Raw genomic sequence first — 118,066 nt, 5'->3', positions numbered from 1 at the left:
CCTTAATAAAGCAAACCCTTGCTGTCCATCTATTAATTCTGGGGGCACTTATCTTTTGAGAAACATATTTTTTTGGACTACAGGTATTAGAGCTGGGCACGTTTAGACTGCAGAAGAGAAGGCTGAGGGGAGACAGGATGGCCATGTATAAACATGTGAGGGGAAGTCAAAAGGAGGAGAAGCAAGCTTGTTTTCTGCTGCCCTGGAGACTAGGATGTGGAACAATAGCTTCAAACTTCTTCTTTTTCCCCATGTCAGGAGCAACTTGAGAAACTGCAAGTTGCTTCTGGTGTGAGAGAATTGGCTGTCTGCAAGGATATTGCTGAAGGGACGCCAGGATGTTTTGATGTTTTACCATCCTTGTGGGAGGCTTCTCTCATGTCCCCGCATGGAGAGCTGGAGCTGACAGAGGGAGCTCATCCACTCTCTCCCCGGATTCAAACCTCAGACCTGTTGGTCTTCAGTCCTGCCGGCACAAGGGTTTAACCCATTGCACCACCACCTGAACATTAGCAAGAATAAGCCCTATGAGGAGCAGCTTAAAGAGCTGGGCCTGTTTAGCTTGAAGAAGAGAAGGCTGAGAGGAGACATGATAGCCATGTATAAAATGTGAGGGGAAGTTATAGGGAGGAGGGAGCAAGCTTGTTTTCTGCTGCTCTGGAGACTAGGACGTGGAATACAAGAAAGGAGATTCCACCTGAACATTAGGAAGAACTTCCTGACTGTGAGAGCTGTTCAGCAGTGGAACTCTCTGCCCTGGTGGAGGCTCTTTGGAGGCTTTTAAACAAGCTGGATGGCCATCTGTCGGGGGTGCTTTGAATGCAATTTTCCTGCTTCTTGGCAGGGCGTTTAACTGGATGGCCCACGCGGTCTCTTCCAACTCAATGATTCTACGATTCTAATCTACGCCCACGCCACAAGTACAGCTACATAGCAGACAGTGGCTTCCCAAAGACAACAGAGGAAGTAGTTGGTTTCAACCTCTTTATTTTTTTTCCTCATGAATGTAACCATATAAAAACCATAAGTTATGAAAGTCACACGATGTCAGCTCTCAAAGGGCAGGGGACTGAAAAAAAAACACTCCCACCCCACACATCCAAACAGGCAATTTGAGAGGGAGAAGTACAAAACTATTAGTGAAAAAAACAACACCCACAAAATGGAGATGCCACCCCCTCCCACCCACCCACCCCCCAAAAGAACAATCGTGTTCTTTTAATATAAACCAGTTGGGATTCCCTCGCCCTGCCCCTTGACTGAACACTGGATAGAGGTGTGAACCCCAAAAAGCCCGAGCAGCATTTTTGCTCTAGACAGAAGAGTAGACGTAGAGCAGAATTACTCCGAAAACAATATGGGAGGGAGAATAATTCTAGACAATCCAGTTTGGCAGAGGAGACCAACAATGATTTCATCTAACAAAAATAATAAAAACTCGTTATGGAAGTCCGCAGTCGGCACTCAGGCCTCAGGACAAACGGACGGATGGACTAACCACGTTATGCATCTTCAGTTGTGCTAAAAGCCCCCGTTCCTGGTTGGGGGAGGAGGGAGCTGGAAATGAGGGGCAATGGATTCGTGGGGCTCTTGACTACTTCCATCTCCCCCTAAGCCTCTAATACTGATCCTCTCCTTGCTGGCCCAGAGTTGCAGCAACGGGGAACTACACAATGAAATGGGTTAATGATACGTCAACGGAAGAAGACAAGAGGGAGAGTTAGCTCTGGGCGCAAGGTTGGCCGGAGGAGGAAGGAAAAAAACAACGGGCGACGGGGCTGATGGGCTAACGCATCCGGTAATCCGTTGAACAGGAAAGCTCACACAGCTGGCCCTTGAAGTCCAGGTCGATGGTGAAGTCCAGATCTCGCTGTAGGTGAAGAAGGAGAGGGAAAGACCAAATGAATTTCTCCTCCTCAAGTCACTCCCTTGTAACTGTTGGAACTCAACCGCATCCTGCTCAGGCTTATAGTCCTCATCAAGGAAATAGATAGGTGGATGATTTGGCTGGCAGGGAAAGCCCTTCCCCATTGCCCTCTCTGTCTACTTTCACTTCTATTCTCTCCTCCTATTTCTTGGTTTGTTAAGCCTGACAGTTTTCAGGGACACTGTCTTTTTATTCATGGTTCCTAGCCACATGGCAAGTCTGAATCTCCATTTTATTCTTCTGTGAACATGGAGAGAGCGATGTCTCCAGAGATCGTTTGGCCCTTACTTTTAGTCAGAAATATTAAATATTAACTAGGTATTTTTGATTACAAAAATGTGAGTCAAGCACTGAAAGAATTAGTAGGCTGGAGACTGGTAGAGTTGGTGTGCCAAAGCTAGTGTCGTCCTGAGGAGCATGAGGTAAACGTCTGCATGATAGAAGCCTCGTGTGAGAAGCTTTGGTGAAAGAAGTTCGAGGTTGAAGGCCTTGTGTGTAAAGGTGTGTATAAAACTACTGTGTAAAGCTCCTGTGTAACTTAACTGTGTGAGGAGGGTCTGTGAGAGCAAAGCTGTTTATCTGCATGAGAAAGAAGCCCAGCATGGAAGCAATGAAGGAAGTATAAAGAAATTTGTTCATATTACAGAAACCTTGTTCTACTAGCTGTCCTCTGCCATGCATTGCTGTGGCCCAGTCTGTGTATATGTATTTTGTATGTATATATTTGTGTATATGGGTATATATGTGGTTGTAATGCGTTGTAATGTAATTTTTGTTTTTTGGCTTTTTAAAGTCTCTTCTGTTATGTTTTTCAGTGTTTTTTATGAGTGATGGTCACTTGTTGGCCTAATAGGTTTATTGTGTCCAAATTTGGTGTCAATTTGTCCAGTGGTTTTTGAGTTATGTTAATCCCACAAACATTACATTTTTATTTATATAGATGGAAGAGATAACATTTGTCTGTATGTTTTTGTTCCTTTTTTCACTTTGGGCTACTGGTGCTAGGTCACTCTGCTGCTGAGTTTCTCTGCTGTATATTTATGTGGAAGGTCTTTTGTTATTAAGCCCACTCGCCCAACAACTTTGCTATACAGAAATGTAGTTGTTTCACTGGTCTTTTGATTCTGCTCCTGTAATTGCTAAAGCTCATTTGCTCTACCCTGCTGTGCTCAAGAAGCTTCTGATCTGCTAAAACTGCTGCTGTTGCCATTCCTGCAGTGTTATGTGTTTCAATACGTTTTCCATTTTGAAATTCCCCAACAATAACAAGCCCCTCCTTTCTCCTCCCTCCAAAGCAAGGGGAGGCGAAGATAATGATTCCCTCCTCCCTGTAAATAAGCAGAAGAACAACCAAACACCCTTTTAAACTAATGCAACACACTGGCATGTTTCCAGCCCGCAAGCTGATTGTTTCCCAGGTTGGAGTCATACAAAGGGCTCATTCATAAACACGTGAAAGCATGTGCTTCAGTGTCAGAGCATCTGTTGCTGGCTTCATCTCCTTATCCCCTGAGCTTTTTAATCCTGGATGCTTAAACTCTTGATGTCACTGAATAACAAGTCAAGCGCCATCGAGTTAGTGAGGTGAATGCGGAGGGAGACTCACATTTTAGAATGCGTTTCCTACAGTCAATGAGCAACAATGAGTAAGTGAAAATCGCATAATTGAAATGCCCAGTCCTGAGTCTGGATATGATCCTTGGCACCAACTAGTCTGAAGTCTTTTAATAAATACACATAACATGTGGTTTAGAGTGCTTAGGGCTCACCACACATTACACTTGTGGTCTTCCAGATGCTGTACAACTATAATCCCAATCCTAGCTAATTAACTGGCTAGAGACTTTGTAAATTGAGACTCCCACAGGTTCCCTTTTGAGGCTCTCCACTCAGTGGGTTTGCTGAACCTTCAAGGCATCTTCAGGAAATAGGAACAAATTTAGCTGGCTTACTTGCCCCCCTCTCTGTCTCGAAAGAAGTGAAGCAAATAATTTTGACATGTGATGGTAGTGGGAGAGTAAGAATTCAGCAGACTTGCTACTATTATCACTCTTAACACCTCCTTCATATGTAAAATGCTAGCTGCCAATCACAGTCGAACATACACAAGCACTTTCAGTCTTGATCTAATTCATTTTATTCCGGTTTTGGGCAACTAAAGCCACTTAACTGGGAAGTGAAAAGATTTTGGGATTCAAAGGATGGCCAATTTTTAAAAGAATGTGCATTCACTCTAATGAGTAAAAAAAATGAAATGTTCCGTGGACAGTGTAAAGAACTTTGTGTTATGGAAACCTTGTTTCGTAAATAGTACAACTATATTATTTTGCTACAAAGAAAAGCCTCCTATGGAAGAGATAACATTGGTCTGTGTGTTTTTGTTATTTTATCACTTTTGGCTACTGGTGCTGGGTCACGCTGCTGCTCATATGTTACTCTGCTGTACATTTCTGGAAAGGGTCTTTTGTTAATAAATCCACTTGCCCAATGTGGATTATCTGCCTTGATATTCTGGATTATATGGCAGTGTAGAAGGACCTTCGGGCAAGCTTTGGGTGCGAATTATGCCACGAAAAAAGTGAGATCCCAAGATGGGGGAAGCTACCCAAATCTCCAATGTTGGGTAAATCTCCAATGTTGTGGTAAAACTTGGGTCTTTTATCTCCCAAACTCATTCATCTCGTCATCTATTTCACTTTAACCAAAGCACAAGGTCTTACAAGTCCTTCAACCTCTCTGTGTGCACTGCTCCTATTCAGGGCTAACTGCCTTCCCTACAAGGAGGCTGTTTGATTTGTCTCCTTCTACCTCCCACCCATGATTTCAGCATCTCTGAATCATATAATTTCTAGGTTTACCAAGGAAAATAAGTTTTCTCTGGGCTGTATTGTCTCCTCAATCGTTTTTTTACAGTGTCTTTTAGCAAACTTGCCCTCCCTTCTTTCTCAAACATACTGGTACATCCCTCTCGTTTCTCAGTGGCCCAGATTACTGCTGGCACTTAGCAGCTGACCACTACCAGAGGAAAGGATGTAGCTGAGGTTTCTAAAGGTACACACAGAAATAAGGACTGCATTCTCAACTTACATTGTTTTTGGCATTGGGTTTCATGCCAATGGTGCCAAATATCTCCTCTCCTGTCTTCACTGTTAGGTAGTCCTCCATATAAAAGACAGTCTGCTTCCAGTGGGTATATGGAGATTCTGGACCTGGAAAGGAACAAGTTCAGGTCAATGGGAAAATATTATCATGTGAGAAAAGCACTTACCCACATGGCAGTGTCCCCTATTATCAGCCCAACTTAACTCTACCTTACTCTCACACACATTGCGCATCAATATTGCTGGAATTTCCTGCTTGCACACAAGACTCCCTAAAGCTGTGTTTCTCAACCTTCCTAATGCTGAGACCCCTTAATACAGTTCTTCATGTTGTGGTGACCCCAACCATAAAATTATTTTTGTTGCTACTTTATAACTGTAATTTTGCTACTCTTATGAATCGTAAATATTCAATATGCCCAAATGTGGAGTTTGGAGAAAATAGATTTTGACATTTGGGAGTCTCAGAAACAGCCCTCTCCTTGGCTTTTGGTGGGAGGATTCACTGTCTGTTTCCAAAAAGAAATAGGACAGGAGGAGAGATCTTCAGCCTTCTCTGCCAAAGAGGCTCCTAAGACCATCAGAAATACAGTATATGTTTTCCGATGGTTTTTGAAGACCCCTCTGAAACCCCCTCAAGACCTCTGCCCCAGGAGTCCTGACCCCCAAGTTGAGAAACACTGACTAAAGTCTACATGAATTTCTAGGCTGAAGGGATCTGTCTCACAATCAGGGACTAGATTACATTGTGTGGCTGCAACTGAGCCACCTATTTGCTTACAGTATATCCTCCCCCCAAAATACTAGTCAATAGCTGTTGGTTTACTTGCTAAGTTCTTAAGGAAATGGGTTTTTGAAATTAAAGCTTCATTTCCCCCAGTTACCAAAATCTACATTATAAAACCAAAGCACCCACTTGGAATGCAATGCACCCATTCCATTCCCCAAATCAAGACCCTGGCCCTTACTGGTGGAGAATCCAGTGCGCTTGTGGCAACGGGTGAACTCTATGTTGAAATAGGCGACCAAGGCATGGATATAGTCATTCCGCTTCACCTGGAGACAGAAGGGCGATGTGAAGGTGAGGTCCTCCACCTTCACTGTGTAGATATCCACCTCCTGCCAGCCGTGAAGAGAGAAAAAGGACAATGGATAAGCAATGGTTGATTAAAACAGACATAACCAGGATGACACACTGGGAGCATTCTTTCCAATAAGCAATTCCTGTGGCCCTGTAGGTGACTTTCCTTCCGAATGGCTATTCCAGGTCTGAAAGTTTTGCTCCGTCCCTTCTGTGCAAAGGCAGAAAAACCTCCCAGGCAAGCTCTACCAGTATTTTGTTGTTGAGCCCTGATTCTTGACCTCTGTTTCCCTCTCCTCCCTGAACTATGCCTGTAGAATTCATCAATAGTCACCCACCTCCACCACCATAAAGAACATCTGAACCCACTACCAACAGTACCTGCCGAGCACATAACTAAATAATAATAATAATAATAATAATAATAATAATAATAATCTTTATTTATATACCGCTCCATCTCCCCGAGGGGACTCAGAGTGGTTCCCAAGTAACATCACAAAAACATACAGAGTAAAAACAACATAATCATATGATTAACAAACAAAATATAAGCAGAAAAATTGTTGCCATAACACACATATATTAAAGCAAGAATGCCTATCCATTTGCTGCAGAAAGAGGCAAACTCCAGTCTATAAACGCCAGTGAGTGGAGAATAGGTCAGCTTCCTCTTCTCTGTTCTATCATTTACCCAAAGTCTTATAGGCTAGTATCATGTTTGCTTTGAGTTTTGCACTATGTTCAGTATAATGTTTAGCCTTGAGAGGGCTAATCAGTGCGAGGTAAAGTAAACTGTAATGAAATTGTATTGGATGGACAAACTACTATTGCTATTTTTTAATATGCTCAGGAACAATGGTAATGGAAGCAAGCAAAAGGGAAATATTGTCCCAGCCTCAGTCATACCTTGATGAGGCAGGCATTGGTGACCAACTGCTTCGGGTCAACGACATCCACGAGTGGCTCTTTGATAGCCACATCTTTGATGCATGACATGTCAAAACCGTACACGTTTTCCCACCCTGTAATAAGAAACAGAGATTGGGGGGAGAAGAATCAGATGCTGTAAACGCAATCCACCAACACGTCAATTGAATTAAAAATGGGCAACTCCATGAGAAGCAGACCAAACTTTGCTTCCCCATGACATTGGGCTAAACTGATAATTTTCAAGTTTTCCATCTTCAGGTAATCCTTTTGCTAGCAAGAACCCCTGCATGTCACAGAAATTTCTAGAACATGTTGGAGGGAACAAACAAGAAGCAGATAACTAATCTAGAATGGTGAATGATAAGATGAAGCAAGCTTGTTTTCTGCTGCTCCAGAGACTAGGACACTGAGTAATGGATTCAAACTACGGGAATAGGGATTCCATGTAAACATTGGAAAGTCTAGTCATACGTGACATGCAGGGGTTCTGCTCTTTCTTTGGAGGTTTTAAAATAAAGACTGGATGGCTTTTTCATAGAATCACAGACCATACATACCAGCTAGTCCAATCTACTGGGTATTATTTGATTCCTGCATAGCAGGGGGTTGGAGTAGATTGCTCTTGGGGTGCCTTCAATGTCTATGATTCATTCATACCTCATGCCTTCCCAATGAGCTAAACCTTATGACTAACGCCACAGCCAACATCAGAGCTTTGTCTACAGACTAGCCTCTCTCCCTCTTTGCTTTTCCACAAGAGGGAATCTGTGGTGTGAGAACTAATCTAGACCCCAGGCTTCAGCACCATTTCTCATCCGGTTTCCATCTCCTCCAAAGTGGTAACGCTTTTAAGATGATAATGAAGTATGTTCAGGTCTTCTATGTCTCACTTAGCATTCTGCTGGCCAGGCTGGGGACCCCAGTGGGCCAGAGGAGGTAAACAGGGCAAGGTGCTACTCTCACAAGAAGTATATAGATGGAGCACACAAAATAGTTTAGAAACTGAAGGCTTCATCCTGTCATGACACTAGCTATCCTCCCTTTGGGGCCTGGTCTTGCCCCTTGTAAATCACAGAACAACCTACTACTTACAGTGGATTTTGTAATCTTTGTACTGCCGGTCTTCAATAGCTGTGATGTACAGTGTAGCACGGTCTGGAAATATGAGCCCATCAGGAGTCTGGGACAAGAGGGATTTGGAAGGAAGATGTTAGGGCTGGTGGATCTCCAAAGCACCCATAAGCCATCCCTCCCTGCAGAATCCAATTCCCTGTGCTAAATAACTGCAGTAAAGGGACTCCTTCCCATGAAGCAGTACTCTTATTTGGATGATGAAAAACAGAAATGGATAACTGTCCAATATCCTGTTCTTAAGACTTTAGAAGTAACGAGAGTAATGAGATCAGGTATGTACAGTAATGCTAAGAAATTCGAGCTGCATTCACACCAAAGTTATTACAGTATAATATTTAATGTTTTCACTTTTGAGGTGATTTTCAGGAGGAATGAGCTGCAGAATTCCAAGAAGTAATAACCAACATTTACATTGTTAAAGCTATCATTGAATCGGTTAATTCCAAATCACTCCATTTGCCCAAAACAAAATACTGTATTTACTTGAGTATAAGCAGTTTTTCAGCCCTTTTTTAGACTGAAAAAGCCCCCCATAGCTTATACTTGTGTCAAAGTTATTTATTATTTTACTCTGTTTACTCAGACTGAAAGGACCTTCCTCATCATGGAGCAAAACAGACTCAGTGAAATTTTCACAGCAGTGGGATACAAGTGACCCATCACTGTTGTACTATAGTAGGAATTAGTGCATATGGAAGAGTAAGAGCATTTTGGCTCTTGGTAAAAGCCAAATTAAATTACAGGTTGAGTATACTTTATTCAAAATGCTAACAACCAGAAGTGTATTAGATCTTGAATTCGGTGATAGCTTCATTTGTATATAACTAAATAGTAACGTATTTTGAAGCTTGAATCCAAGTTTAAACAAAAAATCATTTATATTTAATAGATAACATTATACACATAGTCCAAATGTAATGTTGTAAAATATTTTAATAATTTTGTGCATGGAACAAACTTTGTGTACACTGAATAATCAGAAAGCAAAAGTGCCACCCATGGGGGCAGATTTTGGATTATTACATTTTTTTGGAATTCCAGATAAGGGCTGCTCAACATGAAGTATTCTTTTGGCCAAAACAAGAAATGTTCTGCCACTTGAGCCATCACTATGCAATGGAGACTATATCAGCATTCCCACAGCATACAAAAGGAAACAGCAAGGCAGATTCTGGACTTGATAATTAACAAAAAGACAATAGAGACTCACCAGCCACTTATCCCTGGCATAGATGACAGTATTGAGCATGGACTCATAGAAGAGGCAGTAGCCCATCCATTCACTGATGATTATGTCAACCTTCTCCACAGGCAGCTCCACTTCCTCCACTTTGCCCTTGATGATGGAGACCACTTGAGGGGAACATGCAGGAAAGGAAAGAAAGAAGGTACAAGCCAATTTAATACATATAATTTCCTAACTTTAAAAGAGATCAGCAGCATAAGGGTGCTTGGAACACAGATCCAAAACTACAAGGCAGAAAGGGAGAAACAGTTAAGCTGAAGAGCTTCAGAAAGTAACTAGTGGAGCTGAATGTCAGGGGCATGTGTTATAGATCTGAGAAGAGTGTGGAGTTAATTATAAAAAAGGTTCCAGAGCTGTGGGAAAACAAGTCTAAAGTGAAAAGAGGGGCATCACATCCTCAGTATGATGAAATAGTAAGTATAGGGCAATCGGGTTCTACACAGTGATGAGGGGATGAGGTGCCAAATAGAAGGCCGCAAAGGAGGAAGTTGCAGGAGTCACAAGATGAGAAATGACCCAAACATGAGTCACAGCTTTCACTGAGAGGGTGAAGAAGGGCCAAATAACAGGCATTTTCCTGCATAATTAGAAAGGGATTTTTATATAAAAAAAACTGCAGCCACAGGGCAGCCCCATTTTTAAAACAAAATCCTTTTATTTAAATTGAGAGGCATAATAATCAAAAGGAAATGGAGAAAACTGTTCTTCTGGAACTATCTAAAAGAAAACTATAATGGACCCAAGTTTTACATGGGTGGTGTTGTGGCTGCCCATCCTATAATAATTATTCTTTGTGCTAGATATTCTGAGACAAAACGAAGGACAGAATGAATGACAGGCACATTTCATCTGTAGTGTTCCCTATAAGACATGTCCAAATACCATATATACTTAAGTATAAGCTGAGTTTTTCAGCCCCCTATTTAGGCTGTAAAAGCCCCCCTTGGCTTATACTTGAGTCAAAGTTATTTATTATTTTACTCTGTTACCTACATTTATTATTTTACTCTATTATTATTACATTTATTATTTTACTCTCTTTATTATTGTTATTATTACATTTCCATTAGTTTACTCTATTGTTATTATTACATTTATTATTTTACTCTCTTTATTATTATTGGAAAGATACATAAGCACATTTACATTGAAGATGGTTAGAATAATGGTTTAATCAGAGTTGGACAGTCTTATCTTAAATTACAGTGTTATGCAAATATTAAAAAACACTTAACCTACTGATGCCTCAATTAATGTAATTTTATTGCTATCTATTTCTATTTTGAAATGTACCAGTAGCTGCTGCATTTCCCACTCTTGGCTTATACTCGAGCCAAGATGTTTTCCCAGTTTTTTGTGGTAAAATTAGGTGCTTCGGGTTATTTCGGGTCAGCTTATACTCGAGTATATACGGGTAAATTGCACCAAAGTTGAGAAGTACAGACAGGATATCTAAAAAAACATTACTCACCATGATCAAGTTTATTGGCTTTCACAATTTTCACGGCATAGTCGGAGATACTGGAGCACTCAATCTGTTAAGAAAGTAGTTCCAAAAAGAGAGAGAAGTTCAATCCACAGTCCGTCATACAGAAGTAAAAAGTGTTTCAATAGAGTACACAAAAAGGTCTTTGCTATTATCCAAGGCTGGATGCAATTTAGTTGATTACAATGCAAAAGGGAATACCAGATACAACTTCAATTACAAAATCAAGAGGGAAGTGTGTGAATATGTTTTTCTGGTCAAGGAAATATATTGTTCAATTTTTTTTTTTTGCTAAAAATGTAAAAATCCTAGGGATCAGGCCTGCAATGTTCAATTTCTCTCCATGATACCAAAGTACGTAAAATCATCTCCCCACCATGAGGCCTATCCAACTGGTCCCAGTAAGCTAAATTCTGCAGGAAAGAAAACTTTAATCCAACTTAGCCACCCTATTATTCAAGAGGTATTGTCTGTTTATACAGTGGTGTGCTGGTTTTGAGACTGCAGAATTTAACTTGGTGCACAAGCAGAGTTGGGAAAGGTTACCTTTTTTTGGACTACAAATCCAAGAATCACCCAGGAAGTTGGTGAAAGGGTTCTGAGGACAGCAGCTCAAAAAGTAACTTTTCCAAGCCCTGTTGCAGACACCATGGTATTCTGTTCACTTTCCTCTAGTTTTCATCAAACTCCAGGGTGGGGGAAAATGTGGTCAATATGAGGCTCCTCCAACCCCATTTTGAGCTTTGAAAGCCCACATAGTCCCATTTTTAAAATGTTATTTTCACTCAAAAAACAGTCAAACAGTTGCACAAAAAGTGGGGAGTTTGTACCTGCTTAGCCCCCACTATGACCTAAATTAACTCAAATCTGATCATACTTTAGCCCAGCAAAACAAAGTGGAAGTGCTGCCGTCTTACTTCCAGTTTTGTGGAGGGTAGATGGTGGGTGATCACAGCTAAGAATATCTATCATCCATCACAAAAGAGAGGCCAATAGGAACATGGCCATCTTGCTCACCCCAATGACCCGCTTGGCACCAGCCTTGGCTGCAAACATGCAGAGGATCCCAGTTCCACTGCCAACATCCAGAACCACTTTGTCTTTGAAGAGGTGTCGATTGTGAAACATGGAATTTCTGTAGGTCAGTGTGCGCACCTCATCTTTCAGCATTTCCTAGTGAAGAGAGAAAAGGACAAAAATGCAGGTTCAGAAAACCTTCCCAAAAGCCATTTGCACTCCCTTAAACAGAGAAGAATCCTGCCAGGGAGGAGCATTTTCACCCATTCTCAACCCAACTCCCATCACCTCGTGGATCCCGAAGTGGGCGTAAGAATCAAAATAGTAATCCTTGGAGGTCATCTCCTCTGCTGTCGGCTTTCCGCTGCTTTCCGGCTGGGTGGTACATGAGACCTGGCAAAAGAAAGAGGGCATGAAGATGAAACTGGCTTAAATAACCCCAGGGCCTCTCAGTAACTTCTCAACAGTGGAATATACTGTCTCGGAGTGTGGTGGAGTCTCCTCTGCACCTTTTTAAAAGGAGGATGGATCACTATATGTTGGGAGTGCTTTGAGTGTGTATTCCTGCATGGCAGGATGGGGTTGACCTCTTCTAACTGTGATTCTATAAATCTCCTAAGGCTGTCTTTTCCCTGCAACTGTTCTTTCGCCCTTTACCCCTCAGGATTCATCAGATAGCAACTGAGCTGCATAGGTTGCAAGGTTTAACCAACTAATGAGATTAAGCAATCCTTCCCAACTGACTGCCCACTAAATGTGTAGGTCACAGCTCTCATCATCATCATCACCCAGCATACAGGCCTGAGAACAGTAGAATTTGTCATGCAACACATTTGGAAGGAAAGTTCTATTAATATCCTTTCAATAAAAAGACCAAATGGCTCAAGTTTTATGAGAGATGCCACAGACTGTGGCCAGAATTCTGTTGGTGCACTAACTACAAAGGGAATGATGGCTGGAGGGGGAAAAGGCCACAGGCATAGTAGCCCGAAAGAAAGAAAGAATCTTTAGCATGCAGCAAACACTCTCCACAAAGATATACTCTCCACAAAGAGTTCTCACTGAATTTCTCCCCACACTCTTTTTCTGTATGTTAAGTGATCAACGGTTCCATATTTCATTATCCTCTACCTGAAAATCTAGAAAAAAAATAATAATCAGGGCCTATTGTTAGGCAAAATAACAGCTCAGACTTGCTGGAAAATGTCAAATTTTCCCCATCCCAAGTAATTTGAAAAGTGGGGGGAAAGTCCACCCAAAAATCAAGCAAAAGTGACATGCCACTTCCATTTTGCACCAGAGTTGCTAATGCTTCCCTCGGAAGGTTCAAGAATGAAAAACGACCCCAATGTACTTGGCAGTCGACCATACCAGCCTAAGGGTTCCTTCAAAAATTATCCACAGCAGTGTTTCTCTGGATAGGGATAGCGCTATTTCTTCCTGTAGACACCAGGGACCAGAGCCATATTTGTGTCTATCAACTCCAACTGTTTCTTTCCTTGAAGTTCTCCAGGGACCAATAGCCAATGGCACAAGTCTAGGGACCACTATTTTGAGTACCATTGATCAAATGGAAGAGCTACATACATTGCTGGGCAGGTAATACTCACACCAATGCCAGTGGTGACCTATTGCTAAACTAAATTCAAATAGCGGCTCATCGTTAGCTAAGCAGCACATCACTGAGTTTTAGAAATTCCTAAGGCCCATCGTATTCTGCTTCCATGGATAATTCATTTTGAAACACCTCAGTGCCGCAAAAACCTCAAGATCACAAGAGCAGAATGTCCTTTTACTGTCCGAGCATTAGCCTTGAGGGATTATTCATGTTTATTCTTGGATAAAGTGCTATTTTTACTCAGCGTGTGCTGGGGCGGGTTAACTTTGACTGCACACATTGATGTCCCAATGTACCTTTCATGGCACCCTCCCCCTTTGAAACTGACCATTTAGGAGAGGAACCTGAAACCTTTTTGAGATCATTTTATTCTAAAAAGGAAATAATTTTAAAAAATGTGTAGGAAAGATGAAGTTGGTACACAGCTCTGAGATGCAGTTTAGTAGACTTTTCAATTAGATAATCATCAAATTTCTATTCCACCCTTCACTTTAGACAACAGGAATAATGGGGGACCATAGGCACATTTCAAGCCCATCCCAGCTTTCACTTCCTCGGGATCTAAGTGAACCTGCTCAATATATAGAATGTAAGGAAGACAAAAATACAAGATAGGACTACAGAAAATCTAGCTGCTCATCGGTAGCTGTGCCTCATGTGTAGAAACCATGCTGTCAAGCACATGTGCCTATGGGGAGTTGAGGGTGGGGATGTCTGAGCAGGGGAGACACCTGCAACAGGCATAAGTTCCAGGCAGGACAGACACTGGTGAGGCATAATAGGTCATACAGTCCAACCACATCTGGGAGGCTTCAAGTTGCCCATCTCTGTATTTAAAAAGCCAGAGAATGGCAAAGTGACTTTTTGAACATGCACTGCCAGAATTCCCCAGTCACTTAGCCACTGGGAGTTTTAGTTCCAAAGGAATTCTTTTTTCTTTCTTTCATATTTTACTCATGCTGTCAAAAACCAGAGTGATCCATCGCTGTATGATTTTTCCCTCCAGTGATGTGCTTTGAGATGACAAAGGTGTGATGTCTTGGGAAGTTGATCACTGAGAATACTTATACCAGTGTTCTTGTGCCTGCAAAGACTCACTCTTCTTGTTGGAACAATTCAAGGTGTTGGTTTAAACCTATAGGTATCTCCACAACAAGGGTGCAAACTCTCTGGCTCCTCTCTTGCTCCCTTCATCAAGAAGTGTCGACTTTCAAGGAATACCAAATATTATTTTGCGTGTTCCTACCTCTGAAATAGTCTTTAGCACTTGGCATTCATTAGTGGTCTGTCATCCAAATACTAGCCATGGCTAAATCTGTTTAGCTACCAAGACCAGATGAGATCTGGATACATAAACACCAAACTAACTCTGTAGGCCACTATAGGATCACTATCCCTAAAGGCAGTCAGGACTGGGTAGAGAAAAGAAACCTACATTGCGGCAGGGGACATGTGGTTCTCCAAACATTATCAAACTGCAATTCCCGTGTGTCTCAGCAGTTTCAGTCCAATAACATCTGGAGGGTTGCACATTCTTCATCCATGTTCTAAACAGATTAATGTCTGACAAATACAGTTTGCCTCATCACTAGATGTTATACCTATCATCCCTTCTATGTGTTAGAAAGGATGAAAGCGTGGGTGTTATATCCTATCTAGTTGCAGCTGAATAATCTGTCCTTTGTCAGAAACCTATTGTTACATTTGTCTTATTAGCTCTACTGTAGCTATAGAACTGTGGCTCTTTCCTCCCCTTGCATGGCACTCGGGAGTAAACCCTTCCACTCCCACCCCAGGGGAAGGGCAGCAGGCTATACTCATTTGTAGGCCTACCTCCTGGACTGCGCTACCCCCCGACTGCCCCCACGAGTGGGGAGCTGCAATATAAGTTAAGGAAGCAATGAGCAAAACACTCTTAATGCCACCACCCATGCACCCAGAGCTACCCACCTCCCTGCACAAATCCCAATGCCTCCCACATGTACATTTTCATCAAACGTGTAACCAGTCAAGATTGTACATTCATAGCAGATAGACATGAAGAGAGGAAAATGTGCTTCAAGAGAGTTATGCTACAATAGGGGAAGGGTTTCAGAAACAGGAGTACAAAACACTGGAAGAAAAGAAGGTGTGAAGCACATCAGAAGGGTATAACTAGCACCTATGAGCAGGTGGGCTAAGTATAGCTGTTTTGGGTCCCAGTTCTGAGAGAAACGTGGAATAACAATAAAGCAGCCTATTTCTTTGACCAGCACTGAAATCTCTGAAATGATCCCTTCTTAGCCTTATTTCTCCCTTACACTTCAAAAGATGTTTCTGAGATGTTCAAAGAAAACTGCCCTCGCACTTTATGTTTGTACCTACCTATGCAACTATGAAGACTAGAAATATGGATATGAAGGTGTAGAGAAGAGAAAAAACAAGGTACCTCTCTCTCTCCTTCCCCTCAAAATGGAGGAATTATCCCCCACCCCAAGCCTTCCCATTCCAGCTCCTCTCTGAACAAAACCCCAAGTGCTTACACTAAAACAACCTGTTTTACCTGCAGCCATATATGAATTGTCAGGGTTAAAGGCATGCAGGCTTAGGTCCCTTCTACACTGTCCTATATCCCAGGATCTGATCCCAGATGATCTGCTTTGAACTGGGTTATATGAGTCTCCACTGCCAGAAAATCTAGGATAAGAAGATAATCTGGAATCAGATGCTGAGAGACAGGGCAAGTGTAGAAGGGACCTTACAAAGGCTCCACTAAGGCCAAATTCACTGAATCACAATAACAGCAAGCTAAACTATTTATAATAAACTGCTATGACCTGGCTCAATACTCTTAACTCAGTGAGAACTGAGAATAACCACTCTGCAAGTAAAGTATGGTACATGGACTAATTTACAAAAGGTCTTGCCTCCCAGACCACACAGAAAATGTATGAGTTAAGACTGTTAATTAGAATTAATTGATGTACCAAAAGATGTACAGGGACAGAAATTTAAACAAGTTATACGAAGGTGGGATGAAATGCACAGGAAGAAGAATGGCAACAGAAAGTGACTATTTTCTACAATCCATGGGAGAAGATGGTGAGTTCTTCCTACTGACTTTGAAAAAGAGCAATATCGCTAAACAAGCTGCCTACAAAAAGCAAAGGAGCAACTAAAGAGGCATTTTTTAAAAAGCAAAGGACATATACAAGGGAGAGAAGGGGGCTATGGGACGGTAAACCCCGCCAAGTTGGCGACATAGGAAGGAAAACAGGTTTGGCCAGGGCTAGTATGCCTCATCCACCCCAGGGTTGGGCACTAGTTTAGCCATCAGGTACTCAAAGGATATTTACATCTTCTAGCGGAGTCTGCAGGCTCATCCCATTAGCCAGCGTGGTTACAAAATTCTAGGAAAGAGAGAGTAACAAGGGAAATAAAGTCAATTCAGTGCTCAACGGGAACTGAGCCGGAGACTGGATTAATGGCTTGGGGGAAGAAGGTGATAAGTTGGCCAAATTGTGACCTATGTGGAGAGGTGTCAAAGGCAGCTCCTACTTTGTTTGACACTGGTGGCTAGAAAGAACCAAGTTCCCCTTCAGAGCATGACACCTGGCCTCAGGACTGCGATGGCAACACAGACAGATGCAAGAAATGGGGGAAAGTCTTCACAAACAGCTCCCTTATGGGAAAGAGATACCCCCACCCCACCTCCAACAGTAAGGCATGCACTTCCGTAGTCGCCAGAACAAGGTCATCTCCTGTCCGAAAGAGGCCTCTTACGGGATTATCACAATCCCAGGCCCAGAATAGAAAAAAAGTCAGCCAAAAATGACAAGGTTTCTATATGGGGATTTGCCACACTGCTTTGTTAACACACCACCCCTGGTCAAATTGATAACTGCTCTTTTTGGCACTTTCTCTATTCCCTGCATCCCTTTTGAAGATCTGTAACTGAAAGATCTAATTGTTCTGGGACAGTATTTCCGGGAAGGGGATGAAATAAAACCCCAGTTATGCCACAAGTGCTTTAAAGTAACGAAGGTGAAACAAAACGAGAAACTATTTGCATAGGTTATTTAAAATATGTGGGGAAATTCCCAACACCACCACAAGGTAAAAGGGTGAAAACTTGTAGAACTTGAGAGACTGTTATTTCCCAAACCCATCAGCCCGAACCACCATGGACATGGGGGAGAGGGGCAAAGATTTTCAATTCAAATATTGTGTCCTTGACATTCAAGGTCTATTTCCAGTAGTCATTGAATATATATTTATTATTTTCAAAGCATTTTTTCATCCTATCCCATTTCAAATCCAAATGGGTTGCCTGTCGACTTATTGTGACCCCATGAATTTCATAGCGTTTTTTTAAGGTAAGGAATATTCCAAGGTGGTTTTGTCATTTTCTTCCTCTGAAATATAGCACCTGCTATTTATACATCTATACTTTGCATCTACACTACAAGCTACCAATAGTACCCCTTCTTTACATTCAGCCCTGGTCTAAGGGGGCACAATGGAACAATTCCAGAACCTAGTTTGATTCAAGTTACCAAAATAAATTGATAGCAAGCATGAAAAATGGCAATAAACTTGTTTACAATAGAAGGAAAGCCAGGCAGTTTCCAGAAATTTCCTAGGGAATATGATAACTGTTTTGGTATGTTGTTTAAGGTAAGGTCAAAAGGCAGCCTTCCAGATAATGGATTGCAATTTCCAGCATCCTTCACCACGGGTCATCCTGCCAAGGTCTGATGGGAACTGCAAATCAGTATCCGGCAGCCTGCACTTTGATCGTAAACTATATACAAACCAAAATGCAAACTGTTACCTAAATTATCTGCAAAAGCTTGTAAAAAGTTAGCTTGTAAAAGTTTCGTTTTCATTACAAATCCTAGAATCCACCAAAGCCAAGCTGGCTGCTGGTTTTGGAAGCTATAATCTGAAAAAGTAACTTTTGAAATGTTTTTTCTGAAGCCATTAATAATTAAAAGGTGGCAATATGGCTGCCTTCCCCAAAACACCCCCCTTCCCTGTCCAGTGAAGAAGTTTGGCTGTCCCAATACTGGCCGTGTCTTTGTTTCAATGAGGGCCACATGGTGAAACGGGCGGGGGAGAAATCAATTTCCTGTCATAGGAAACTTCCCCCGGCTCACATATTTCAGAGCCCCATGCAGCTTCCTTTTCAGGTCTCATCCAACCCAATCCCAAGGCTCCAATTTAAATCTCACTTTTCCTTCTCCAAGATACCATTTGCCCAAATCTAATCCCATCTTGAAACCTAGATGCCCAAACCTCCAACATTCAAACCTGCCTGGATTTTTTCCCTCTCATCCTTTTCCTCAACTTGAATTCTAAAAGTATCCCTCAGGGGTCCACAACACACTATCCACGTTCTGAGTTTTCCCTGGTAGTTTTTACAACCCTTAGAAGACTCCAGCATTTCCCATTATGAGCAATCTTTGTTTTAATGACTACCCCCCAAAACAATCCAGCACTCTCTCTCTCCCTTCACTACTCCTCTTCTACTGGACAAAGCATTATGTCTCTCCTAAAAAAAGAATTCATTTGACTAGAGTACAGTTCCACTAGCACTTGCTATACGATTCTATGGAATAGCCTCCAAACAGCAAACAACCTCTCTCACACCTCTTAAAACCCCTTATCACCAAGACATCACTAGGTCTGTCCCAGTAAAAATATTCAGCAGTATTCCCAGTAAAAGTATTCAGCAACTGGCCTGGTGTCCAAAAAAGTTAGTAGTGTCTTTTCTGCTTTGGGTGGAGGGAATTAAGGTAGGCAGAATATTTATAAAATGTAGGCCTGATATAGCGAAAGTAAGTAAGGTTAAGCATCCCTTATCTGAAATGCTTGGAACCATGTGTTCGATACTTTGGGTCATTTAAAAAAAGGAATATTAGCATATACAAATGAGATCTCTTGCAGATGGAACCCCCATCTAAATACAGAGTTTGTTTGTTTCAGACATACCTTCTACACATAGCTTAGTTACTTTTATAAATATTATACTTAATAATTTTGTGTATGAAACTAATCTTCTGGGTCCACTGAATCATCTGAATGTTAGGTGCCACTATCTCAGCCACTTTTATGGCTGAATTTCAGAAAAGGGATGCCCAACCTAAAAACACAGTTAACTGGAATATAAGCAACCAGCAAAAAATAGGAAGAAATAGTACTTTTAACTTAAAAAAAGCTTTTTTACAGTAAAGCTCTGTCACATTAAACAATATTTGTCTTTATTAGTCTTCATTTGTTTTCATGACTACATTTCAATATGAGTATCAAGTCAATATAGAGTTTATGGTATAGTATGGGAATATATATATATATATATATATATATACTCACACACACACCGTTCTTAACTCTGAGTCATTTGTTAGTTGGATGTTTGTAACTTGGGGACTGCCTGTACAGTAAAGCTATGTTAAATCAATTTTCTTTTATTGTTCTTAATTTGTTTTTAATGACTATATTTCAATATTATAATCAAGTCAATACAGAGTTAAGTGTATGGTATAGTATAAGGATATAGAGTTGGGTCTATTTTAGTAGTAAAGCTGGATTACATTAAGTTAAATTTGCCTTCATTGGACTTTATTTGTTTCTAAAGACTATAATGTTAAAATCAAGTAATAAACAGCTTATGGTAGAGTAGAGTATGGGGATATAGAATTTGGTTTATTTTTAGTAGTAACTCTCAAACAACCAGAAGTAGTAGTTGATCCAGCATCTACCAATCCCTATAGTGCCAGCAAACTGAGGCCCCTTCCACACAGCTATATAATCACATTGAACGGGATTATATGGCAGTGTAGACTCAGATAACCCAGTTCAAAGCAGATATTGTGGGATTTTCTGCATTGATATTCTGGGTTGTAGGGCTGTGTGGAGGGGTCCTACATGTATCTAGCATATACCAATTTCCATGGGTTCTGGTTAACTGAGGACCCTTCCGCACAGCTGAATAAAATCTCACATTATCTGCTTTGAACTGGAATATATGGTAGTGTGGACAGAGGCTCCTTCCACACAGCTGAATAAAATCCCACGTTTTCGTCTTTGAACTGGAATATTTGGCAGTGTGGACTCAGATAATCCAGCTCAAAGCAGATATTGTGGGATTTTCTGCCTTGATATTCTGGGATATAGGGCTGTGTGAAAGGGCCCTGAGATAACCCAGTTCAAAGCAGATTTTGTGGGATTTCCTGCCTTGATATTCCAAGGGCCCTTCCACACAGCCCTATATCCCAGAATATCAGGGCAGAAAATCCCACAATATCTACTTTGAACTGGGATATGAGTTCACACTGCTATATATCCCAGTTCAAAGCAGAAAATGTAGGAATTTATTCAGCTGTGTGGAAGGGGCCCCAGATAATGTGGGATTTTCTGCCTTGATATTCTGGGATATAGGGCTTTGTGGAAGGGCTCCCAGAACATCAAAGCATGAAATCCCACAATATCTGCTTTGAACTGGGTCTTCTGAGTCTACACTGCCATATACATTCCCCAACACCAACTGCTACTCTGGGACCAGAGAAAAGTGGGCCCCAGGAAGATATTGTATTTATTTTATTTATTGTATTGTATATGACTTGTAAGTTGCTCTGAGTCCCCTTTGAGTCCAGCTCAAAGCAGATATTGTGGGATTTCCTGCCTTGATATTCTGAGTTATATGACTGTGTGGAAGGGCCCCCAGATAACCCAGTTCAAAGCAGATATTGTGAGATTTTCTGCCTTGATATTCTGGGATATAGGGCTGTGTGGAAGGGCCCTGAGGCTGGGGACCTTCCAGTCAGGCATTATATCCCAGGTTTTCTGTTTATCCCAGATTATCTGGCAGTGCAGACTCATATAATCCAGTTTAAAGAAGAAACCCTGGATCCCTCTTTCCTCTGGTCCCAGAGTAGCAACTGGTGTTAGGGGAGTGTATATGGCAGTGTAGACTCAGAAAACCCAGTTCAAAGCAGATTTTGTGGGATTTCTTGCTTTGATGTTCTGGGGGCTCTTCAACACAGCCTTATATCCCAGAATATCAGGGCAGAAAACCCCACAATATCTAATTTGAACTGGGATATGAGTCCACACTCATATATGTGGAAGGGCTCTGAGGCTGGGGACCTTCCAGTCAGGCACTATATCCCAGGATGTGATTCCCAGGTTTTCTGTTTATCCCAGATTATCTGGCAGTGCAGACTCATATAATCCAGTTTAAAGCAGAAACCCTGGGATCACATCCTGGGATATAGGTCCTGTATGGTAGGGCCCTGGGTTAGGAGTGCATACTTGCCATATAATCCAGTTCAATGTCGATTGTACAGAGCTGTGTGGAAGGAGCCTAAGAGTCTACTGCACTCTTACGGTGCTGGAGGAAAAATGGCTCCAATGAACAGGGGAAACATCCCATGCTATTCCAGGGGTGGGAGGCTTCTCTCTGGACAAAGAGCGCCATTGGGGAGACAGTGCAGACGTGCTCCACGTGTCCTTAGGTTCATCCCAATAGATGGCTGCAGGCTTGGCACAGAGAAGGGAGCATGAAGCGCTCTGGGCATCTCTATGGGGCAGAGAGCTCCAGGCGGTTTGGGGTGAGGAAAGGAAGGGGATCCGTCCACAAAAGGGGAGGAAGGAGGCGGATTTCTCGGGGCCCGGCGCGCTTTCTTCCTAGACGGGCGGGGGCGGGGCTGGACGGGCCGGAGGAGGCGGGGCCCTCCGGGGCGAGGCGTGCCATCATGCCATGCGGGGACCATGAGGAGGGAAGCAGCCGAATTGCGGAGGGAACCAGCTTTAGAGAAAAGGAGGCCGCATAATTTCATAGCACCCACTGAATATCAGAATACATATCAAATGATGAGGAAGACAAATCTGTCCTTATGAGATCAGATGATCAGGAATTGGGAAATAATAATATAATAACAAAAATGATTCCCCATTATTCCTCAGAATAATGTGGGGAGATGATCAGAAATTCGAAAATATTATATTACAATCCATCGATGTTAAATTGTAGTATTTTTGAGCCTCGTTAAGAAAATGGGATATAATAATTCATATCAATAATCATATAATAATATAATAAAAATGACTCCTCATTATTCCTCAGAATAATGTGGAGATGATCTGAAAATATACTATAATTATATGGCCTCATGTAAGCCGAGCTGGGTATAAATAAAGTTTATTATTATTATTATATAATACATATCAAGTGAGAAGGAAAAATCTGTTCCTGATAGAGATCGGATTATCAGAAATCGGGATAGAATAATAAAATAATAATACTAATTCCTCAGAATAATGTGGGGGAGATTATCTGAAAATATACTATACTATAATAATGATAATAGAGATCAAGTGAGGAGGAATTTGTTCCTGACAGAGATCAGATAATCAGAAATTGGGTTAGAATATTATTGTTATTATTCCTCATTATTTTTCAGAATAATGTGGAGATATGATCTGAAAATATCCTATAATTATGATAATACATATCAAGTAGGAAGAATCTGTTCCTTATGGAGATCAGATTATCAAAAATTGGGATAATAATAATTATTACTCCTCATTATTTCTCAGAATAATTTTGGGAGATGATCTGAAAATATCCTACAATAATGATGATACATATCAAGTGAGCAGTGTGGACTCAGGGCCCTTCCACACAGCCCTATATCCCAGAATATCAAGGCATATAATCCCACAATATCTGCTTTGAACTGGGTTATCTGAGTCCACACTCAGATACTGTGGGATTTCCTGCCTTGATATTCTGGGATATAGGGGTGTGTGTAGAAGGGCCCATTGTGGGATTTTGTCTTGATATTCTGGAATATGGAGGGGGGGAAATGTGGGGATGTAAATATAATATAATCTTTTCCTTAGAATGAGATTATCAAAAATTGGGTTATAATAACAACAAACCAGGGAAGCATCCATTCCTAATAAAAATGTGGGGATATTATCATAAACTGGGGTGTAAATATAATATTATAATAATAATCTGTTCCTTAGAATGAGATTATCAAAATTTGGGCTATAATAAAAAAAATCGGGGAAGCATCCGTTCCTTATAATAAACTGGGGTGTAAATATAATAATATTAATCTGTTCCTTAGAATGAGATTATCGAAAATTAAGATATAATAACAAGTCAGGGAAGTATGCGTTCCTAATAAAAATGTGGGGAGATTACCATAAACTAGGATGTAAATATAATATTATTATTATAATCTGTTCCTTAGAATGATATTATCAAAAATTGGGTTACAATAATAACAAAAATCAGGGAAGCATCCATTCCTAATAAAATATGGGGAGATTATAATAAACTGTAAATATAATATAATAATCTGTTTCTTAGAATGAGATTATCAAAAATTGGGCTATAATAACAAAAATCAGGGAAGCATGCGTTCCTAATAAAAATATGGGGAGATTATCATAGACTGGGATGTAAATATAATATTATAATAATAATCTGTTCCTTAGAATGAGATTACAATAAACTGGGATGTAAATCTAATATAATAATATTCTGTTCCTTAGAATGAGATTATCAAAAATTGGGCTATAATAATAACAAAAATCAGGGAAGCATGTGTTCCTAATAACAATGTGGGGAGATTATCATAAACTGGGGTGTAAATATAATATTATAATAATATGTTCCTTAGAATATTATCAAAAATTGGGTTATAATAATAACAAATCAGGGAAGCATGCGTTCCTAAAAACAATGTGGGGAAATTATCATAAACTAATAAGATATATAATAGTAATAAATCAGAAAAATCCATTCCTCATACTGATGTGGGGAGAGAAAATAAAACCTTCAGTAGGAGAAGAGGGGATTCCAATGAGACCCAAAGGCCTTTCTTTCTCTTGGAAGGAGAAGGAACCCTCGAGGATGGGGGAAAGCGCCCTGGGGTTCACTATGAGGGGCGGACAGGCCTTTGAATGGGAAGGGAGTGGGGGGTCCCTCCTTAAAGGTCCCCCCAAAGGGCCCGGGCTCGATGGGGAAGGGGTGTGTGGGGCCTGAGGCCTCCCTGGAGCCCCTTTCCCCCTTTCTCCCGCTCCCTCCACCCCTCCCACGCGCCCTCACCTCCATGATGCAGTTTGCAGCTTCCGCCATCTTGCGAATGAGACGCTGAAAGAGAGAGAGAAGCCGTCTCGCGCGCCCGCCCCCTCCCCTTTCCCCTCAACGCTCTCGTTCAGCCGAGGAGGTGGGACTCCCTCCGATTGGGTGGCTCCGCTGTCACTCCCGAGAAAGAGAAAGAGGTGGGGAAATAAGCCCCGCCTCCTTGTTTCCCATTGGTTGACGCGACACACTCTTCGACGGGATCTTCCATCAAACCGACGTTCGAATCCCATTGGGTGCTTTCCGTAAAAGAGGCGGGCTTTTTTTCTTTTAGAAACAGGCATGGGGCAAACTTCGGCCCTCCGGGTGTTTTGGACTACAACTCCCACAATTCCTAACAGCCTACCGCCTGTTAGGAATTGTGGGAGTTGTAGTCCAAACACCCGGAGGGCCGAAGTTTGCCTCATGCCTGGTTTAAGACACCCAAAGAACAGAGCGTTGTCAATCACGAACCAAGAGGCGGGCCCGTTTGTTAGTATGAAATATGATTGGTCCGGAAAAGAAACGACCACCAATTAAAAGAGGGAGGCGGGTTTTGGAGCTAATATTCCAAGATTTATTGGTGATGGAAATGCCTGTCAAAGCAAAGGGTTCCGTATTCTCAATCATCATTGGTTGCTTTGTTTCAAAGGGGTGGGACAAAGAAACGGATTTGTTAACGAAACTGACAATCAAAGAACAGAGGTTCTCTTTAGCCCCATAAACGATGCATTAATTGTCAAGAAGTACATGACAATATAAAGCTCCTTCTATACTGACCACCTGCTGCAATGCAACCTGAGCCCTGCCACATGCACAATGGGGGGCCTTCTTGCAGCAACACCAGAAGCACTCCAAGTGGCCAGATACTGGTCAAAGGACATTTAATTAACTACCAAACTCACACATTTTGTATTTTCTCTGTTTGTTTGCTTTGTTCTGTTAGAAATGTAATATAATCGACTGACTGTCCTGACACGATAAATAAATACACTGCCATGTAACCTAGGGCCCTTCGACACAACCATATAACTCAGATTATAAAACCAGATAATCCGCAAATGAACCGGATTATATATCAGTGAAGACCAATATAATGCAATTCAAAGCAGATAATCCGCATTGTCTGCTTTGAACCGGATCACATTGGTCTACACTGATATACATATAATCCAGTTCGAACCAGATAATCCGAATTATCTGTTTCGACTTGGATTATATGCGTCTACACTGACATATAATCTGGTTCAATGTAGATTATCCAAATTATCTGCTTTGAATCGGATTATATGAGTCTTCACCGACATACAATCCAGTTCAAACCAGATAATACGCATTATCTGGTTTGAACCTGATCACACGAGTCTACACTGATATATAATCCAGTTCAAATCAGAAAATTCAAATTATCTGCTTCGAACTGGATCACACGAGGCTACACAGATATAATCCAGTTCAAATGAAATAATTCAAATTATCTGTTTTAATCAGATTATATGCGTCTACACTGACATATAATCCTGTTTAAAGCAGATTATCCGAATTGCCTGCTTTGAACGGGATTATATGTCAGTGTAGACTCATATAATCCTGTTCAACGCAGATAATCCGGATTATCTGCTTTGAATCGGTTTATATGAGTCTACACTGACATATAATCCAGTTCAAAGCAGATTATCTGAATTATTTGCTTTGAATGGGATTATATGAGTCTACACTGACATATAATCCTGTTCAAAGCAGATTATCCAAGTTACCTGCTTTCAATCGGATTATACGAGTCTACACTGTCATATAATCCTGTTCAACGCAGATAATCCGAATTATCTGCTTTGAATGGGATTATGTGAGTCTACACTGATATATAATCCAGTTCAAAGCAGATTATCTGAATTACCTGCTTTGAATGGAATTATATGACTCTACACTGACATATAATCCACTTCAAAGCAGATAATCTGGATTTTATTTGGGACTATACAAGGGGCCTAACATGCTGAAGGCAGAGAAATGCCGAAAACTACAAAGCCCAAATTTCCATATAATTGAGACGTGGGAGTTGAAGCGGTATCAAACTGCATTAAGTCTACAGTGTACACTCATCACCTATCAATCTTTTTTTTTTACCCCCATTGATAGTATTCACTTAGTGTCATTAAAAAGCCTTCATTTCCTTATTGGCTGAATGGCATATCCATCATTTAGGATAAATTATTGACAAATCTGTATTGGCAGACAAACATGTCAATCCGAATTTGGAAAGGACAGTAATTTATTTCATTGGTTTGTGTTCATTCATTGCCAAGGTCAAATGTTATATGGAAGGGCATGACGTCACTCAGCGACGAAGAACAGCCTTTTCTGCTTGTGCGATCAGCTATTGGATAGATTGCCTGTCAATAAAAAAAATCCTAAAGCCTCATTGGATAATTTCCAGCCAGAGCTCTCCTAGTAAGGACAAAGTGGGTGTGCCATTCACAAACCCAGAATTCTCTCTTGAAAGCTCATTGGTTCAGTCGAGATACCATTGAGAATTTTAAGTTGCAGTGGTGAAATTCGTCTATGTGCCTAGACTCACGTCCGACTCTATAGAGAACAGGAAGGAGGTGAGAAAAAGAGATCTATACACTAGAAAAGGCACAGGCAAACTTCGACCCTCCAGGTGTTTTGGACTTCAACTCCCAAAATTCCTAACAGCCTACCGGCTGTTAGGAATTCTGGGAGTTGAAGTCCAAAACACCTGGAGGGTCGAGGTTTGTCCATGCCTGCACTAGAATCAATCAAATTTGATACCAAAGAGTGCTGGTGCTTCACTAAACTACAACTTCCAATAGGATCCCATAGCATGGAGCCAGGTCATTAAAGTGGTGTCAGACTGCATTCCTTCTACAGTGTAGATGCACCCCCTAAGGCACTGGAGAATGCATGTACAATGCAGAATGAATGAAGTTTAAACCCACTTTAACTTCCTTGGCTCCATGCTATGGGATCCTATTGGGAGCTGTAGTTTGCCATCACTCTACAATTTTTATTAGTTTGCTTCATTTACTTTATTTAAAATCAATTTGGTTAAATGTATTTATTCATTTAACGATTCTTTCCATTTTATTTGTGTATTTATTTCAATTTTATTTAACTGATTGATATTATTATTATTATTATTATCATCATCATCATCATTATTTACACCCCACTTTATCTCTTCTGAAGAGGAATCAGACTGGCATATCATAAAAGCATTATTATTATTATTATTGACACAAAGGCGCAGTATGTCACAGCAAACGAGATCCATATGCTGGATTTCGTATCACAAAATCATAAGTCAAACACTTCCCAAGGGTCTAGGGCTGTGTGATGTATTTTCGAATGATGCGCACAGATCCAAGTAAGGTGGCCTTTTGCAGTTGACAGATGGTGATTTTGTCAATGTTTATTGTTTCCAAATGCCAGCTGAGATTTTTTGGCACAGCACCCAGTGCGCCAATGACCACTGGGACCACCTGTACTAGTTTATGCCAGAGCCTTTGCAGTTCGATTTTGAGGTCTTGATAGCGGCTGAGTTTTTCCTGTTGTTTTTCACCTGGTATGGCGACATCAATAATCCTGACATTTTTCTTTTCCACAATCGTGATGTCTGGTGTATTGTGTTCCAAAACATTGTCAGTCTAGATTTGAAAGTCCCACAGTATTTTTGCATGTTCATGTTGCACGACCTTTGCGGGTTTATGATCCCACCAATTCTTTACTGCTGGCAGTTGGTACTTGTGACACAAGTTCCAGTGAATCATCTGAGAGTTGTGTCTTTGTTTGTAGTCCGTCTGTACGATTTTCTGGCAGCAGCTGAGGATATACTCAATGGTTTCATCAGCTTCCTTGCACAGACTGCATTTTGGGTCAACAGCTGATTTTTCAATTCTGGCCTTAATTGAATTTCTTCTGATGGCTTGCTCCTGGGCTGCAAGAATCAGGCCTTCTGTCTCCTTCTTCAGCCACAACCAGGTCTTCTCCTTATCAATTTTTCCTTCAATTTTGTCAAGGAACTTCCCATGCAATGCTTTGTTGTGCCAGCTGTCAGCTCTAGTTTGGAGTGCAGATTTCTTGTACTGGTTCATAGTCTGCTGTGCTTTGAGAAGTTTCCGATTATTGACTTCAATTACAACAGGTTCCTGGCTTTCCTTGACATATTCTGCCAGGGCATGTTTTTCTTCTTCAACTGCTTGTTTTACTTGTAAAAGTCCTCTGCCACCAGAATTTCTAGGCAGATAGAGCCAGTCAGCATCACTGTGAGGGTGCAGTGAATTATGAATGGTCATGAGTTTTCTTGTTTTTCCAAATTGCCTGCATCCAGTTTATGATACCAGCAGTGTATCTTATGACAGGCATGGTCCAAGTGTTTATGGCCTTGATGGTGTTGCCTCCATTGAGCTTGCTTTTGAGAATTTTTCTGACCCTTTGAATGTATTCTTTGCTGACCACAGTTTTCGCATGTTCATGTTTGATGTTGTCCAGCTGTAGTATGCCCATATATTTATAGGCCTCTGGCTGGTGACACTTGATTGCTTGGCCAATGGGCATATTTATGCCCTCACTTTCAATGATTTTTTCCTTCTTCAGTGCCAGTGTCAAACATTTGTCCAAACCAAACTCCATGTTGATATCAGTGCTAAAGGTTCGGACAGTATTAGTCAGAGAGTGGATTTCAGTTTCAGTTTTCCCATATAGTTTCAGGTCATCCATGTACAGCAGATGTGAAATTTTGTGAGATTTCTTAGATGTTTGATAGCCCAGGTTTGTTTTTTGTAAGGTTGTTGACAGAGGGATCATGGCAATGATGAATAGCAGTGGGGACAATGAGTCTCCCTGGAGGATTCCTTTCCTGATGTTGACAAGTACGTAGTTTTCATTTCCAACAAACAGTTCAGTTTTCCAGTGCTTTATCATATTTTCAATAAAAGTGCCAACATTTTTACAAATGCTGATGGTGTCTAGGCACTTGATGCAATCGTTTTAATGTTCTATTGTTATTGCTTTAATGTTTATTGGTTTGCTTTATGAGTTTTATTGTTGTATTTGTTATGCTGTTGTTTTATTGAGGGCCTTGTCCTTTGTAAGCCACACGAGTCCTTCGGGAGATGTTAGCGGGGTACAAATAAAGTTAATAATAATAATAATTTCATGATTTATTTATTTATTATTATTATTTGAAACACAACAAGATGAGTCCACAGCAGACACTCTGCTGACTGTTGTATTGGATCACACGTCGGACACTTCCCAAGTGTCTAGGACTGTGTGATGTATCAGCAAATAATGCATGCAGATCCCAGTAAGGTGGCCTTTTGCAGCTGGCGGATGGTAATTTTGTCAGCACTGATTGTGTTTAAGTGCAGGCCAAGGTCTTTAGGCACTGCACCCAGTGTGCCGATCACCACTGGGGCCACCTTGACTGGCTTGTGCCAGAGTCTTTGCAGTTCGATTTATTATTATTATTATTATTATTATTATTATTATGTTACTGACATAAAAACACAGTATGTCACAGCAAATGAGATCTATATAATTATTAGAAACACAACAAGATGAGTCCACAGCAGACACTCTGCTGGTTGTTGTATTGGATCACATGTTGGACACTTCCCAAGTATCTAGGACTGTGTGATGTATCAGTGAATAATGCGTGCAGATCCCAGTAAGGTGGCCTTCTGCAGCTGGCAGATGGTAATTTTATCAGTGCCGATTGTGTTTAAGTGCAGGCCAAGGTCTTTAGGCACTGATCCCAGTGTGCCGATCACCGCTGGGGCCACCTTGACTGGCTTATGCCAGAGTCTTTGCAGTTAGATCTTTATTATTATTCAATATTTTTATTATTATGTTGCTGTCACAAAATCACCGTGTGTCACAGCAAACGAGATCTTTATTATTATTATTTGAAACACAACAAGATGAGTCCACAGCAGACACTCTACTGGTTGTTGAATTGGATCACATGTCGGACATTTCCCAAGTGTCTAGGACTGTGTGATGTATCGCCGAATAATGCATGCAGATCCCAATAAGGTGGCCTTCTGCAGCTGGTAGATGGTAATCTTGTTAGCACCGATTGTGTTTAAGTGCAGGCCAAGGTCTTTAGGCACTGCACCCAGTGTGCCGATCACCACTGGGATCACCTTTACTGGCTTGTGCCAGAGTCTTTGCAGTTTGATCTTTAAATTGTTGTTGTTATTATTATTATTACACCGTTCTTCTGTCCTCCACTCCTCCCCCCAAAACCCCATCTTCCTTCCTGGAAATTGCACCTGATAGTTCCCCTTTAAGACCTTGCACCAACCTCCTCCTCCTTCCTTTTGCTTTTCCCTTCCGTGATCTGACTCCTTTATGGGAGTTATTCATTCCCTCCAGCCAATCAAGAAGGAGAGCCAATAAGGGAGGGAAATGGAGGAAAAGAGAAAGCCCTGCTCACCTAATGGGAAGAAGATGGGGAGGGAGGGAGGGGAGTGGGTTTCCTCTAGGCCACGCCCCTTGAGTGGGCGGGGCCTGTGAGCCTGGGGCTGGTGGGGAGTGCAAACTGAGAGCCTAGTTTTGTTCTCAGCTGCAGAGAGGTAAGTGCAACCGGACTTCTCAATGAATCCGGATTCTCCTGCCTTTCTGATTCTGCAATGCACCATTCCTAACTCTTTAAAGCCTCCCAGGTCCATTTCCTCCCTTTCCTCTTCCACCCATTTCCCATAAAATTTTAGATTTTAATGCTGCACTTCTCCAAAATGTATTTCCCTTATCCCTTCCCTCTTATTTATTTATTTTATTTTAAATATTTATATCTTCTAATAGTTTTCCATAAAATACCACATTTAATATATTTGATTTGCTCCAGATAACTCAGGCATGGGCAAACTTGGGCCCTCCGGGTGTTTTGGACTTCAACTCCCACAATTCCTAACAGCCGGTAGGCTGTTAGGAATTGTGGGAGTTGAAGTCCAAAACACCCGGAGGGCCCAAGTTTGCCCATGCCTGTGATATAGCTTTATATTCGCCCTGTCTCCTTCTCTTCTTGCAGGAACTTTACTATTTACTTCCTTTCTATGGATCCATAACCCAAATCAGTTCCTCCTCTATTAAAAAAATAATATAGAAACCTGCTTTCCCACTTTATAATTTCAATTTTGTCCTTCTCATTTTTGATTTCTGTCATTTGATGTTTGGAAATCTTCAGGTTGTGTTGCATATTATCTCCCTTTACCCTTCTTCTCCTCCTCCCCATCTTCCCAACCACAGCTGTTGCTGCTACTCAAGACTTAAGTGCTATCTTCCAAAAAGATGTAAGGGAGGAGGGAGAAAGAAGACTCCAGGGTTTTCTGGAAGACAGGGAAAGATTGGAGTATAATTGTGGGCTGGAAGAAAAAGCTTGAACCAATATTTTCCAAGTGTTTTGAAGATATTTTTTTTAATATCAGGAGCGACTTGAGAAACTGCAAGTCGCTTCTGGTGTGAGACAATTGGCCGTGAGCAAGGACGTAACCCAAGGGATGCCCAGATGTTTTACCATCCTGTGGGAGGCTTCTCTTGTGTTCCCGCGTGAGAAGCTGGAGCTGACAAATGGGAGCTCACCCCACTCCCTGGATTCAAACTGCCCAGATTCAACCTTCTGGTCAGCAGTCCTGCCAGCACAAGGGTTTAACCGAATGCACCACTGGGAGCTGAGAAGGGAAAAGGAGAAAGCTGGAAGGATGTTGACGGGATGCATCCGCACTGTAGAGTTAGTGCAGTTTGACAGCGGTTCAACTGCCATGTCTTAATGATATTGAATTCTGTAGTTTGATGAGTCACCGGCACTCATTAGCACGGATTCTCTCTCTGTCAGCCCCAGCTTCCCATGCGGGGACATGAGAGAAGCCTCCCACAGGATGGTAACACATCTGGCGTCCCCTGGGCAATGTTCTTGCAGACGGCCTATTCTTTCCCACCAGAAGTGACTTGCAGTATATTCTCAGTTCACTCTGACAATAAAAAAAATCTACATTAACTGCTTTGAACTGGATAATATGAGTCTATACTGCCATATACAAAGTAGATAATCTGGATTTTATATGGCAGTGTAGAAGGGGCCAAATAATCCTATCATGATTCCATTGCATTGGGGCTGAACCTACACTGCCATACAATCCAGTTTCAGAATGCAGATTAACTGCATTGGTCTGCATTACATGGCAGTGTGGACTCATAATCCAGTTAAATGCAATTAACCTTTCTGAAACTGGGTTATACGACAGTATATATTTTATTTATTTATTTATCATATCAGGAGTGAACCAAGGGTACAGTTGTAATGTATTTAAAAAAACAAACACAAAACCCCCCCACAAAGTTTGAAAACTTGGCATTATATTAAATATCTTTTGACCAGAAGCTGGCCACTTGGAGTGCCTCTGGTGTTGCTATAAGAAAGTCCTCCATTGTGCATGTGGCAGGGCTCAGACTGCATTGTAATGGGTGGTCTGTGGTTTGCTCTTCTCTACACTTACATGTCGTGGACTCCACTTTGTAGTGCTGGAGCGCAGGCTGTTCAGTGCTTTCCAAGTTGCCCAGTCTTGTGTGTGCCCAGAAGGGCGTCTCTCATTTGGTATTAGCCATGGATTGAGGTTCTGGGTTTTAGCCTGCCACTTTTGGACCCTTGCTTGCTTGACAGTGTAGATAATAATTTTATAAGACCTCATAATCTCCGAGGATGCCTGCCATAGATGCAGGTGAAATATCAAGAGATAATGCTTCTGGAGCATGGCCATTTCTTTTCTTTTTGTCATGTAATTTTGATTATGTTGCTTGTTGTTTATGTTTTGGTTTTATTTTTGCTGTAATATGTTGTCCGGGCTTGGCCCCATGTAAGCCGCTCCGAGTCCCCATCAGGGAGATGGTGGCGGGGTATAAATAAAGATTATTATTATTATTATTATTATTATTATTATTTAGCCCAGAAAACACGCAACAACCCAACTTATAATAACTTTATTCCCAAAGGGACTTGGGTCGGCTTACATATGGGACAAAATAGCCACAAGACATAAATACAAAACAATCTATTAAGGCAAAAGCACAATTAAAATAAAAGCATAATAAAATATAACAAACCAGATTAAAAACACAATTAAATAAAACATAAGAATATAAAACAGCAGCCTAAGGCTGAATCCACACTGCAAAATTAGAGCAATTTGTGGGTCATGGACCACCATGGAATTCTGGGATTTCTGACCCAGTAGAATGTAATCCTACAAGTATTTTGAGGATTGGGAGAAGAAAAGGACTGGAGGTATGCTAAGGAGAATGGCATTTTATTTCCATGAGACAAGATAGCTTGGAGCAAAGGCCCCAGGGGTGTCTGATATTCCAACCTAGCATGGTGATTCTGGGGAATGTCACAGCTTTTGGAATGATTCACTTTCCTCTTTCTCCAGGCGAAACCCTGAGCCGCTGACCTCCCCATCCCTGCCTTGTCTCTGCTGTCTTCAGCCCTGCCATGCCGCTGGCCCGCAGCCTCTCGGTGACCTCCCTGACGGGCTTAGAGGACTGGGATGATGAACTTGACTTGGAGAATGCCGTCCTCTTTGAGGTGGCTTGGGAGGTGGCCAATAAAGGTAGGTTGCGATTTCAGGTCCAAAAAAGTATTTTCTTGGAGACATTCCACACTAAAGGATTCTCGCAGCTTGATACCACTTTAACTGCCATAATTCCACAATATGGAATGCTGGGGTTTGTAGTTTGCGATGGTATGGAATTCTCTGACAGAGAAGAGTAAGTATTTCACAAATCCCAAAATTCCAATGTTGTTGTTTATTTGTTCAGTCGCTTCCAACTCTTCGTGACCTCATGAACCAGCCCACGCCAGAGCTCCCTGTCGGCCGTCACCACCCCCAGCTCCTTCAAGGTCAAGCTGGTCACTTCAAGGATACCATCCATCCATCTTGCCCTTAGTCGGCCCCTCTTCCTTTTTCCTTCCATTTTCCCCAGCTTCTATATAAATAAACATGTAATGTTCATTTGTGGGATTAACATAACTCAAAAACCACTGGGCGAATTGACACAATACACCTATCAGGCCAAGAAGTGACCATCACTGATAAAAACACTGAAAATCACAGTGAAAGAGACTTAGAAAGCAAAAAAAAAAAAGAGAGAATACATTACAATGCATGCACAAAACCACATATATACACAAACATACACATATACATTATATATATACACACACACACAAACACACACGCACAAAACACATATACACAGACTGGGCCACAGCAACGTGTGGCAGGGTACAGCTAGTCTATAAAAATAAAAATGTAATGTTCGTTTGTGGGATTAACATAACTCAAAAACCACTGGGCAAATTGACACCAGATTTGGACACAATATGCCTATCAGGCCAACAAGTGATCATCACTCAAAAAATTGATTTTGTCATTTGGGAGTTGTTGTTGCTGGGATTTGTAGTTCACCTACAATCAAAGAGCACTCTGAACTCCGCCAACAATGGAATTGAACCAAACTTGGCACACAGAACTCCAACAGAAAATAATGGAAGGGGTTGAGAGCACTGTGGACTCAAACAATGATGGATGTGGACATTTGGGCATATCGTGTATTTGTGCCAGATTTGGTCCAGTGAATGAAAAGACACCCTGCATATCAGATATTTACATTACAATTCATAACAGTAGTTAATTTACAGTTTAAATTTACAGCAACAAAAATAATTTTATGGTTGGGGGTCACCACAACATGAGGAACTATATTAAGGGTATGTGCCGGCTGGAAGCCGCCCTGAGTCCCCTAGGGGGTTGAGAAGGCCGGGGTAAAAATGCCCGAAATAAAATAAATAAATAAAGAAGGGGTCACGGCATTAGGAAGGTTAAGAAACACTGGTGTCAGTCTTTGTGCTCAAAGTTGTGCCCCATGCCTGACTTAGCCTCCAAGAACCATTTAGGAAGATGGTCTGGGTCTGCATTCTCCCACATGTTTTCTTATCAGACCTTACTGGCTTAGAACAGGGAAAGACTGGTTCCTGGAGAACAGGAGTGTTGGGTGCAACTAGTTGAGTTGTACAGGGAACCAGATGGAGCCAGAGCATTCTTAGCAGCTGTGATTCTTAATTTTCTCCGCAAATGAAAGTTGGGAGCAAAAGATTATGGGGCCAGGATTTCTTAGTTTTATGTCTGATATACAGTGGACTCTTGGTATCCACTGTGGAGTAGTTCCAGAACTCCTCGTAAATGCAATATTAATGGATGCTTAAGACCCATTATGTATAATGGCAAAGTAAAAAGGTATTCCTTATATAAAAAGACAAAAAAAATCAAGGTTTGCTTTAGGGATTAAAAAAACCCCTTCAATCCATGGATGGCTGAACTTGTGGATACGGAGGGCTGACTGTATATTCACAGGGAAGAGAAGTATACTATGGGGCCTTCCATACAGTCCCAATATCCCAGGATCTGAACCGAAGTTTTCTTCTTTAAACTGGATTATATGAGTCCCCACCGGCAGATAATCTGGGATAAACAGCAAACCTGGGATCAGATCCTGGGATATAGGGCTTATCTGGAAGCACCCTATGTCTGCCTCCTTATTTACATTTCAGTTACCCTGTCTGCTTGATGGGTGCTTTTCTAAAAGGAAAAACCTCTCTCTGGTTTCATCTGCACTGTAAAATTAATGCAGTTTGACACCACTTTAATTGCCAATGCTATGGAATCTTGGGATGGATGTTTGATTAGACACCATCTAACAGAGAATCTTATGGCCCTTGTAAAATGACAACTCCCATAATTACATAGCATTGAGCGGGGTAAATATACCCCTACTGTTCAGTTCTCTTTCTTGACCACACAGAGAATGTGATGGGATACTGAATTATATATGTTTATTGCTTTTATATACGGTGATCCTTACAACTTGTTCTTTTGCAGTGTGTTGAGCCATGCCAATTAAAGTAGTGTTAAGTGTAATTGCATCCTTTGTCGGTGGAAGGTCTCTGCACAATTTGCAGTCCAAAAAAACAAAAACAAAACAGAACACAAACCCAAAATTACATAGAGAACGCGCATGGATAGGCTATCCTCAGAAAGTTGCGCACCACCTGGAGACTGTTGGGCGAGTGGGCTTATTAACAAAAGACCCTTCCCATAAATATACAGCAGAGTAACTTATTAGCAGCGGCGTGACCCAGCACCGGTAGCCCAAAGTGATAAAAAGAACAAAAACACACAGACCAATGTTTCTCTTCCATAGGAGACTTTTCTTTGTAGTAAAATAATATAGTTGCACTATTCACAAGAACAAAGTTTCCACAACACTAATAAAATCCTTTATACTTCCTTCTTTGCTTCCATGCTGGGCTTCTTTCTCATGCAGATAAACAGCTTCGCTCTCAGAGAGCCTCTTCTCACAACGAACTTATACTGGAGCTTCACAGAGTAACTTTTTACACGCAGCAGCCTTTATACTGAAGCTTTACGCATGAGCCTTTACACACGAAGCTTTCAATCTAGGGCTTCCTCTCACTGAAGCTTCTCACAGACTGAGGCCTACCTCACACTGTGAAGCCTTCTCACAGACTGAGACCTTTCTCCCACTGAGGTTTACCTCAAACTGACGTCTACTAAGCTACAGGCACACCTGCTTATATAGAACTGCTGCTTTTTCTGAGTGATTACATCCATTTAACCCTTTCAGTGCTTGACTCACATTTTTGTAATTAAAAATACCTAGTTAATTTTTAATATTTCTGACAGAGACAGTCTTAGCTTGGCTCCTCCACTTGTATGTTAGTAATCTCAAATTATGAACACCTACAGAGGGTCTAAGGGAGGGGTTTAACTTTTTATTCTAGAGCAGTGTTTCGCAACCTGGGGTCGGGACCCTGGGGGAGGGTCATGAGGGGATGTAAGAGGGGTAGTCAAAAGACCATAGGAAAACACAGCATTTTCTGTTGGTCATGGGGGTTCTGTGTGGAAAGTTAGGCCCAATTCTATCATTGGTGGGGTTCAGAATGCTCTTTGATTTTAGGTGTACTATAAATCCCAGCAACTACAACTCCCAAATGTCAAGGTCTATTTTCCCTAAACTCCACCAGTGTTCACATTTGGGCATATGGAGTATTTGTACGAAGTTTGGTCCAAACCCATAATTGTTTGAGTCCAGAGTGCTTTCTGGATGTAGGTGAACTACAACTCCAAAAATCAATGCCCACCAAACCCTTCCAGTATTTTCTGTTGGTCATGGGAGTTCTGTGTGCCAAGTTTGGTTCAATTCCATTGTTGGTGGAGTTCAGAATGCTCTTTGATTGTAGGTTAATGATAAATCTCAGCAACTACAGCTCCCAAATGACAAAATTAATCTGCCCCAACCCCACCAGTATTCAAATTTGGGAGTATCGGGTATTTGTGCCAAATTTGGTCCAGTGAATGAAAACACATCCTGCATATCAGATATTTACATTACGATTCATAACAGTAGCAAAATTACAGTTCTGAAATAGCAACAAAAATAATTTTATGGTTGGGGTCACCATAACATGAGGAACTGTATTAAGGAGTTGCAGCATTAGGAAGGTTGAGAAATACTGGTGTAGTAGGCCTTTGTGTTCAAAGTTGTGTCATTCTTTTAGAAAAATGACTTAGCCCAGGAATGGATAAACTTTGGCCCTCCTGGTGTTTTGGACTTCAACTCCCACAATTCCTAATGGCTGTTAGGAATTGTGGGAGTTGAAGTCTAAAACTCCTGGAGGGCCAAAGTTTGCCCATGCCTGACTTAGCCTCTAAGAACCATCTAGGAAGATGGTCTGGTTCTGCATTCTCCCACATATTTCCTTATCAGACCTTACTGGTTTAAATAATGTTATGGTTGGGGGTCACCACAACATGAGGAACTGTATTAAGGTGTCACACCATTAGGAAGGTTGAGAACCACTGATCTAGAGTTTGGAAAATATACTGTTGGGGGATTGCACCTCCTATCCTGATGGAGAACATTTTGGGAGTTGTAGCTTTGCCTTGCTCAGTTGTCTCTTCCAAACCGGACTTCTGCTGAGCATTTCCAATGCTGTCAAATGGGGCAGTTTGCCAGGGATCATCCAGTGTGCCCTCTGGTGACAGATTCAGCTGCCAAGTGTCTCCAGGATAGGTCTTGCTTAAGGCACCATGATTCTGATAGGACCTATTTTAGGCTGTTTCCCCTATAATTACAATGTGATTGGGGCCAGGAAATATGTCAGAGTGCTGAAAGGGGCCCTGTTCCACTTGCATCAGGATGGGGTAAGGGAGCCTCACCAGGGATTCCTCCTCACTCTGGATATTTGCTGATCATGATCCGTCCCAGTGTTCAGTTGTAAGGACATGACCCCTTTGAGGTTAAAGTTCTCCCCACGGTTTGAACACGTGCCTTGCGTGCTCCCTCTGGAATTGAGCCCAAGGAGGCTGCCCTCGCCTTCCACAAACACATCACGAGAAATACATGCAATTCTGTTGTGGAAGGCGCTTTCTGAAATGTCACCCAATCCTCGTCACGTCCCTGTATAAATAGTCAACTTCAAAGGAGAGTGAAGAGCAGGTGGCAGCTTGGCAGAACCTTTTTCCCTGTCTCATGCGCCGTCCATTATCATGATTCTGCTGTGTCATATGCAATCATGTGGCTTGGCATATTTCAAAAAGCACATCGGATCCTGCCAACTCCTCCGTTGCTCTGAAACCAAATCATGCTACTAGTCCTTATGGGATTAGTGCACAGTTGACGAAGATGACATTGTCCGCTCAAAGCAAAGAAGGGGTTAAATATCTGCTGTGGCTTCTGTCCTTCAGAAAACTGTGCTTTATGTTGCATTTCCCAACCTCATTAAGCTCTGATGGTCTTTCTCCCACCCAACCCCCTGGCATTTCTGCTGTGCCTTCTGTTTAATGGTTACACATCACTAAGCAGGAGCAATGCTGTACATTGGTGCTCAATGGATGCCATTCACGTCTTCCCTTCTGCCATCTCTGTCGCTTCTTCAGATCTCTAACTACATTCCAGAAAGTGGCACGCTCGATACAGGATTTCTGTGGATGGATTTCCAGAAGCTTCCCTTGGCTATGATTATCTGTTGTGCGATGAAAATTGTGTTGCCTAGAGCATGTTATGTACAAGGAGCCCCCAGTAACACAGTGGGTTAAAGCGCTGAGCTGCTGAATTTGCTGACCGGGCTGACCTCCCACTGTTAGCCCCAGCTTCTGCCAACTTAGCAGTTCGAAAACATGCAAATGTGAGTCAATCAATAATAGGTACTGCTCCGGCGGGAAGGTAACGACGCACCATGCAGTCATGCTGGCCACATGACCTTGAAGGTGTCTGTGGACAATGCCAGTTCTTTGACTTAGAAATGGAGATGAACACCAACTCCCAGAGTCGGACATGACTGGATTTAATGTCAGGGGAAAACCTTTACCTTATGGTAGCATTCCAGGATCTGCCATGGCTCCACATTGTCTTCTGGACACATTTCAAAGTGCTGGTTTTCAAAAGCCATTCAATAGCTCAAGGCTAAGTATTTATTTATGGTGGAGAGCGTCTCCATCCAAATGGTATCTTGCGATCATTAAATAAAGTAGGTGCCATCCATGCAATGAAATCAGACACCAGTGGCACGTGGTCAGTATCTAAAGCTGGATCCTGAGCAATTTGATTTTCTACACAAGCTTTTAGAGTAGATGTCTCTGATAAAATATTTTGGTTTACAGCATTTTGCCAAGGTGCTATTTTACAATTGTTGGTGCTCACCCACCGCCCTGTGTATGCAGGAATGGAGTTGGGTTACTGATAGAAATCTGATTAAGGATGCAGCCTTGCAGGCAGTTATCCAAGATTAAATCCCATTGAATATAGCAGAAATTCCTTCTATAAGCGTAAGACTGCACTGTAAATTTTGCAAAATATCCTAAGAATGTGTTGTTGAAGGGTTTCATGGCCGGAGTCACTGGTTTGCTGTGAGTTTTCTGGGCTGTATGGCCATGTTCCAGAAGCATTCTCTCCTGATGTTTCACCCACATCTATGGCAGACATCCTCAGAAGTAGTGAGGTCTGAGTTGCTGTGAGTTTTCTGGGCTGTATGGCTATGCTCCAGAAGCAGCCTCTCCTGACATTTTGCCCACATCTATAACAGACACCCTCAGAGGTTGAGGGGTCTGTTGGAAACTAGACAAGTGGGGTTTATATATCTGTGGAATGATGGCTGGGGTGGGAGAAAGAACTCTTGTCTGCTTGAGGTAATTGTGAATGTTGCAATTGGTTGCCTTGTTTAGCATTAATGGCCTTGCAGCTTCAAAGCCTGACTGTTTGCTACCCTGGGAATCCTTTGTTGGGAGGTGTTAGCTGGCCATGATTGATTCTCGTCTGGAATTCCCCTGCTTTTTGAGTGCTGTTCTTTATTTACTGTTTTGATTTTTAGAGAATTTTAAAACTGGAAGCCAGATTTTGTAAAAGATTTTCATGGTTTCCTCCCCTAAACCTCTGAGGATGCCTGCCGTAGATGTGGGTTAAACATTAGGAGATAATGCTTCTGGAATATGGCTATGCAGCCCGGAAAACTCACAGCAGGCCATGAAAGCCTTTGACAACACGTTGTGAGGTCTGCTGGAAATTAGACAAGTGAGGTTCATATATCTGTGGAATGTCCCGCGTGGGAGAAGGAACTCTTTCCTGTTTGAGGCAAATGTGAATGTTGCAATTGACCACCTTGATTAAAATTTAGTGGCCTTGCAACTTTAAAGCCTGGCTGATTGCTGCCTGCGGAGATCCTTTGTTGGGAGGTGTTAGCTGATGTTATCCTAAGAATGTATAGGTCTTATAGAATTAATCTATGCATATGCACACAGATCTAGGTTTTTAGCCATGTATACTTTGAAATACAGCAGGTCTCAACATGTAAAACTCATGTAATGACTGGGAAGAAGCACTCGCCAGGTAGTTATTATAGTTAAAAGTATGAGAGCGGCAATAAATTTTATTGCAATCAATTGTTTTCTGGTCCCTTGCTCCAATTTATTTATTATTTATTTACAGTATTTATATTCCACCCTTCTCACCCCACAGCGGACTCAGGGCGGATTAATGTACACATATATGGCAAACATTCAATGCCAAAGACATACAACAGATATAGACAAACAGTCAGAGGCTATTTAGCTTTTTTTTTCCTGGCCTCCAGGGGAGCTGTCGCTTTCATCGTCCATCTGCGACACTGATGAAGTACTTCTGCATTCCTCGCATGCTTTTACTGGAGTGCTTTGCTGGAGTATTTTTATGGCCTTGTAAATTTTGTTAATTTAACCTCCCCACACAAAGGTGGTACCTATTTTTCCTACTTGACAGATGCAACTGTCTTTCGGGTTGCAAAGGTCGACAACAAGCTACACAATTGGTCGGAAGCTCACTCCGACCCGGGCTGGCTTCGAACTCATGACCTTGTCAACTCATGTCTTGTCAACGTTTCATGAACATGGATGGTGTTTAGTCTTCATTCGGTACTCTCAGTGATATTTCCCATGGCCCAAAGGTTTCTTCTAAATTTATTTTAAAACTCCTTCCGTGAACTTTGGAGTTTCCCCATAGGCTTCTGATTCCACTTCCTTGTGCTTGTCTGGTGCCATGGACAACTTGGATTGCTATTGTTCTGTACAAGGATCTCCTTCTGAAAGTGTACCAGAGACATCAATATTAAATAACTTGTCCATTATCTCGGGGCTAGGAGTTAATGGTTCTTTGTATTGATTAATTACAGGATCTAAGATCTCTTGACTCTGTAGTATGGACATTTATGGGGGGAATGAGGCAGCAGTGATGCAGGACACCCAAACTCTGGTTCTCCAATACCAGAAAGGTGATATTCATATGTACCAATCACAGAGAACTGAGATTGCTATTGGCATACATTGGCTTCTGATTGTAGTTTTTCAGCTTAGTTTTATCTAAGTCCAACAAACATTTCTATTGAGTGAATGGTCTAGGAGAGATTCCTTGGTGCATCAGACTTGCATCAGATCTCAGTGGAGGTGGATGCATGTATGTTGCCGATTGAACTTTAGTAGAGAAGTATGACTTATGAACTTTTGTGAGTACAACTATTCTTAAAGACAATGGACTATGGACTAGTATGGTGAACAAGAAGTTTGTTAGTAAAAGAGACACGTTATTTTTTAAAAAGACTACTTTGTTTTTGTCTTTTGAATGCATATTTTAAACAAGAGGTTTTTAAGGGAGAGTAGAAGAGCAACTGCAAATTTCAACTTCAAAGGAAAAAACATCCTCAGCCATTTTTGTAGTGGCATGTCTTTATCCTTGGCAGTTTAAAGACATGGTTCGTCAGTTTAACAGCTGAGTAACCTGTGTGCCATTACATGAATGCTTGTGAATATCACTTCTTCAAAGAGTTGACTTCTAACAAGGTCATGCTTTTCTTGACTAGTGGTTTTCGAAAAGTGGTTCATGGAGATTCACATTTGCCAAATGAATGTGACATCATTTTTGCCTTTTCGATAAGATTATGGTGCACTTATTTCCAATAGATTATGGAGTTTCCAATAAGATAGGTTTCTTTCCATAACTGAGATGATATATACTAGCTACATATGGTTGTGGTCCTGGAGGACGAGGAAATAGCAGTCCTTCCATTGACCTTAAATCCTGTTCTGTGACGTGTTCAATTTACTAGTTGCAGAAATAACCCAGAATCCTGGTTTAGTCTGATTTATTCCTTCCCCACCTCTTTGCTTAACCACTAATTCCTATCCATCCTTTGTAGCAGAGGGTTTCTGAAATAACCTTAATGATTCAAAAGGCTGAGTAACTCTTATCTGGAATTCTTAAACTCTCCAAAATCCAAATGTTCCACATTTATGGTAAGATAGTGGTACCTTCACTTTCTGATGGCTCAATGTACACAAATTTTGTTTCATACACAAAATTATTAAAAATATTGTTTATAAAAATTACCTCCAAGCTGCGTGTATAAGATATATATAAAGCACAAATAAATTTTGTATTTAGACTTGGATTCCAGAAGGTTGGCAGTTTGAACACTCTGAACGGGGTGAGCTCTTGTTGTTAGCCCCAGCTTCTGCCAAACTTGCAATTTGAAAACATGCAAATGTGAGTAGATCAATAGGTATTGCTTCAGCAGGAAGGTAACGGCGCTCCATGCAGTCATTCTGGCCACATGACCTAGGAGGTGTCTACGGACAACACCGGCTCTTCGCTTAGAAATGGAGATGAGCACCAATCCCCAAAGTTGGACACGACTGGACTTAATGTCTAGGGGAAACCTTTACCTTTCCACAAGGTTCTCATTTTGTGTATACAAGTATTCCAGAATCCCCCCCCCCCCCCAAAAACGGTATATTTCGGATACTCAACCTGTATTTTTCTTGAGCCATTCCTGGCACTTTAGAGCTAAGGACTTTCTTGAGATTTGATATTTGTAGGTGGCTATGGAAGCCTCTTGGTGAAGAGCAGGGTAAGAATAAGATAGATATTAATGATCATCCTTCACCCTTTGATAGGAAATTGGATCTCAACTTTGTCCACACAGTGACAGGACTGACCTTTAAACACTGCAGGCAATCTTTATCTTAGAGATCTTGAGATAAATTGGGATGGGCTGCAAACCCCTTTGAAAAGAGTTAGAGAAGTCATAAATATCAGTAAAACTGCCTTCTTTCCTAGATCAGTGAGTCTGATATTTTGTATACTTTTTTCTTCATATAAAAAACCCCAAAATAGTAGACTGCCTGTTTACTGTATTTTGACATATGGGTGTTCCAATTATTGCACTTGCTCTTTAAAAGTGTGGAAATGGTGTTTACATTTGTGTGTTTCCATAAATTTCAGCTTTGCATTTCATGTTAAAATGGCTTCAAGGCAAATGAGAGCCATAAAACCTGGAATGCGGGAAACTTATGTAATAATGTAACAACTGTATTGTAATTCCAGCCAACAAGGTACAATACAGTAGTTGAAAAGGCTAGCAAGGATGTATCAAAACAACAGAGTAAAGGTTTGCCAAACCATTTAAAGTTCCAAAAGATGATGATAAGAAAACCAAAACTGAAATGATTTTATTAATCATTTGGCCTTATCAAGATGCACATTATAAAATTATAAGAAAACATTCAAGGTGACATTCTAAAACTGGATGACCACATGAAAAAGCCTGCTTTGCTGTTGACTGCAGGAGTACTTCCGATCATATAACTATGTTACTGCTACAGTTTGCAAAACTTACTTTTGGTGTTGGAACTCTCAGAATCCCCCGCCAGCATGGGAAATAAGGGGCTGCTGGGAGCTGTAGTACAAAAATAAATTTGCCATTTATTTGTAAGCATGCATATACACAATATGCCCGGTTGGAATACTATTTGGACACCTAAGTCTAAAGAAAAGGAAATGCAGAAAATAAAGAGATCAGTAATAGTAAGTAAAGATAAAGGTTTCTCCTTGACATTAAGTCTAGTTGTGTTGAACTCTGGGGGGGGGGGGGGGGGGGGGGTGATGCTAATCTCCATTTCTAAACCGAAAAGCCAGCGTTGTCCGTAGATACCTCCAAGGTAATGTGGCTGGTATGACTGCATGGAGTGCCAATACCTTCCCACCAGAGCAGTACCTATTGATCAACTCACATTTGCATGTTATTGAACTGCTAGGTTGGCAGAAGCTGGGGTTAATAGCAGGAGCTCACCCCGTTTCCTTTTGGTCAGCAGTTCAGCAGTTTAACCCGCTGCGCCACCAGAGGGAGTAAAGGAAATGCAGACAATAGTACTGTAATTGGGAGAGATCAGTGATAGTACTTTATTTAATTTCCCTTTGATTGCACTATGTACAGTCCCAACACCAATTATATGTACTGTATAAATTCATCTGATGACATGGAAAATATTCCACAAAAACACGTAATATCCTTGTTAGTCTCTAGAGTTCTTTCTAGTTGACTATACAGATGCTTTGACATACAGTAAGAAACTCAGCCCCTTGAAGTTTGGCTGATGATACTGAACTGTGGAGTTGTTGTCCAAAATATTTGGAGGGCCAAAGACTCTTCAACCTCAGCAGTAAAGAGAAGCAAAGTGGGTCTTTGAAGTAATCCCTTCCTAAAGATGCCATTCCTCAACTCCCTGAATATTGCCTTTTCTTCTTCGTGGTGTCTGAAATCGCACATAGGGCAATTACTGCCGTATGTGTGAATTTCACAGATCACCACTCGAAGAGATACAGTTATAGGTAAGCAAACACTCCTTCTTCTTTGTGGTGTCTGTGAAATTGCACATATGGTAGTAATTGCCATATATGCAAATTTCACAGATCACCACTCGAAGAAACACGGTTACAGGTAAGCAACCATTCCTTCTTACAGTTCCGGGTTCTTGCACTCCGCAATGCTACTTCCAAGCCAAGTGTCTCCTGCTACATGATTAATGAGACTGGTTTTTCCTTTCCTTTCTTTTAAATTACCTGGCTTGAAAGGAGTGCAGAACAGAGACTCTAAAGCTTCAGAATAAGAGACAAAGATTTAGTAAACAGAGCCAGGTTTTTAAAAACAGATAGTAGCTAAAGTGATGGAACACTGTGTGTGCCTTTTCAGGAGAGATTTGGCACCTAAGTGCATAGGGCAAACATTTTCAGTTCCTTTGGAAAGCAGTGATTCTGTACTGCAGGGATAGCTAAATGATATTTTGGTTAGAGCAAAGTTATCTGTGAATACTGAGCTGCTGTGAGTTTTCTGGGGCTGTATAGCTATACTCCAGAAGCATTCCCTTCTGACGTTTCGCCCACATATGTTGGAAACTAAGCAAGTCTGTTGGAAACTAAGCAAGTGAGGTTTATATATCTCTGGAATGTCCAGGGTGGGAGAAAACTTGTCTGCTTGAGGCCAGTGTGAATGTAGCCATTGGCCACCTTGATTAGCATTTAATAGCCTTGCAGCTTCAAAGCCTGACTGATTGCTGATTCAAACCTGCGACCTTTCGATCAGCAAGTTCAGCAGCTCAGCGGTTTAACCCACTGCGTGACCGTGGACTCTCTATAAGCTTACATGCCTGCAAGAAAGAAAATAATTCTTCCTTTTGTCTCTTATGTAGTTGGCGGGATCTACACGGTTATCCAGACCAAGGCTAAAATTACACTGGACGAGTGGGGTGAGAATTACTTCCTGATCGGGCCTTACCTGGAGTTGAACGTCCGCACACAAGTGGAGCTCATAGAGCCGCCCAACCCTGCCATCCGCCGTACGATTGACTCCATGAATGCAAAAGGATGCAAAGTAAGAAGCTGGTGGTGACAAAAACACAAGACAATTGAATTTGGGGGTTGCAGGTGCTTGATACTCACAAATGGAGCACCAATACCATTTTTGTACATGGAGAAGGTTCCTGATTCAATCCCTGACATTTCCTTTTTTGGCAAAAGAGATATATCTGTGCCGTCCCTCCTTTCTCCTTGGTTTCCCTCTTTTAGCTCACCCTACACGCTCTTGTGCACTTTCCTGGCCAGGAGGCCTGCTCAGTATTTCTGCCTGGGCAGTTATTTTGGGTGATTCAGCAAAGAACAACACCAGACGAGCGACCTTTCACAAAATGGATATGGGGGTAACATGAACTAGAGGCTAAAATTAACCACACACAAATTTGTGCGCTACAAACTGTCACTTGCAGCAGTCATATTGTTTACATATTTTTGCTCCTAAATCATGATGATTAATCTTATGCATTTCTGTCAAAAATTATGGAGCTCCAGATAGATGGAAGTTGGAGGACTGAAAGATTCTTGGAGATGTTCACTCAGATAAAAAAAATAGTGTATTTTCTATTCACATTATTCTTTCACTTTTTTGAAAGGCACAACTATCCCCATGAAAGTTTATTTGTAAAACTAAAGTACACAATTTTGAACTTAGATAGTTTGTGCTTTTCCTATTTTAAGTGTCAAAATATGTGATTTGATGGAGCATTGTTATTTCCTGTCCAGGTTTATTTTGGTCGCTGGCTGATTGAAGGGGGGCCCTATGTGATTCTCATTGATATCGGAGCCACTGCCTGGAGCTTGGATCGCTGGAAGACCGAACTCTGGGAAAGCTGCTCTATTGGGATTCCTTGGTATGACCGAGAGGCGAATGATGCCGTTCTCTTTGGCTTCCTTACTGCCTGGTTTCTTGGGGAGGTAAGAAAACACTTTCCTGACTAATTTACGTACTTATTAAATACAGTTCTTGGATACCTTTCAAGATCATCATTTTCCCAAGGTGGCTGGCAATATGAATGAATGAAATTCAGTGTCAAATTATAACAACCACTTCAGTTAAAAAAAATAGACAAACCAAGTGTGCATTTAAAGTCTAATTAAAAGCAGCTGCTAATGGATCCCTCTTGGGACCGCAGACAGAATGGCTTCTCTCTAGAGCAGGCATGGAAATTATGTAATCATTCAGATGCTGTTGAAGTGCACCTCCAATGTAACCAAAGTTGAACAAGGCTGGGATATGTAACACAACCACAGCTAGAAATCCAAATGATTCCCACCCTTGCACTGGTGCCACCAATTCTACTGGTTTTTGAAGCAGTTGATATGTGGGATCTGCAAAAATAAAATAAAAGTGTTGGCAGGTTCAAATTGTCTTTGCCTCTTTTCTCCTTTCAATAAAACTCCATTTACCCTCTGCTTGTGTTCTTGGTACAGTTTTCCGCACAGTGTGAGGAGATGCCGTTCATCATCGGTCATTTCCACGAGTGGCTGTCTGGGGTTGGTCTTTTCCTCTGCAGGATCCGGAAGCTTCCGGTGGCTACCATCTTCACCACCCATGCTACTTTGCTTGGGCGCTATTTGTGTGCGGGAAGTGTCGACTTCTACAATAATCTCCAGACAGTAAGTTTTTAAGAGTGGGGTTTGTTTGGGATGTGGAACAGATATGATTTATTGAATACCACAGCAATTCAGTTTAACTCCTAGTCTCAATCCCATCTCTTGAGGATTAGATCCTACAACTAGCACTGTGAGCTAGTTGTAGGAGATAACATGAAGAAAATATATAGGTGTGTTTTTTTTTATAAATTTTCAAAAAGTCTTGGAAATTATCTGTTTCTCATTCCTTCGCTCAAAACTGCAATATGCTAGTTTGCACCTAGAACTTCATCAGGTCTACTTTTCAATCTGTTTCTGCCCTATTCTGCTCCTTGGACTTTACATCAAATTTAGCTTTTCTTTTTTTTCTCTCATCCTTCCCCAGTTTAATGTGGACAAGGAGGCTGGGGATCGGCAGATCTACCACCGTTACTGTATGGAGCGGGCTGCTGTCCATTGCACGCATGTTTTTACCACAGTCTCCCAGATCACAGCTGTGGAAGCTGAACACTTGTTGAAAAGGAAGCCTGGTGAGTAGCATTTGTGTCACAGCTTTCAAAGTAATAGTCATCTTGGTTAGCATCACTTTTTGTCACCAATATGACAAAGGACACTAATGAAAACAGAGAAATTTTCAAGTTGTGAGAGGCTCTGGACAAGCAGTTGGGCTCATTTTTTCGCTCATGGGAAGGGCAGTTCAGTATGGTTTTCAGGAGAAAATAATATTAATAATAATAAGAACAACAACAACAAGCAGAGGCATAACACCGATGCTCAGATGATTAATTGGAACTTGTGCCACAAATACCATCTGCCTGCATCAAAGAACTGGTGGGATCACAAGCCGGAAAAAGTTACAGAGAATGAACATGCCAAACTCCTCTGGGACTTCCAGATTCAGACAGAGTTTTGGAGCAGAATACGCCTGACCTCACAATCATATAAAAAAACAAGGTATAGATCTTCAATGTCGCAATCCCAGGTGACAGCAGGATTGAAGAGAAACAACTGGAATAGCTGACACAATATGAGGATTTAAAGATCGAACTGCAGAGACTCTGGCACAAGCCAGTCAAGGTGGTCCCAGTGGTGATTGGCACACTGGGTGCAGAGCCTAAAGACCTTGGCCTGCACTTAAACACAATCGGTGCTGACAAAATTACCATCTGTCAGCTGCAAAAGGCCACCCTACTGGGATCTACACACATTATTCACCAATATATCACACAGTCCTAGATACTTTGGAAGTGTCCAACATGTGATTCAATACAACAGCCAGCAGAGTGACCTTGTTTACTATGTACTAATCTTGTTGTGTTTCAAATAATAATAATAATCTTTATTTATATTCTGCTCTAGCTCCCGAAGGGGACTCAGGGTGGATTACAGAACACATATATGGCAAACATTTAATGCCATTATACAGTTAAGAATTAACAATATATAAACAGAGGTAAAGGCTTTTCCCCTCTTTTTCCATTTCCGGCATCTGGAAGCTGAGCTCGACTCTGGGCTATTGCTCCTTCTTCTGTACCAAGGAGCTTTTATTGTCCCGATCAAATTGCCCACATGTCCTTATGGACACCTTTTATTACCTCCCCACTTAAAGCATTACCTATTTATCTATTCACATTTCAATTCTAAAAACTGACATGTTTGAAGAACTTGGCTTCAGGAGCCAGAAAATGGGATCCAGGATCTGGTTCATGGGTTGCATTTTTCTAGCCCTGTACTACACAAAGCCAGATCAGTATGTGGTAGCTTCACTCATCGTCTTTTTGCGAATAGATTCAAAAGAACATTCCTTTTAAAAAATATTCTGAAATTTAAAATCATCTGGAGCTATGTTTAGTGTTTTGCTCAGCCTTTAGGTTTTAGGAACTTTGGGAAGCATTTCCTTAGCCATGTGGAAATTTGAAAAAATTCCCACAGCTTGAAACACATGCAGCAAGTTCTGTTCCAATGCACAGTTGTTTCATAGACTACGAAATCAGGACATATATATTCACATTTGAAGCCTAAACTGCTTGTAAATAATTTAAACTGTTGCTAGCCCTCATTTGCAGAATAATATTAATCTCATCCATTAATTGAATCCACATTTAATTTGATAATATTAATCTCATCCATTAATTGAATCCACATTTAATTTGCTGTCAAATATCCCTCTCCATTCCTATGTTAATGCCGTGTCCCTGGTTGTTTTATGTCTGTTTCCCTTTTTATGGATGAGCAGTTTCAAAAACTCAAATTAAAGAAATAAAATTCTTTTCTCTTCTCTCTGCTTCCCATTCTGCCTTTCCATTTCCAGATATTGTGACTCCTAATGGTCTAAACGTCAAGAAATTTTCTGCCATGCATGAATTCCAAAACCTCCATGCCCAGAGCAAGGCACGTATCCAGGAGTTTGTCCGGGGCCACTTCTACGGGTGAGTCACCATGGGGCCCAGTCTTGCCTCACTGTTGAAATGGGTGCTCCAGGAAGTGGAGTTTTCAAAGGAAGGGAGAGGCAGGAACCAGTGGTGATAGATGTAAGAAGGGTTTGGTTATGTGGAAATCTCAATATTTTATTAATAGGAAGAACTGACTGCCATTAGGTTGACTGAACTGGGATGCACTGGTAGCAGTCCTTTTTGATCTCCGCATCTGTCCCTCTATGGGTGTATCTACACTGTTGAGGTAATCCAGTTTGACACCGTAGCTGAATATATGGGATTCTGAGAGCTGTAGTTTTACAAGGTCTTTAGCCTTTTCTCCCAAAGATGACTGGTGCCTCCGTAAACTACAGCTCTCAGGATTCCAAAGTATTGAGCCATAGTAGTTAAAGTGGTATCAAATTGTATTAATTCTACAGTTTAAATAATAATAACTACCACGACAACAACAACACTTTATTTATATTCTGCCCTTCTCCCTGAGGGGACTTAAAGTGGATTACAGTATATAAGAAGACACAGACAAACATTCAATGCCTTGATTATAATGACATGCAATGAGACACAAATACATAGACAAAGGCTTCCCCTTTCATTTCCGGCTCTGAAGGCGGTACTCATCTCCGGCTCTGATCTTGATCTACTCACATTTGCATGTTTTCGAACTGCTAGGTCCCCCTTAGGGGGTTGAGAAGGACGGGGTAGAAGTACCCTAAATGAATAAATGCATAGGTTGTCAGGAGCTAGGGCTAACAGCAGGAGCTCACCTCATCTTACAGATTTGATCTGCTGACCTTCAGGTCAACAGTTCAGCAGCCCAAAGGTTTCACCCATTGCACTACTGCATCCTCAGTTTGAGGATGTAGTTTGGTGTGATATGCAACCTGTCCAAGACTTCCTAGACGAGCCATCTCAATTAGGGGTTATTCTGGAACCACTCCCACTATTGAAAAAGGTTTGACTCTTAGTATAGTCAGCATCTGTACATGGATGGAAGTGGAGGGAACATGTTGTCCTACAATTTAGACATCAAAATGTCCTGTATTCAATATGGAGCCTTATCTGTGTCCCCATTATGTCCAAAGTGTTATTGTTGGTGTTTTTGAAAGAAGAGGAGTGGAAACGAAGGCTTGTTTTTCTTAAGATGCTTTCTCAGAAGTGGCTGCTGTGGCCTCATATAAGTAAAAATGAAACTGTAATATGTTTCAGTTCAGAATATTGGTCTGTAAATAGTACCTAGGCAGGCCAATCTAATGCAAAGCAGTATCAAGAGACTTGTGGAGTCTGAAATTGCATGCTTCTTACTCATGAGAAAAGGAATAGCAATAGTGGGAAGAGTGATGAAGAGACATTTTCAGTGGAGACTAAACAAGAAGAAAGCATTCAAAAGATCCTTGGAAGAGAAGAACCATTTGCAAATACCAAAGGATAGGTCTTCAAACACCACAATTGAAGAGAGATATTGACAAGCTGGAAAGTGTCCAGAGGAGGGCAACTAAAATGATCAAAATGGAGAACAAGCCCTATGAGGAGCGGCTTAAAGAGCTGGCCATGTTTAGCCTGAAGAAGAGAAGGCTAAGAGGAGACATGATAGCCATGTATATGTATGTGAGAGGAAGCCATAGGGAGGAGGGAGCAAGCTTGTTTTCTGCTTCCCTGGAGACTAGGACACGGAACAATGGCTTCAAACTACAAGAAAGGAGATTCCATCTGAACATTAGGAAGAACTTCCTGTCTGTGAAAGCCATTTAGCAGTGGAACTCTCTGCCCCAGAGTGTGGTGGAGGCTCCTCCTTTGGAAGCTTTTAAACAAAGGCTGGTTGGCCATCTTTCGGGGGTGCTTTGAATGCAATATTCCTGCTTCTTGGCAGGGGGTTGGACTGGATGGCCCATGAGGTCTCTTCCAACTCTATAATTCTATGAAGTTCCGTGTTCGGGTAGAAAGCCTATATTTGATTTGAGGTTGGTGGCAAACGATGAGGAAGTAAGAGCGGCTCCCTTCCTGACTTTCGAGTTCTTGGCTTCTATCAATAACAGGTTGTTTAAAATTAGTTTCATTGGATAGCTGCGTTTTTGGACTACAAATTTCGCTTCTGCCTATGCCAGTTGAAGGATTCTGGGAGCTTTATGCCAAAATATAAATTCTCAAAGACCGCTGTTGTGTATTTAATACAGTCTCCAAAAACATATTAAACAATTTGAGTCATATTCTGCCTTGGTCGGACCACACCTAGAATAGTGTGTCCAATTCTGGGTACCGCAACTGAAGGGAGATGTTGACAAGCTAGAATGTGTCCAGAGGAGGGTGACTAAAATTATCAAAGATCTGGAGAACAAACCCTATGAGGAGCGGCTTAAAGACCTGGGCAAGTTTAGCCTTCAGAAGAGAAGGCTGGGAGGAGACATGATGAGGGCCATGTATCAAGATGTGAGGGGAAGTCATAAGGCAGAGGGAGCAAGCTTGTTTTCTGCTGCCCTGGAGACTAGGACACGGAATAATGGCTTCAAACTACAGGAAAGGAGATTCCACCTGAACATTAGGAAGAACTTCCTAACTGTGAGAGCTGTTCAGCAGTGGAACTCTTCTCCCAGGAGTATGGTGGAGGCTCCTTCTTTGGAGGCTTTTAAATAGAGGCTGGATGGCCATCTGTTGGGGGTGCTTTGAATACAATTTTCCTGCCTTTTGGGAGGGGGTTGGACGGGATGACCCACGAGGTCTCTTCCAACTCTATGATGCTATTCTGTATGTGCTGTCCTTGCTTTGTTGTCAAAGGTAGTCCTGTATCTAACTCAGTTCCTCACCCTCTTCCTCTGTTAGGCACCTGGACTTCAATCTGGACAAGACCATCTTCTTCTTCATTGCTGGGCGCTATGAATATTCCAACAAAGGAGCCGACATTTTCTTAGAAGCCCTTGCCCGCCTCAACTACCTACTGAGAGTAAGTAGAGGATTATGAGCAGTGTTCACAACCATGAACAATATGGGATGAGAGCAATTTGCTGTATGCAAAATGATGCCACTGTTTCAAATTTATATCCTCAAATTCAAGCTGTAACCTTCAGCCTTTTTTTGCTTCTGTGATAACACAGAATGGCGAGAAACTCTCCATGAGCCCTGACAAGCTTCCTTTGTGTGAAATGAAACATAGAGAGGCAACATTTATCATGTGTCTTTCTCCCACTGAGCACAAGACGGCAACCGTTTCTGCCTTCCTCCCTAATAAGATGCTCTGTGATTTCAGTTAGGTTGAGAGACTGAGAGAAGGGATATGCTGATGTCACTGGAGTGTTTACAATTGATTTTATTTGTTGGGGGCACTTCTTTTTGCCTGAAAGACGCCTATCTTTTCTGCTTTGCCTATAGTATCACTTTTTTAGGCACCAAAAGCAGATTAGTTCTAGAGCCTGTCAGTATTTGCTGTCCAAACCTTCCACACACAAATAAAGACCTGGCTTTTCCGACAAGCCTTTGACCATGTTTAGACTCTCCAATAATACATATGAGGACCTTCAGATTCTCTATTAGGACTCTGAGATTGAATACTGATATTTCATCTACAGCAATTGCTGTATTTTATTGTGTATACCACTGCAGGGGGTAGTGTGAATTTATGATGTTGTGTTGATGTTTATTGTTTATGTTTTGTTTTGCACCTGTTGTATTTTGCATGTCATACCTTGAGCGTTCTGTGAGCTGCCCCAAGTCTCTTTGGAAGATGGTGATAGGATATAAATAAAAGTTTATTGGGTTGTTGTAGGTTTTTTCGGGTTAGAAACGTCAGGAAAAAATACCTCCAGAACATGGCCATATAGCACGAAAAAACCTACAACAACCCAGTGATTTGGGCCATGAAAGCCTTCGACAAAAGATTATTATTATTATTATTATTATTATTATTATTATTATATCCAGCTAGTCCTTGCATTGGTCCTAAGCTTAGTAGAGAGGCCAATCAGAAGGAGAGGTGGAAACCTTTAGAACAGAACCAGCTAATCTTACATACTCTATCATAACAATAAATAAACAGCTACACTCAAAAAACAGGGGAATTCCAGACAAGAAACTATCAGGGACAGCTAATTACCTCTCAACAAAAGATTCCCCCAGACTGTAAGAAGCCACCCCTTGAAACTGCTAGGCCATTAAATGCTAATCAAGGTGGCCAATTGAAACATTCACACCTACCTCAAATAGACAAGCGTTCTTTCTCCCACCCTGGACATTCCACAGATATATAAACCCTTTTTTTACTAGTTTCCAACAAACTTCACAACCTCTGAGGGTGCCTGCCATAGATGCAGGAGAAACATCAGGAGAGAATCCTTCTGGAACATGGCCATACAGCCAGAAACACTGACAACAACCCAGAACCAGCTACTGTTAGCCCCTTCCCCTTTCTCATCCGTAGGAGGCATTTTTGGTGCTCTGGGTTGGCATAGTACATGTTCATTGTCTGAGACTTGGTCTCCCTTAGCAGCATTCAGCTGTCTCACCTGCCTTCGTGTAAAAAATACTTGACCGCAGGGCTTTTCCCTTCAAGAGAACAAAGAAAGCCCTGCCGCGTGGATGTTTGGTGCCTTCCCTCCTAGAAAGTGGCTGCCTAGCAACCTTCCTTTTGCTTTGTCAAAGGGATCTGCTCATTTTGCTTCTCTTCTGAGGAAACAAAGAGAACTGCCCGCATATGGTGACCTCCCGCCTCCTGGAAGCCAATTACATCACAGGCTCTTCAATACTGTTGTTAAAAGGAACTGCCCAGGTAGCTCCTTTTTGAGGGTAACCAAAAGGATTTCCATTTTTGGCAAGGATTCCCTTTTTTGCTCTATACCTCAGTTTCTATTGCTCTGAAATGCAGAAAAGAGTTCTTGCGATTGCAGCTCTTGTTTCTTGAAAGAAGCCAACAACTCAAAATCAATATTTTCCTTCAATTCTTCCTCGCATCCTGCTTTTAAGGGAAATAACTGCCAGAGTCCATAAGAGATTGGCAGAAAGTGTTTTCAGCTCACACACGTTCATCTCTTTTCTGGATCCAAACCACTGCCCAGTCTGTAAAGCCACAGTCTCCTGGATCATCCTTGAATGAGAAAAGGATCTCAGAAATGTTTCCATAAAATCTTAAACCACCTTAGGCAGATGTCACCAACTCCCCCCACAGAGGAAAGTTTCTTGCTTTGAAATATGGGCTGTCTGTCTTGGATTGCCCAATAATAATAATAATAATAATAATAATAATAATAATAATACAAACCTTCTCCCTGTGGGGACTTAGAGCAGATTACAGTATATATATAAATAGATACATGCAAACATTCAATGCGACATACACACACAGATAAAGACAAAGGCTTCTCCTTTCATTTCTGGCCATGGAGGTGGTGCTCATTTCTAGCTCTGAGGGAGGTATTTTTCTCCATTCCAGGCTGAGGAGACTGCGTTGTCATATCCTGGTTGTGTGACTGGCATGACTGCTTGGAGCATCTTTATGCCTTTTCTCTCAAAGCAGTACCTATTTATCTACTCACATTTGCATGTTTTCGAACTGCTAAGTTGGCAGGAGCTAGGGCTAACAACGGGAGCTCACCCTGTCCTGCGGATTCTAACTGCCAACCTTCAGATCAACAGTTCAGCAGCACATGGGTTTAATAACCCAATGCGCAACTGCAGCCCCCTTATCTGGAGAGATGGAGTGACCAATCAAATCCAAACTAAGGGTTTTGGTCATTTGTGTGCAGGCAGAGGCAGAGATTAAGAAAAGCAAAGTTTTATTTTCAGTAATAGAAGAGATATATCACACAAGTTCTGAGAGTCATGTGATTTGTAGCTACTTCTCCATGCAGCAGTTGAAAACAAACAAACAGATTAAAGCCATAACTCCTATATAGGCTATCGTGTGATAATAAACATACATTTTAATATGTCCATCTTAAAATAATCCCTAGTAATATCCAAGGATGGTCACCATACTCACCCCATGAGCAAAGTAAAAACTATCAGAAATGTTTTTAAAAAATTGGCAAGTTTTTCGGGGGGGGGGGGGGGGGGACACCCTTTTTTCCAGGCTTGGTTAGTCAATTCAGTTCATGTCACTCCCTTACCACTCTGGCAAGGTCTGTCATGATGTTAACTCTTTCTTGAATTAATGCTGAGCCAAGTATGCACATATGATGCCCACAAACTTGCAAGGATGTTTTACAAGAACAAAATCTGCCTATGTGCATCCCAAGAACTATAAAGGTCGTGCCCTGAATGAAAGGTGGAATCGTAGCATTATTGTGGACTTTCTTGGCAGGTAGTTGTGAGTATAAGGCAGAAATCCTTTGGACAGAAGCAAGAGGAACAGGTCATAGCTGACTCTCAGGCCTTTTCTCTTCATAGGTAAATGGTAGCCAGACAACAGTGGTGGCCTTCTTCATCATGCCAGCCCGGACCAACAACTTCAATGTTGAGACTCTGAAAGGCCAAGCCGTCCGCAAGCAGCTCTGGTGAGTTCTATCACACACCGTGAGACTCCATACTAACTCTTCCCAGAAATGCTAACTCACTATAGAAATACTAGATTCTGAGGAATTGTGGTGCACATAATATCTTCTACTTGAAATTTCACCACATCTTGCTCACTTTATAGCAGATGCTTTAGAACACAACTCAATTAACAGTGGCAATGCTATGTGCAAGGACTGAGAGTTGTAGCCAAGTATTTAGAATATCAGAAGTTCTCCATCACTGTTGTGTAGGAAGTTTTGAAGTCCTTATACTGCTCTACTTCTACGACTTCCATGTTCATTTGTTGTTGTTATGTGTCTTCAAGTACCATATATACTTGAGTATAAGCTGAATTTTTCAGCCCTTTTTTAGGCTGAAAAAGCTCCCTTTGACTTATCCTCGGATCAAAGTTATTTATTATTTTACTCTGTTTTTGTTGTTATTACTACATTCATTATTTTACTTTATTATTATTATAATTATTATAATTATTACATTTACATTATTTTACCCTATTTTATTATCACATTTGATATTTCACTATTATTTTGTTATTTTGTTATTATTGTTATTATTACATTTACATTATTTTACTCTATTATTTTTATTTTGTTACATTTATTATTTTATTCTATTACTAGCCATCCCCTGCCATGCATTGCTGTGGCCCAGTCTGTGTATATGTGTTTTGTGTGTGTATATATATGTGTATATATTTGTGTGTTTGCGTATATATGTGGTTTTGCATATGCGTTGTAATATTTTGTGGGGTTTTTTTTTTTTGCTTTTTAAGTCTCTTCTGCTGTGTTTTTCGATGTCTTTATGAGTGATGGTCACTCATTGGCCTGATAGGTGTATTGTGTCCAAATTTGGTGTCAATTCATCCAGTGGTTTTTGAGTTATGCTAACCCACAAACGAACATTATATTTTTATTTATATAGATTATTCTTGCGATTTTCCTGCTTCTTGGCAGGGGGTTGGGCTGGATGGCCCACGAGGTCTCTTCCAACTCAATGATTCTATGTTATTATTACATTTCCCTTATTTTACTCTATTATTATTATTATTATTATTATTATTATTACATTTATTATTTTACTTTATTATTATTAGAAGGATACGTCATCACATTTACATTGAAGAAGCTTAGAATAATGATTTAATCAGAGTTGGACAGTCTTATTTTAAATTACAGTTTATTCAAATATTCAAAAACATTTAACCTACTGATGCCTCAATTAATGTAATTTTATTGGTATCTATTTTATTTTGAAATTGACCAGTATCTGCTGCATTTCCCACCATTGGCTTGTACTTGAGTCAATATGTTTTCCCAGTTTTTTGTGGTAAAATTGGGTGCCTCAGCTTATATTTGAGTTGGCTTATACTCGAATATATACGAGTAGTTTCTAATTTATGGAGAACCTGTAGCTTTCTGGAACTGAGAGTGTGGTATCAGCCACTGAGTTTTTAATGATGAACAGGGATCCAACATTCATACTACAGAACTACTCTGTCTCTCCCCCAGTTTGCTTGGCCTCCCTAATCTCTCTCATAAGAGGAATTCTATAAATTCTATATTTGCTTTATCAGTCTTAGTTTCTGATTTTTAAGCATTATTTCTATATTAATCTGCATTAATTCTCTCCCCCCTCTCCCCCCACCCCTTCTAGGGATACAGCTAATGCAGTGAAAGAAAAGTTTGGCAAAAAACTCTACGAGTCACTTCTTGTGTAAGTGGCCTCTTGTGAGAAAGCATCAAGAAAATTTGGGTTATTGGAATGCCGGGGCTACAATGGGTATTGCCTTAGGGTTTACCCTACATCGCCTGTGTTTGATTAACCTTAATTCTTGAACAGATATCTAAAAAGCTCTATTTGTGTGAGACTGAAGAAGTCTCACATGCACTCATTATATTCACTCCCATTAAGCTCTGATTACTTTTATATTTCAGAGGGAATCTTCCTGATATGAACAAAATGCTGGATAAGGAGGATTTCACAATGATGAAGAGAGCCATCTTTGCCACCCAGGTATGGGAATGTATGAATAAAAGAAAGTTAAGCTAGAAACCCCTTGAATATAGTGTGGCCAGATGGAGCAGACTAAATTTCTGCATGTCTAAAACATTTCTCAGTGCCTGACTCCTGGATGGCTCAAATTAAAGGAGGTCTGTTAAAACTGAGATATTAGCTTATAATTGTTTGGATGATGTTTCAAAGTTTTCTAAGGGGAAAAAGAATTTAGTTTTCACTGAGATGATATTTTTATTTTCCCGGGGATGTGATTTGTACATACCTTCAAACCCATATGTGTAACTGGCAAGGATAACATTTTTAAAAAAATCTTGGAATGTATTTCACAAATGGGAAGGCTTTGCATGAAGAAAATGCAAAAAAAGAGGTGGCAGAGTGAAATGGAACGAGAGGAACATAGATATTAAGGTTGAGGGGAAGGCATTGGAATTATAACAACAGTGGGGACCACAACTTTTTTGTTTTTCATCATTTTTGGTTTTAAATCATGACTACTCATGGCCTTTATCTGATCTGTGTATTGTATGCTATTGTTCGTTGTGTAAAAGGCATTGAATGTTTGCTTTATATGTGTACTGTAATCCGCTCTGAGTCCCTCCAGGGAGATAAAGCAAAATATAAATAAAGTGTATTATTATTATTATTACTCAGACATGTCTTATTTTCCTTCCTAACCAGCGCCAGTCTTTCCCCCCAATCTGCACCCATAACATGCTGGATGATTCCACCGACCCCATTCTCAACAGCATCCGCCGTATTGGACTTTTTAACAGCAGTGCCGATCGCGTCAAGGTGAGTGCCGGAGGTCTCGTTGCAACATAAAAACTGGGAGAGTACCTAAATATTACTTGAAATCAGGTATTAAAGGATGAGATTGCAATGCAGCTGAGTTTTTCACATTGTTGTCTATTATAATTTTATGTTGGTCATGAAAGTTTATTGGCTTGTGTAGCTCAATGACCAGAAACCTTTTGAAATCTGGGAACCCATTCTTGAACCTAAATATGCATTCTTGCATACCATTCTTCATGGATTTGTTTATTTTTTGGCTAGGAGGGAGTGGTTGTAGTTGTGCTTCCAGTGTAACCCAGTTGTGACTCAGGTTTGAGTCCACAGGGGTGTTAATCCTTCCCTCAGCTATCCAAAGCTTGTGCGCGCACATACATATATATGAAATTACACTTTTAAAATATACCTGTTTCGACTTACATACAAATTCAACTTAAAAGCAAACCTACAGAACCCATCTTGTTCATAACTTGGGGACTGTCTGTACCTGTATTTGCATATGCATAGGTAATGAGAACAGAAAAGTGTAAACCAGAAATTCGTTTCTGCTTCTTGTATACCTTAAACATGTAGCCTGAAGGTAATTTCAAACAGTATTTTTTAATAATTTGGTGCATGAAGCAAAGTGTATGTACAAGGAACCATCCAAAAGTAAAAGTGTCACTTTCTCAGCCATCCATGTGGACAATTTTTGTTTTTGGAGAATTTTTGATTTTTGATTTTGGAATTCCAGATAAGGGATGCTGAATCTGTATAGTGTCAACCCTTCACATTCACTGGGGTTAGGGGTGCAAATTTCTGTAAAAATGGAAAAACAGCTAATGGAAAAACACTATTTTTTACCTGAGAGAAGAATAAATAGTGTTTATTTACAATTTACATCTGACTTACAAATGACTCATAGTTAAGAACGGGGTGAAACAAGAGGAAGTGAGATAAACTTACCCCTAAGAAGCTCATGCAGGGACACGAGAGAAGCCTCCCACAGGATAGTATAACATCTGGGTGTCCCCTAGGCAATGTCCTTGCAGACGGCCAATTCTCTCACACCAGAAGCGACTTGCAGTTTCTCAAATTGCTCCTGAAACGAGAAAAAAAAACCCGAAAGAACCCCCCTCTAGGAATCTCTAGGTCTTTCAGCATGATGTCTGGTGAAAATTTGCACTGGGGACCTAGATATTCACAGAAATAACATATTAATAAAATCTAGGAATGATCAAATCTGAAAAAGTCAAACCTGCAATTTGTGGAGAGTCAACTGTATATCATTGAAGCAAGGATGGAGAACTTGTGCTCTCCCACAGGTGTTATTGAACTTCGTTCCAATCGTCCCTTTATGATTAGCTAATAGCAAGGTATGACGGAAGAGATATTTTAGTAATATCTGCAGATCCAAAGATCCATCACCCAATTTTAAAGGATATTTAAATCTTTAGGGTGACATTATTTTATTACTAGTTACTCTCTCTCTTCTTCTCCCAGGTTATCTTCCATCCAGAATTCCTGTCTTCCACTAGTCCTCTCCTTCCAGTTGATTATGAGGAATTTGTTAGAGGCTGCCACTTAGGGGTGTTCCCTTCTTACTATGAGCCATGGGGCTACACACCAGGTACGATTCCTTTGGGGTAAAGGTGGTAAGCTATACTAAAAATAAATGTAATGGTGCTTTGAGTGGACTTGACTACTGTGTTCCAAAACTACTAATGCAAATTATTAACAGTGCCCCCTCCCCTTTCCTAGCTCAGTTTCCTTTCATTACTCTGAATCTTGGCCATTGCAGGTCCAGGGACCTAACCACCCACATTCTCAAATGATCTCTCTCTTTTGTTTTCTAGCTGAATGCACTGTGATGGGCATCCCCAGTGTTTCCACCAACCTCTCTGGCTTTGGCTGCTTTATGGAGGAACACATAGCAGATCCATCTGCCTATGGTTCGTATTAGGAGCTGGGAATGGGCACTTTTGGGTACACTGAAAGGAGAAGGTGGAGCAGGTATCCATAGATCAAATCCTAACCAAAAAAAGACAAAACACCAAAGTGGGACAGCCTAATGGAGGTTTTCTTTACCTATATATTTAAATGATCACTCACTATTTCTCTAGTTTCCTCACCCCTGGTGACATCTAGGAAGGGAAGATTAAACATCATGAGCATGGGACTTTATTTATTCTCCCTTGAGGAAAGTGCTGAGAGTGCCTTGGACTGCGAGAAGACCCAACCAGTCCATCCTCCAGGAAATAAAGCCTGACTGCTCATTGGAGGGAAGGATACTAGAGACAAAGTTGAAGTACTTTGGCCACATCATGAGGAGACAGGAAAGCCTAGAGAAGACAATTATGCTGGGGAAAGTGGAAGGAAAAAGGAAGAGGGGCCAACCAAGGGCAAGATGGATGGATGGCATCCTTGAAGTGACTGGACTGACCTTGAAGGAGCTGGGGTGGTGACGGCCGACAGGGAGCTCTGGCGTGGGCTGGTCCATGAGTCACGAAGAGTCAGAGATGACTGAACGAATGAACAACAACAACCTACAAGAAGGCTTTTTTAGAGTTCTGTAGCTATAGTTTGCGCTCTGCCTCTCTTTCCAATATACACATACAAAGCTGTTGTCAAAAGCCGTCCATTATCTTTGTGCACAAGCAGTACCTATTGATTTACTCATATTTGCATGTTTTCGAACTGCTCCCCAGATTTGAACCTTTCAGTCAGTAAGTTCAGCAGCTCAGCAGTTAACCCATTGTGCCACCAGGGGGCACTCTGGTAAAGAAGTCTAAATACCATCTTCCCATGATTTGGTGTCACAACACATTAATTCTACTGTGTAGATGCAGCCTTGATGACTATGTTGGCTTTGGAGTGGGTATTCACTTCCAAATCACCTGCCAGCTTCTGGCAGCTCCATAAATTTTACAATTTTCTTTAGGCTAGGAATAATCACAAGTGGTTTGCCATTGCCTTGCTCTGAAATACAGCTTTTTTTAAAAGAGTGGAAATGAGATGTGTCCTTTTAAACTTCTCTCTAATCAGGAATCTACATCCTCGACCGACGTTTTCGGGGCTTGGATGAGTCGTGTACGCAGCTGACCTCTTTTCTGTACAGCTTCTGTCAGCAAACACGGCGGCAGCGCATCATCCAGCGGAACCGCACCGAGCGGCTTTCTGATCTCTTAGACTGGAAATATCTAGGCCGGGTGAGCTGTTTTTACAGATGGGGGCAATGGGGGACTCTTTGTTGACATTTCATCAGCTTCTTCCTTCATGGTGAACTTGAAAAAGTTTCTTTTTTGGACTACAAGTTTCCTAATCAGTGTGACAACTGACCAGTTGTGTTGTCAAAAGCTTTCATGGCCAGAATCACTGGGTTGCTGTGATTTTTCTGGGCTGTATGACCACGTTACAGAAGCATTCTCTCCTGACGTTTTGCCCACATCTACGGCAGGCATCCTCAGAGGTTGTGAGGTCCTTTGGAAACTAGGCAAGTGGGATTTATATATTTGCAGAATGTCCAGGGTGGGAGAAAGAACTCTTGTCTGCTTGAGGCAAGTGTGAATGTTGCAGTTGGCCACCTTTATTGTAATTGTTGTTTGGGCTTGGCCTCAAGTAAGCCGCTCCGAGTCCCCATGGGGAGATGGTGGCAGGGAACAGGGAAATAAAGTTATTATTATTATTATTATTATTATTATTATTATTATTGGGTTGTTGTGGGTTTTTCAGGCTATATGGCCATGTTCTAGAAGCATTCTCTCCTGACGTTTTGCCTGCATCTATGGCAAACATCCTCAGAGGTAGGATGCACTACCTTTGAGGATGCTTGCCATAGATGCAGGCGAAACGTCAGTAGAGAATGCCTCTAGAACATGGCCATATAGCCCGAAAAAAACCCACAACAACCCAGTGATTCCGGCCATGAAAGCCTTCAACAATACACTATTATTATTATTAGTAGTAGTAGTAGTAGTAGTAGTAGTAGTATATTGGATGGCCTAGCAGCTTCAAAACCTGGCAGGTTGCTGCCTCAGAACCTCACAACCTCTGAGGATGCCTGCCATAGATGTGGATGAAACGTCAGGAGAGAATGCTTCTGGAACATGGCCAGAAAAATCACAGCAACCCAGTGATTCTGGCCATGAAAGCTTTTGACAACACAACTGGTCAGTTGTCATATTGATTAGTGGACTTGTAGTCCAAAAAAGAAACTCTTTCAAGTTCACAGCAACCTGACTGACCAGTTGGATGTTGCAATTTGTAATAGAGAACCAGCTTGATGCAAAGGATTACTTTGAAGTAAGATTCTGGGAGGACAGGGTTTAAATCCTTGCTACAACCCTTTGATAGGTCTGCCATAACACAAAAGTAAATTTGAAGGTACATACATAGGAACAATAAAGTATAAAAGAATCTTTTCCAAGTTCTGCTTCAAAATTCTGCACTTTACCCATCTGCCACTAGAGGGAACTAAATGTTGAAGCTTGTTTTGTCACTTCCTTCCTATGAAATATAGCTTACAGGACCTGCTCTTTGTCAGCTGTCTCTCATCCAAGTGGTAACCAGAGCTGGTGCTGCTTAGCTTCTAAAATCACATTGTCAGAAATATTAAAAATTAACTGGGTATTTTTGATTACAAAAATGTGAGTCAAGCACTGAAAGAGATAGTAGGTCGAAGCCTGTTAGAGTTAGTGGGCCAAAGCTAGTGTCGTCCTGAGGAGAATGAGTAGGCCAAAGCCTGTTCAAGTTAGTGGGCCAAAGCTAGTGTCGTCTAGAGGAGAGTGAGTAGGCCGAAGCCTGTTCAGGTTAGTGGGCCAAAGCTAGTGTCCTCCTGAGGAGAGTGAGTAGGCCAAAGACTGCTAGAGTTAGTGGGCCAAAGCTAGTGCCTTGAGGAGAGTGAGTAGGCCGAAGCCTATTAGAGTCAGTGGGCCAAAGCTAGTGTCCTCCTGAGGAGAATGTGTAGGCCAAAGCCTGTTCGAGTTAGGGGGCCAAAGCTAGTGTCGTCCTGAGGAGAGTGAGTAGGCTGAAGCCTGTTAGAGTTAGTAGGCCAAAGCTAGTGTCTTGAGGAGAGTGAGTAAGCCAAAGACTTTTAGAGTTAGTGGGCCAAAGCTAGTGTCGTCCTGAGGAGAGTGAGTAGGCCGAAGCCTTTTAGATTTAGTGGGCCAAAACTAGTGTCCTCCTGAGGAGAGTGAGTAGGCCGAAGCCTGTTAGAGTCAGTGGGCCAAAGCTAGTGTCATTCTGAGGAGAGTGAGTAGGCCGAAGCCTTTTAGATTTAGTGGGCCAAAGCTAGTGTCATCCTAAAGAGAGAAACTAGGCCGAAGCCTGTTAGAGTTAGTGGGCCAAAACTAGTGTCATCCTGAGGAGAGTGAGTAGGCCAAAGCTAGTGTCTTGAGGAGAGTGAGTAAGCCAAAGCCTTTTAGAGTTAGTGGGCCAAAGCTAGTGTCGTCCTGAGGAGAGTGAGTAGGCCAAAGCCTGTTAGAGTTAGTGGGCCAAAGCTAGTGTTGTTCTGAGGAGAGTGAGTAGGCCGAAGCCTTTTAGATTTAGTGGGCCAAAGCTAGTGTCATCCTAAAGAGAGAAACTAGGCCGAAGCCTTTTAGAGTTAGTGGGCCAAAACTAGTGTCCTCCTGAGGAGAGTGAGTAGGCCAAAGCTAGTGTCTTGAGGAGAGTGAGTAGGCCAAAGCCTTTTAGAGTTAGTGGGCCAAAGCTAGTGTCGTCCTGAGAAGAGTGAGTAGGCCAAAGCCTTTTAGAGTTAGTGGGCCAAAGCTAGTGTCGTCCTGAGGAGAGTGAGTAGGCCAAAGACTTTTAGAGTTAGTGGGCCAAAGCTAGCGTCATCTTGAGGAGAGTGAGTAGGCCAAACCCTGTTAGAGTTAGTGGGCCAAAGTTTGTGTCGTCCTGAGGAGGGTGAGTAGAGAAAAAACCTTTTAGAGTTAATGGGCCAAAGCTAGTGTCATTTTGAGGAGAGTGAGTAGGCCGAAGCCTTTTAGAGTTAGTGGGCCAAAGCTAGTGTCCTCCTGAGGGGAGTGAGTAGGCCAAAGCCTGTGTCGTCCTGAGGAGTGTGAGATAAACTTCTGTGTGAGAGAAGCCTCATGTGAGAAAGCTCTAGTATGAAGGCTTTTGTGTCTAAAGCTAATGTGTATTTGTTTATTTGTGTTTTGGAAACTTTGTTGTAAATAATGCAACCATATTATTTTACTACAAAGAAAAGCCTCCTAAGGAAGATATAAAATTGGTCTGGGTATTTTTGTTCTTTTTATTACTTTGAGCTACTGGTGCTGGGCCACACTGCTGCTAATAAGTTACTCTGCTATACATTCATGAGGAGGGTCTTCTGTTAATAAGCCCACTAGTGCCACTTCCCAAAGTGGATTTTAATCCTTTTGCTTATTCTCAGTTCCTCTTCTGTTTCTTGAAGCAGAATAAATGTGAGGCTAGGTTAAGAAAGACAAACTTTTGCTAAGTCACATAATTTGGATAATATCATTTTCCAGACTTCCCTTCTTCTAAAAAGACAAGATGTGTATTGTTCTAAGTGAAGGCAAAGTGAATCAATTGAGAGCCCTTTGGAAAAGGTTACTATAAATGTACATGTACGCTGAATACATGAAGTTTGTAAATAAATCAACTATGTCACTTTAACAAAGACTACCTATTTATGGTCTCTTGAGAGCATGATTTAAAAGCAACATATTTTATGGGAGAGTAGATGTTTTTGGGCAACTGAAATAACACTTCTGAAGATCGACTTTATATGTTGTGCATTGGCATATCTTTGTTCCTAAAAGTTCAGAGAGATGGCCAGGTATGTCAGTGTAACAACGGAGAAGCCTTGTATGGATACTAGTGGATATTTACCACTGAAGAGAAGATTCACTCAAATGAGTATTTAACTCTTCTTGGGAAGATCATACCTTACAAATAGGTTATGATTATTCCAAATAGTATGAATGCCAGTTAATTTCCAAAAGGGTCACATACCTAAAAGGCTATGGAGATTTTTGGTTTCCCAAAAGATTATGATCTCTAAAATGTCATGCCTTTCCATAACTTCATTAATCTTGGAGTGCAGACAGATTTTTATGTTGCTACTGTTTCAATAGAAGAAGTATCCCTGTGACACCATGTTTCTAGATACAGAGAGAACCTTGCTGGGAAGGGGAGGGGTGGTTTATATTTCATAAATTTTAATCTGTCTTTAGTGGAGGGAAAATAAATGGCAGGTGGATACAAGAGAGACTCTCTAATGTTCATTTTTCTCTCCTCTTGCTACTCTCTCTTTCCTTTACAGTATTACATGTACGCAAGACATATGGCACTTGCTAAGGCATTCCCTGACAACTTCACCTATGAGCCACATGAGCCAACAGCGGTGAGTATACACACTGTGATGGAAGAAGGAAATGTAGATCTTTATATGGAAGGACCCCCTTGTCTCAAAGTAGAAGCCACTGAATATTACTTACTTAGGCGATCCCTCATAGGATGATGGCTCCAAGTCTAGTATCTTGGTGGTGGATACGTAGGTCACTGCGGAGCCCTATTCTTGACCCGCATGTTCTTCCACAGTGAGGACATTAGTTTCCAGGTGGAAGGCGGTCCCAGTCAGAGTTGGCTTGATGTGCCTTCCTCTTGGCATTTTTCTCCCTGTTGCCCTCCATTCGTGCCTCTTCGGATTCCACAGCACTGCTGATCACAGCTGACCTCCAGCTAAAGTGCTCAAGGACCAGGGCTTCCCAGTTCTTGGTGTCTATGTCACAGTTTTTAAGGTTTGCTTTAAGCCCATCTTCAAATCTCTTTTCCTACCCACTTACATTACGTTTTCTGTTCTTGAGTTGGGAGTATAGTAGCTGCTTTGGCAGACAGTGATCAGGCATTTGGAAAATGTGGCCAGTCCAGTGGAGTTGATGGCATAGGAGCATCACTTCAGTGCTGGTGGTCTTTGCTTTTTCCAGCACGCTGCCATTTGTCTGCCTGTCTTCCCAAGAGATTTGCAGGATTTTTAGGAGGCAATGCTGATGGAATCATTCCAGGAGTTGAGTGTGACGTCTGTAAACAGTCCACATTTCACAGGCGTATAGTCGGGTTGGGAGGAAATAGCTTTATAAACAAGCACCTTGGTCTCTCTACAGATGTCCCAATCCTCAAACTCTGTTTCGATCAGAAAAATGCTGCACTTGCAGAGCTCAGGTGGTGTTGTATTTCAGTGTCAGTGTTGAATAGTGTGTATGTAAAACCCTAATCAAGTTTTCCCTTAGTTTGAGTCTCCCTCTTAGTCTCAACTCCTCTATGTTTGTTGTTGCTCCCTCCAGGCTCAGGGCTTCCGCTACCCACGCCCAGCCTCTGTGCCGCCGTCTCCCTCCATCTCCCGTCACTCCAGTCCCCACCACAGCGAGACCGAAGAGGATGATGAACGGTACGATGAGGAAGAAGAAGCAGAAAAGGACCGGCAGAACATCAAGCCCCCGGGGATGATGGGCCCTGTCCCCGAGTGGCGCAAGCGCTCCAAGAAGGGCTCCAGCGAAGCCAGCACATCCTCCAATGCCAGCACCCCCACCATTCCCAGCAGCCCCAGCGACCTCAGCAGCCCCACCAACTCTCTGATCGAAGAGAGGAATTAGTTTGTACCTACACACTCTCCCGCTCTTTCCCACACCTCCCTCTTACCCTCGGTAGGTCAGCTGGGTTCTCTGGTGCTGGATTCCTGAAAGGATCCATGAATGTAGGTTCTAGCATGTTCCAGATCTGAGGAAAGGCTTGGGATTGACTTGTGTCTAATGCCAAGCTGAAAAATTATCTGCTGTAGCTCAGGTTGTGCAAATGAGGGAAAGGAGACACTCCTCCATGCTTTGGAGTGGGTCTCAAAGATGTGGTTTTAACTCATTTTAGAACATGAACACACATCCCTTAGCTTTACATGGCCTGCTTCTCCTCTTCTTGTTTCTTTGCAACACCAAAACATACTCTAGAGTCTCATGCGGTGCCGTCCCTTAGAGAGGAGGAGATGTTAAGGGATGTGTAGAACCCTGATGCATTTAAAAGATGTGGGGGAAAGATACATCTGAAGGCTGTCCTGGGAGCCACGTAGATATTAAATCAAATGATATCTCATTCAGTACTTGTGACTGAACGTTTGGCTGGGTCAGTTTGTGGTCTATAGGGCGTAGCGACGCTATCCCACTTCACCAGGTATCATTCTCTTGGAAATGCCATAACTTTTTAGAACCAATGTTGATGAACAGGGTTTGTGGAAGATGAAAAGGGAATTCTTGATCATTTTTAAATAGATCCCGCACTGTTAATATAATGGCATGCGAATAGCAACATTGTAGAAAGTTTTGGAATTCTAGGAGAGTCTGGCACCTGAATGAAATTGACAGCATTTTTTAAAAAGTCCTGTCGTTTGCAAAGAGAAAAATAGGCTTTTCCCTATGGTGCATCTTCAGTGCATTCAAGCATGCTTGCCTTGCTTGTAGATTGATTTTTTTTAGTAAATGAATTTTCGAAACAAAGCCCTATTTAAGAATTTTGGCAAGTGCTTTGGCCATGTGACCTTTTGTAACATGCAGCCATCTTTAATAGAAGTCCACAGTCCCTGTGGGGTAGGACACATTTAACATATGAAAGGAGTGTTATGATTTGGACAGGAATATTGCCTCTGTAGTTGGCTAACGTTGCCTCTGTGTGGAACAAGGAAAGAACATTTCTGGATAGAAAGGAAACTAGAATTATCTTGCAGTACACATCACTCTTTGAAGGGCAACAGCAAAACGAATCCAAAAATTCTTGTCAATCTGTGTAGGCTTAAATGATGACTTTTTTGAGAGCCATTTTCAGGCCCTGGCGGACAATCAAGAGCGTTTTGGAACAATTCTTAGTGCAATATTATTCATTCTGTGCAATTTGTTTTTAAGTGCCATGTTGAATTTGACAAAGAGAGGAGCACAAGGCTTATTTGAAGCCAGTGCAACCAGTTAAATGATTGTCAAATTTGTTTTGCTGTAGGAATGTGCTGTATGAACACATATGGAACATATAAAGTACCCGGGCTGAACTGTGAGTTCTCATTTCTGAATTTTAGTGAATGTGCATGGTAAAAAAGAAAAAAAATGTAATGGTACTACTTCTAATATGTGAACAATAAAGGCCAGGTGCTAGTGTTGTGGGCTGCAAAACATAGTCGAGACTGTGCCCCTCCAGACCCACCCAGCAGCCATGCCACTACATTAACAGTTGTGTGCCAGGAAGAAAAACCCAGCAAGGTAAAACTTTACCATTAACTCAGCCAATTTATTCAACAGAGAACATGCACATGGATTTCAAACTGAATCATGCTTCTTAAAAACAATGTGCATGCTTCCTATGTGTCTTGTTTTAAAGGGAAAGTGTTGTGCTTTTTTTAACTGCCTCCATGCTGTTTAAAATCAGTGAGACAAAGGAAAATGTGTTGATATGGCCAAGCTGCTCCTTTTAGAATGGACAGTTGGATGACTTAAAATACTCATACCAATCAGTGCAGATGTGATCAACACGTAGCATAACCAGTTACCAACTCACATGAAGGTGTGGTCTGATGGACAGCACGACCAACATTGATTCTATTGGGTTGTTGTGAGTTTTCCAGGCTGTATAGCCATGTTCCAGAAGCATTCTCTCCTAACGTTTTGCCTGCATCTATGGCAGGCATCCTCAGAGGTTGTGAGGTCGGCCCTAGCTGCAGGTGAAACATCAGGAGAGAGTGCTTCTGGGACATGGCCATACAGCCTGGAAAACTCACAACAACCCAGTGATTCTAGCCATGAAAGCGTTCAACAATACATTGATTCTATTTTGCAGAAAGCCAGAGTATATTAACTAAAGGGTGTAAGACGTAACAGTAATGGGTGTCTTGACAATTTGGTCCAGCACAAGGGAGAATATGATTCTGAGGGCACACACAGAGCCCATTCATTTTATATATCTGCTGCCAAGCTTGTTATCAACAATCAAAGAAAATCACTTTTTTAAAACAGATAAAACTTTGCCTGTGGCCTCAATGGTTATGTGTTCTGACAGTGCCTCCCCTGTTCAGGTAATAAACCACATCCTTCCGTCTCTACTACACCACCCCAGACCACTTTTTCAGTCGTTTATTACAGAACATCATTGGTTTAAAGCCTTGTGGGTCAATGCCCCCCTTCTCTTCCTTTTCTCCCTTCAGACTTCATGCCTTTTTATTTATGGCTGTTGTAAATCGCTTGAAGTTTTTGTTTGTCCTCTCTCCCCTATCTCTTTCTACCTTGTGTGGAAAAACAAACTGAAGAACAGAAGCTCTGTGTGTGACAAATTTCATAATTATGAATAAAGTTTGCTTTGAAAATGGTTTCAAAAGAGTGTCTATCAGAATTAAATGGAAAGAGGCCTTTTCTGTGGGGTAGCATTCTTATCATCGGTACCCTTTGGATACGCTGGACTACAACTCCTGCCAGCCTGAAATAAGCAGTTGAGAAGTTGTAGACCAGTAACATCTCGGTGGAATCATATTGGGGGAAACACTTTTGGAAGAGAGAGCTTTGATTTGCATACCAAAAGTCCAAGGTTTTGCTTTAATTATGCCCAGTTCATTAATAAAGGAACAACAGTAAAGTCTCGCTTATCCAACATAAATGGGCCAGCAGAACGTTGGATAATGAAAATGTTGGATAATGAGGGATTAAGGAAAAGCCTATTAAATGTCAAATTGTGCCCCCCCAGGAGGGGAGAGACCCAGCTGGTGCAGGCCGGAGGCTGTGCCCGATGGGAAAAGTCTGTGCCGGCTGCATCTTGCCTCTCCCGGTGGGCGCCCAGTGCGCAGAGAGGCCTGCTGTGCTTTGCTATATTAGAGAAACAGTTGTGGGTCCGGGCGGGAGGCAGACTGCATTGGTTAATACAGAACATTGGATGAGTGAAGATTGGATAAGCGAGACTCTACTGTAACTTCTGATCTGAGCTACAAAATCCTTCTGTCAACACAATGCATATTCTCAAAATAGTACTGGATGAGTTAATCCATAATGGTACAATAGGTTAAACTTTTGTGCCGGCTGAACTGCTGTCCTGAAGGTTGGTGGTTCAAATCTGCAAGATGGAGTGAGCTCCCATCTTGTCAGCTCCAGCTTCCCATGCAGGGACAAGAAAGAAGCCTCCCATGGGATGGTAACACATCCCGGCATCCCCTGGGCAGCGTTTCTACAGACTGCCAATTCTCTCATACCAGAAGCAACTTGTAGTTTCTCAAGATGCTTCTGACACGGTAAAAACAAACTGGCACTAAGGGCTACTGTTTTTGCTCAGAAAACTGAAGTCTCATGCTGCATCTGTCATCAGCGTACTTATATAGTGCTTTCCCACCCATATAACTATTAAGTGACAAGGGGCATCAATGCAGCATCTAGCTACATTTGTCACTGGGAGAAAAAAAGTAGTAAAATCCAAAACTCATGCTTTGCATTCTACCTAACTCCAGACTATTTTCCTCTGTGACAGAGCTCTGAAAGAAGCCACTCTGGTAATTAAAATGAGCTTCCTACTTGACACAGTAAGCCCTAAAAGGCTTTCATTTAAATGTGGAAAGTTTTATTTTGGAATTCCAAGGGCAGAGTCAACAGGAATCAGGACTAAGCAAACAGTCCTTTAAATGAAACACTCCTTTGACTCCTTTAACACCAGCCTTCCTGGACCAGAATAAGCCATATGTTTTCATTCTGATACGGCATTGTTTACCTTTTTCAGGCAAACACATTTCAAGAGATCTTTTACAGCTTTCCTGCCACACAGGTTGGTGTAACAGGAAGAATAGCAAGGATGTAGAAGGAAGAACTGCTAATTCCTGTAGTGTAAGGTTTTGTAGCCACTGCAGAGCCTCAAGACAGTAATTTTTAAGGGCAAATGAGGGCCAATAGCTAACCTAGCCTTTAGAATTGATAGAAGGCTACCATCAGGCCTGGCTACTGGTGACCGATAATGGAAATTGTAATCTGACACCATATAGATGACAGGTTGTCCCCATGTCTGTATCATAGGCTAATAGAAGCTTTTATACTAGATGGTGACCCATGCAGGAAGCAATGTTTTTCCCATGCTTTAAGTCATCTGTGTGACCAACACCTATTAGACCAGAGATCTACCCTGTAGTTGTGATCTGCCTGGTATTTTGGACTACAACTTCCATCAATGAGTAAAGCTGATGAGAGCTGTAAACATCTAAGTCAAAGACACTTGAAGGACTAGTTTGGGAACCACTGCCTTGTATTGTGAAGGTAAGTGTTGTCAAAAAAATGATTGATGTTTTTTGTTAATGATGGATTGTGGATCTTTTTATATTGTGTCTTGTATTTTGTACCTTGTTCTTTCTATGTTGTACACCGCTGTGAGTCGCCCCTGGGCTGAGAACAGTAGTATATAAGCAAAGTAAATAATAATAATAATTAATAATAACTGTGAATCTTTCCCTCTCGTCATGCACTGACACATACGCTCCATTGAGTGCTTAATGCCAAGTTTATTTAATGCCAGTTACAGACTCCCACACATGCATAACATGAGCAAGGATACAGAGGCCCTTTATGTATTGAGCTAACCAAAGCACATTTGGACAAGGCTGCAGGAGTCAGGAGGGAGCCAGGACTTCAAGGCTCAGTCGCTGGACTCGCCCAGGGTGAGGCGGTCAAAGAGGTATTCACCCAGGCCTTCCTCACTGGCACGCACACGCTTCAGGTTGGTCACATGGTCTCCCAGCTTCTTGATCACCTTCACCTCCTCGTCAAGGTAGTGGGTCTCCAGGAAGTCACACAGCTTAGGAGGAATAGGAAAGGAACGTGACCCTAATGATCCATATAATTTTGTAAACTAGCCTCAACCCTATCCTTAAATTTGGTGTTTGTTTTGCCCTAAACATCTGTTCAGTGTGACAAAGTCCTAAACCAAGGCATTGACAAACTTGGGCTCTCCAGGTGTTTTGGACTTCAACTCCCACAGTTCCTAACAGCCTCAGGCCCTTTCCTTTTCCCCTTCAGCCGCTCGAGCGAGCGTGTGTCAACTGTAAAATAAGATGCATGAGGCTGCTTGATTGGGCTATGCCCGGGGAGATGGCTGAGCCTGAGACATTTGGATACTGTCACATTTTTCAGGCTGGAGTTATGCAGCTGCTCAGAGAGAGACAGAGTTTGGAGTGTGCTTCTTGTTTCATGAGCTGCTGAAGGAGTTCATCCACACAGAAAAAGAAAGACCATTTTAAATCTCTCATAAAAGTGCATTATGTGAGTTGATGTAACTGATCACATTGTACATATGTTGTTCTAAACTACAAAGAGTAAACTACTTATTTTGTTGATCATCTGCATAGCATATTTTCTTTTTCTGGCAAGACAGTGTGTGAGCTGATCAAACATGAACTACACGTGGTTATTTTACATTATGCCACAAGGTTTATATATCTGTTGAATGTCCAGGGTGGGAGAAAGAACTGTTTGCTTGAGGCAAGTGTGAATGTTGCAAAATGGCCACCTTGAATAGCATTTAATGGCCTTGCAGCTTCAAAGCCTGGCTGGCTGAAGCTCACTTGCCTCGTCTCCAACAGACCCCCTCAACCTCTGAGGATGCCTGCCACAGATGTGGGTGAAATGTCAGGAGAATGCTTCTGGAACATGGCCATACAACCCGGAAAACTCACAAAATCAGGCAAGTTTGCGGAGTGTGAGTTTACAAGAATCAACGGGCAGCCAACCACATGCCATTTTCAGACATTTCCCACTGCATGAAAGTTTTAATGGGCACCAAACCTAAGGCTGCCAACCTCCTCCAACAATACTTACATGGGGGTCAGTATGACGGGAAGCCACCTGATGCAAATCCAGCAGAGCTTGGTTCACACTCTTTTCCAGGTTGAGGGCGACCTCCATGGCAGTAGCTCCGTTCTTCCATTCATCCTGTTCTGGTTTCTGAAATGAATAATACAGAGCAATACTGGGACCATGTGCCAACGACACCCCTTCCCTCTACTTATGTCTCTGATCTCCCTGATAGCATATTGATTTTTGTATCCAACCTTCTACTACTCCCACTATAATAAATTCAAGTGCCAAAACAAATAAGAGCAAAAGTACAGCCATTGAGAAATTGTATGAGAGGTTATCAGCATGTGCAGGAAGGGGGGGGGGGGAGGTCCCTTTAGCACAAATTTAACAAAGCCCAACAAATACTAAGTCTATGAAGCCACATAACGTTGGGTGTAAGCTAGGAAATCAAAATGGAAAACTGGATGCATGATGGGAAGTATCCAAGTTAGCTTACTTCCTAAGAGAACTCGAGAGCAAACATTGATGTCATATTTTCACTGGTTAATCATTTAGAAGGCATCTGGATTGACAAATTTCTGAAAACAGCTCAATTACAGAGTCTTTGGGGTCAAATTTAATCAGATAATTTTGGAGAGACTGACAGACCTAGGTTAGTCCTGAGACATTTAAGTGTTCCTTCACCTAGCCTTTTCTCACCAAAGTTCACAACTTCCCTGTTGCAAAGACATACATTATGGCACTCAGCTTCACTTCTTCCACTTCTATCCAGAAATCCAGGTTCCTCTTTGTTTTTAATAATCGCTACGCCCATTTCTGCTACAACCACACATCCCTCATTTGAACAGACTCTCCTGTTCTCCTTGCAACTTACTTTGATATCCTGCAGGACGACTCTACCCCCACGGCGATTTTGGAAGGTCAAGAGCTTCTCAGCTTGCTCATGCTTCTCCTCAGACAGGTGGTGGAAGAAGGAGTAGAACTTGGAGAGAGCCACATCATCCCGGTTGAAGTAAAAGGCCTGGCAGGAAAAAAAAGGAAAAGCAGATGAGGCACACTACCACCCAAAACACAATGTTAAGTGATATTTGGAGAGATGCATTTTCCCTATAATGTTGTGACTGCAAAACCAGGGTTCAGATCCTCACTTGGCATCCTTGGCACAATGAAGGAGAAAAGAGTTGAGATGTTAAGTGTACCAAAACAACCACAAAATTCATCCCACTCCAAATTGCCGTCTTTTCCACATGGAAAGCCGCTCTCTGTGACTATGGATTCAGCATCAACAAATTCAGCAATCCACTGCTTGATAGTATCCCCCTATGAAATTTCAAAAGAGCCAATCCTTGATTTGCCATTTGATACAAGAGCTGGAGTGAATGGCTATTAAGGTTTCCTCTGATCCTATGACACAATGTTACTACACAACTAGGAATTTGCTATAGTACAGATCCTTTGATGTGACTACATTGACCAACACTGCATGACTGGACATTCCAACAGTTGTTGCAGTTTAAACTTGGTTTTATAATTGTATTGCTTTTGGGTTTGATCCTAAAACAAGTGAAATTTCCCAAACCAGAGAGATAAGGTTTGTTTTTATCTTCCTGAACCATGGAACTTCCCTCCACTCTCAACAGACATTGTGTCTGTTTCCACTTCTCCCTCCTTTCAATCCAAATCAACATCATTTGATTTACATATAAAGTGTTCCTAAAATTGATCCCAACCCTACTACTGGTCTTTCTAACTGAAGGATGTGAGCGTTTTAATAATTAACTTCCACTGTCTCAGTAATGTTTGTTCAAAAGTTCATATACACAAGCATTCCAGTAGTAACTAAACAAGAACAAGAGTGAACTTTGCTATCAAAATACCAAATCACATGGGACACAAAGGGGAGCAAAAACACAGGGTAGGAAAGGGTTTAGAACCCTCCAGCTGGAATCCAAAGGATGTTGGGAGACTCCAGCAGGAATTCTGTGAGTTGGGAAACCAGGAAAGTAATTTACGTCCAAAACCAGGCTTAAAAGAAGGCACCATGGACGAGAGATGACAAAGAGAATGTCCTAAAATGTTATAAACACTGTAAAATACACAGATTCATCACCTGTAAACAGGAGTAGTAAACCTGTGGCCCTCCAGAAGAAAGGACAACCATTCCTATCATCCTTTAAGCTGGCAGAGGTTAGCCCAACAATTGGCACCAGGTACCCCCAACTCCAAGGTGTGGGTGCGAGATTGCTCTACATGGGAGTTAACTCCACTGCACAGTTTGACATCACTTTCTGCTATGGATAAATGCTATATAGAGTTAGAATTTAACAAAGTCTTTAGCCTTTAAATCAGACATAAGCAAATTTTGGCCTTCCAGGTGTTTTGGACTTTAACTCCCACAATTCCTAACAGCCGGTAGGCTGTTAGGAATTGTGGGAGTTGAAGTCCAAAATACCTGGAAGGCCAAAATTTGCTCATGTCTGATTTAGATTCTATAGCCTTAAGCCATGGAAGTTAGAGTGGCATCAAATTGCAGTAATTCTACAGTGTAATTGCAGCCATGGATAAGACCATGCATGGCCAGAGTGACAATCCAGCATTCAATAGAGCAGTGGTTTTCAACCTTCCTAATGCAAAGACCCCTTAATACAGTTACTCATGTTGTGGTGACCTCTAACCATAACATTATTTTTGTTGCTACTTCACAACTGTAATTTTGCTACTTTGAATCGCAATGTAAATATCTGCTATCCAGGATATATTTTCATGCACTGGGCCAAATTTGGCACAAATACACAATACGCCCAAATTTGAATACTCATGGGGTTGGGTGGGGGGCTTGATTTTGTCATTTTGGACTTGTAGTTGCTGGGATTTATAGTTCACCTACAATCAAGGAGCATTTTAAACTCCACCAATGATGGAATTGAACCAAACTTGGGACACAGAACTCCCATGACCAACAAAAAATGCTGGGAGTGTTTGGTGGGCACTGACCTTGAGTTTTGGAGAGTCCACAATGCATCCAGAGAGCACTGTGGACTCAAACAATGATGGATCTGGACCAAACTTCTCACTAATACACAATATGCCCAAATGTGGACACTGCTGGAGTTTGGGGAAAATAGACCTAGACATTTGGGAGTTATAGTTGCTGGGATGTATAGTTCACCTTCAATCAAAGAGCATTTTGAACCCCACTAATGATAGAATTGGGTCAAACTTCCCACACATAATCCCTATGTCCAAAGGAAAATACTGGAAGGGTTTGGTGGGACACGGACCTTGAGGTTTGGAGTTGTAGTTCACCTACATCCAGAGAGAACTGTGGACTCAAACAATAATAGATCTGGACCAAACTTGGCACGGATACTCAATATGCCCAAATGAGAACACTGCTGGAGTTTGGGGAAAATAGACCTAGACATTCAGGAGTTGCAGTTGCTGGGATATATAGTTCACCTACAATCAAAGAGCATTCTGAACCCCACCAATGACAGAATTGGGCCAAACTCCCCACACAGAATCCCCATGACCAACAAAAAAATACTGTGTTTTCTGATGGTCTTTGGTGACCCCTTCGACACTCCCCTTGCGACCCCCAGGTTGTGAAACGCCATAGAGAGCAGCAATTTAGACAAATGTAGTCTCTAGATTTACAAAAGCACCAAACAAAAGAGTAATATTTAAGAGGAGGCAGTACAAAACAAAACAAAAAAAGGTTTTTCAAGGTAGGTAGTCTGAAATGGTCAAGCTACATCTACTGTGGGTGGAGGGGTCTGCACAGATGGAAGCCAGGTGCAAAGCTCAGGGGGTAGAAGTCTTTGTAGTTGCAGATAACAAGAAAGCCAGTGATGTCATTCAGAGAAAAGGCTGCCAGCTGATAAGACAAAGCCAGCATTCTTTATGGAGTCTGGCAGACAAAGGACAAACTGGTTAAAAGCAGACATCCTCTAACCCAGGCATGGGCAAACTTGGGCGGCTGTTAGGAATTGTGGGAGTTGGAGTCCAAATCACCTGGAGGGCCCAAGTTTGCCCATACTTACTCTAACCAGTTTAAAAGCCATGACTCAAATGCTATGGTATCAAGGGAGTTGTAGTTTAGTAAGCACTAGCAATCTTTGGTAGAGAAGGAAAAAGACCTTGTAAAACTACAACTCCTTGCGATTCCACAGTATTCAGCTATGGCATTTATTTCCCAGTGCGAGTGCACCCTAGCATTTTCTGCAAAAATAAATAACAAAATCCTGCACCAATCTACAAATGTTCTACACCAGTGTTTCTCAACCTTCCTAATTATGGGACCCATTAATAAAGTTCGTCATGTTCCTTGTTGTCTTCTGCCTGTGTCTCCTTGGTGACCCCCAACCATAACATTATTACCATTGCTATTTCGTAACTGTCATTTTGCAACTGTAATGTAAATATCTGATATGCAGGATGCATTTTCATTCATTGGACCAAATTTGGCACAAATACCCAATATGCCCGAATTTGAATACTGGTGGGGTTGGGGGTGCTGTTTTCTGATGGTCTTTGGCAACCCCACTGACACCCCCTCACAACCCTTAATGGGGTCCCAACCCCCATGTTGAGAACCACTGGTTTGCACTGTAGAATTAAGGCAATTTAGTTGCTGTGGCTCAGTGCTATGGAATCCTGGGAGTTGTCGTTTTACAAGGTTCTTGGCTTTCTCTGCCAAGGATTGCTGGGGCCTCACCAAACTACCAATCCCAGGATTATTGAGCATTGAACCATGGCAGCTCGAGCCCTCCAAAGAAGGAAATAAACGAACTGTTTCCCCTCCTGAGATACTCACCAAAGAGAGGTATTTGTAGCCAGCATGGAGGAACTGGTTGACCATACGGTTCACTCCAGCTTCACTCTCGGTGTGGTAATTCTGGCGGACCTGGGAGCTCATGGTGCAAAAGGAGGAAATAAAAAATAAAGGATGCTTGGCTGCAAATATGGGGGAAAGATGGGGCGGCCGCGAACCTGCTCCGTTCAAGCACTGTTGAAGCAAGAGCGAAGGCGCTGCACCGACGGCTGGGCGGATCTGAGTGGGCCTCGCGCCGGGGAGGCCTTTTATACCCGGATGGGCGGCTCTTCCAGGAACCTCCCTCCGTGCGGAGTGCAGAGGGAGAAGCCCCGCCCCTTTTTCTCAGGAAGGGAGGGGGCCTGTTGTTTTCCCTGCTTTTGAGGGTTTCCAGCTGGGTAGCCATTTGCAAGGCAAAACCTAGCTTGGTCTAAGGGAATTTTATTTTCTTCTTATTATTATTATTTAAACATGTGTATGTTTTTTGGATTCCCCCCCCCCCACTTTAAACATGTTAAGAGGGGAGCTTTATTATGGGGATATGTTATCCTTGTATCAATATATGTATATGTTTTGCATTTTTAATATCCATCTATTTATCTATATAAATAAAAATGTAGCTTAAAAACTACTGGACGAATTGACACCAAATTTGGACACAATACACCTATCAGGCCAACAAGTGACCATCACTCATAAAAACACTGAAAAACACAGCAGAAGAGACTTAAAGAGCCAAAAAACAAAACAAAAAATGAATTACAATGCATGCACAAAACCACGTATATGCATATACACACATATAATAATTATAATAATTATAATAATAATAATAACTTTATTTTTGTACCCTGCCAACCATCTCCCCTAGGAGACTCTGGGCAGCTTACAAGGGACATGGCCAAAATTACAATTAAAACACACCTGTAAAACACTTAACCAATTAAAACATCAGATCAAAACAAATAACAGCACAATTGAAAGCAATATAAAAACAATACATACAATATATATATACATACATACATACAATATATACACACATATATGCATATATACACACAAAACACATATACACATACTGGGCCACAGCAACGCGTGGCAGGGGATGGCTAGCAGGTATATATATATAGTGTAGCCGTACCCTGGCATGCGTTGCTGTGGCCCAGTCTGTGTATATTTATTTTGTGTGTGTATATATTTGTGTATATGTGTGTTTGTGTATATATGTATGTGGCTTTGTGTATTCATTGTAATGTATTTTTTTTTTTGCTTTTTAAGTCTCTTCTGCTGTGTTTTTCAGTGTTTTTATGAGTGATGGTCACTTGTTGGGAAGTTTGCCCCAATTCTTTCATTGGTTGGGTTCAGAACGCTCTTTGATTGTAGGTGAACTATAAATCCCAGTAACTAAACTGCCAAATGTCAAAGTCTATTTCTCCCAAACACTATCTGTGTTCATATTTGGGTATATTGAGTATCCATGCCAAGTTTGGTCCAGATTCATCATTGTTTGAGTCCACAGTGCTCTCTGGATGTAGGTGAACTACAACTCCAATACGCAAGGTCAATGCCCCCCAAACCCTTCGAGTGTTTTATGTTAGTCATGGGAGTCCTGTGTGCCACGTTGGGTTCAATTCCATCATTGATGGAGTTTAGAATGCTCTCTGATTGTAGGTTAATTATAAATCCCAGCAACTACAACTCCCAAATTACAAATTCAATTTTTTTGTGAGATGGTCACGCCTTGGGTTAGTAGGTGTCTTGTGGCCAAATTTGGTGGCAATTCGTCAAGTAGATTTTAGTTAAGTTAATCCCACAAACATACATTACATTTTTATTTATATAGATATACACCATTTATCATTTTAAGAAGCAAGCTAAGGAGACTTTATTGGGGAATTTATATTCTATTATATAAATTCTATTATAAATATATTATATAATATACTCGTATATTATCTATATTGTGATATAATAATATAGTACTATGCGCAGTGGGTTAAACTGCTGAGATGCTGAGCTTGTTAACTGAAAGGTCGCAGGTTCAAATCCGGGGAGCGGCGTGAGCTTGCACTGTCAGCCCCAGCTTCTGCCAACCTAGCAGATTGAAAACATGCAAATATGAGTAGATCAATAGGTACCACTCCGGCTGGAAGGTAACAGTGCTCCATGCAGTCATGCCGGCCACATGACTTTGGAGATGTATACAGACAACACTGGCTTTTTGGCTTAGAAATGGAGATGAGCACCAACCCTCAGAGTCAGACATGACTGGACTTAATGTCAGGGGACATTCTTTATCTTTTACTATATAATAATAATAATAATAATAATAATAATAATAATTTTATTTTTGTACCCCACCTCCATCTCCCCAAAGTGGTTTGGGGCGGCTTACATGGAGACAAGCCCAACAACAAAATTAAAATAGTACCTTAAAAATTCAATAACAACATCATAAAACAATAGAACACAACCAGATATATAACACAAAAACCAACTAGCAACTAGTGGCCTGAAATAGTAACAGTTTCTGAACTCAGGCGGGCGGGCTAATGCAATCAATTGTGAGGATAGGGCTAACGGATAAAGTGCAAATACCAGATGACAAAAAATATAATAATATAATCATTTTATTTTATATATTACATGTAATATTACTAATAATCCTGCAGTATAGTAATATAGTATAATATAGTGATGTATAATACTAATATTGTGCTATATTAATAACACAATATATTGTATATATATATACTCTTAGAACCCTTCCACACAGTCATATAACTCAGAATATCAAGGCAGAAAATACCACAATATCTGCTTTGAACTGGGTTATTTGAGTCCACACTGCCATATATTCCAATTCAAAGCTGATAATGTGGGATTTTATTCAGATGTGTGGAAGGGGCCCTAGAGGAAAAGATTAGGAAAGTTATTTTCCAGGTGGTTCATGAATGGAAAATTCCATGCTATATAAAGCCCTGCTCTTCAAATAGTTTGGGAGCCTCTGTTGTAAAGGGAGCAAATACAGAATTGCAAATAGACACACATTGTATCCCACCATCAGTTATCATAGTTTCCAATTCGAATCTGTATTCTATGTGTCACACTCTGTGTGTCTATTTGTCTCTTCTGAGTGTCCAAAATGTAGCCTTGAATTTGGACACAAATTATACACAAAGTGCCTTTTGGGTGAGTATTATATCAATCAATTATTAGAATAAATAAACCATAAGTCAATGCGATAGTTACAAGGGTTGAATGAAAAGTAATGCCTCCACCTTCATTACTTAGGTTTGGATGGGAATATTTTAATAAATCAAACACAGAAATAATCCTTAGAATGTCCTCTTTAACTACCACTATTCACGTTTCCACATAATCACCAGACATTGGATACATTTCTGCCAACGATGAAGTTATCTGAAACTGTCACATTAGAAGTCGACACTCTGTTTCCACAACCAGCGTCTCACAGTTCTTTCAACATCTTCATCAGAAGCATAATGATGTTCCCGCAGATCTTCTTTCATTATCAGGAACAGATTGAAGTCAGACAGTGCTAAATCTGGACTGAATGGAGGATGACGTACGGTTGTGAGATCCAGTCTCTGAAGTTCTGCTGTGTACCCATCATGCACAGATCTTCTGATAGCCAAGCAAAGCAATAATGTGACCCACACGTTCTTGTGAAATGCTGATATGCTCGATTTCATAGCACTGAGCTATGGCAGCAAAGTCGTATCAAACTGCATTAATTCCTCAATGTAGGTGGTCCAGGAGAAATCAAACAAGCACTACTCTCAATTGTTCAAGGTTGCCCATCTCTTCTTCAAAGAATTAGATTCACAAATTGGGGTGGGTTCTGTGGTCTTACTGTCTTGGAGATTCTGGGATAACAAGATACAAAGAGTTAATTTTCCAGCCTTTGGAGCCAGGATTTTCACTCAAGGCTTAGGTAGCATCAGAAGTATTTATTTATTACTGCATTACTATATTCAATATTGTATTATTACTGCATTACTATATTGTATTATTTAAGGCTTTCATGGTTAGAATCACTGGGTTGCTGCGGGTTTTTAGGACTGTGTGGCCATGTTTCAGAAGCATTCTCTCCAGAGGTTTCACCCACATCTATGGCAGGCATCTGCACACCTCACAACCTCTGAAGATGGTGGGCAAAATGTCAGGAGAGAATGCTTCTGGAACATGGCCATACAACCTGGAAAACTCACAGCAACCCATTACTATATTGCGTTTGGAAAAGTGAAGTTCAGGGACATTTTGGCAAATTTCTCTGCAATGAGCCACAAATTAATGCTTTGCTGCACCTCAAAGTGGAAAAAAGCAAGGGTTCCTGTGCCTTTTAACTGTTGCATCTAAAAGGACATTTCTACAGGTGTTGCTTGTCAGGCAACCAAGCCACAAGCAACACCTGATGATATGTATGCTTCCAAAAATTTAAAGGAATAGGGTTCCTTTCCAGTTTTTATTCAGGCAGACCTACGCCTCTTCCACAGCTGAATAAAATCCCACATTTTCTGATTTGAACTGGAATATATGGTAGTGTGGACTCAGATAACCCATTTCAAGGCAGATATTTTGGAATTTTCTGGCAGATTTTCTGGCAGAGAAGGCTAAAGGCTTTGTAAAACTACAAATCCCAATATTCTATTGCATTAAGCCATTAGTTAAAGTGGTCTCAAACTGCGTTAATTCCACACTGTGGATGCACTCTGAGACTACTAATTTCTTTATGAAGAGAATTAAATAGCATAAAGAATTATCCTCCCATGTCATTTGCCCTTCTCTTGCCCCATGTAAAGTGTCTTCATTATGACCATGACTCAGCAACAAGCAACTTTGGTCACATGGCAACAAAATAAACCCTTGCATGATTCAGCAAAAAGCACATCCTGCTTCCTCTTCCTCCCCCATTGTTTGTTATTCTTTCCAAGCCCAGGAGGCCTTGAAGCTGTTCTTATCTATCTGTCTCTCCCTCCACTAAAGAATCAGTCTTTAAAACCAAGATAAATTGTAATGCAAGGGGAGGAACCCCCCCTTCTTTTTCTTGTTTCTTTGTTTTCTTTCCCAAACATTAGAAAGCTTGTATATACTAGTTCTATTTTACTTGATCTGGATGTAAGCATTGCCCAAATATATCATTCTTTCCAAAAATCTGGCCAATACTTATAAAATAAACTGTTGGGCAATACCAGAAAACTGGATTAATATATATTAATTGAGATTTCTTCACCTGCATTTTTTTCTAGGATCCTTGTCTCTAACAGCCAGTTGGAAGTGGAAATTTGATTTCACATATAGCAAGCTTGAAGATGTATATATTTATTTAGAGGGGAAAGTGTAAAGCATTACACTACGCTCTGCCTCTCATGGAAAACTGGAAGATTTATTTAGATGGAGATGAAAAAGTATAAAGATCCCTTGGGTCTACCCAGGAAATTAAATTATTGGAGAAATGGGTTGCTGTGAGTTTTCTGGGCTGTATGGCCATGTTCCAGAAGCATTCTCTCCTGATGTTTCCACCACATCTATGGCAGGCATCCTCAGAGGTTGTGAGGTCTGTTGGAATTTAGGCAAGTGGGGTTTATATATCTGTGGAATGTCCAGAATGGTAGAAAGAACTCTTGTCTGTTTGAGGCAAGTGTGAGTGTTGCAACTGGCCACCTTGATTAGTATCGAAAGGCCTTGCAGCTTCAAAGCCTGGCTGTTTCCTGCCTGGGGGAATCCTTTATTGGGAGGTGATTAGATGGCCCTGACTGTTTCCTGTCTGGAATTCCACAGTTTTCTGAGTGTTGCTCTTTATTTACTGTCCTGATTTTCAAGCTTTTAAAATTATTGGTAGCCAGATGTTATTAATTTTCATGGTTTCCTCCTTTCTGTTGAAATTGTCCACATGCTTGTGGATTTAAATGGCTTCTTTGTGTACCATGTGGACAATTTCAACAGAAAGGAGGAAACCATGAACAAAATCTGGCTATCAGTATTTTTAAAAATTCTAAAACCAGGAAAGTAAATAAAGAGCAACACCCAAAAACAGGGGAATTCCAAACAGGAGACAATTGGGGCCAGCTAACACCTCCCAACAAAGGATTCTGCCAGGCAGGAAACAGTCAGGCTTTGAAGCTGCAAGGCCTTTCGCTGCTAATTAAGGTGGCCAGTTGCGATATTCACACTTGCCTCAAGCATACAAGAGTTCTTTCTCCCATCCTAGACATTCCACAGATATATAAACCCCACTTGTCTAATTTCCAAAAGACCTCATAACCTCTGAGGATGCCTCCATAGATGTGGGTGAAACAGTAGGAGAGAATGCTTCTGGAACATGGCCATGCTGCCCGGAAAACGCACAGCAACCCAGTGATTTCCTCCATGAAAGCCTTGGACAACATATGGGAAATGTTAGAAAAATTTAAAAACTGGGCTTTTGGGATTTGTAATCTAAGAAATTGTGAGCAGTGTATTGAGAGATATAGACCACTTTATCTGGCAAGATGTTACAGAGTTAGTTAAGGGCAGGGGAAGCTTGATCAACATCAACTGTGCTGCTAAGAAAAAGATCTACGCTAGTGCAAAAGCCGAGGTCCAAAGAAGGACAAGAGAACTCAAGAACATCTGGTGGACAAAGAAGGCTGAAGAAATCCAACACCTGGCAGATACCCATAATGCTCAAGGATTTTTCAAAGCCACAAAGGTCATCTACGGACCAAGAAACCATGGCATACAGCCTCTACGCTCATCAGATGGAACCAAACTCCTGAAGGACCAAAACTCAATTGCACTACGTTGGAAAGAACACTACCAAAGCCTCCTGAACCGCAGCTCCAATGTGGCCGAGGAGGTCCTCTCACAAATCCCGCAACAACAAACCAGGGATGAGCTTGCAGCACCGCCTAGTTTGGAAGAAGTCAGCAATGCCATCAGCCAGCAGAAGAATAACAAAGCCAGCGGACCGGATGGGATCCCTGCTGAAATCTTCAAAGAGGGAGGACCTGAGCTGACACACCAACTCCACCAGCTCATAGAAAAAGTGTGGGTGACCGAGAAAATCCCAGCAGACTTCAAGGATGCCACCATCATCACCCTCTTCAAAAAAGGGGAAAGAACAGACTGCGGAAACTATCGAGGTATCTCTCTTCTAACCTCCGCTGGGAAAATCCTCGCAAGAATCCTTGCAAACCGCCTCCTGCCCCTCTCAGAAGACACCCTCCCAGAATCCCAGAACGGCTTCCGCCCCTCCAGAGGAACCGTGGACATGATCTTCACTGCACGACAGCTCCAAGAAAAATGCAGGGAACAAAACCAACCTCTGTACATGGCATTCATCGACCTTGCCAAGGCATTCGACACAGTGAATCGCAGCGCTCTCTGGACCATCCTCCACAAAATCGGATGCCCTAACAAATTTGTGAACATCCTGCGGCTCCTCCACGATGACATGATGGCAACAGTCTTGGACAGCAATGGCTCCCAAAGTGACCCATTTAAGGTGGAATCGGGTGTCAAACAGGGATGTGTTATTGCCCCAACTCTATTCTCCATCTTCATCGCAATGATACTTCACCTTGTTGATGGGAAGCTTCCCACCGGAGTGGAAATCATCTATCGGACAGATGGCAAGCTGTTTAACCTCAGCAGACTGAAAGCCAAAACCAAAGTTACAACAACATCTGTTATAGAACTCCAGTATGCTGATGACAATGTCGTCTGTGCGCATACAGAAGAAGATCTACAAGCCACTCTAAACACCTTCGCAGAAGCATACACGAAGCTTGGCCTGTCACTGAACATTGAGAAAACCAAAGTGCTCTTCCAGCAGTCACCAGCCAACTCCTCCCCAATGCCAGAGATACAGCTTAATGGTGTAACATTAGAAAATGTTGACCATTTCCGCTACCTTGGCAGCCACCTCTCCACCAAAGTCAACATCGACGCTGAAATACAACACCGCCTGAGCTCCGCAAGTGCAGCATTTTCCCGAATGAAGCAGAGAGTGTTTGAGGACCGGGACATCCGTAGGGAGACCAAGGTGCTTGTCTATAAAGCTATTGTCCTCCCAACCCTGCTATACGCCTGTGAGACGTGGACAGTCTACAGACGTCACATGCAACTCCTGGAACGATTCCATCAGCGCTGCCTCCGGAAAATCCTGCAAATCTCCTGGGAAGACAAGCGGACAAACGTCAGTGTGCTGGAAGAAGCAAAGACCACCAGCATTGAAGCGATGGTCCTCCAACATCAACTCCGCTGGGCTGGCCACGTTGTCCGGATGCTTGACCACCGTCTCCCAAAGCAGTTGCTCTATTCCGAACTTATCAACGGAAAACGGAATGTCGGTGGACAGGAAAAGAGATTTAAAGATGGGCTCAAAGCCAACCTTAAAAACTCTGGCATAGACACTGAGAACTGGGAAGCCCTGGCCCTTGAGCGCTCCAGCTGGAGGTCGGCTGTGACCAGCAGTGCTGCAGAATTCGAGGAGGCACGAGTGGAGGGTGAAAGAGAGAAACGTGCTAGGAGGAAGGCGCGTCAAGCCAACCCCGACCGGGACCACCTTCCACCTGGAAACCAATGCCCTCACTGCGGAAGAAGGTGCAGAGCAAGAATAGGGCTCCACAGCCACTTACGGACCCACAAGAACATTGGAGGACCATCATACTCGGAAAACGAGGGATCGCCTAAGTAAGTAATAGACCACTTTATCTGGCAAGATGTTACAGAGTTAGTTAAGGGCAGGGGAAGCTTGATCTTGAATTTATATCTGCCTTTTGCTTCAATGAGATCCTTGCAAGATTAGAAATCCACTTCATCTGGTGATGGGATGGGATAAGGTTTCAACTAGAGAAGCATTTGTGTTTCTTGGGAGTAGGAAAGGGAATTAATAATGTATTCTTCATTTTGGAAATACCTTGTATACCTTCTCTCCTGTCAACTCAGAATTGTCTCCATCGAAGTCAAACCCAATAGTATTCCTTGTTAGTGGATATTTTGCTGTTGTGAGCCATTAAGTCCTTTTCTATCATAAAGCGAGCCCATAACTGAGTTTTCTGATGCTAAGAGGGTGACTCACTCAAGATCGCTCTGTGTGCTTCTATGGCGGACTGGGACCTCAAACCTTGATGCATCTATACTGTAGAATTAATGCAGTTTAACAACCCTTTAGCTGCCATGGTTCAATGCTATGGAATCCTGGGAACTGTTGTTTGGGGAGGCACCAGGATGCTTTGACAGAGAAGGCGGAAGACTTTGTAAAGCTACAACTCCTAGGAACCCATAGTATTCAACCATGGCAGTTAAAGTGGTATCAATTTGCATTAAGTCTACAGTGTGGATGCACCCTCCATCATTCTTTATTTTGGCTTCTCAAGAAAGGAACTCTGCTCTTTTGTTTCTTCCCCTTCTTTAGAACAAGCAGAGTCAGTGGGCAGAAAGATATTTTCACTTCCCATTTTAAGTTCATTTTCTAGAGACCCAGATTCATCTGCATCTCTCATGGTCTTTTCACATGGGCTCAGCTTTGAGAGGACAAGTGAAGCAAGGAGGAAATGACACGTTGCTGACGAATGATGAAACTGAGATCTGTGGAGAGCAATCCAAAGTCAGATAAGGTGCACAGGGGTGCTGATTTTGGGTGTTATAGAAGGTCAGCAGAACACATTCATAGCTAGATTGTATATTTCCCAAAGTAGATGATCCCTTTTTAATAAATTATGCCTTCTTTCCTCCCAACTAGAATGTACAGTGCATCTATACTGGAGAAATAATGCAGTTTGGTGACACTGCTGTGACTCAATGCTATGGAATCATGGGAGTTCTAGTTTAGTATGGCACCAGCACACTTTGGCAGAGAAGGCTAAAGACCTTGTAAAACTACAAATCCCAAGATTCCGTAGCATTGAGCTATGGCAGTTAAAAATTGCATGAAACCACATTCATTCTACAGCAGTGTTCCTCAACCTGGGGGTTGGGACCCTTGGGGGAGTTGTGAGGGGGTGTCAGAGGGGTCGCTAAAGACCATTGAAAAACACAATATTTTCTGTTTTTCATGGGGGATCTGTGTGGGAAGTTTGGTCCAATTCTGTCATTGGTGGAGTTCAGGATGCTCTTTGATTGTATGTGAACTATAAATCCCAGCAACTACAACTCCCAAATGTCTAGGTCTATTTTCCCCAAACTCTACCAGTGTTCACATTTGGGCATACTGAGTATTAATGCCAAGTTTGGTCCAGATCCATCATGGTTTGAGTCCACAGTACTTTCTGGATGTAGGTGAACTACAACTCCCAAACTCAAGGTCAGTGCCCTCTAAACCCTTCCAGTATTTTCTGTTAGTCATGGGAGTTATGTGTACCAGATTCAGTTCAATTCCAGCATTGGTGGAGTTCAGGATGCTCTTTGATTATAGGTTAACTATAAATCCTAGCAACTACAACTCCCAAATGACAAAATCAATCCCTCCTAGCCCCACCAGTGTTCAAATTTGGGCGTATCGGGTATTTGTGCCAAATTTGTTCCAGTGAATGAAAATACATCCTGCATATTGGAAATTTACATTACAATTAATAGCAAAATTACATTTATTAAGTACCAATGAAAATAATGTTATGGTTGGGGGTCACCACAACATGATCAACTGTATTAAGGGGTCACGGCATTAGGAAGGTTGAGAACCACTGCTCTACAGTGTAAATGCTGTAGATAATCTATTTGTGTAGATTTGGAGATCTCAAAATCTTTGCACTTAATGCAATATATAGATTTGGGACCTCCATAGCATTCTAACCAACATGCCTATCCTAGCCTTTACCATCCAGAAAATGGTTAGGGGTTTCCTTTATGATTTTTTAATTCTTAGTGCCAAGAATCAAGAGAAATGCTTATGGGGTTTCCACCTCCTGAATGATAATAATTTATTTGGCACTGGGTCCTATACAACTCAATTTGAGTGAAAGGAAGCTGTTCTGTCTTGGCCAAGCGGCAAAATATGTTGTGCTTGAAAGAGTGGGTGGGTGAGAACATCCAGTTGCTTCTCTGCCTTGCTTTGTTCATTATTTACCCCATTTTAAAGGAATGTAGGTTCTGCATATTTTTATTGCCAAGGTCATCGTCATGCGGATGACACATGACACCAGATGTAGAGAGACAGCATTGAGACATATGTAGCAGCTTTGAAAAAGGCAAGAAGCCACCAAAAGATCTGAGATCAGAATAAACCATTGCTGCATTGTTTGACTGTATCTCAGTGTGGTTTGACTCTGCAGATCAGGGTTTGAATCACCGCTCGGCCATGAAAACCCACACTCTCAGTCCCAGAAGACCCTGTAATAGGTTTGCCTTGTGATCAACGTAAGTTGGAAATAACTTGAAGGCACACAACAACATTATCTTCTCTACAGATGCTACTCTTGTTGTGATAGCAAGGTGTAATCTAGTCTGACCCTCTTCAGCCAGACAGGAAGACACAGTTTTCTGGATGGTACTTCATGGTTACTACTTCATAACTATAATTTTGCTACTGTTATGAATTGCAATGTAAATATCTGATATACAGGATGTATTTTCATTCAATTGACCAAATTTGGCACAAATACCCAATACGCCCAAATTTTAATACTGGGGGTGGGGTGTCATTTGGGAGCTGTATTTTCTGGGATTTATAGTTCACCTACAATCAGAGAGCATCCTGAATTCCACCAACAATGGAATTGAACCAAACTTGGAACACAGAACTCCCATGACAAACAGAAAATACTGGAAGGGTTTGGTGGGAATTGACATAGAGTTTGGGAGTTGTAATTCACCTAGATCCAGAGAACACTGAACTCAAACAATGCTGGATCTGGACCAAACCTGGCATGAATATTCAATATGCCCAAATGTGAACACTGGTGGAGTTGGTGGAAAATAGACCTTGATATTTGGAAGATGTGGTTGCTGGGATTTATAGTTCACTTACAATCAAAGAGCACACTGAACGCCACCAACAATAGAATTGGACCAAACTTCCAACACAGAACCCCACATCCATCAGGAATACTGTGTTGGTGACCCTTCTGACACCTCCCTTGTGATCCCCCCCCCCCTTGGGGGTATCAACCTTCAGGTTGAGAAATGCTGCAATAGGAGAACAAGGTCAATATTATATCTCCAATTAATTCCCATCAAATTTCCACACTCAATCCCTCTCAGCCCCAAATTTACAAAATAAGTAAATACTGTATTTTGTTTGCTTTAAATTTACCACTCTGTGGTATGACTTATTGATCTTTCTTTTTGACAAAAGATATAAAATCTGAAAATGTTGGAAAACATTACATGAATAACCAAGATAAGCATAAATGTATTACACTAATTAAACATAGCTTGCTTTTGACACAGAAAAAAGTTTGTGCCAAGAAGCAATTAGAAATCCATCCTTGATACTTCAAGAATGCCAAACTCACTCCCTCCAGGTATGTTTCCATCATCACAGTGATTGTGACCAGAGCTGTGTGGTTTGTGGATAATGGGATCTGTGGTCAAATGCACCTCAAAGGCAATGGAATGGAGAAGGCTTGCCTAAAGACTGTCAAAGCACATGAAGACATGGGAAACTTGGTCTTTTTCAGACATATTTTTAGCTGTAAGTGGAAATTCCCTCTGAAATTAACCTGAGACTGTTTTTGACCTTCAATAACATTTCATTTTGGTCTTATCTTCAGGTTTCTGTGTTAAAGGGTAAAGGTTGAACAGTTTCTAGCTTTATCTAGTCATTAACCTGCAATAAATGATGTGTTCCCATGCCTCCTTTGCCAAGCCTTTCTCAAAATGACTTTCCTATAAAATAAATGGCAAATCAAATGGGTATGATTTTACCAAGACCAAGGGTGCAGCTACACCAGACATGGGCAAACTTTGGCCCTTCGGGTGTTTTGGAGTTCAACTCTCACAATTCCTAAGAGCCTCAGGCCCTTTCCTTTTCCTCCTCATCCACTTAAGAGGCTGAGGGGAGAAAAGGAAAGGTCTTGAGGTTGTTAGGAATTGTGTGAGTTGTAGTTCAAAACACCTGAAAGAAGACCCAAGTTTGCCCATGCCTGAGCTACACCATACAAGTAAGGCATTTTGACATCACTTGAACTGCCATGACTCAATGTTACAGAATCATGAGAGTACTAGGTCTTTTGCCTTCTCTGCCAAACTATCAATGGGGTAGTGAATATGGAGTTAAATTGCATTAATTCTACAGTGTAGATGCACCTTGAGTCTTCCTCTTCCTCATCATTCCTATCTCCTATTCATTGGCAAGTTGGTGAGTGTGCAAGCAATGACAGAGTTTTAAAGAATCTTAATTACAAATAGCATGACCTATAGTAAATTCCTTTCCCCAGTGATGAAAGTGTCACTTCCTTTGGTGGCACAAATATAAAATTGTAGCTACAGTAGAGTAGCTTATACAACCTTTGCTAATCCAATGTTCTGTGTTATCCAACAGAGTCTGGCTCCCATCTGGATCCACAGCTGTTTCAATACATTGCGATTTTTGGTGCTAAATTTGTAAATACAGTAATTAATACATAATGTGATCAAGTATTGAACTGCTTTTTCTGTCGATTTGTTGTAAAACATGATGTTTTGGTGCTTAATTTGTAAATTCATAACATAATTTGACATTTAATAGGCTTTTCCTTCGGGCTGATATGGGCAGGATAGAAATAGCATAAAAATAAATAAATAAATAATCCAACATTTTCACTTATCCAACGTTCTGCTGACCCATTTATGTTATATAAGTGAGACTCTACTGTACTTTCATCATTTCAGGCATGCAGATTCCCAAAATATTGGAGGAGGAATATCAGATGGTTCCAGTTCTGGCTCATGCTGTTTATCATGTACAGCAGAGAAACATCACAAAGTTGTATGTGAGCAAAATTAATGTGACATCACAAGCCAATCACTTGTAATGAACTCGTTTGCAAACATAACTAAATATAAACTGAGAACTGAAGGGACAAATAATTACTTTTTAAAAAGCAACTGTAAGGGCAACTAACTACATTTTGATGAGTGTCAGAATGAGAATTTGTAGTAGTAGGATTTCTGGGATTTTTCTAAACTCTAAAAGCTCATAAGTACATTCCAGGCTTAGTCCCATGGCATCTATTATTCTTCCTCATCAATGTTATATGGACCAGAACAAGTAGCACATGAATGAGCAAATAGATTATACAGTAGGTGTATCTACACTCTTGAATGAATGTGGTTTCATACCACTTTAACTGTCAAAGCTCAAAGCAGTGGAATCTTGGGATCTGTAGTTTTACAAGGTCTTTAGCCTTCTCTATCAAAGAGTGTCGGTGACAGACCAAACTCCCATGATTCCACAACATTGAATGTTGGTCATTAAAGAGGTGTCAAACTGCTTTAATTCTCCAGTACAAATGAAAACTAGGCGGCTTTTTTAACACTCCATCTCCCAAATAGAACAACACCCCAGATAATTCTTTGGATCACCTGCTCCTTAATGCTGCCAATACCAATTGTATTTATTTATATGCCTATAATTATTCATTGACTATTGTCAAGGTGCCTTTGTGCAGTTTGGTTTCATCTGGTTATGTTGTGACACATGACTCTTTGTGCACCTACATTTCCATGAACTCAGAGATCACTCAAAGAAAAACATGTAATATAAATGTTGTAAAGGACTACATTTCTTTCTCCGTTGTTCTTTGGGAAAACAAAATTAAAATGGAGCTTTTAAGTTCACACTTTCTTTTACAAGCCATAAAATAAAGATAACCACTAGGTGAGAGGGAGAAGGTATGAGAAGGCTATAGTAATCATGCTTCAAGTGACAAAAGAAGTATTTTCTAGGTGGAAGAGTCCACAATGAACTGTAAAATAAATGATATTAAGGATCACCTATATGTAAACCACAAAGGAAAGTACAATATCTTACCAGATTATTGGCGTGCCTAAGGGAGATAAATGAAGCTTAGGGGTGCATTTACACAGTTTCACACCACTTTAACTATGGAGCCCCCGATGGTGCAGTGGCTTAAACCCTTGTGCTGGCAGGACTGAAGACCGACAGGTCGTAGGTTCGAATCTGGGGAGAGTTCAGATGAGCTCCTTCTGTCAGCTCCAGCTTCTCATGCGGGGACATGAGAGAAGCCTTCCACAAGGATGGTAAAACATCAAAAACATTCGGGCATCTCATGGGCAACATCCTTGCAGACAACCAATTCTCTCACACCAGAAGTGACTTGCAGTTTCTCAAACTGATTCTGACATGAACCAAAAAAACAACACTTTAACTGCCATGGCTCACTGTTGTGGCATAAGGGGAGTTGTAGTTTGGTGAGTCACTGGCACTCTTTGACATAGAAGACTAAGGGCCCTTCCATACAGCCCTATATCCCAGAATATCAAGGCAGAATATCCCACAATACCTGGTTTGAACTGGGTTATCTGAGTCCACACTGCCATATGTTCCAGTTCAAAGCACATAATGTGGGGGCCCTTCCACACAGCCCTATATGCCAGAATATCAAGGCAGAAATCCTACATTATCTGAGTGTGGACTCCGATAACCTAGTTCAAAGCAGATATTCTGGGATATAGGACTGTGTGGAATGGCACTATCAACCCTGTAAAATTACAGTTGACATAATTCCATAAAATTGAGCCATGCAGTTAAAGTGGTGTCAAAGTGCAGTCATTCCACAGTGTAGATGCATCCAAAAGAAAGGGGGCAGGTTTGTCCCCAAGATCATGAGACCATCAACAACTTTAGACTTCACTATAGTGGTGTTCCTTGATTAAAAGTCCTGTGGCCAGATGTGAGGCTTGGGAGATCACAAAGGTTTCTGACTAACCTCTTGAGGACCCAACAATGTAAACACTTTATTTCTAGCTATGGGATATAGCCAGACACCCCTGCTATGCTTCATCAGATACAGAAGCCATAAGGCACGCTTCAGCAATTGTGCAATAAGTTTGGGAGGGGGATAAATAGCTAAGCATAACATAATCTGCAAGTGGAACTACTATGCTGCACTAAATCAGGAAGCATTATAGCCATGGAGTTGCATCTCAGTTATGCCATGCCATTTTGTTAAGCAACACTATGGAACTATAAATGCACATTGGTTTCTGCTGCATGGAGGAATGGCTTCAAATTCCAGGAAAAGAGATTCCACCTAAACATTAAGAAGTTTTGAGTGGAATAATTTGACTTAAAGGGTTGTGATTGGCTTCTCCAGATTTTTTTAAAGCCAACATTGGATGGCTATTCTGGAGTGCTTATATTGTGTTCCTGCATGCTGAGTTGTGGTGGTGGTGGGGGATTGAACTGGATTGCCCTTGTGGTTGCTTCCCACTCAGTGATTCAATGTCTATGTATGCCTCGTTTTGTCCCCCCCCCCCCCCCAGAGTTGCATCTCTTCTATCAACCATTGTCTGTTATTGTGAAGCTATTGGGTTTATGATTGTTTTTTCACTTTTGAAGCTGTTTTGGCGAAGGCCAGCATTGATTTCCACTATGTGTTGTATCATCTCTTGAACAGGGTAAGAAGCTTCTGAAGTAAGCTACTGCAGGACTGTTATCTCTCTAATGCAGCCATGGGTGGAGTGATATGTATTTTCAAAAGTAGTTTGCCTCCATTTTCTTCTGGAGGCAAGATGGCCAAGATCTAATTTGGAGCTGATCACAATTGCAGCAATACAGGAAAACCTTACATTCACATTGCCACAAGCCAGCATGACCCCTGATGAAGTGATGGCGGGTGAGTGATTCAAAACCATTGAAGACAGGATATTAGTTTTCAGAATAATGGTGTATGACAGCTCCAACACTCCTCACTTGGCTATGTTAGTAAGATTGACAAGAGTTACAGTCCAATATGATCTGATTCTGGAGGCTCTCCTTTACCTACCCTAGACCACACTGAGCAGTATTCCCAAACTTAATACTCCAGGGATTTTGGACTGGCTGGGTGTAGGACACTGTTGAAGAAAGTTGTCAAACTTTGAATTTCAGCCAGGAAGTGGGCAAATTGTGGCCCCCTGCAACTGGTAGACTGCAGCTCCCATTATCCTCAATCATTATGGACAATTATGAGAGATCACATAAATTGTATTCCAACTAAATTTAGATGTGGAGATATTATGTAGTAGTTTTGAGTGTTGAATTGGGACTGCAGGAGGCTAGGATCACTCACAGGAACCCACTGGATGACCTTAAAGTCACTCTTTCTCAGCCTCAGAGGAAGGCGATGACAAATAAATTTTCCCAAGAAAACTCTCAAATAAGAGTTGCAATAAGTGAGAATCGATTTGAAGGCACAACAACATACTTATAGAGGGCAATGAGTTGGCCAACCCCTACGTCCAAGAATTAAAGCTCCTTAAATTTTTATACCCACTCTTATAAACAAAAATCTATACACATAATAAAAGTGAAAACTCATATTTATGTGTGTGTCTGGCTGGGGTGTCCAAAACACAGACATACTCTTGCTTCCACAAACACCTATAGCTCCCACTACTCAGGAGACACAAGTGGCCCTCCCTGCAATGACGTTGCAGGTTATAGTTAGCGCCATGAACATGTACAAGACTCCTGCCAATGTCCTCCCCAAACACCATACTGCCCACCACCCAAGTAAAGGCTTTCATACTTTCATCCTAGATTTGATGCGTTTCCTCCACCACAGACATCCCAGTGTTTCTTACTCTCTCCATTGGTGTGGAATTTGCATGACCCCGCCCACTGTCCCTCCCTTAACCATTTCCTATTCTTTTGTATGGCACACAGCAAACAGAGGAATTGATCAGCAACTGAACATACTGGAGGGGTTTGGAGAAAATTAACAATAATTTATCGGAGTTGCAGGTCTTGGGATGTATAGTTCACCTGCAATCTAAGAGCAAACTGAACTCCATCAATGATGGACCTGGAACTAACTTGGCACAACCCCATGACCAACAAAAATACTGGAGGTTTTTATAGGAGCTGTAGTTCACCTACATGTAGAGAATAACAAAATATCCTGAGAATCACTTTAATTACCCGTTGGATTGCTCTCCCTACATTCGCTTAAAACCCTCCTACTAGATACATCCTACCTCTGTTCATGCCCAGCGTTTTATTTTTTAAATTTTAACTATTACATCTGGCCCGGCCATAGGTTTTTAAACCTTTGTGCGTTATTGTCTATATGCGAGTTATATTAATTGTATTGTTTATTTGCTTATTGCTTGCTGTTTTTACCAATGTGTTGTTGGGCTTGGCCTCACATAAGCCGCTCTGAGGTGGCGGGGTATATATAAAGTTTTATTGTTATATTATTAGAGCACTGTGAACCCAAACACCGATGGATGTGGACCAAACTAGACACACATGTTATGCCGAAATGTGATTACTGCCGTGGTTTGGAGGGAACTTACCTTCCTTTCTGGGAGTTGTAGTTCACCCACAACCAGAGAAACTTTGACCTCCACTGATGATGGACCTGGACCAAACTTGGCACACAGAACCCCCTATGACTAACTCAACCTACTAGAGGTGTTTGAGAAGACTGACTCACCATAGTGGGAATTGTAGTTTACCCTACAGCCATAGAGAACACTGAACCCTATCATTGATGCATCTGGAGCAAACCTGCCCAACATAACAAACTTTATGGAGTTTTTCTCAGAGTTAACCTGGCATGATATGCGTTATAGTTCACCCACAACCTTATGCATTTTGTATAATTGAAAAAAATGACTCTTTCAAATAACCCGGGCAGCACCAGGAACCCAAGCTAGTAACAAATAAAAGACAAGTGTTAAACTGGTGAACCCTTGTTTATTGGAAGCATGCCAACTGAGAGATGGCAGGTACATCCCCGCTTGACTGGGGCACGGCAACGGTGGTGGAAATGGGTCGGTTTCTGTGGGTTCACGGAGGGAGCGCTCACAGGAACGGGGGACACAATCAGCTGCTGCTCTCCCCCAAGGTGTGCTTGTCAAAGAGATATTCCCCAAGCCCGCTCTGGTCTGCTCCCAGGCGCCGAAGGTTGGTAATGTAGTCACCCAGGACTTTGATGGCTTTGACTTGCTCGTCGAGGTAGTGTGTTTCCAAGAAGTCACACAGCTGGCAACAAAGAAGGAGTGAGATGTCACTAACAAAAATCCACATTTAGTGGACAACCCAACAAGCTACTGTGATTAGAAAGAAATCTGTGTTTTCTCCCCACTGCTGAGTCCCCAAGACACACTGAATCAGTGGTCATCCAGAATTTCTATAAAAGCCATTGCAGGTTTTTTTTTAGGGATGACATGAATAGCTTTCTTTATCTGTGTTTTATAGAAAGGATGAGAAAACGGTGGTCTTCTAGATGTTGTTAAGCATTCTTCCCTTATCATTCCTCCAGTCATGCTGATAGGGGTTAATAACATTTAGAGTCCAACAACATCTGAAAGGTCACAGAATTACCATCCCTGGCCTGGATGACAGATGTGGTTTTCTGCCTTTTGGCCTCAAGATATTTTATAATTTCACTTCCCACAATTCCCGATCATTGCACATATTTGTTGAGGCTTCTGGGATCTGAAGTCCAAAAACTCTAGAGCAGACCTGCACAACCCACAGCCCTCCAGATATTTTGGGCTTGAGTTCCCAGACTCCCTGGTCACAGGAACAGCTGGCCCCTTCCACACAGCTGAATAAAATCCCACATTATCTGCTTTGAACTGGAATATATGGCACTGTGGACTCAAAATATCCCAGTTCAAAGCAGATATGTGGGGTTTCCTGCCTTGATATTCTGGGTTATATGGCTGTGTGGAAGGGCCCTTGGGCTTCTGGGATTTGGAGGCCCAAACACCTGATCTAGAGAATCAAAAGTTGAACACTGGACTTAAAGAAGTCCACTACTAACAGAGACAACTGGCAGAGATGCCTGGACTATTAATACAATTGCCCAGCAGCATCTATTTCCCTGCAGTCCACTACCTTTTGGTATCTCAGAGGTAGATTTTAACACCCAAAGATGAGCCCCACAGCCACAATACTTACATGTGGGTCACCTTGATCGCTTGCCAGTCGGTGCAGATCCAAGAGTGCTTGGTTCACGCTCTTTTCTAGATGAAGGGCTGCCTCCATGGCATCAATAGTTTTGCCCCAAGAATCCTTTTCTGGTTTCTGTAGAGAGAAAGCAAAGGATCTGGTTTCATAAAACCTTCCTCTAAAAGGCTTAGGTGTTTTAACTTCTGGAACAGTGACTTTCACCATGAATAGAGGCAAGGTTTGAAGTGAGATGGAACTGAGGAAGTACGAGAATGGAAAGCAATAGGTGGCCATCTTGTTTCGATTGAAAAACCTCCAAAGGAGAGGAGTCCAACACACTCTATCAGGATTGCCGTATTAGCCTGGAACTGGCTGCTTTGGTTCTCTGTCATAGAGAAGGGAGGTGGGGGGAAGGGAGGCTGAGTATAGGGAAGGTAGTGTAAATAAGGCATCTGTTTTGTGAAGGAAATAGAAATTGCAGTTAACAGGCTGTGCGCGCAGTGTCTGGCCATTAGGGGGTGGATGGGAGTTGCACTGTTCTATTACAGGGTGTTTGAGTGGGAAACTTTAGAACTGACTTTCAGGGACTGAGGAAGGAAATAAATCATTTGTCTCCAGCATATTGTTGTTGTGAGCTTGATTTCAGCTCCAAGATCTTCCAGAGTCTTACACACTCAGAGGCAGCATATTTATTTATTTTATTTATTTACTATATTTATATACCGCCCCTCTCAGCCCAGAGGTGACTCGGAGCGGTTCACAAATTGGCAACAATTTGATGCCTCAACAATCATAACAAGTAAAAACAATCAAGAAATTCTGTTAAAAACAATAGCATATGATATAAAAAAAGATAAAAACCGTAGAAAGCCTTAAAACATTATTGTGCGCATCTCAATTTCAAATTGTTATTCCATTGCGTTATCAAGTAGTTCCATAATTCCATTTAGCTATGCCGTATTTGGGAAGGCCTGCTCAAAAAGCCAGGTTTTCACCTTTTTTTGAAAAGTCAGGAGGGAGGGAGCCGATCTTATATCTCTAGGCAGGGCATTCCACAGTCGAGGGGCCACCACTGAGAAGGCCCTGTCTCTCGTCCCCACCAGATGCATCTGTGAAGAAGGCGGGAGCAAGAGCAGGGCCTCCCCAGAAGATCTTAAAGTCCTAGATGGTTCATAAGGAGAGATACGTTCGGATAGGTAAGTTGGACTAAAACTGTAGGGCTTTATAGGCTAAAGCCAGCACTTTGAATTGTACACGGAAGGAAACAGGCAGCCAGTGGAGGTGGTGCAACAGAGGCGCAAATATTCCACTGTGAAACAGCTCTTGTTGCCGGGAAAGTTTCCTAATGTTTAGGTGTTATCTCTATAGTTCAAAAGCAGTCCAAGAAGCCCCTCTCTACTGGATTGATTTTATTTGTAAGCTGCCTTTCTCCTAGAACAGGGCTCGCCATGTTCTGAAGAACCAGGGTATTCAACCTCCTCAAATGCATACCTTGACATCCTGCAGAAGAACCCGTCCGCCACGCTGGCTCTGGAACTTCAGCAGCTTCTCAGCGTGTTCTCGCTCCTCATGCGACTGTGACCGGAAAAATTCAGCAACGTGTCGAAGAGAAACATCATCCCGGTCGAAGTAGGATGACTGTGGAAGAGAACATAAGGAAGCAGAGATAGCATTGGTAACTAATGGCCATATGAGCAGAGAGAAGTTTACTGGTGGATTTTAGATGATTAATACCACATCAGAAAGGTTACTGATTTTTTTGTGTAGCAGTATCAACAACACTCTCAAAAGGGACCAAATTATTAAAACCACATTTGGGTTGTCAATTGAAGAGACTGGTGACGATATATTTTGTATTCCCAAAGTCTGGCTCAGGCGTGGGCAAACTTGTGTCCTCCGGGTGTTTTGGACTTGAACTCCCATAATTCCTAACAGCCTCAGGCTCCTTCCTTTTCCCCCTCAGCCGCTTAAGAGCCTGAGGCTGTTAGGAATTGTGGGAGTTCAAGTCCAAAATACCCAGAAGGCCCAAGATTGACAATGCCTGGTCTGGATAATAGTTTTTAAATGCAACTTACTATGTAACATTCTGCTACCCCCAACACAATATCATTACAGCATTTTTTAAAAGAATCTTTAGGGGTAATTGCGCTATTCATTTCATATTCCACATTGAAATTAAGTCTTAAAATCTGGATTAAAATAATCCTTCAAAATGCACCCCAAGCATTTATCTAGCCTTGCCTTAAAAGTAATACTTTATTGCATACACACAAAATAATACTGTTACCAAATATTTGGAAGAGGAACATAGTTATTCCCTTGTTATTCATGAAGCAACATGTTGCAACTTTGGCAACTGGGTGAAGCATGTCCTCAGGGGAGCTTGTTGCTTCATGAAAGCAGATACAGGAAATCTAGTCCACCCTGGGTTGAAAACCCCAAGATGCATTAAGGAGGGGTATATGGATGGCGCAGCGGGTTAAACCGCTGAGTTGCTGAACTTCCTAACTGAAAGGTTGGCAGTTTGAATCTGCAGACAGGGTGAGCTCCCATTGTTAGCCATAGCTTCTGTCAACCTAGCAGTTCAAAAACATGCAAATATGAATAGATCAATAGGCACCACTTCTGCGGGAAGGTAACAGCACTCCATGCAGTCATGCTGGCCACATGACTTTGGAGGTGTCTATGGACAATGCCGGCTCTTCGACTTAGAAATGGGAAATGAGCACCACCCCACAGTCAGACACAACTAGACTTAATGCTAGGGGAAACCATTACAATGGATGGATGGATGTATTTCTATAGAACTAGGAAGCATGGGAGCAGACAGTAGTTGAGAAAGAAAGATTCTGAAGCAGTATATAGACAGATTTATTGATTAAGTCCCCTGACCATATCAAGAGTAGAAGCTGAAATAATAGAACAAGTTGTCCATGCAGTGCCTCAAAACATCAAGGAGGTGGGAAAGGAATCCAGAGTTTTGGGAAAACCCCAAGTTCTTTTGCGTAACTCTTGGGTCAGTGCAAGTCAGGGCTCGGTTAACAAATGCAGGAGCCATTAACTATGTTGAATTTAACAAGCCCCCAAAGCAATTACCCATAAAATATGCATTATGTAAAATTGGCAATGGCTTTGTTGTCTTTGGCGTTTGTTCATATTCTGATACCCTAAGCTACATCTTGCTTTGTTTATACATAATCCAAATACTGGGTCACCACAAAATGGCTCCCAGCCAGCCGACGCTGCTTGTTTTGTTGAAGATCCGAAAGAAAACAAGAACGCCATTCAACATGTGGCAGCTGAGAGCACCATCCTAATGTTATTGAGTTACATACAGATTCATTCTTCTCAAAAGTAATGTCTCAAGCACTCATTACATTACGACTCATTAAAAACAGGAAAGGCTGTGCAAGCAGATTTTTAAACCATTGTCTACCACCACAAACACCTGGTTTGTGTGCTCAGGACCAGTAATTTTGTACACAATGTTATTTTCTCTTGTTTTTGCAAGAGGTTTAGAGCAAAAACAAAAACAATGAGGTTGAAAGGCGAGAATTATGTGTCTCAATTCAAAATATGAGGCAGCCTTTTGCCAATTGCATGTTTATCATATTCACTTCTGCTCAGCCACATCACACTGGAGAATGAATCCACTTTAGATCTGGTTGCTGCTTCTTGCAGAATTCTGGGGTTTGTAGTTCCGAGAGATGCCTTTAACAGCCTCACTAAACTATAAAATTCAGAATTCTGCAGAAGGCAGAAACCAGATTTAAAGTAGATTCATTCTCTAGTGTGATGAAGTAGTTGAAACTAGAAGAGCATAAATGATCAGAAATCTACAGATCGATGGCACCCAACGCAGCATAAAAATAGGGCAAAATCTAGACATCCTCCTTGTTTGGAAGAGACATTGCGATTATACACTGCAATGGTAACAAATTGTAGACAAAGGAGAAAAAACACAAACCTGTCCTAGAAATGGCAGTTCAAGGCTGGCTTAACCCGAGGCTCTGTAAAGCAACCGAACTGCACAAAATGGAGGACGGTGGGTTTCAAGATATCACAGGACATCTTGAAAGCCATACACACCTCAGTGTTTCCAGAGATTTATTCCCGAAGGCTTTCATGGCCAGAATCACTGGGTTGTTGTGAGTTTTTGGGGCTGTATGGCCATGCTCCAGAAGCATTCTCTCCTGACGTTTCACCTGCATCTGACGATGCCTGCCATATATGCAGGCAAAATGTCAGGAGAGAATGCTTCTGGAACATGGTCATACAGCCTGAAAAACTTTGCAGAGATTTCTTCCATAACCTTAAATCTTTCCAATGACAAACAGTTCAACACCGCTTTGAACTGCTAAGGCTCAATACTATGGAATAATGGGAGTTGTAATTGATGAAGCCCTGGTGCTCTTTGACAGAGAAGGATTTGTAAAATTTCAGTTCCCATAATTCAATTGCATTGAACCAGGGTAATTAAAAAGGTGTCAAATTGCATTAATTCTACAGTGTAGATCAGGCATGGGTAAACTTGGGCCCTCTAGATGTTTTGGACTCCAACTCCCACCATTCCTAACAGCCTCAGGCCCTTTCCTTTTCCCCCTCAGCCGCTTAAGCAACTGAGGGGGAAAAGGAAAGGGCCTGAGGCTGTTAGGAATGGTGGGAGCTGGAGTCCAAAATATCTAGAGGGTCCAAGTTTGCCCATGCCTGGTGTAGATGCACCCTGAGCTTAGCAACCAATTTGTAATGTCCACTGAAGCCAATGGGCAACCTTGGAACTAAATACACAGAGAGTCCCTCTGAAACATGGACACTGGGAAGTGGACATCAGGATGAAGCCTATTAAAGGTTTTTTTTAGTTAGTTAATAATTTCTTTTGATAGCAAAAAGTACAAGGAAAACACAGACGTCTTCCTTCTCATACTGGAAATGGGGTAAATGGAGATTATTGTGGGAGAAGAAAAGACAAGACAAGGAGGATTAGAGAGGGAGGAGGCATGGAAGACGTACTGCCATGGGACATATGATTTATCTCCCCAACCCACATGATTATCTTTGCGTCTCACATTGGTGGATCCACCCAAAACAGGGCTGAAAGAAGCAACTGTTGGTGAGGTGGAAGAGAGTAAACAATTTCAGTAAGATATAAATTAGTAGTAAAGGCAAAGTTTTCCCCTTGACATCAAGTCCAGCCGTGTCTGACTCTGGGGGGGGTGGCGCTCATCTCCATTTCTAAACCAAAGAGCCAGTGTTTCCATAGACACCTCCAAGGTCATGTGGCTGGCATGACTGCATGGAGTACCGTTACCTTCCCGCAGAAGCAGTAGCTATTGATCTACTCACATTTGTATGTTTTCTAATTGCTACGTTGGCAGAAGCTGGGACTAATAGCAGAAGCTCACCTCGTTCCCCAGATTCGAACCTCCAAACTTTCAGTCAACAAGTTCAGCAGCTCAGCAGTTTAACCCACTGCGCCATCAAGGGGCCCATGAATTAGTTATGGGTGTATATATGCCTTCAAGCCACCTGTTGATTATGGCACCTGTCTGATTTTGAAAGCTAAGCATGGTCAGACTTGGTTAGTACTTAGATGCTGGACCACCAATTAATACTGTAGGCTATATTTCAGAGGCAGGAACCAGCAAAGCCACATCCAGCTTAAGACAACATTATGGAATTCATTGACCCACCATAAGTCAACAAGTGACTTGAAGGGGCATGTGTACATTAATTTCATATAGTCCAGTTAGCAAGAAATACTCAGAAGTGGTTTGCCATTGTCTAGAACAGGCATGGGCAAACTTCAGCCTGCCAGGTGTTCTTGACTTCAACTCCCACAATTCCTAATAGTCGATAGGCTGTTAGGAATTGTGGGAGTAGAGGTTCCAAAACACCTGTAGGGATGAATTTTCCCATGCCTGGTCTACAATATAGCCTACAGCTCCTATTTTTTTGTTCTGCTCTCCCTTCCAAGCACCAACCAGGATAAAGGATGCTTGGAGAGTTGGATAAAAAAGGGACAACCTGACAACTAAGCCTTCTCTGTACTGTTGAAGGCTTTCATGGCCGGAAACACTGGGTTAGTGTGAGTTTTCCAGGCTGTATGGCCATGTTCCAGAAGCATTCTCTCCTGATGTTTTGCCTGCATTTATGGCAGGCATCCTCAGAGGTTGTAAGGTCTCTGTAAGCCTTCTCTATTCTTATGCTGAGCTATTGCTTGAAGTAGGGCACTGAGGAGCTAATATTAGCAAGGGAGGAAGAAGAGGAAAGAAGAACATGTCTAAAGGCATGAAGCTGCTCCTCTTACCCTATTTCTCAAACCAAATGTAAACACTGCTGTAAGCAACAGTTATTGGATTGTGGAGTAAGATCTCACCATCTGGAACCCTATATTGATGTTCCCCTGGTGCATCTACACTGTAGAGTTAATGCAGTTTGACACCACTTGGTCTTCCATGACTGGGGGTAGGAAGAAGAGGAAAAGCAACATGTGTAGAGGCAGGAAGTTGCTCCCCTTACCCTATTTCTCTTTCTCAAACCAAATGTAAACACTGCTGGAAGCAAGGGTTACTATTGGGTAGTAGAGGAAGATCTCATCATCTGGGATCCTGTATTGACTTTCCCTTGGTGTATCTACGCTGTAGAGTTAATGCAGTTTGACACCACTTGATCTTCCATGACTGGGAGGAGGAAAAAGAGGAAAAGCTACATGTGTAGAGGTAGGAAGTTGCTGCTTTTACCCTATTTCTCTTTCTCAAACCAAATGTAAACACTGCTGTAAACAAGGGTTATTATTAGGTAGTAGAGGAAGATCTCACCATCTGGGATCCTGTATTGACTTTCCCTCTGTGCATCTACACTGTAGAGTTAAAGCAGTTTGATATCACTTGGTCTTCCATGACTGGGAGGACGAGGAAGAGCAACATGTGTAGAGGTAGGAAGTTGCTCCTCTTACCCTATTTCTCTTTCTCAAACCAAATGTAAACACTGCTGTAAACAAGGCTTATTATTGGGTAGTAGAGGACGATCTCATCAACTGGGACCCTGTAATGACTCTTCCCCTGGTGCATCTACACTGTAGAATTAATGCAGTTTGGCACCACTTGAAAGCTATGGAATCATGAGAGTTGGGAGATGTTTAGTAGAATGAGTGGAGTATTCAACTCTGATTCCTAGAATGATAGAATTATAGAGTTGGAAGAGACCTTATGGGCCATCCAGTCCAATCCCCTGCCAAGAAGCAGGAAAATTGCAGTCAAAGCACCCCTGACAGATGGCCATCCAGCCTCTGTTTAAAAGCCTCAAAAGGAGGAGCCTCCACCACACTCCAGGGCAGAGAGTTCCACTGCTGAACAGCTCTCACAGTCAGGAAGTTCTTTCTAATGTTCAGATGGAATCTCCCTTCCTAAGTGGGATCAAACTGCATTAATGCTACAATACAGATCTCTTCCCCCTCCCTCCCCAATGTTCCCCTTTTCCAGAGTTTTGGAAAGTTGCTTCTGGAAGGAAAGAGGGAGGGGATGGGGCAGAGGCAACCCACCATGGAGAGGTAGACATAGCTGGCGTAGAGCTCCATGTTGACCATGCGGTTGATGGCAGCTTCGCAGTCGCGGTGGTAGTTCTGGCGGATTTGGGACTCCATGGCGGTCTGGACAAGGAGGAGGCTGGAGGGAGTCAGTCGGAGGATGGCTTGCTCTCTGCCTGCGAACTGGAACAGGGAAGGATCCGAAGTGGAGGCTCAAAAAAGAAAGGAAAGAAGGCGAAGAAGTGGTGCTGGACCAGGTCCCGTTCAAACACTGTTGAAGCAAGAACCCAGCTCTGCCGGACAAAGGAGCCTTGCGCCTTTTATAGCCTGGCTGGAGGGGGCCAAGCAGGAGAGGGATGTGCGCAGGCGCAGATGAGGCCCAAGGAGGAGGAGGAGGAGGGGGAGGAAGAAGGAGGAGGAAGGAGGGGCCCCAAACCACTGCTTGGCTCTGGGCCCTAGTGATGCATCAGAAGGAGATAGACTTATCATACCCTCAAGGGCATTTCTTTCTGAGCCAGCCTTGGGCCCTCCAGGTGTTTTGGACTTCAACTCCCACAATTCCTAACAGCCGATAGTGGGAGTTGAAGTCCAAAACACCTGGAGGGCCCAAGTTTGCCCATGCCTGGAATGAGTAAGTCATATCCTAGAAGACTTATTTACTTACTTACTTCTTTACGCGATCCCTCGTAGTCCGAGGATGATGGTCCTCCAAGTGTAGTTGGGTCCATAGGTGACTGTGGAGCCCAATTCTTGATCTGCATCTTCTTCCCGCAGTGAGGGCATCGGTTTCCAGGTGGAAGGCGGTCCTGGTCTGGGTTGGCTTGATGCGCCTTCCTCTTGGCACGTTTCTTTCTTTCGCCCTCCATTCGTGCCTCTTCAAATTCTGCAGCACTGCTAGTCACAGCTGACCTCCAGCTGGAGTGCTCAAGGGCCAGGGCTTTCCAGTTCTCAGTGTCTATGCCAGAGTTTTTAAGGCTGGCTTTGAGCCCGTCTTTAAATCTCTTTTCCTGCCGACCAACATTCCATTTTATTTATTTATTTATTTATTTATTTAGCAGTTTTGTATACCGGTCTTCTCACCTCCATTCGAGGGACTCAGGCCGGTTTCCAACATCCGTTCCGTTCTTGAGTTTGGAACAGAGCAACTGCTTTGGGAGACGGTGGTCTGGCATCTGGACAACATGGCCGGTCCAGCGGAATTGATGACGGAGGACCATTGCTTCAATGCTGGTGGTCTTTACTTCTTCCAGCACGCTGAAATTTGTCCGCTTGTCTTCCCAAGAGATTTGCAGGATTTTCCAGAGGCAGTGCTGATGGAATCGTTCCAGGAGTTGCATGTGACGTCTGTAGACCGTCCACGTCTCGCAGGCATAGAGCAGGGTTGGGAGGACAATAGCTTTATAAACAAGTGCCTTGGTATCCCTACGGATGTCCCGGTCCTCAAACACTCCCTGCTTCATTCGGAAAAATGCTGCACTTGCAGAGCTCAGGCGGTGTTAAATTTCAGTGTCAATGTTGACTTTGGTGGAGAGGCGGCTGCCAAGGTAGTAGAAATTGTCAATGTTACACCATTAAGCTGTTTTTCTGGCATTGGAGAGGGAGTGGCTGGTGACTGCTGGAAGAGGACTTCGGTTTTCTTGATGTTCAATGATAGACCGAGCTTGTCGTAAGCTTCTGCGAAGGTGTTTAGAGTAGCTTGTAGGTCTTTTTCTGAATGCGCACAGAGTACGTTGTCATCAGCATATTGGAGTTCTATAACAGATGTTGTTGTAACCTTGGTTTTGGCTTTCAGTCTGCTGAGGTTAAATAGCTTGCCATCTGTCTGATAGATGATTTCCACTCCGGTGGGAAGTTTCCCATCAACAAGATGAAGTATCATAGCAATGAAGATGGAAAATAAGGTTGAAGCAATAACATATCCCTGTTTGACACCAGATTCCACCTTCAATGGGTCACTTTGGGAGCCATTGCTATCCAAGAGTGTGACATCATGTCATCATGGAGGAGCCGCAGGATGTGAACATCCTAGGAGAAGTAGTGGTATGTTACATTGAGCTATGACACATGTTTTAGCATCAGCATATTATGGTATTGCAACTGCAACTTAGGACCCTTCCAGACAACCCTATATCCCAGAATATCAAGGCTGAAAATCCCATATTAACCCAGTTCAAAGCAGATATTGTGGGATTTTCTGCCTTGATATTATGGGATACAGGGCTGTCTGGAAGGGCCCTTAAAGCCATACTAAAGCAGTTGGATGGAGCTGATCAACAATACCTGAAATACATTCCACTCCAAGTAGAGCTAGTGCTGTGTGTATTTTGCACACAACCAGGGCTTTATGGCGTGCACCCGACACACTAATTTCTTTCTCTCACAAACACCTCTCTCTCTCCCTGCCTCTCTCTAGCACAAAGGCTTGCTAACATACAAACCAAAACAGGCTCAGGCGTGTACACAAACATATATTTTTCTCTCACAGTCACACATACGCACACTTTCACCCACACAACAGATCTCACATGCAAAATACACTTCCAAGTTACACACACACAGAAAGACAGACACACATTAAAATACACATTAAAATAGGCTCTATTTTTTCACATATACATATATTCCCTGACATACACACAGACTCTCACAGATACACTTGCTTTTATACAGGCAGTCCCTCCAAGTTACAAACCTATCCCCCCTTCTCTCTCTCTCTCTCTCTATATATATATATATATATACACACACACACACACACATGCATGTAAGCAAAAAGCAAGGTTTACTTTAGGATACACTCTGTGTGTGTGTGTGTGTGTGTGTGTGTATGTGTATGTGTATGGTTGAACCTGTGGATACAGAGGGCTGAAAGTACGTATTTAACCCCAGATATTGTGGGGTTTTCTGCCTTGACATACTGGGTTATATGGCTATGTGGAAGGGCCCTAGGCAGATCCTCAAGATGTCAGTCACAGATGCAGACAAAACACCAGGAGAAAATGCTGCTAGAACATGTCCATACAGCTTGGAAACCACACAACACTCAGGGCCCTTCCATGCAGCCATACAACCCAGAATATCATGGTAGAATAACCCACAATATTTGCTTTGAACTGGGTTATTTCAGTCCACACTGCCATATATTCCAGTTCAGTGTGGATTTTGTACACATGTGTGGAAGGGGCCTGAGTCTACGCTGCCAAATGGAAGCTTTTAAACAGAGGCTGGATGGCCATCTGTCAGGGGTGATTTGAATGCAATATTCCTGCTTCTTGGCAGGGGGTTGGACTGGATGGCCCATGAGGTCTCTTCCAACTCTTTGATTCTATGATTCTACGAAATAATCCAGTTCGAAGCAAATAATCTGGATTTTATACAGCTGTGTAGAAGAGGCCTCAGGCAAAGTCACACTGTTGCAGAATCTCCTATCTTGTGTGTTCTTCTATACTCTTGATGTTGCATGACAATGCACACGTCTCCGTTTTAATGTAATGAAAGGTTAAGGGTCTGCGTTTTTGTGCTTTGTCACGGTCACAAGCCTTAGCGTGGTTGTTTCCTCACCATGAGACAGCATAATATGGGGTTGTAAAGTGTGGGGAAAGTCAGGGAAGGAAGGAGGAGGGGGGCATTTAAACAAAGCTTACACAAGGCACACACCCTGGGTTTATCATGTTCCCTTCTACTAGGAAACTGGCTCAAACTAGATTATCTGACATCAGCACTTTCGGAGCACACCATATTCCCCATTGTGACCCACGTCCCTTGCTAGAGACTAATACCGTAAGAGTTTGTTCATCTTTCAGTAGCTTAGTCTCATGTTTAAAGTTCCTTTTTAAGTTTCCTTTTTTCTGAACTCTGACTCCTCCAAACCACCAGCCAGCATCATTCACCATGCTTCCGGAGAGATTTTGGAAGTTGTAGTTTCAAAAAAGTTTAAAAAATCAAGCTCTATTCCAGCATATGCTGGTTGTAGGAAAAGACTGGACACACAAATCGGTACAATAGTTGCCTCAATTCAGGCAGAAAATGTAGAGAGCCATGAACAGGCAACATTTCAGATGCCAACCTCTTGGTGACTTATGCATAAATTCCTCTTTGTTGGACATTTTTCTCTAATTCAGGAGTCCTAAGCTTGGAAAAGCAGAGTAATGTATACTGTACCATTGTACATTTGGTGCCATGGCATTTTCCACATGGAGATGGGTATTTCACATTGCAATTGTGCATTTCATATTTGTTTGCATGCTCAAAAATGCAGAAAAATCACATAACACTGTGAATGTAATGCTACACTGCATAACTTTCATATAACATCTTACCCACAGTTAGTTTGCTAATATTGTGGGGAATTGTGTGGTTTCCTGTATGGCCATGCTCTTGCAGGATCCTCCGAAGATGCCAGCCACAGATGCAGGTGAAATGTCAGGAGAAAATGCTGCTAGAGCACGACCATACAGCCTGAAAACAACACAGTGATTCCGGCAATGAAAGCCTTTGACAATACATTATTTACATTCTATTTTTTTACAACTAACATACGAGAAAAGGGACTTGAGATAGTTTCAATGTCAAAGTAACGCCTTGCTTTGGATACACCTTCTCTTGGTTGGGTGGCATAGTTTGCTACTCTGCATCAGACATAAACATAATTTGGACTAACCCTGGGAACATCTACACTGTAGAATTAATGCAGTTTGACACTATTTTAACTGCCATGGACTCATGCTATAGAATTTTTGGAATTGTAGTTTATCCTTCCATGCCAAATAGAGCTAATGCCTTACTAAACTATAACTCCCAAGATTGCATAGCACTAAGCCATGGCGGTCAAAGTGGTGTCAAACTGCATTATTTCTACAATAGGAAACTGGAGTAGTGGAACTTAAGACTCTTAAGACTGCGATATAACCCTGAATATCAAGACAGAAAATCCCACAATATCTGCTTTGAACTGGGTTATTTGAGTCCACACTGCGATATATTCCAGTTTAAAGCAGAAAATGTAGGATTTTAGTCAGCTGTGTAGAAGTGGCCTTAGGCCTGGAAGAGAAAGTTTTGCTGTTCCTATAAATGCAGCCTTGCAATTATAAATTGCTTAATCAGCAAAGCCTGGAAAACAGGTCCTCGGGCACTGAAATTATTAATTGCTAATTAAAAGCCACCAATCGCACCTCGGGTTTGCTGAGTTGGACATTTGTTTTTCCACTGCCGTGGCCAGGGCTATATTACCTTAATTAGATAGATTAACAGATGACATCTTTGCGGTTACAACCCATAATCTCACCACCCTTTTCGCCTTAATCTCCCAGGATTGTGGAAGCTGCTTTTATTTTTGCTGAGTGCGGCAGGAAAGAAATATACACACTCTCCATTTTAAACTCCTATGACATTGTGTCTGGCTTCTGAGGAAGCTGACAAAGGTTTTAATTTGTGCTCATCAGCAAGCAGATTTGCTGAAGGGTCGGTCTGGAATATAAGAGCGAAGAGAGGAAGCCTTGCTTCTACGTGACACTGAACACATATGACGATCCAGTGCTGTTGAAAGAGCCAGTCCAGCTGTGGCAAATGGCACAGAAAGAAAGAAAGAGGTGGCACTTTAGATGTCCCTTCAACCAACTATTTGACAGACTTTTGACAATGGTGCTGGGGAACCTCTTGCCTTAAAGTTGAACTTGGACCACCAAACAGCCTCCCATCTCCTTTCCTATAACAATGGTGTTTGGTGGTTTCTGAGTTTTTATGTTTTTTGGAAAGGCTGAAATGCTTCTCCTATAGGAGTGTCAGAATTAAAACCGATAATCGTTACTGCACTTTTAATGATTGGATAGTACTGGGAATTTTCAGCAGCTGTTTCTGATTTCCTGGTTGCATAACAATTGCTGAAAATCCATCTTCTTCCCAGCCACAAAAAGTGCAAGAACTACCGTATCTTTCATTTTCAGTCTGGCAATCCTAATCGCCTAAAGTTTAATTTCAGTTTCTATACTCATTTAAGATGGAACATACTGCCATTTGATATCTTCAACTTTTGCCTTTGGCCCCACTTGAAATCCTTTCAGAAATGGGTTTGAAAGCTATTCCTTGTTCTTGCTTCAGAAAGGTGGGTCAGTTGGACCAAGGGCTAGATTTGACTCACTGGTTTTCAGTTGCTCAAGCTGGCCTTCAGTCCTTAGCTCACGTGCTGACTTTCTCTTATATTCTGTGGTCTCATCTCTTCCCCGGAACCCCCAGTGGTGCAATGGGTTAAACCCTTGGGCTGGCAGGACTGAAGACCAACAGGTCAGAGGTTTGAATCCGGGGAGAGTGTAAATGAGCTTCCTCTGTCAGCTCCAGCTCCCCATGCGGGGACATGCGAGAAGCTTCCCACAAGGATGGTAAAACCAAAACATCCTGGCATTCCCTGGGCAATGCCCTTGCAGACAGCCAATTATCTCACACCACAAGCAACTTGCAGTTTCTCAAGTTACTCCTGACATGAAGATAAATTGCTTTAGTCAGCAGGTGGTTATTGGACAGAAGGACATTCTTACCTATCCTCTTCCTCTCAGAACCAACAGCACTTTGATTTTAATATTTGAGTTGTTTTAAAACTCAGTGTTTGTAAAAGGCTTCACAAAGATCCCTCAATGCCATCTTCAATAGAAAATAGCCAAGTGATTATAACATTGTCATCATTATTCTTCTAACTTTGTTTGATGATAATGCAAGTGAAACTTCAAAAACTTGCATTTTTAAAATTTGGAGTTAATAATAATAGTAGTAGTAATAATAATAATACTCTTTGTTTATATTCTGTCCTCCTCGAAGAGATTCAGAGCAGATTACAGTATTTACTTACATAGGCAAACATTTAATGCCTTTACAATCATATACAATGAGACACACAACCATAAAGGCAGAGGCTTCTCCTAATACACTTTGTTTATATTTCGCTCTTCTCCCCTAGGGGATTTAGAGCGGATTACAGCATTTACATACATAGACAAACATTCAATGCCTTTACATTCATATACAATGACGCATACAAACACAAAGGCAGAGGCTTCTCCTTTCATTTCCAGCTTCTGGACCCAGTGCTCTTCTCTGGCCCTGGGGAAGTACTTTTCTCAATTTCCAAGCCGAGGAGCCTGCGTTGTCACATCCTGATCATGTGGCCAGCAAGATTACTTGGAGCATCTCTTTGAATTTTCCCACAGAAGTGGTATCTATTTATCTACTCACAATGTTTTCACATTGCTAGGTTGGCAAGAGCTGACAGATGGGAACTCACCCTGTCTCGCGGATTCAAACTGCCAGCCTTCAGGTCAACAGTTCAGCAGTACAAGAGTTTAACCCATTGCACCACCGCTTGTGGGTTTTGTATTTTGCTGTGTTTTCATGAAGAGTGTGTTCCAAGGCTATGAAAGCCTCTATAATTTTATAACTTTGGAGTTCTTTATATGACCATAATAGTATATAATTACTGGTTTCACTGTCGTTAGTTGCCCTAAGTGGTGCCCAAACATGAGAAGGGCAGGTTATGTATATATTTTAAGATAGAAAACATAGAAAGAAAATGTAACATGGAGCACATATCTATTATGTTGCCCCATGTCCATCTTCTAAACCACATAGGATTCTAGTATTTCCCACATTTGCTAGAAAATGTGGCACAGCTGAGACTGGAGGACGGTGAGAGCTGTGGTTGCATACCAGAGCTTGGAAAAGTCATTTTTTTGAATCACAACACCCAGAATTCTTTGGCCAGCATGGTCAGTACAAATGTAGACTGCAAGATTCAGGAAGCTATAGTCAAAAAAAGTAATTTATCCAAACTGTGAATCTACTTTGACATTTTTTAAAAGTAAAAACACATAAAATCACTGGTGGATCAGACCAAAGACCTCTCTCAGCCCAGCATACCCTTTACACAGCGATTAACCTGTTGCCTATAGAAGCTCAGGACATAGGAAACACAACTGATAAGCCGTGGCATACTGATACTGGACATGATATATAGCCATTATAAATGTCTACTTCTCTCTTGCAGCCATCCAAGGCAGCAGCCACAATGACATCTTGTAATAGTGAATTCCAGTGTTTTATTACACAATGTGTACAAAGTGGAATCCACGACATGTGAGTGTTGAGAAGAGCAAACCACAGACCACCTGCTGCAATGCAACCTGAGCCCTGCCACATGCACAATGGAGGACCTTCTTGCAGCAACACCAGAGGCACTCCAAGTGGCCAGCTACTGGTCAAAGGACATTTAATCAACTACCAAGCTTGCATACTTGGTGTTTTGTTTGTCTGTTTGTTTGTTTAAAAATGCAATACAACTGTTTGGTTTGCTCCTGACACGATAAATAAAAATTACACAATGTAACAAAGTTTGAGAAATGTTCTGTTCCTGGTTTGAAAGTGTTATTCCTGTCTAACTGTGTGGTCCTTACTTTGAAGGTGTTAGGGAAAACTACCCTAAGATATAGTAAAGCATTCAAAAACAAACAGGATACAGAAGCTGAGCATCAGCTCATTAACAAGCAAAGCGTGAAGTGCTGTGTGATGTGGCTGCAAAGAATTAAGAACTTAGGCAGGCAAAGATGCAGAGTTCAATCTTTAAAAAAAACAAACCCAAAAATGTTTATTTACAATCATAAGAACTAACTTTATTTCTTAATCATCAAGAACTGGGTCTGTGCTACTCTAACACCCATCTCTTCTAAGGTTTCAAGAGAGAAAAAATTCAATCACTTCATCTCTCCTGACACACAAGCAGAGAGAGATCTCAAAGCACACAGCACATACCCAGATGTAAGAAACAGAAGTCAGATTTTAAAAGTCTTGCAGTAGAAAAGTATCCAACCAGAATGAGAGCAGAGAGAAGAAATTACATACATTCCCAACTGTCATATAGGAGACATGGGTGAAGGGAAACCCTTAGTCTATACCAATGGTTCCCAACCTGTGGGCCCCCAGATGTTTTGGCCTTCAACTCCCATAAAACCTAACAGCTGGTAAACTGGCTGCGATTTATGGGAGTTGTAGGCCAAAACACCTGGGGACTCACAGTTTGAGAACCACTCGTCTATACTAAACTAACTTCTCCTCAATGAGGACTTGAGACTTGGGCAGTGTGGGGTTGAATTCCAACAGAAAGTAGTTGTTATACTCCAGAAACTTCATTGTTGTGGCTGCTATAAACTATGTTGAATTGGTTGAGACTTGATGAGATATTCATTGACAAACTATAGCAAAATGTGCAGCATGAGGCCAACAAAAACAAAGTTTCTGCAGTTGAATAAACCTTTTTCATGTTCTTATGATAGATTGAATTAGGAAATGACATTTATAACCCAGGAACAAAAATGGTGTTACAAAGTGTTATGCCCTGTGTGAATTAGTACCATTTTAAGTGGGGGTTAGGGACGTAGACCCGCCAAGAAAGTGGGAAAATTGTAATTTAATTCCCCTCCTATTTTTATGTAACAGAACACATAGCTAGAAATCACTAGTTCAATGGTACGCAACCTGTGAATCCCCAGATGTTTTGGCCTTCAACTCCCAGAAATCCTAACAGCTGGTAAACTGGCCTAATTTCCCACTCTTCTAAAGTTCTGCATTCTTTTCATTTAATATATGTAAACTGTTAAGATGTACATGTTTGTGTGTGGTCAACAAGGAAGGTGAAAGAATACCTATATTGCAACAGAATATATGTAGAGCTATGGTCAAAAAGCTAGGTTTCTTACGAGTGGCAGCTTGAGGAAGATGTACCCCTTGTCACAAGTTCAGACCCTAAAAAATCCCCTTCAGATGTTCTTCAATGGCCAGTCTGTATTGTATGCAAAGGGATCTTGTAGCACCTTGGTAGTTTAAACCTTAATATCCTGAGAATGCATCTACAGCAGGCATGGGCAAACTTTGGCCCTCCGAGTGTTTTGGACTCCAACTCCCACCATTCCTAACAGCCTCAGGCTTAAGCGGCTGGGGGGGGGGGGAAGGAAGGGGCCTGGCTGTTAGGAATGGTGGGACTTGGAGTCCAAAACACCCCAAGGGCCAAAGTTTGCCCATGCCTGCTGTAGAATGAATGCAGTTTGACTCCACTTTAATTAGCACAGCTCAATGCTATGGAATCCTGGGAGCTATTTTGTCTTTCCTTTTATGTAACCTAACTCCTCAGACTGACCTTATATTCCCTCAATAAAACACAGAATCCATTGTCCAATACGCTCCCTTGTTTGGAAACGTGTGAAGTAACATCCATTAAGAGGACTGAGTGTACACAGAGAGTCACTCAGTAACTCAAATCGGCCTTATCAGCACCTGAATTAAGAGGGGAAAAGCACATTTCTGGGTGGAGTTGCATAATTTTCAAACATCACACAGTGTCAAAGGTTCACTTGCACGATGCAAAACCTCTATACAAGGATAAACTTTTCAAAGATGGAGAAAGAAGTCAGCATTACTGAAAATGGGATGAGAGTTTAGATTATAACTCAGTCCTGAAATGGAACACTGGGTTTGTCAGTTTACCTGTCCAAAAGTATCTCCCTCTACGAAAAACCAAGGAACTTGGGATTGT

The 118,066-nt window shown here is 41.8% G+C and overlaps 4 protein-coding genes across 7 annotated transcripts; 1 reads left to right on the top strand and 3 right to left on the bottom strand.

Moving 5' to 3' along the window:
• Window positions 1-970: 970 nt before the first annotated feature.
• On the bottom strand, window positions 971-24,765 carry PRMT1 (protein arginine methyltransferase 1). 3 transcript variants are annotated; one of them, XM_060780511.2, is made up of 12 exons: window positions 24,651-24,765; window positions 16,875-16,932; window positions 15,377-15,420; window positions 12,214-12,318; window positions 11,926-12,081; window positions 10,894-10,957; window positions 9,387-9,529; window positions 8,135-8,222; window positions 7,019-7,134; window positions 5,997-6,147; window positions 5,015-5,136; window positions 971-1,870 (listed from the first exon to the last, which is right to left on the bottom strand). In XM_060780511.2, exons 1-12 carry the CDS (start codon window positions 24,678-24,680, stop codon window positions 1,787-1,789), a joined length of 1,161 nt encoding a protein of 386 aa, XP_060636494.1. In that variant the 5' UTR covers window positions 24,681-24,765; the 3' UTR covers window positions 971-1,786. The 3 variants fall into 3 exon arrangements, with proteins under 3 accessions (XP_060636494.1, XP_060636495.1, XP_060636496.1); XM_060780512.2 differs by lacking the exon at window positions 15,377-15,420 and having other exon boundaries at window positions 16,879-16,932; window positions 24,651-24,760; XM_060780513.2 differs by lacking the exons at window positions 15,377-15,420; window positions 16,875-16,932 and having other exon boundaries at window positions 24,651-24,757.
• Window positions 24,766-27,178: 2,413 nt separating this feature from the next.
• GYS1 (glycogen synthase 1) lies at window positions 27,179-71,651 on the top strand. Of its 2 annotated transcripts, none has more exons than XM_060780505.2 (17): window positions 27,179-27,271; window positions 34,118-34,297; window positions 46,817-46,998; window positions 47,703-47,894; window positions 48,411-48,596; window positions 48,958-49,102; window positions 50,884-51,001; window positions 53,825-53,945; window positions 57,380-57,486; window positions 59,162-59,221; window positions 59,443-59,521; window positions 60,203-60,316; window positions 61,796-61,922; window positions 62,149-62,244; window positions 63,338-63,501; window positions 67,581-67,661; window positions 68,602-71,651. In XM_060780505.2, exons 2-17 carry the CDS (start codon window positions 34,180-34,182, stop codon window positions 68,908-68,910), a joined length of 2,199 nt encoding a protein of 732 aa, XP_060636488.1. In that variant the 5' UTR covers window positions 27,179-27,271; window positions 34,118-34,179; the 3' UTR covers window positions 68,911-71,651. The 2 variants fall into 2 exon arrangements, with proteins under 2 accessions (XP_060636488.1, XP_060636489.1); XM_060780506.2 differs by lacking the exon at window positions 27,179-27,271 and adding an exon at window positions 31,180-31,267.
• A 2,137-nt stretch (window positions 71,652-73,788) lies between these two features.
• On the bottom strand, window positions 73,789-80,175 carry LOC132777946 (ferritin light chain, oocyte isoform-like). The gene is made up of 4 exons (XM_060780507.2): window positions 79,919-80,175; window positions 75,977-76,123; window positions 75,121-75,246; window positions 73,789-74,101 (listed from the first exon to the last, which is right to left on the bottom strand). The coding sequence occupies exons 1-4, from the start codon at window positions 80,018-80,020 to the stop codon at window positions 73,943-73,945; spliced, it is 534 nt and encodes a 177-aa protein (XP_060636490.2). The 5' UTR covers window positions 80,021-80,175; the 3' UTR covers window positions 73,789-73,942.
• An 18,576-nt stretch (window positions 80,176-98,751) lies between these two features.
• On the bottom strand, window positions 98,752-107,843 carry LOC132777944 (ferritin heavy chain A-like). Its single transcript, XM_060780504.2, has 4 exons — window positions 107,515-107,843; window positions 101,466-101,612; window positions 99,984-100,109; window positions 98,752-99,059 (listed from the first exon to the last, which is right to left on the bottom strand). The coding sequence occupies exons 1-4, from the start codon at window positions 107,614-107,616 to the stop codon at window positions 98,901-98,903; spliced, it is 534 nt and encodes a 177-aa protein (XP_060636487.1). The 5' UTR covers window positions 107,617-107,843; the 3' UTR covers window positions 98,752-98,900.
• Window positions 107,844-118,066: the final 10,223 nt, after the last annotated feature.

This window comes from Anolis sagrei, chromosome 6 (assembly GCF_037176765.1).
Source record: "Anolis sagrei isolate rAnoSag1 chromosome 6, rAnoSag1.mat, whole genome shotgun sequence".
Taxonomy (NCBI): Eukaryota; Metazoa; Chordata; class Lepidosauria; order Squamata; family Dactyloidae; genus Anolis; species Anolis sagrei.
This window is presented reverse-complemented; position numbering and strand designations above follow the sequence as displayed.

Bases quoted from the DNA above. Each gene is read 5' to 3' on its own strand.
- LOC132777944 (XM_060780504.2), bottom strand. From the start codon at position 107,616: ATGGAGTCCCAAATCCGCCAGAACTACCACCGCGACTGCGAAGCTGCC. The intron at 101,613-107,514 runs GTGGGTTGCCTC...TCTCTTCCACAG, and splicing joins GCTATGTCTACCTCTCCATG to TCATCCTACTTCGACCGGGA. The intron at 100,110-101,465 runs GTATGCATTTGA...TTCTCTCTACAG, and splicing joins TTCTTCTGCAGGATGTCAAG to AAACCAGAAAAGGATTCTTG.
- LOC132777946 (XM_060780507.2), bottom strand. From the start codon at position 80,020: ATGAGCTCCCAGGTCCGCCAGAATTACCACACCGAGAGTGAAGCTGGA. The intron at 76,124-79,918 runs GTGAGTATCTCA...TTTTCCTGCCAG, and splicing joins GCTACAAATACCTCTCTTTG to GCCTTTTACTTCAACCGGGA. The intron at 75,247-75,976 runs GTAAGTTGCAAG...TATTCATTTCAG, and splicing joins TCGTCCTGCAGGATATCAAA to AAACCAGAACAGGATGAATG.
- PRMT1 (XM_060780511.2), bottom strand. From the start codon at position 24,680: ATGGCGGAAGCTGCAAACTGCATCATGGAG. The intron at 16,933-24,650 runs GTGAGGGCGCGT...TCTCTTTCCTAG, and splicing joins CTGCAAACTGCATCATGGAG to AATTTTGTAACCACGCTGGC. The intron at 7,135-8,134 runs GTAAGTAGTAGG...TTCTTATTACAG, and splicing joins CAAAGATTACAAAATCCACT to GGTGGGAAAACGTGTACGGT.
- GYS1 (XM_060780505.2), top strand. From the start codon at position 34,180: ATGCCGCTGGCCCGCAGCCTCTCGGTGACCTCCCTGACGGGCTTAGAG. The intron at 46,999-47,702 runs GTAAGAAGCTGG...TTTCCTGTCCAG, and splicing joins TGAATGCAAAAGGATGCAAA to GTTTATTTTGGTCGCTGGCT. The intron at 47,895-48,410 runs GTAAGAAAACAC...TTCTTGGTACAG, and splicing joins CTGCCTGGTTTCTTGGGGAG to TTTTCCGCACAGTGTGAGGA.